The sequence below is a fragment of the Trachinotus anak genome, unplaced genomic scaffold (genome assembly GCF_046630095.1).
Source record: "Trachinotus anak isolate AG129_WGS33_773 ecotype Australia unplaced genomic scaffold, CSIRO_AGI_Tana_v1 ptg000001l, whole genome shotgun sequence".
Lineage (NCBI taxonomy): Eukaryota > Metazoa > Chordata > Actinopteri > Carangiformes > Carangidae > Trachinotus > Trachinotus anak.
The window spans coordinates 24489920-24615000 of NW_027273852.1; the positions used below are offsets into that span (position 1 = coordinate 24489920).

Here is a 125081-nt window from a genome sequence, read left to right on the forward strand (position 1 = left end):
GTATCTAAACATAGAGACAGATGAGCAGCCACACACATACAGGAGAAGCCCCTTCCCACAGATCATCACACAAGGTGGTGGTCCTCTCAAAGAACACATAAAAATCTCTGTTACAAATTCATGAGGTTGTTATAAAGATCAGTTCTATGTGTGATTCCAGAAAGAGCATAGGACCAGAATCACTCTTCAGCTGTGAACAGCCAGCCATGAGCAGCAAGCTCGTGTGACAGACTGGTCTCTATTTTAAACTTGTTCAACAACAGAAACTACAGAAACCAGCTGACACTATGCTGAAACCAGCTGAGATTAGACAGGATGATGATGATATGATGTCAGTTGTTTACAGAGGTTCAACAAGTTTTCAACTAGGATTTTTTTTTTTTTTTTAATTTTTATTTTTAAATACACTGTCCAGACATGTACTAGGTTCAGAGCTGGTCTGTTGTTCTTCACGTTCTGATTCAGTTTGAAATAAAATAGTAAAATCTACATCAAAGAGCCAAGTCTCAGCTTTAATTTGCTCAGGTTTACATCAGTATAGAACGAACAGTGTGGGAGCTATAGCTCTTTAAACACAGTGCCCAACGTTTAGGAGTTTAAAAGAAGAAAGACAGATACATATGAAATAAAACCCTATTCAACATTTTGTGTAAAGTTTAGGACAATGTTTGAATGATGAGCTGCTTAGGCTGATTTCAGGTCTGTTCACACCCTGAAGGTGAACAGTGTGTGTATTTAAAACTCAAATAGCAGCGAGTCTTTAGAATCTCTGGATCAGTCCACAGACCTCCTGTCAGCTGTCTTCAGTGGACCTGCTTTCTCCTCCGTCCACAGTAACAGGGACAGAGACTCTGCTGGTGAATTAAAAACAAAGTTTTAATGCTTTGAGCTTCATGAACTACATCTCATTAACCTCCACCGTCCTGAGGTGAAGATGTCAGACAAACCAAACCTCTGCCTGGAATAACATGTTTCTGTGACCACTTCAGTGGTTTTAAATGTGAATGAAGAACAGTTGAGTGATGTTGACACAGTCAGCTGACCTACAGTAACATGACACATGCCTGTTTCTGAGTCATTTAATGCCAAACAGAAAGTTGAGGATCACTGAAAAACATTGATTGATTGACTGATTGATTTATCTTTTGATTGATTCAAATATAAATCAAAGCAACAAAGGGAACCAAGACACTGTTCATATCAGTATTGATAATATTTCCTTGATCTTAATGTACAAAGGTTTCTCATTGAGACTGAGGGAATCCTCACAAACATTAGTTCATTCAGACACAACTCATCATAAAAATGTTGGTTCACAACTTTCAAACTGGTGCAAATTCACATATCACCAACATAAACGTAGTAACACGGTGTTAGGTTGTAACTGTTAGTGACCTGGATTAGTTATAAAGTCATTGATTAGCAGTAACCCTGATAACAAGTAACAAACACTGGAAACAGCATCACCGTGTTGTTTCAACAGGAGCAAGAAAACACAGAACATCTGATCGCACTGAAGCTCAGGGAGCAGGAACATCCACGCAGCACCTAAATGCAGCATTATAATACATGTGTGTCATAAAAGTCCACGTCCAGTAGGTGTCACTGTTCACGGTGAACGTCTCACTGTAAAGAACTTAACATGATTCACACACAACAAGGCATCTTCTGAACTTTGAAGACCAAACAACTATAATGAAAGTAATAATAATCCCCCTCACAGCTTCAGAAATATTTTGTCAAAACTGGGCCCAGGCATAGGTGACGAGGCTGTTGAGTCTGAGGAACTAGTCCCAGTTTGGTCTCTTGTGCTGGTCTGAGAATATGTGATGCAGACCAGAGATCAGTCCTCAGTCTTCACTGAACCTCCTGCTGGTCTTACAGGATGACAGGAAGACCAGTTGTTTCCTCCCAGATTAAAACAAAGTACTCATTCTGGGGGAGATGGACCATGTTAAGAGTTTTGAGGGTTAGAATAAAACCAGACCAGAACCAGTTAATGCTGCGATTGAAATGGTTTATAATAAACAAATGCGCCATATAAAAGTATAAAAGTATGTGATAGTGTAGAGTCAGGTCCTGTGGAGATCTAGTGTCAGGTGGACGTCTGGTGAAGTCACACGATCCTGTGACTGTCTCTGTGGGTGGACATGGTGAAGGACAAAGTCACAGTCAGATGAAACCAGTTGAGTGTCAGTCAGAGTTTTCTTCTCCTGGAGATCACATCAGGTTTTCTCCTCCCACCAACTTTAATCAGCTGTTCACTGGTCCTGAGTCTAAATCCATCTCAGGAGAATATAAATGTGGAAATGTGGGGTGGTCGGGACGGCAGGTCTCTGACAGGTCAAACCTCAGGTCTTAGCCCAGTGCAGGTGGTGCAGGAGCAGAGGGAGGTGGCAGCTGTAACTGCCCTCTGACCTCCTCTGGGGTGATGAAGGAGATGACATCATAGCGCTCCTCACTGGGGCTGTTGGGAGAGCTGAGCATGTGATGCTCTGGGTAAGGCTGCAGGAGAAACTGGAGGAGCAAAGAACAATAATCGGGGGGTGGACTCAGTTGGGTCTTTAGAATGATATCATTGATAATATTGACTGTTTACATGGATGGTCAGTAAATCCCTCAGTCTTGATTCCTTGAAGCTTCTGTCTGTTAAAAAAGGCCGGTTGCTAACAAGTGTCCAAATGAGACTGAAGTCATGTGACTGTGGTGTAGTTGGTTTATAGCCCAGCAAGAGCTTTTTACTGCTGCTGATTGTATTTAGGCTTCAAACATCATAAAGTGGAGTCATTAGTGAAGATGATCCTGCTGAACAAAACCTGTCAGGATCAGAAACTGTTGCCGATTTTCTCTAATCATCCAAAACACAACGGAGAAATCCTATTGGTTCTTTGTGGAGGGGCCCAGGTGATGATGACTTCAGGATTGGACTACATCCCTGCAGGTCTCTGTAAATACAGCAGTTTAATTCTGCACCACCTGGCCCACCTTCCTCATCCTGACTCCGTAAACAAACTCACCCTCAGCTTCATGACTGTCTACGTCCTGATCTAACTGCATTGACCTCACGTCCTTTCTGACACACAGTGTGACCTGGTGTGTGTGTGTGTGTGTGTGCGTGTGTGTGTGTGTGCGCGTGTGTGTGCACGCGTGTGTGTGGTGGTTGTGCTGATCAGTGTGTGTGTGTGTGCGTGCATGTGTGTGGTGGTTGTGTTGATCGGTGTGTGCTCACATCAGGGATGTCGCAGGTTGCAGGTCGCAGCCACTGTTTGACTCTCCCACGATGGCAGATGAGGATATACACTATGACAGGAGTCAGAACCAAGAAGACCACGACCACCACCCCCACGATCACCTCTGTTTGTACTGGCTCATGTTCTGAAATGTGCGCACGCACACACACACACACACACACACACACACACACACACACACACACACACACACACACACACACACACACACACACACACACACAGTACAGAGACAGCCCTTGTTAAAATTCTCAGTGATCTCAGAATTAACACTGATGCTAATAAGGTCTCTGTCCGGATTCTTTTAGATGTAAGTGCTGTATCTGATACAACAGACCATGAAATTCTTTTAGACTGTCTTGAGAACAGGGTTGGGCTCTCTGGGGCCGTTTTAAACTGGTTCTGATCATATATCTCAAGGAGGAAGTTCTTTGTTGCAATCGGGAATCATGTGTCAAGAAAATATGATTTGCCTTTCTGTGTTGCCCCGGGAAGTTGTCTTGGTCCCCTTCTTTTCTCCCTGTACATGCTCCCTTTAGACAACATCATCAGGGAAAACAAACTATAGTTTCACAGTTATACTGATGACACACAGCTGTGTGTCTCAGTGGAACCTGATGATAATGATGACCAACAACTTCTTGAAACTAAATGAAGATAAAACAAAAATACTTCTGGTTGACCCCCCAGATAAATGAGGTCTACTGTCCTGTAAACTTGTAAATCTGGCCCATTTAGTCAATTCGGAAATAACATGCTATTTTAGACTTACTGTGCGTTCACACCAAACGCGATGGACGTGATGAACACCACAAGTTTCCATTCAAAGTCAATGTAAATGGCGCGATGACACGCGATGCTGCGTCGGGCGACGCGATTTGGGCAATAACCGTGAAAAGTTCAAATTTTTCAACTTCAAGCGATCCATCACACCATTTACATTGACTTCATTGCGTCCATCGCGGTGTGAACGTGGTGTGAATCCACGGTAAGTCTAATTTTACTTCACACATAAAGAAGGTGACCAAAACAGGTTTTTATCACTTGAGAAATTTTGGCAAAGTGCAGCCGCTCCTGTCCCATAAAGAAAAACTTATTCATGCTTTTATTTCAAATAGATTATTGCACTGCTGTTTTTACTGGTCTTCTAAATGAGTCAACTGAGAGTCTTCAGTTTATTCAGAGCTGTGCTGCTGGACTTTTAACTAAAACAAAGGAGAGAGAGCATGTTACCCCAGTTTTAGCTTCACTCCACTGGCTTCCAGTATCTTTTAGAACTGATTTTAAAGTCCTTTCACTTGTTTTTAAAGCTCTTAATGGTTTGGAACTGGCTTCCATTGCAGATGATCTGTCGTTTTATAATCCTTCTCAAGCTCTTAGATCTTTCACTGATGCTCCAAAATTATGGAAAACCCTGCTTTAAGAGATTCAGGCTCTTTGACATTTTTAAACCACAGCTGAAAACTTAGTTTATTTAGCTTGGCTTTCAATTAACTCTCTTTGTATTGTCTAATTTGATTGTCCTTCTATTCACCTTTATTTTATTGTACTACTAAAGTGTTTATTGTGAAACACTTTGAGCTGCATTTTTTGTATGAAAAGTGCTCTACAATAAAGTTTATTATACTTCATATTATTATTACATTGTCATAAAAACATACATTGTCATGAATAAATACTCTGTCATAAATACATTTTTGACACTGGTTTTCTTGACTCCTTGTTTGTGGGTTAACATACTGTGTAATTGTGCAATTCTTGTGTTGGTGGTTGTGTTCTAGTGATGAAATATAAAATGAAGAATCATGGTCTTACTTGTCCTGGGGATGACTTCACATTGAGGACAACTTCTTGTTCCAACGGCCTCATTGTACCTGACGTACTGCACCCTGGTACAGTACCTCTGTCCCTCCTCCAGCCCAAGGAAGGACACTGAGGACAAGGTTTCTTTATACTTCTCCTGAGGAGACACAAGAGACACATGCAAAGACACATGTTTGGTTTTCTAACAGAAAACAGACACTTCACTGAGAACTACACTGTGCCTTTTTGCTGTGTTTTCAGTGAGCAGGGAATCGTCATGGAAACAGTCTGCAATAACACCAAAGTATGAGCGTAGTTCAGGTACAGATACAGATCCACCTGTGAGGAGTCTCACCTCTAGTGACTCTCCTTCCTTGCCGTAGTAAACCCTGTGTGTTACGTGGTCACCATACTCTTCAGCCAGACTGTGGTTCCGGCTCAGGAACACAGTCAGGGATCCGGGCCGTGCAGTCAGACTGACTTCAGGTGTGCAGGAGTCACCTGGAGAAACACAGGCAAATACACTGAGTGTCTCTTATAAACCCGCCCACTCACTCCTGTTTACAGAAGGACCTAGGTAAATGTCTGCTCCTGACCTGGTGTACCAACTAACTGATGGTAGACAGGTACAGGGACAGATCACTTCGTGTCAGCCATGTTGCAAGGGATCTGTTACTGGATTGATTTGGAAAATAAGGTTACACAATGAAGACACTGAGCACTGAGCACATGCTGCTTGTTAATATCATTAATGACATTCAGTTGTTATCAAAAGGGATAGTACTGAAACCTGGTATCAAACAGGACCTGGGGCTGAATAAGTTAAAGGTCCCACACAGTCTTAAGGTAGATGTCCATGTCTTTTTTGATTATAAAGCAGGTCTAGGTTCTATATTAATACTGTGAAAGTATCAAAGCCTCAGTCTGTGGACTGAGGCTTTGATACACAGCCTGTATTACACAGCCTGTATTCAGAAACTGAGCCTTAAAACCAGCCGTCAGGACTTCTGGAACTTTGTCTTTGACTTCAGTCACTGCTCTCACACACGCCCCAAGCCCCGCCCACCTGGACCCATTAGAAGAGAGGCTCAGATCCTCTCTTCTGATTGGCTCACTGACCTGTTCTTAAAACCACAAATATATCTTCTGATGGAGATCAACACTTCAGATAAACACTGGAGAAGTTCAAATATGGAGCTTTAAATACTGTAGTATCAATAAGCTCTGACGTTCTCAGTACTGGCGAAAATAAGAAAATGGATTCCCTCTTTATTACTGCTACATAAAAAATATCTCACAATTTATCTGAACAGCTCTGTTTCTGAATAAAGGTTCTGCCTGTAAAGTTTCTCTCCTGCTGAACATGGTTTCTTATCAGGAGCAGGTGATGGTCACCTGACAAGAGCTTCAGTCATCCTTGTGTTTATATGACCAGAGGTTATAACACGTCTTCCGGACAGACTGGACGCTACAGCGAGGAGACGGGGGCTAGCTGTTATCATGCCAACAGAGGCAAGAGTAAACACTGGTGTTTGTCTCCACCTCTGGAGACAGATGTTGGTGAGTAAAAAATGAAGTCTGATGCTGAACTGCCACACACAGGTGCTCAGACCACCCAGCTCACAGCTCACCTGTCAGGTATGCTAACAGCCACACAGAGCTAACAAAACTCCACTAACATGGGTTGCAGCTGACTATTATGAGTGTGTTGGTACTGTCAGTGATGTGGAGGCTGCACAGTAACAATGATTCATCTGTTTCACAGTTCATCCACACACTCAGAGTCACAGTCGTGACTTGTTCAGAATGATGCTGTTGCAGTTTGTACTCAAGAATGTAGATGTCTCCACAGCCCATGAGAACATAAAGCCATGTTAGTTCTACTAGTCCTGTTAAAGCACTAGATCAATCAGCAATGTAGACCAGCGCACCAACTGTGCTGCTGCAGTGTCACTGATCAGACTGATTTCTTACCGTGTCTGCTGCAGGCTTGGACTGGTGTCGAGGTCAGCCCACGTCTCTCCGCTTGCACACGCAGCGTGACACAGCCATGCTTGCTCTCAGCTTTGCTGAAAGCAACGTTACAGGAAGTGAAAGACGTGTGGACGCAGGCGGGAATGTCTCTCCACACACTGGTGTCAAAACTGAGGACAAAAAGCAACAACAGTCAGATTCTGTGACAATGTCAGGAACCTTCATTACCTCCACCAGGGGTGACCTGTCTGTCTGTCTGTCTGTCTCCCAGCATGATCACACTTAAAGTGCTGAAGTAATTTGCACCAAACTTGATGGAGGTTGGGTCCTGGACCAGGGGGCAAGCCTTTAAACTTTGGTGCTAGTCCTGGTCATTTAGTATGAATCTGAATGTTTTCTGTGGTGGATGTTGTTTGACACTGGTCTGTGCTTTTCCACCTTCATTTACAGTTTCTAGTTCCTCTTTAAGAAGAGGTCACATGGTGTCATGTGTGATGTCACAACACTAAGGACACATGGTCACATTAAAATCAGTATTTAAAGTGTAACAATAACTTACGTCACCAGTCAACTGGGGACAAAAACTGCTGCCATCTTTCTCCTGTAGCTGCAGTGTGCTCTCTGCACATCAAACAGCAGCAAGTTTCCCAGTTCACCTGTTCTCTCTGTGTTAGCTTCTCCTCTGACAGCAGCCATGACGGCTCCAAGGAGCAGCTGCTAACCTGCTGCTAAAGCTAAAGCTACTTGCTTTTTCAGATGTGTGTCAGACATGAGAAAGTCAGTGAGGTGGAAAAAAAAACAAAACTGGGAGAATCAACTATACCACTTATAATGTCAAAGCACATTTCAATCAATCAATTTACAATTGAAACGATGACACCCTCACTTTCATTATCGTCTAGTCTGTAGATCATTCTCTCAGTCGAAGTTATTGACCTCACCATCAAAAGGATCAAACCCTCACATCAGAACATTTTGTTAAAACAAGGCTGACACTGTTACTCAGTAATCAAAATAGCAGCTGATGGATTTTCTGTTGTTTAATTCATTGTTGCAGCTCCAAGACACATTTCATACATTAAATGGAAATACAGTGCATTTTACAGCCAAGATACAGGGAGTGAGCTGAGTCAGGTCAGACACTGACTGTCAGCAACAATGAAAACACCACAGAGGAAAAGGACGAGGCAGTGATGTCTGATCACATCAACGTGTCTGACCTCACCTTTGGTACTGAACAGTGTAGGTGACATCTCTCTCCTCTGTGGCCGGAGTCCATGTCAGCAACCACTTCTCAACATGGATGTTCTGAGGTGGTGCTGGCGTCACCTCAGAAAGTGCTGGGACTGATGAGAATGGACAGAGCAGTGAACAAGGAGACAGAGTTCAAGCAAAAGTCTGAATCATCGATGATCCTCCGTTTAAAAGGTATTCAGCTCAAATGTAACAGCACAGCTGCCTTTACAAGATGCAGCAACAAAACCTGACATTTGTCTGACTAGAGGTGGAAACGGAGGTTTGTTCAAACAGCAGATGAGACGGTCAGTCATCAGTTTCCTCCTGCATATTCCTGATCATACACCTTCATCTTAGTGTAGTTTCTTTAATTCAGTTTTACTGATTTTAATAGCATTGTTATTACTGAACAATGATGCACCGAAGAGTCAATGAGCAACACAACATCACAACACAGTGTCTGTCTACACCTTCTTATGCTGTCTTTGTGATGGGCTTATAGGCAGTCTGAGTCTCAAGACATGTGTGAGTTCCTGGGTCTGTTTATGTCACCACACAGGTGTGACAGATAAGAAGATACATCTGGCCTATACTGGGGCCACATGCTTGTGTTTCTCCTGGCTCAGTATATTCCACAGTTCAACGACCCAAGTCTGGCCCATATACGGCATGATGGTCAAATGCCACTTTCACATGTGGACCAATTCTCGCCCACACACATAATCTTCTTGCTGTCAGGCATCACTGGAAGATAACAGCTACAATCTACTCAGAAGTGGAAGTATATGGGCCAGTCCCAGGTTGTGGAACTGTGCTGTATACTGGGCCAGAAGTTTTATTTCGCTATCTGCAGATGTTGAGATGAATCTTTCTGTAGCCTGATGAAAACTGACTCCTTCCATATTCCGCACTCTCTCTGACTAGCAGGTAGCTAAACCACCTCATATTCCTCAGCTTTTCGTCCCCCCTCTGTCCACCACTGTGCTAACTGCTGTGGAATCTTTAACCTTTCTTGCTCTAAACCAGTGAACAACAGATTCTCAGTGACTCTGGTGACGCACAGTAACTGACGCAAATCCCACAACTTCCTGTAATATTTCGCAATAGAAGACTTTCAGACAGCAGAGGGCTGAAGGAGGCCGTATAATAACAACCATTATTTAATGTTGCTCACAGACAGACCTCACTAGACACGACCAATACATCAGTTCTGGTTCTGTACTGTCAACCATGAAGCTGCAGTGGCGGGAAGACGAGTACTGACCAGTCAATGATAACGGCAGCCACCGGAAGTTAGCGTTAATAAAGACTCAGGTGTTTGATTTCACCACAGTGTCCTGATGATGTCTAAGTGCTGCAACACTTAGACCAGGACCTGAGGTCAACGTGGCCGACAGGAAGAGACCTTAAAAAGTTAAAAAACAGTCTCAGCTTCGTCATTCGTTAAGCAGCTGAACTGAACGGGTTGGTTGGTCAAAACGAAAGTTACTGGTAACTAGTGAGCCTACCTGTGACGACGACCTGAATGCACAGCAGAATGAACAACATCGTGATGACGTCATTTCACTAAGAGCGACGAGTCTGTGAAACCATCATCAGTCTGATGGTCCGCTGTCTGTACCAGGACTACGGTCTCTACCAGGACCAGTCCGTACCAGGACACTGCATCAGAACTGTCTGGCTCTTCCGCTTCTTCGTCTTCTTCTTCTGTATCCTAAATGTTGCATTACCGCCATCTTCTGGAGTTAGAACTCCTACAGTGTCCAGTCCAAGGACATACAGCCCCCCCCCCCCCCCCAATTAGGACACCCCATTAAACATTTAGTTCTTTATTAAGAAATATCAAGATAACAATATTAGAGCTTATCTCAAATTATATCTATAGATAAAGGTGATGTAATTGCATCACCCTTGCAACAAAAAATCCCCTTATTTAACAAAAGAAATAAACAAAGATGCCAATTCCTACTGAGGACAAAGTTAGGACACCCCCACATTCATTATTACTTAAAATGCCTAGAATTAGATTCCGGTGTCCCACATCGGGTGGGGACAAATTATTAGAGCATCGTTACAGAGCAGTTTGGAAGAGCCTGTGTTGTTTAAACCACAGAGAGAAGCAGTGGAGGAAGAGTGAGCTGTTAGCTGCCTGCAAACTGGTAAAAGCCAGTTAAAGTGTCGGAGCCTCCGTATGAGAAGTTTTGATCGGGATATATGGAAAACGCCCCTACAGGTGGAGTTCAGTAGAAACTTTAGAAGAAAATCAGCCTCATGTATCGGGAGTCTGTACTGAGCCTTTGTTGTCATGGTTACCATGGTAGACGCTGCAGGTCAGTGTAACAGGTGTCACATTCACTGACATCAGTGAGTTTTACTGGTCACATGTTTCAGTTTATGGTCAGTCCGGTGGTCTGGTTCAGGTCAGGATCGATGTTCGTTCTTCCTTCAGGTCAGGGACCTCTATCATCATAATTACCAGATATTACTATAATAACAGCCACTTCTAACAGTGATTTGTTAGAACCAGCCCTGGCTCTGTAGTTCCCCACTTGTCTTGCAGAGGACCTCGTTCTGTCTCTATATCTCACACTCAGCATCTGGATGCAGCAGAGCACAGGTACAGATGTTTCCAGGTGAGGACGGAGGACTTCATACCCGGACTTCCTTATGTTTCTTTTTATTTCGGCCTTTTGTGCCTTTATTACAGTACAGTGGAGACTGACAGGAAAGGGGGCAGAGAGAGGGGAATGACATGCAGGAAAGATTCGAGCCGGTCGGGAGTCGAACCGGCAACTGACATGGTACGCGCCCTAACCACTCCACTATCGGGCCGCCCGCCCTGATGTGTTTCCTTGAACACTGCACAGCATCTTAAGATTCATTCTCTTCAGCAGGCGTCATCCAGGACCAAAGTCCTGTTCTGGAGCAGGATCTAGTTGGACCTGCTGTAACTTGTTCATCAAGTCTCCGTGTTTTTGATGAGGACACATCACGACCCACAGCTGTGACCGGGCTGCACTGTTTCATCAGTGGTTATTAATTCATGTTGGTTTGTGATCAAAACAAAAACACATTTAAAACTTAGCCTGAAGTTCATCCAACTACATCAAAGTCGTAATCAATCATTTTCAAACCACATCAAACTCAGATTATTGGCTCTTGGACCTTTCAGCACCTGTGGAAACCTCAAGTTCCAAAACCCTCCTTCTCTGCAGGAGGTGGAGACTCTCCTGCAAGATGAGCTGAAGGTTCATTTCACTGATCTGAGGAGAGGTTCCACCTGAGAGTCAGACCCCTGACTGTGACCAGTAGTCTGTACTAACACAATGGGTTTCCATGGTAACAGGCTGATTTGAGACCATACTGATTCACATGAACCCTCCTGCAGCTGCTTTGCAGGGAGCCAGGTTTGGTTTACATTCCAGAAACAGTTCAGGTGCAAGTCTTCATCAGTCTGGAGACTACCTGGTGGTTCTCCTGCTGACATCGGTGTGAGAGGGATCTGAACCACAGCAGCATTCAGTGAACAAACACTTTATTGTGTTGACAGCACTGTTCCAGCCTGTGACATGTAGGATCTATAAATATAAATCACTGTCGGATAATAAGGTACTACCTCTGTTCTAAAACAATCTGAGCAGGTTCTCACACAGTCTGAACCCTGCCCCAGTGTCCCAGTTTTCATCTGCCCTGCAGCTCCTTCATGATGAGGCTGCTCGGCGGCGCATCGGTGAAGATCGTCCCAACAAATACATGTGTTCCCCACAGAACGTGTCGGATCACCCTGCAGCAGCCCAGGTCCTCGATCTGGAAGCCCAGGTGACGGTACCTGTCGTCCGTCTCAAACAGCGTGTTGTTGGTGTAAGAGCCGAAGAACTGGAGAGGAACACACATACTAATTGATTAGGTTCTCCAGAGGAACACACACACATTAATCTATTAGTTTCTCCAGAGGAACATACATATTAATCTATTAGGTTCTCCAGAGGAACACACATATTAATGTATTAGGTTCTCCAGAGGAACACAGATATTACTCTATTAGGTTCTCCTGAGGAACACACACATTAACATTTTAGGTTCTCCAGAGGAACACACACACACACACACACACACACACACACACACACACACACACACACACACACACACACACACACACACACACACACACACCTATTAGGTTCTCCAGAGGAGCACACATTAACAATTTTGGTTCTCCAGAGAAACACACACATTAATCATTGAGGTTCTCCAGAAGAACAGCAGCAGGTCTTTGAACACAACATAGCTGGTCTCTGTGACAACAGCCACAGGTGGAGCCACAGAGACCAGATACCACTGTGGCTCAGATCAAACTGACAGTGGTATCTTACCGCCAGGCCTGAGGACGGGTCAATGAAGTCAGCCCAGAACCCGTCACTCTGCAGAGCGTAGCAGATCTCTTTGGCTCCGTCAACAAACTGCACAGCAGAAGAACAACTGTTATCACTGTGATCCCGGTCCTGGTCTCTCTCTGTCCCCCCCTCTGTCTCATCATGACCCCCCTAGTGGAGGCAGAGCCCTCATCTGACTCTGAAGAGTCTTTGGTGCATTACAGATATGACAGTATCAGTTATCAACAGTATACAGTATACTGAACAATATACAACTCTACTTCATAAGACCACACACCGTCCTCTTCACAGCCTCACACAGAACAACACACACTACTGCTGCCCCCTGATCGTTACGGAAGGGTCAGGAGAAACCAGCTCACCTTCTCCAGCACCTGCTCCCTCTCCTGCTCCACCTCAGCACACCACGATGTCATATCGTTCTGGGTCTTCTGGGTCACTGTCACCACCATCATATCAGAGGCCGGAGCCTCAGGAAACATGGACTGGAAATCTGTTCATCATCAGAGACACAGGTGAGACAGACGCAGAGCTGCTCCTCAGCTGGAGGAGCTACACACATGTACATACACAGGTACGCACCTCTGAGTTGACGTTCAAGTGTTCACAGTCAAAAACAACCTGGTTCTTAAGAAGTAGTCTACACTAAGAGACAGAATCTGGATGAAGGTGTGAGGATGAGTCCAGTATCTGTACTGTACCTCTCTGTAGCAGCTCAGGACAGGACTGTATGACACACTCCACACTGGAGTCATCAAAGTACTGTTCAGCTCTACTGACACTCTGAGAGGAGGCTGGGTCATCTGTCTGCTGACACACACACACACACACACACACACACACACACACACACACACACACACACACACACACACACACACACACACACACAGAAGTGATGAGAGTTGCATTCCTTCATGTTGTCAATGTTGGGATGTCAATGGGAAACTATGGCAGGAGAGATTAAATTTAGTATCAATGTAACACTTCAAACATCATCAACATCAACAGCAATAAGTTCATACATTCCTGGGAAAACTAATCTCAGGGTCTCTCTGATGATGGGAGATCACAGCCTCTCTAGTCTGGACCCGTCTCTCTCTCTCTGTCTGTCTCTGTCTGTCTGTGGGTCCTGGTGTAGTTATTAAAGCTGAGATGAGTTTTTGACTGACCTGAAAAAAAAGTGGACTTCCTCTTTGGAGGCACGACCAGTTCCCATGTTATTCAATTCAATTCAATTTTATTTGTATAGCGCCAAATCATAATTTACATTATCTCAAGGCACTTTACAGGGTAACGTTGAGACCTTACTTTGTTATAGAGAAAAACCCAACAGTTCCCAGAAAGAGCAAGCGCTTGGCGACAGGGGGGAGGAAAAACTCCCTTTTAACAGGAAGAAACCTCCAACAGAACCGGGCTCAGGGTGGGCGGCCGTCTGCCTCGACCGGTTGGGTTTAGGAGGAGAAAAAGGAGGGGTGGAGGGAGGAGAGAGGAGAATAGAGAGAGAGAGAGAGACCAGGAACAGCTGTGTAGGTAATGGTGTTATCAATAATAATGACAGATAACAGTGGTTAATAGTAAAGATGAGTAGTGGTGGATCTGGATCCTGCTGCTCCAGAGGCAGAGAGACCTGCAGAATGAGGACAGAGAGAGGGAGAGAGAGGAGAAGCACAAACTACGGGAGAGAAAAAAATAGACATAAAGTAAATTAATAGCATAAAGTAGTCGAGAGAGAGAGAGAGAGAGAGAGAGAGAGAGAGATCCCAGTGCATCATGGGAATCCCCCAGCAGTCTAGCTCTATAGCAGCATAACTAAGGGATGGGTCAGGATATATCCGAGCCAGCCCTAACTATAAGCTTTACTAAACAGGACAGTTTTAAGCCTGATCTTAAAGGTAGAGAGGGGGTCTGCCTCCCGAACCCACACTGGGAGCTGGTTCCACAGGAGAGGAGCCTGATAGCTGAAGGCTCTGCCCCCCATTCTACTCTTAGAGTAGACCTGCATTTAGAGAGCGAAGTGTCCTATTGGGAAATTAGGGAACTATAAGCTCTCCCAGTTACGATGGTGCCTGACCATTAATGGCTTTGTAGGTGAGGAGGAGCATTTTAAATTCTATCCTGGATTTTACAGGGAGCCAATGCAGAGAAGCTAACACAGGAGAGATGTGATCTCGTTTCCTCGTTCCTGTCAGTACTCGTGCTGCCGCATTCTGGATCAATTGGAGGCTTTTTACTAAATTTTTGGGACATCCTGACAATAAAGAGTTACAGTAGTCCAGTCTTGAGGTAACAAATGCATGAACTAGTTTTTCAGCTTCCTTTAGACACAGAATGGGTCTGATTTTTGCAATATTGCGCAGGTGGAAGAAGGCTGTCCTAGAGACTTGCTTTATATGTGAAGTAAAAGACAAGTCCTGGTCAAAAGTGACACCAAGGTTTCTGACTGTAGCACTGGAGGCCAAGGTGATGTCATCCAGAGTCAGTATATTATCATATCGTGTATCTCTGAGGTGTTTGGGGCCAATTACAATAACTTCAGTTTGTCTGAATTTAAGAGTAAGAAATTACTGGTCATCCAGGTTTTTATGTCATACCTGAAGCTTGGCTACCTGGTTAGTCTCACCTGGCTTCATGGATAAGTAACAGCTGGGTGTCATCTGCGTAACAATGGAAATTTATCTGGTGCCTCCTAATAATGTCTCCTAGAGAAAGCATATATAGACTGAAAAGTATTGGTCCTAGCACAGAACCTTGCGACTTTAGTGATGATAGAAGAGTCATTATTAACATGAACAAACTGGAGTCTATCTGACAAATATGACTTAAACCAGCTTAGTGCGGTTCCTTTAATGCCGACCATATGCTCTAGTCTCTGTAATAGAATCTTATGATCCATGGTGTCAAATGCAGCACTAAGATCTGGCAGGACAAGTATAGAGACAAGTCCATTGTCTGAGGCTATAAGGAGATCAATGGTAACCTTAACCAGAGCTGTTTCTGTGCTATGATGGACTCTGTTATAACACTTACAAAGAGGTCTCCAATGACCTGGGCCAGTACCAGCTCATGTCTCTCACTGCTGGATGGGGCAGACAGGATGTCAGGGACCACCTTGTGTGGGGGGCTCCTCTTGTGCTCTGCTAGTCCTTCGAGGTGGCGGTCAAAACCTACATTACCAGGCAGCTGGAAGCGCTGGTCCTGGGGCCCAAAAGGCCCCATGTTCTCATCAGGCCAAACCGTCTGCAGTCCTGAGGGAGACAATATGAAGGTTCAGGTCTCACTCAGAATCCAGGTCTTTGTCTACATGTGATCCAGAGGCGCACAGAAGAGCAGACTCTGACCAGCCTCCTGTCTACAGCAGCACACACACCGTCACCTGTACCAGCCTCATTCTGTTCCTAATAATCCAGCTGTTCATGTGAACATGTGAAAAGACATATGACCTACCCATGTGAGGAGGGGGAGGGGCCACATGCGGCTCATCAGAGCCTGAGGATCCAGCAGCAGAGAAGGATCTGGCTCCAGCCACACGACGCACCAACACATGAAGTCCTGGGAGGTAAGAGACCAGCCTGGCTCTGCAGCAGAGCACCTGAACACAACACACACATGTATCACATCACACACACCACACACACATCACACAGGAGCCAACTACACAGTCTTTACTAAGAATGTGTGACATGTAAACAAATGAAAAGACTCACTGGTGAAAACAAGTTGTTCTACCTGACGATGTTCCTAATGACGAACCAGCAAGTTTACAGGCAGACTTTTGGTCTGAACATTTGGTCAGTCAGTGAGCAGTTTATTAGGAACACCACACTTACACTGGTCATCCTGGTCTGTCTCTGTCTGTCTGCAGGGTCCAGTTATTCTGACAGAAAGGGCAGGACAGCAGTCAGGACTCCAGTCTACAGAGACAGCAACCTGGAGACAGACAGGCAGAGTCAGAGAAGTAGAGTAAGAGACAGACAGTCAGAGAAGGAGACAAGGAGACAGAGATGGACATACAGTCAGACAAGGAGACAGACAGACTAGGAACACGCAGATCAGTTATGTAAGATGACCCCTGGCTCTAACGTTCTCCACGTTTATGACCCTCCAGTCCGACATGAGTGTTTGAGCCTGACGGTCACAGCGTAACCGGCCTGAACTCATGTCTTTACCTGCAGAGGAGCGGGAACCTACCTGGTGTCAGGACGTTCACACTGACTGAGGTCCGGGACCCTTTACTCGTCGTACAGCTGTTTACAGACCCAGCTCATTCACTGCTAACGTTAGCTTAACAGCAGCTCATTCACTGCTAACGTTAGCTTACATCTGCCGCTCAACAGAAATTCTCTGGCCAAACTCACCTTGAGTCCGCGCAAGCGCTGTTATGATTGAGGCTCGTCTCTTTCCTGGACGGGAGTGGCAAACAGCCGCAGCGGCCATTACCGCCCCCGCTGGTCCGGAGGGTCCCTCCGCTTACTCGTGGTGTGCGATTCTGCATATTTTGGTATCGATCCGATACCAAGTAAATACGGGCCAGTATCACCGATACCGATACTTTTCAATAAATAAGGTGGATGCGTCATTGAATTGCTAAATCTCAATTAATTTTCATGACCTTAACTGTTTTTTGTGATGTTTCCCTTTTTATTATTAAATAGTTAAAACCCAGGACAGAATTAGGACAAAGTTTATAATTAAATAGAAAATGTTTTATTTTCAATTTTTTTTCAGAAAAATCTTAAATAAAAAGTGCACGCAAACCAGTGAACTAATTAAAACAAACAAGTACTGTTGAGAAACTATAATACAAAAATTTAATTAAAATTCTCAACAACAAAAACAACAACTGGTGAAAATATAAATAATATGCAAACAACTTAAGAACCCCCGACGCCTTTAGTTAGTCTGTGCAGAACAAAGGTTTTGGTTACAGGTTTTTGTTCAAGAAAAAGCCCTGCTTTTGAAAAAATCCTCTCAGCTGGCACTGATGTTCACTGAAATTCCTGAAGCCATCATCCTCTACTATGGAAAGATTATTGTGATCTCCTCTGCTCTTGGGGAATCAGCTAAGTGAAATAATAAAAGAAATAAGCCTTTAGCACAGCTATGTGTAGTTTAAATGCAGTAATCATACAGTATCCCTTTGACAGTTAACACAAAAGGGCAATAATATTCAATAAATTCTGAGCCATGTTATCTTCAGTATATGTGTTTCAATTCCAGTAAATGTAGTCATTTAAATAACACATTTCAATGGGATAAATGTATTACATCAAGGTCTTAGCATAATTTATACTTTTTGAGTTGGCTAAAGTAATAAATAACAGTTTCACTTTGTTACTGTCAACACTATAACCTGCCTGGATATTCTCTGCCATGCTGAAAGGCCTCTGCCAATGACCTCTGCCTCTGGACTGGGGGTCTTGCAGCGGGGCCAGGGGGTGGGGGATTTCTCTCCTCCTCTCTCCGTTTTTGTAGCTCCATGTTTTCCTTTGGATGGTTTTCTATATGTTTGTATAAATTGGTGGTGTTTCCACTATACCTGACTAGCTTTTTACAAATCCCACATTTTGCTGTTGTCTCGTTTTCGGCTTGAAAATCCAGCCACACGGCTCCTCTTCCTCTCTGCCATTCTTCTGTTGTATTTTCCCTGTGCTTGTGCTGATGAACCTGAGCCGGAAACTTGCTTGTTTGTTTGTTTGCTTTGCGCTTGTAAGTCACGTCACGTGACTCACGTGACGGCGCAACATCTAAACACAAGGGGGGGGGGGACCTGGCTGTTTCCTCTTTGCCGAAACCGCAGCTTTGCAAACAAGAGCGGAACTTAAAGTAAAGAATCGATCTCACCAGGCTAGTATCGATCCGATACCGATCCCGACTTGGTATCGATACTATCGATATTTGGATCGATCCGCCCACCACTACCGCTTACCCCGCTCACATATTCGTGTCCTGGTGATGCTGTCTACATCATAGCTCACACAAACTGATGGATTGTGTCATTTACATATTTGCAGTATTACATTTTCACCGTCGTCCTCCTGAACTAAAACACGACCTCTCCGTTTGTACTGCTGTGCCATGGTCTGACAACATCTAAAGAGACGGATCTCTAAAACACACCATCACCGAGCTGCTTCCAGGACCGCGGTTTTTCCACGACGGTGCCACCTGAGCAATTGGACAACAGGACTGTATGACAGCTCCCATAAATATAATACGCCAATTACTTTATTTTTAGCCATCTTTATACATTTATAATAATAACATTATCCGTTATTGTTATGATACTGTCGCAGAAAAGCCTCTCAGATGGGTCAGTGGATCTTCAGACGTCTCTGCAACACTTTTCTATAACTTGTTACACTACAAGTTCCAACAATACTACACTATGGTTCAGGAATGAAAGTAAACACTGAGACAATAAGAGTCCAAGAGAGCAAGAGTCTGATGCAGTCAAATAGATTTACTGTAAATTTAAAGATAATATACCAAACCGAGGCTGGTGCATGAAGCCAGACACTGAATACAACACAGTCCAACTCTGCCTTAAATTCCCTGGTGACGCCCTCCCTCATTCAGGGTAGACTGGAGTTTTGACACTCCCCGTCCTCGTCCAATTATAATCTTTTTTACCACGCTATCTTAATCATAATGGTATCTCAAATCCACGATGTCTCATTAAAAAAATAACAGGATGGATGGGCTCAGAAAGCCTCTATGTATGTCTATGTGTCAAAGTTCAAAGACTATAGTTTACACGCAGCCTGATAGAAGGCCCTGTTGTCTGTTTTAACTTGCTGAGTCTGCTGAGTGTCCTTGGCCTAGATACTCCATTCGATCTTGGCAGTTGTTACAGTTGAGGCTGCAGTATTCATACATACAGAAAACAGGTAAATGTAACTTAAAAATCCACCACAAAACACAACCTGAAAATGCAGCCTTGGGCTACTGCAGGAACATGATACTAGCCGATCTTATAATCTGTTAGAGGTTACGATATATATTAGGAACCGGAGGAGAGGAAAACGTGCCGGTGCGCCTGCGCGTCTCCGCCGGCGCGGACTCCGCACACCGCTCCCAGGTGTATTTCTCTCCAAGGTGCGTTCACTGCCCAACAAGCTGGATGAACTTCAGCTACTGGTGCAGAAGAACAGAGACTTTTCTTCATCTGCCGTTCTGTGCTTCACGGAGACGTGGCTGTGTGGATCGATTCCGGACTCTGCGCTGGAGCTGGCCGGCTTCCAGCTCTTCAGAGCGGATCGCGACACAGAGCTGTCCGGCAAAACGAAAGGTGGAGGAATCTGCTTTTATGCAAACAGTGGCTGGTGCAGAGACGTGACAGTGATCCTGCAGCACTGTTCTCCTGACCTGGAGACTTTCATCATAAACTGCAGGCCCTTCTACTCCCCCCGTGAGTTCACCTCAATCATCCTGGTCGGTGTTTACATCCCACCACAGGCCACAGCAGATACTGTGTGTGGAGCGGACCAACCCGGACTCCTTAGTTATTGTCCTTGGTGACTTTAACAAAGGGAACCTCAGCCACGAACTGCCCAAATACAGACAGTTTGTTAATTGCCCGACCAGAGAGGGGAACACTCTGGACCACTGTTACACCACAATCAGTGGTGCTTATCACGCCGTCCCCCGGGCTGCACTGGGCCACTCTGACCATGTCATGGTCCACCTGATTCCCACATACAGGCAGAAACTAAAACTGTGTAAACCTGTTGCGAGGACATGGAAGCAGTGGAGCAGTGAAGCCATAGAGGATCTGCGGCATGTTTGGACTGCACTGACTGGGAGGTGTTCAGGACTGCTTCCAACAGTCTGGATGAGTTCACAGAGGCTGTGACGTCATACATCAGCTTCTGTGAGGACTGCTGTATCCCATCATGCACCAGGGTGAGTTATAACAATGACAAACCCTGGTTCACAGCTAAGCTCAGTCAGCTCAGGAGGCAAAAGGAGGAAGCTTTCAGGAGTGGGGACAGGGACAGGTTTAAAGAGTCCAAGTACAGGTTTAGCAAGGCGGTGAGAGAAGCTAAACATCTGTACTCTGAGAAACTTCAGCTCCAGTTCTCAGCCAACGACTCTGCTTCTGTCTGGAAAGGGCTCAGAAAGATCACAAACTACAAACCTAAACCCCCCCCACTCCATTAACGACTTCCGTCTGGCCAACGATCTGAATGAGTTCTACTGCCGCTTTGAAAGACAATGGGACAAGCCTGACACTAACCCCTGCGAGTCCAGCCACCACCTCCAGACCACCAGCTTCTCCTCCCCCACTTCAGCAGGGGCCCTGGCACCTCAACAACGAGCCACATCAGAACCCCCCTCCTCCCCTACCAAAGGAACGTCTCTCTCTATCCTGGAGAGAGATGTCAACAGGCTTTTTAAGAAGCAGAACCCCCGCAAAGCAGCCGCTCCTGACTCTGTCTCTCCATCATCCCTGAAGCACTGTGCTGATCAGCTGTCTCCGGTGTTCACGGACATCTTCAACACCTCACTGGAGACCTGCCACGTGCCAGCCTGCTTCAAATCCTCCACCATCATCCCTGTCCCCAAAAAACCAAGGCCCACAGGTCTAAATGACTACAAACCCATTGCCCTGACCTCTGTGGTCATGAAATCATTTGAGCGTCTTGTCCTGTCCCACCTCAAATCCATCACTGACCCACTCCTGGACCCCCTGCAGTTCGCCTACAGAGCCAACAGGTCTGTAGACGACGCCGTCAACATGGCTCTCCACTTCATCCTCCAGCACCTGGACTCCTCAGGGACCTATGCCAGGATCCTGTTTGTGGACTTCAGCTCTGCCTTCAACACCATCATCCCGGCTCTGCTGCAGGACAAGCTCTCCCAGCTGAGAGTGCCTGACTCCACCTGCAGGTGGATCACCGACTTCCTGTCTGACAGGAGGCAGCACGTGAAGCTAGGAAAGCATGTGTCTGACTTCCAGACCATCAGCACTGGATCCCCACAAGGCTGCGTTCTTTCTCCTCTGCTCTTCTCCCTGTACACCAACACCTGCACCTCCAGCCATCAGTCTGTCAAGCTCCTGAAGTTTGCAGACGACACCACTCTCATGGGACTCATCTCTGATGGCGATGAGTCTGCCTACAGGTGGGAGACTGACCGTCTGGTGACCTGGTGCAGGCAGAACAACCTAGAGCTAAACGCTCTGAAGACAGTGGAAATGATAGTGGACTTCAGGAAGAGCCCAGCCCCACCCACCCCCATCTCCCTGTGCGACTCCCCCGTGGCCACCGTGGAGCATTTCCGCTTCTTGGGAACCACATTCACAGAGGATCTCAAGTGGGAGCTGAACATCAGCTCCCTCATCAAAAAAGCTCAGCAGAGGATGTATTTCCTGAGGCAGTTGAAGAAGTTCAACCTGCCAAGGACTATGATGGTGAACTTCTACACCTCCATCATCGAGTCCATCCTCACCTCCTCCATCACCATCTGGTACGCTGCTGCCACGGAGAGGGACAATAACAGACTGCAGCGTATCATCCACTCTGCTGAGAAGGTGATTGGCTGCAATCTTCCGTCCCTCCAGGACCTGTACACCTCAAGGACTCTGAGGCGTGCAGGGAAGATTGTAGCTGACTCCTCCCACCCTGGACACAAACTCTTTGAGACACTCCCCTCTGGCAGGAGGCTGCGGTCCTTCAGGACCAAAACCTCTCGCCACAAAAATAGCTTCTTCCCATCTGCTATCAGCCTCATCAACAAGGCTAGAGAGCCCCACTGTTGCTGATCATTTGCACCAATCACCAGAAAAAATTCCTTGTATGTGAAAACATACTTGGCAATAAAACTGATTCTGATTCTGATTCTGATTCTGATTATAAGATCGGCGAGTATCATGTTCCTGATCCACGACCTGATGACGTATCTGACATCAGTGTTTCCTGCTGTGACTCCTCAGGTGTTTACATGTATGTCAGTGTCTATCCAGACTGGTGTGTGCTGTGCAACATAGAACAAACATGAAGCTGCTTGTATGTTATAAGGCAACACAGGTCCCACTTAGCCAGAGAGCTGTGTCACAGTTAAGACACCATCGCAACACAACAATCAGAATCAGAATCAGAATCAGAATCAGGTTTATTGCCAAGTATGTTTTCACGTACAAGGAATTTGTTCTAGTGAATGGTGCAGAGCGCACCAAAACACCGAGGCAGCCATCTGCGGCGCCATTTAAAAAGGAGGAATGGGGAAAAACAAGTGGAGAGGAGAGGAGAAAAAATAACAGAACCCAAACTATACTCCTGGGGGGGGGGGGGGGAAGGGGGGAGGAGGTGATTCCAGTGCAGACAGGCAGCCAGCCGCAGCCGCTGCCATTTAGGCGCAGCTATCGGACCCCGCCCGCCGCACTGGATGGGAGGAAGCGGCGAAGGCGTGGGATGGGGTTGGGTTGTGAGTTGCATATGTACATGTAAGAGGTGTCCGTGAATGTGTGTGTGTGCATAGGCCTGGGGAGTCGCTTCGTCTAGTTCACAATCAGTGCCTCAGTTCGCAGGGTGTCATCGCGATAACACAGCAAGTTGCCATGGAGACATCCTTGATCGGTTCCTGGACAGAGTCAACAATCCACAGGTGTCCGTGGAGGGGGGGGGGGGGGGGGGGGGGGGTAGGAGTAGAAGCGTCTCACTGCAGCGATCTCGTCAAACAAAGATCCTAAACACAGTGAAGAGGATCACACCAGTTTTTAAAGAGGCCAGACAGGAGAGGAAGTTCACAACATGACAAAGATCCCAACCCTGACCCTTTTTGCTGTTCTGTTCTTTAACACGAACCTCTCTGTCTGACGAGTTGTCTTCATTCTTCTGCGCCTTTGGTGAAAGTTGTATTAAATGAACAGGATTTTACAGACCTCACCCTAACTCAGTTTGTTGTGTACTGTATGTTGTTTCATGTCAAACAAACCAACAGAGACACAGACTCATATCACATGTTCAAATACTGACTTTATTTCACTTCCACTAACAACAGCCGTCATGTGAAACCGTGTTTGTCTTCCAGTCCTGACTTCACTGATCTGAGGTCTGTATTTATTTTCATTAAGGAAACCTTCACGTTGCCCCAGTGAAAACAGTTTGACACAGTGAATGCAGGCTCATGCAGTCATTACATCTGAAAAAACACATCAGACACAGAGAGTGGATGGTGGGCATCGTGGGGCGCAATGCCCCATAAGTCATGGAGTGTGAGCAGCTCCACTGGGGCAGTTACACACAGTGTGCAGGATGAGGACTGAGCACAAAGACCTGGATGAGGTCTCAGTCCTGCAGCTCCTCGTCTCTGTGACTCTTAACAGGAACAATAATAAAACAACTGAGTATTTCACTGATCGTTTCTTCTACCCCCCCCCCACGCTGATGTCAGGCTGTTTGCTGCATGTAGTCCTTGCTGCCTCCAGAGGGCACCCCTCCTCCTCAGTCCTGTGGTCCGCGAGGATACTGATCTGGTGGTAGACCTCCTTGGGTGGGTGGGAGTTCCTCATGGCCAGGTAGATGGTGGAGTTGGGGGGCGCCAGCAGATACTGGGGGCAGGAATGATTCAGGTTTGTGTTAAAAGAACCAATAAAATAACTGCATGAAGAATCCAAATGAGGGGACCCCTTCAGGACCTGAACACACATGATCCAGCTGATCACAGAAGACACATCTTAACACACACACCTCTTTAAAGTGCTGAGGCAGGGCATCTTTAGGACAAAAGAAGACGGAGATACTTTCCCGATACACAACCAAAACCACCACCAGAGCCACTCCCACTGCCATGAGGACAAAGGTCAGGACGGCTGCCACCCACGGAGCATCTTCTGCAGAGAGACAGAGCAGACCAGACCAGTCTTCAACTTCAGAACTCACAGATGGATCAATAATTAAACAATTAAAAAAAAAATAGATTGTTGAATGAAGTGAGTAAATAATTTAAATAATAAAATGACTGGATTTAAAAGTTTACAGGTAACCTCTGTCAGAGTTTAGCAGCCTGACAGCAGAGGGAATGAAGGATTGGAGCAGTGGTTCATTCTCTGAACAGGTTCATTGTAACGCCGGCCTGAAGGTGTTACAGTGATGTCACTGGACAGAGCATGATCCAATTGGTAGTGACAGTGACAACACACAGTGACAATACACAGTGAAAACACAGTGACAACACAGTAACAAAACAGTGACAACACACGGTAACGACACAGTAACAACACAGTGACAACCCTGACAACACACAGGACAACACAGTAACAACACAGTGAAAACACAGTGATAGCACAGTGACAACACAGTAACAAAACAGTGACAACACACGGTAACAACACAGTGACAACACACGATGACAACACAGTGACAACACACGGTGATAACAATGACAACACACAGTGACAACACAGTAACAACACGGTGACAACACTGACAACACACAGTGACAACACAGTAACAACACAGTGACAACACACGGTAACAACACAGTGACAACACACGATGACAACACAGTGACAACACACGGTGATAACAATGACAACACACAGTGACAACACAGTAACAACACGGTGACAACACTGACAACACACAGTGACAACACAGTAACAACACAGTGACAACACACGGTAACAACATAGTGACAACACGTGACAACACAGTGACAACACACAGTTACAACACAGTGACAACACACAGTGACAATACAGTCTCAACACAGTAACAACACAGGGACAGCACACGGTGACAAAACTAACAACGCAGTAACATCACAGTGACAACACGGTGACAACACACGGTGACAACACAGTGACAACACACAGTGACAACACACAGTGACAACACAGTGTAGCGTCGCCCTTCTGGCCGTGGTCAGGTGGACTTAGGACTTCCATCAATCCAGCACCAGATCATTCCACGAATAAACACATTACCACATTATAAACACTTACCCCTAGTGGTGCTCGCACAGACAACTCCACTGGGCTTGCTGGGGTGGGGATTGCTCTCTGTGTTGATCTGGACTTGGACGCAGTACTTGGTCCTTGGGTCTAGGTCACTCAGAACCACCCGGTTTTGCTGTACATTGCTGATGTGTTTGGCCTGTAGGAAGCCACAGAGAAGCTGTCAGTGTGTGTACCCACCCACACAGAGATAGGGACAAACAACCTCAGCCTCCAGCTCCAGACGTAGGTCAACAGTCTGCTGGGTCCAGGTTTTGACTGATACAGAGTGTCAGCATGAAGCTGGAGTGAAGTGAGTCAGTGATGATCACCTCAGTAAACACATAGGCGTCAGCTCTATCTGTCCTTTGTGATTAGCACTAATTAGCTAACATTAGCGTACCTATGAATCAGCAGCATGGTAATATTTCCTTGTGTACATGTTGCTGCGCTGGAGTCAGCATGTCACTGAGGATGATGATGATTACTGCACTCACTCACACATCATGTACAAACATGGGAAAAGCAGAGAGAGCTCTTGTTGCTCCCACTGGGAAAAGTTCACACATAATATGTCAATATGTTTACTCGACAGTAAGAACCCCTGTGGTCAGATGACAAGTTTCAGCTCCTTTAAAATGTGCTGGACATGGTCCACACACCAGCACAGGTAGCTCTGCAGCCACTCTGCCAGCAGTCTGCCAGCAGTCTGCCAACAGTCTGCCAGCACTCTGCCACAACACTGCCAACAGTCTGCCAGCACTCTGCCAGCAGTCTGTGGACATCTCAGCAGTGGTGGAGGAAGTACTCAGATCCAGGTTACAGTACTAATACAACAACGTAGACATATTAATTAGCCTTGGGTTAGCTTTCGAACAAGACTCCCAGCTGTGCTAACAATGCTAACAGGAGCGTATGTTTGTCACAGTTATTAAACCATAATGCACCAGAATCTCAACTTCACACATACCCAACCTCTTTTCCTATATTTGGCTTAGCTGAGAGTTAGGGGCAGAGTCAGGCACTGCCAAGATGGCAACGGTGGAGCAGCTCACTCTGAGCTTCAGTAACCTGGTGGTGATGTCACTGAGGCTAAGTCTGTGTTCTGTAGTCCTTTTCATCAAATAGAAAATATGACAAGTTGACGTGTCATTAAGACGAAAACACAGTAAAACTGAGAGACTGTGATTTTAATAGATCCATATGATTAAAAATAATCTGACATCAGCTAACCTTCCACACTCTCCCCGCTTCAAACATTTACTACCACTACTATTAACTTAGTGTTTTTTATTGTCTGCTCATGACATGATATTCTTCATGTCATTCAGATATTTCTGTCATGGGGCCAAACATATTGGTTAATAATCTTTATAATAATGTGCTCCTCCCTGTATCCCACAGGAACCATGACTGTGAGGTAAAAACCAGTGCATCCACCTTTTCCTTCTGGCCGTCCTTCCAGTAGCTGATGTTGTACGTAGCGGAGATGTAGACATTCCTGAGCGATGAGACCGCAAACACTGGGTCTTTGATGCTGACCTCGATAGTTGCCCCATTGGAGAAGAGAGAGATGTTGGGTGAACCAATGATGGCTGAGGAGGACAGAGAGAAGAGCGGGAAAGACAACAGCTTGTTTAACAGGGAGCTAACAAAGCTCAGGTCTTCTGCAGCAAAATAAAATATTAAAAACACAACACTGTTAGATGTCGTCAGTGAAGACAAAAAGGTGTTTGACTTGATATGATATAACGTCAGCGATATTTAATGCTTCTAGTCACTGATCACCTGTGGTTAATACTCTGGTGTCTGCAGCGGAGAGAAGCTCTGTGTGCTGTGTAGTGTAGTCCTGCCTCCCACCTTCTTCACTGCATCGACACTTGACAGGCCACCAAAACAAAAAACATGTTGGCCGTGTGTAACTTTTACAGAGTGTGTGAGACTGATACAACGTACGTCATCTTTGATGCATGCCACAATAAAATACCTCATGGGGGACAGATCAAATAAACACAGGGCTGCGAGCTCAAAACACAAAAAATGATCAGTATCGGCAGCAAAGAACTTGATCAGAGCATCACCAGTGCTCAGGTATGAATGAATCATGACTCTGATTTTTGACACTGATGTGAGTTTCAGATGTTTTTGGTACAAAGTTTTCAATATTGATATTTGACTTAATGATCTTATTGATCTTATTGATCTGAGATCAGTTTTAGTGTTTTGATACAATGTCTGTAACCAGTTATAAAAGACATGAGGAGCTCTCCGCCCCTTTATTCTGTCAAAGTAGCTCTCAGGAAAAAGGTTAGAGACCCCTGAACTAATCTAGAATCAAATCAAACCTCACCAGGCTACAACTAACTAAAATCATCTCTTTTGAGAGCAGGTCATCTGTATTTCACATCCAGTAACTGTCACTTCTGTTATGAAAATAAAACACAGAGTTTCTACTCACTGTCTTTGTCCAAGGTGATGTGGTTACTCTCCACCCAGGCCGAGCTCTCTGACCCCAGCAGCGCCCGCACTCTGCCGGTGTACTTCCCATACTCGACGATGGATGGATGGATAGAGGTGTTGAGGCGAGTGAAGTCACATTCAAGGGTGGAGATGTTCACACAGGCCACTGAGTAGGGTATGACTGTAGTGCTACAGACAAACAGCATGCTGATATTACTAATCTCCCGGTGGTTATTCAGTTTCAAGTGCACTGTCATGACAACATCAGGATTCTGTGATCAGTCAGAATTCTGAGATTGAAGTCAGGATTCTGTGATTGAAATCCGGATTCAGAGATTAAAATCTGGATTCTGAGATCAAAGTCAGTATTCAGAGATCAGTCAGGATTCAGAGATTAAAGTCAGGATTCAAAGATTGAAGTCAGGATTCTGAGATCAGTCAGGATTCAGAGATTAAAGTCAGGATTCAAAGATTGAAGTCAGGATTCTGAGATCAGTCAGAATTTTGAGATTAAAGTCAGGATTCAGAGATTAAAGTCAGTATTCATTGATTGCAGTCAGGATTCAGAGATTAAAGTCAGGATTCAGTGATAAGAGTCAGGATTCAGTAATTAAAATCAGGATTCTGTGATCAGTCATGATTCAGAGATTAAAGTCAGGATTCAGAGATCGAAGTCAGGATTCTGAGATCAATCAGAATTTTGAGATTAAAGTCAGGATTCAGAGATTAAAGTCAGGATTCTGAGATCAGACAGGATTCTGAGATCAGTTAGAATTTTGAGACTAAAGTCAGGGTTCTGTGATTAGTCAGGATTCGGAAATTAAAGTCCGGATTCTGAGATTAAAGTCAGGATTCAGAGATTAAAGTCCGGATTCAGAAATTAAAATCCGGATTCTGAGATTAAAGTCAGTATTCTCTGATTGAAGTCAGGATTCTGTGATCAGTCAGGATTTGGAAATTAAAGTCAGGATTCTGAGATTAAACTCAGGATTCAGAGATTAAAGTCAGGATTCAGTGATTAAAATCAGGATTCTGAGAATAAAATCTGATTTTCAGTCATGTGAAATTTCTACAACACAATGGAGGTGACTGGAATTTAGTTTGTAAAAACATTTCTAAACATAGTGTCAAAGAAACAGCCCCTGTGACAACTGTGGACAGCACAGTCTGTGGAAACTGCGCACCCCTACCCACCCAACTTCATTGGTTGAGCACAGGCAAAGGGGTCAAGCTAACAGGCTAGGCTAACTGTGTTGTTACTGTGTTGTCACTGTGTTGTCTGACAATGCTCCAGTGACCTGCTGATGATCCAAATCTTGTACAAAGTGTGTGGAGTCTTGATCATCACATTTGTGGTTTATTGTCCTGAACATCTTCATCTACAGTTTCTAGTTCCTCTTTAAATAGAGGTCACATGGTGTCAGGTGTGATGTCACAACACTAAAGACACATGGTCACATCAAAATCAGTATTTAAAATGTAACAATAACTTATTTCACCAGTAGACTCGGGACAAACTGCCATCTAGTGGCTCCTCCTGTAGCTGCAGTAGGTACACAGCAGTTTAGAGGAAGTTTGACTTCGTAAGAAATAGAAACTAGTGGAGCAGAAACCAGAAGGTGATTCAGTTTTATAAATGATTCGTCATCTTTTGAAGCTGGAGTGATGTGATGTGATGTCTGCTGTTTGTTTTATCTGACAGTGAGTTGTGGATGTTGGAGACTGAATTATGTTCTATAATCAGTAATAAATAATAAGCTGTGGCTGCAGCCCAGACAGCAGCTGGTTCAGTATCTGATGTCTGTCTAGGGTTGTGTTGTTAGGTCAGTGTGTACTCACTTGTACTCGGCTGTGTAGACCAGGCTGCTGGCTGCTCCTGCAGGTGGACTCCACCTCAGCACTAGATCCATGTTGAAGGAGGTCAAGTGGACATTTGTGGGCCTGCTGAGGATCCCTGATACCACTGCACAGATATCCAAACACAATGTGACACTACGTTGGTATGATTAAAGGTACACTCAGGACAAGAAACCTCATACAGTCACATTACAAAAACCTGTACACCTGCAGATATCCAGCCAGCCAATTGTGTGGCAGCAGCTTCAGTTAATGAGTGACTGTGATATGATTGTTGGTCTGAGTGTTTGTGAAGCTGCTGATCTCAACACAACCATCAGTGAGCAGCAGCTCTGTGTGGATGAGAGAGGTCAGAGGTCAGAGGAGAATGGACAGACTGTTTGGAGCCGACAGAAAGGCTCTGGTCACTCAGATAACCACTTCTTACAACTGTGGTGAACAGCAGAGAACACGTCAGGTTCCACTTCCTGTCATCAAGACCAGAAACCTGAGGCTGCAGTGGACACAGGTTCACCAACACTGGACAGGTGAAGACCTGGTCTGATGCATCTGGATTTATAGAGTAAACTCTATAAACTGGTGTCTGAATATAATTTATTCTGACTGTGATCAGTTCTTTGTTGTGATTTAATTATTAAGTTAATGGATCAACTTTCTCTGCTTGTTTTCCTACCATGTTTCTTATTTCAACATTTCATCCTGTTTGTTTCTGTGGTTAAAGGAGGATTTATTGTGTATTAATTTATATGTGTTATAAATCAAGTTGGTTTAAAAAAAAATTTAAAAAATTGACTTTTCTTTGTGACTGTACAAAGGGAGGAGCTGCCCGGAGTAGTGATGCGCCATACCACTGATTTCTTTTTCGATCCTATACTAAGTAATACCCAGGCTGGTGTCACCGATACCGATACGATACCGATATTTTATATAAGTTTAATATGTTCAGAGAAGGGAAATAATAAGTAGGCGATAACCATTTCAAATAAGACATCAGACTACTCTTTCTAATTCTTTAATAATAAATTAAAATACATTCAGAGCACCATTTAGCTTTCAACAGATCAAAAGACAATGTCCTACAGACGAAGAATCTTAGGAGTTGCATGTTAATTGACACTTCAGCATCTGAATCAGGCTCCCTTGAAAACGCTTAATGACTGTGGCACGCTCTCCTGTTAGCATCGTTAGCACAACTGAGCGTCTGGGTATGTTGCTTAAAGGCTAACCCAAGATTTGCTGGCTAATTTGCTAGTTAACAAGCTAAGTAGCAAGCCATATATAATGAGCACAGTCACTGATATGAGGTAGTTAGAGCTTACGTATTGATAAAATAACACCAGAATTTCTAACACCTCAAAAAGCAGAAGCACAGACTTCCTCACATTCTGTTAATGAATTTACAGCAAGTCATATTAACTGTTTGATATTTGCATTAAAAAATCCTCCCAAAGGCACCAACACCACAAACACAGCCGAGAGGTCACATTCAGTAACCCTGAGGTGATACTGTGTCCTGAGATCACACCTCAGGTGTCTGACAGGGTTTGTGGTGCTGCCACAGCACTCCACAGTCTTCACACACACATCACAAACTGCGTCATTGTTGTTCTCAGAACTGAAGAAGTTCCACACACGACTTCGTTTGTTTTCAGTCATGATCAACGTCAACACTCTGTTCAGTGGCTCATGTGTTTAGAGAGCCGTACTACATATGATTACGGGAGAAGTAGTTCCTATCAACCCAGTATTATTTAGATTAGATCCCAGTGATAGCGTTGTTACTTTCTGTGTCCCTGTTGATGATAAAAGACACATTTATCCCAAATTATTGACTTAAGGTATAGATGGTTAAATGTGAGAATCGATCCTAGAACAGAAACGTTTGGAAGTCAAGTATCGATATTTCAGTATCGATCCGCACACCACTAGCCCAGAGTCAGTGTGGCGTTCCTAACAAAGTGATAATTGAGTGGACGATTTGTGACCACAGTAAACAGTGACGTCATGATCTTGTACCGGACTAAACCCACGGTGCTACTCAGTACACAGCGATGATTGTCCTAAGGTCAAAGGTCACTTCAGAAGTCAACCTGTGATTTTAAACTTCAGATAACGTTACAGCACGTTTCTGCTTCAGTAAATATCACCTCATAATGTCTGAAACACACACACACACACACACACACACACACACAGAGAGAGAGAGAGAGAGAGAGCGAGAGAGGTAACCCTGTTACCTGTGGATCCACACAGTGCTGAAAACGTCAGGATAAAGCACCGGACGGTGGCCGACATGTTATCCTCTCCTGTCGGTTTACAATGTGGTTCAGCTGACGCTCTGTTTCAGTTATGACCCGATCACTTCCTGGTTCCGTGCTGGACTAAAGGCGGGGAACTCCGCGGAAACGAAACTCCTCTCTGAGCAGAAACGAATGGGTCTTCGTGTAACTTGCTGTCGGTGCCCGCTGTAAAAAGTGTCGGCCATGTTGACTGTAGTTTAAACAAAGGAGGGTGGGGCGGAGCTGCTGGTGGCGGTAAATGACCACATAGGACTATTATATTATTATAGGACTATTAATATAGGTTATTATTATTGTTAACTAAAACGAACAAAATAACACAACTGAAATAAAGATAAAACGAGGCTTTAGAATAAAAAGGATAACTGAACTGTGTCGTGTGTTTAAAAACTAAAATAGACTAAAAAAAGAAAAATGTACTTCTTACATCAGCATCTGTTCAGGTGGATATGAAATCTATCTTCAGTTCTTTAGCTGTGAACCTTTACAATGATACTGTAACTACAGGAAGTACTTTTACTGTCGTACTGTAACTAGCACTTTTCTGTCGTTTCTGTACTTTTGCTTGAACACTGTACACTTGTACTGATGGAGTATTCTTACCCTGTGGTAGTGGTTTCTCACAGCTGATTGGCTCTCAGTGTATGATCAGTACATGTGACCTTTAGGTGTCCAAAACATTCACTGTATTAATGAAGTGAAGTATTTCATTGTTAATTAACTTCAGTGAACTAAAACTAAACATTTAACTGAAGTAACAAACGTGCTTCAAAAAAGCAAAAAGTCAAAACCAAATAAAAACAGATGAAAAGCCAAAACTATTATAAACCACTGTACTCACTGTAAAGTCCACTGTATTACACTGAGCTCACTTGTTGCATTCAGTGACAACAGGTGTTTGACTTCATGACATCATACATGCTGGTTTGAAACTGTGGCCCAAATCCAGTCCCTGCAGAGGGAGCAAATACACTGCTGAGCTTTGGGACGGTGTCACCTTTCTCTGATGGAAACACGAAATTCATTGTTACCCAGAATATTTACAGTGAACTGTAATTAAATCAGTAAAAAGATGATCTTATACACAGAAGATGTAGGTTAATGTGCAGTGACATGGCTTCATCACATTCATGACATAAGAAGCTTGTGAAAGAAAAAATATTAATTCAATAATTAAAAACTCAATCCCATGATTCTTTGGCCACATTTCTTATTTGTTGTACATTTTTTGTTTGCCATTTTAATCTGATTTTAATCTGAGTCTTAATCTGATTATAATCGTAATTTTAATCTGATTATAATCTGAATCTTGATTTGATTAGAGCCTTATTTTTTCCCATAGTTCTTGACATTATCAGGTCAATATGTACAAAACACATTCATTGTTTTCTCTGGTACACAGCGACATTTTTATCCCATAATCTCATCATGTGGGCATGAAAACAGTCACATGTGTGTCTGCAGTGAGACAGTACTCACTCACTCTGTCTCAACGTTTTTAATGAACCAAACATGAAGCCAATGATGTGTTCTTCCCTTACGGAAAAACATGCAAATGCAGTGTTTAATGATCTCACATGTCATTGTCATTGTTTTTGTTGTTTGTCTCTTTAGTGATGGTATGGTATCTCCCACTGACCTGAGCTACATTCAGTCATTTTTCTGACTGAATGTAGCATCCCCACGCAGCACAATAAACCATGTTGCAGCCTATATGTAAGACAGAAGACAGACACAAACAACTTAACATGCTATTCATGTTTCTGGGTTTATTGGAGATTTATTAAATGAATATTCACCTGTCAATCTCCTGCTCTCTTATCTTAAAGTCATAAAGATGACATTAGTCATTAAGCTCAATTAACCCCCAGTTACAATGGGATTACTGAAAGAAATATGAGAAAATTAAATCTGATCTGAATTTTGAAACTTTCTGTTATCCAAGGTGAGTTTAGCCTAAAAATGTCAACAAGGTAGCTGGTGCTAGCTGTTATCCACAAACATAAACTGTGGCTGTATCCAAAATCACTCACTACTCATTCTATAGTCCACTGTATGAGTTCACCATTCTGTAGTGCTCTGTCTGAATATATAGTGAGAATTATTAATACCCTATATAGAGACTCATAGTATCCCACAATACATCATAAAAAGTAGTGTACAACTGATTGGTTAGGTTTGTTTATTCCCATGTCCCCCATCCATTTTTTGTTGTTGTTATCACTTCACTTTCTTTATTGGACACAATTTTATATTCAGAGGGACAAACACAGAGAAACAAATAAAAGACAAAAAAAGTCACATTTACATGTTATTGTTTAAATTCATTAATAAAATGCAGGATTGTTTTTCTTCAAAGTAAACAATCCCGATGGAGGGTTAGGGTTAGGGTTAGGGTTAGGGTGATAGAGTCTGGAGATGGATGGCCGGCGTGGAGATAGCAGGTGAATAGCAGGTGAGTAGCAGGTGTCAGCACTGGTGCAGGTGTGTGTCTGTGTGTGTGTCTGTGAGTTCTCCTGAATTCTCCTGAGTTCTTATGTATTCCCCTGGGTTCTCCTGTTTTCACAGGTGGATGTTGTTCTCTCCTGGACGGACACTGAACCACATCCACCAGCTGTGGGTGCAGCAGTTTTCTTCCAGCTCCGAGCTCTTGCTCATTTTTCCTGCAGTAAATCAAAATCAGGAAATGTGTCTGTTCTGTGTCATCAGAGTTTAAGACTGAAGGATCCTGACGTTACCGAACACCAGATATTCTTTATTTGTACCAGATACACTGTGTGGATGTTCCTTGAAGCTTACGTCAGGTGTGAAACTGTTATACTGATTCAGTCTAAGTGTCCACCCACCAGTTCTACTGAGGTCACTATGAATGGGCTGTTTGTGTCTGAGCCCCCTCCACATACCCCCTCCACGTTTGGATGTTGAGGACTGAACATTATCACTGCACTTTAGTTGACTTTAATGAGAGAGTGCACAGAGAGAATACGTGTTTCTTCTGCTCCTGTCAGACTGAATCAGTGTCTGTTGGTCTCAGGTTGATTTATTGGTGATTGATTGATGATATTCTCACACTAAAACCTTCAGGTTTACAAACATGAGCACGTACATACAGACAGACCAAAGTTAACTTCAGTGCTCTACAAGGTGTTCTGATGAAGAGCTCAACGAAGACACATGACAACAGCCTGTCAGAGTGAGCAGTGATCATGTGACCTGCTCACCTGTCACAGGACAGCAGGCAGGACAGCAGTGATGATAACAAACCTGATGTTTGAGGTCGTACCTGTCTCAGGTGGTGACTCACTTCAGTTTATTTTCACTTCCTGTTTCTCCTCATGTGATCCAGTTTTCAAACAATAACTTCATTCACAGGTAACTGGAGGTTATGGAGGCTTAATGCTGCCATAGACCAGCAGAGCAGTGCCACAATATCATGACAGGACTGTTTCAGAACATGTCAACTTTTAACGTTAGAACATGATAATGGTCTGTTTCCTGTTTCTGCTGTGGCACCAATAAACCTCCATAAGAGACGAAGACGTAATATAACAAAGACATCTCACTCACATCTCACTAAATCATGAACTTTACCCTTAACTTCTTCTAATTCTCAAAACCAGTTGGCCTCCTCAGGTGTGGAACCTCGGCCCACTCCCTCCAACATATCTTTAATGTCATTCACAGTGATCCCCTCCCCCCTCAGAGCTGCTCCTGAGCGGTGGGGTCAGGCTGTGGGGGGTCTGAAGCCAGTCTTTATGCTGCCGCTGTGTGTGATTAGAGATAAGAAACACAGTCAGTCACATAATGAGAGCTTGTTCCACTGCAGTGAAAGAACCAGTCCCCTCCCTGTTACTGCAGCAGCTGCTCACTCTCACACAACACAACCATGAATATTAACAATCACCTTGGTGATGTGGGAGGAGGTCCTGCCTCCATCTACATCACCAAGGTGACAAATCACCTGACACACGTTTATAGATTTACTTCTCAAACCCTCCAGCTGTACCTGACACTCACAGTCAGTGAGAACACACAGTGAAGATGTTCCACACAGAACAATGTGTTTCACAAAGGGCTGAACTATAGGATCAAAACTTAATTAATTGACAATGAGGTGATGAACTGATCAGTAAAATGTGGCTGACTGGGCTGAATGGAGAACACTGGTCTTTGTTCAGTCAGCTGCAGCCTCAGACACGTCAGGAGCTAAACTCTACACCACCCTCCACGTCCCAAACGCTGCATCAGTTACCAGAGTCCTGGATGAGTTCAGCCGACCACTGTGAACAACCAGTCCAGTGAGGAGGAGTCCCAGCACACAGGAGGCCCCCAGCAGGCCAAGGATCACGTACACTGTAAAACAAGACCAGACCCTGACACTCTGCTGGAATAAACACGTTTTAATTAGCATGTGGCGAACTGTGCTCAGAGAGGAACTGTTAGATTCAAATGAAGTTCCTCTTTCAGCCTTTTAGCCTGGAGCCAAGGACACTGAGAGGAACTGCAGCCTGCTGAGTATCATCAGCATCAGGGCCAATTAGGTCTACCTTAGCTGGTGGTTCCTGATCAACTGACAGGTGAGTTCTCAGTACTAACACTACACCTGCCCATGTGGACATTAAAACTGTGACTGGGGACAGAGGAACTTGTTTGTAGAGAGTGAGGACTCACTCACATTTAAAGAATGAAAAGTTCATGTGTTCAGACTCAGAAAGCTCGTGTGTTCAGACTCAGACAGACAGACAGACAGACAGAGGAGTGTGATCAGGACATCTGGTAAAAACCTGTGGGCGGACCCACACTTTTCACTCTGAACAGTGACACTACAACACAGTGACATACATGAGCCTGTGGATGGAGGAGGGCTAGTGAAGGCACAGTGAGGTGGACTGGACACAGAGCTGGAGCGGAAGAGGGTGGTCACAGAGACGGTCACACAGTACTCCACACCTGGCTGCAGGTACGTGATCATGGTCTCCTCAGTGTAAGGCAGATTCAGTGTGAACTGAAACACAAACCAGGACACAACAAACCTCTTCAGCCACAGAATGAGACACATGTCAAGACAAGAAATTATTTATTGTTTCAAAAATAAGTGTTAGAAAGTTCTTCAAAGTCCACATTTCACTCTTCTGTGTTTTATCTGAAATGTTGATATCCATAAGAACATCTGTGTGACGACAGGTCAGTGAGCAAATCAGAGGAGAGGATCTGAATGACGACAGGTCAGTGAGCAAATCAGAGGAGAGGATCTGAATGACGACAGGTCAGTGAGCAAATCAGAGGAGAGGATCTGAATGACGACAGGTCAGTGAGCCAATCAGAGGAGAGGATCTGAGTGACGACAGGTCAGTGAGCCAATCAGAGGAGAGGATCTGAGTGACGACAGGTCAGTGAGCCAATTAGAGTTGAGGATCTGATCGAGACCTGAGTCTAGGATCAAGATAAAACCTGAGCTTGTAGTGTTCACTCTCAGAATGACCACATGTTATTTTTGGTCCTAACTCTGATGTAGAAACAGAACCTGACAGTGTTCTGCTGAGACCAGGGACAGTGAATCCTCCTGTGCTGACACTTTAATCTACCCAGTGACTTTCAGTGTGTGTAAAGATCAAATGAATCCATGATTCATCCTCACACCATTGGGCAGTATGGTTCACGTGGGGGGAGTTGGTACTTTGTCCTGTGGGTGGTGCTCTGTGTTCACCTACTTCTTGTCTCACCACAGAAACAACAGTTTCAACAGAGAGCTGTCACATGTAAGTGTTCACAACAGGAAACACAAAGCAACAACACACAGCCTGGATCACTAATGTGTCTGTTAGCTTGTGTTTTTCCCCCGTCTCTCAGACTGCTTTATATTCTGCCCAGACTGAAGCTACAGATGATGAATCCCTCTTCACTGTTCTCATCAGACTCTGTTTCCTGGAACACAGGAACACGAGCTGGTGAGAGGAGACAAAGGTAAAACCACACGCACTGAAAAACATCTGAGCCATAGACCCACCTCTAAATTCTGATTGGCTGATCTAATACAGCAGAGCTGCTTTGTGGGTTTACAGTTTTGATTTCTCAGTATTTCACAGTGCTGCGAGTTTCATATGGTTCAAACATAATCTGAGAGAAACACGGGAGGGTTCAACAGTTTCAGGTGTGTGTCAGTGTCCTCCTCTGAGACAGGAAACAACCATGGTAATGGGACATGTGACCAAAGATCTGCTGGATAGAAAGAGTTATCACTGTCCCAGAGAACCAGAGAGTCAGGGAACCAGAGCAGGGTATATATAGAAATCCTGAAGTTACATTTAATGCATTTTAATACCTGTTTTAATACTTTCTCAATATTTTTTAAAACCAACAAGACATTGAGTTGCAACTGTTTTAATCGGCAAGCTTTCTAACTCTTTTATACTGATTTTGAGATTTATAACACTACACACTCTTGGACAATACAACAGAATTTAAATAGGGAACGTGGGTCAACAAAATAGATTTAGAGACTCAGTGATTTTGAACACATCTTGCATTTTAAAATAAAAAAATGAAAATAAAAAAAAATAAAAAAAATAATAGATTATATAAAATGTTCAATAAAAGGATAATAGTTCCAACAAACTGGCATTCACTACATGAACTGGCTAACCAGTGAACCTGTTTAATACCAGTGTCTAGACACCACAGAACCTCTGCACAGTGTTGGTGGCACTGGTTTGTGGTGATGTAACGGTAGCAGCAGCACAGAAAGTAGAGACTGATAATGCTCTCCGCGTCCGCGCATTCCAGATTTATGGCTAGCACTTTGCATATGTGACTGGAGAGCGTTAACCCCCATCCAGCTGATATAGATGTTGGTTTTTTTTACAAACCGAACAGTAAGTCTTATTCCCTACAACAGGCCTGAGTGAGTGCCAGAGAACCAGAGAAACAGAGAGTCAGAAAGTCAGAGAACCAGAAAGTCAGAGAATCAGAGAACCAAAGAGTCAGAGTCAGGGAACCAGAGAATCAGAAAGTCAGAATCAGGGAACCAGAGAACCAGAGAGTCAGAGAACCAGAGAATCAGAAAGTCAGAATCAGAGAACCAGAGAACCAGAGTCAGAGAACCAGAAAGTCAGGGAACCAGAGAACCAGAAAGTCACAGAGTCAGAAAGTCTGAGAACCACAGAAACAGAGAGTCAGAGAACCAGACAACCAGCGAATCAGAGAGTCAGAGAAACAGAGAGTCAGAGTCAGAGAACCAGAGAGTCAGAGAGTCAGAGAGCCAGATAACCAGAGTCAGAGAACCAGGGAGTAAGGGAACCAGAGAACCAGAGAACCTGATCACGGGACCCTGAACACCCTGACCACCAGACACTGACCACGGTGACCTGATCACCACACCCTGAACACTCGACCCTGTTGTGTTGTATTGCGTGTTGTGTTGTGTAGTGTTGTGTAGCGTAGTGTTGTGTTGTATGCTGTCTTGTGTTGTGTGTTGCGTTGTCTTGTGTTGTGTATTGTGTTGCGTGTTGTGTAGTGAAGTATTGTGTTGTGTTGTGTTGTATTGTGTTGTGTGTTGTGTCGTGTGTAGTGTTGCGTTGTGTGTTGTGTTTTATGTGTTGCAACTCAATAGAAACCATGTATCAGGTTGTAGCAGCTGTTGTCTGCTGGAGACTCTGTTGGTGACACTGAGACCCACAACAGTGTGAACAAGTCTGTACAGTGACCACTGATTGTTCTGTGGGTCACCTCATCACAGGAACATGAGACATTTGGAGAACGTGGAACAGAACGTGGAGTGGAGCTGCTTTCGGTCTGACACATACCTGTGCCCCATCCCTGGTCCTCTGCACTCGCAGCACGACCCCTCTGTAGAGGGTCTTCAGCTGCAGGATCTGCTGGGCACCACTTGTAGCAGGAACTCTGAGCTGCAGTATCAAACAGTTCCCACAGCCAGACACAGACACATCGAGAGGTCCCAACACAGCTGCAGGGAGAAATCAACTCACATTCACTCAACTGGGAAGACAGCAATCACAAGACAAGTAAACACAGTTTAAAGAGATTAAGCAAAGATGGCCGCCATTGGAGGGATGGTGAAGGAGATGTTTCGTTCCATCTCTCTAAGAAAAGTGTGTGTCTGTGTGTGAATGTGTTGTGGTGACTCACTGTCTGACAGAGGCTGGAACCACTCTGACACAGTCCAGTTTGATGTCTGGGTGGGCATGAAGGCCTGGATACGGGCTCGGTACTGACTGTATGGGTCCTTGAATGCTGTGGTTAGGTTGCAAATCTGTCCGGCCTTCAGCTCCAAACAACCCACCACTGGTCTCCACGAGGACCTCCTTCAAAATAAAAGAAGATACAGATGAATGTAGAGCAGTAAACAGTAGAACATCTGTGTCTGAACTGAGGTGGAGTCCAGGAATCAAATACCTTCAATAAATGCACAGTTTGTTACTTTCCACCACTGGATTGTTGTACAGGAAGTGTTTGACATGAACATCTGGCAACATCTGTCTCACTGAGGCCAAAGACAAGTGATAGTGTATTAAGTCTAGAGCAGGAGGTCTGGATCATCATGGTGGATGAATCCTGATGTTTGTGGTCTCCTGACTCTTTAGTTTGGTCCTTAGTGAAATATCTCAACGGATTGACAGAGTCATATTCCCCTGAGGATAAACTGTAGTAACCTTGATCTTCCTAATCAGAGCTTGGGTTTATGGCAAAACTAATGACCTCCTCATCATCTTCAGCTGCACCATGTGTTCAGTGCTGATGTCATCATTATGGTATTATGATATTATTACTTGGTAAAACACTGGTCAGGACACATAACACATGGGCACAAATACTCTAAGTATTTCTCCCAGGTTCGAATCCCAGCTGGCTGGACTCTTTCCTGCATGTCATTCCCCTTTTCTCTGTCCCATCTCTTTAATACTGCCTCCTGTCGTTCGATCTCGTCACTCTGGATTGTTTCATTACCTATACCCATTCTGCGCTGGTGATCAAAACACATACCATTTAAGTTAATCTTTGCGGCATCAGTTTCTCCACCAAACTCACAACTTTATCACCGAATCCAGACAAGTGGTCACTTGATTCTGGTTCCACCACCACTTCTGTCAAATACTTTCCTTGTCTGGCATATCGCCTATTCATTACTCAGGACACTCTTTCAGACTCAGAGAATCACTTGAGCTTGGCATTCAAGAACATTTCATACAATCATAAGTACATGGTCTTCCCAACCATATCATCGCAACATCTGTTCGGACCTTAAAGATCTCAGAGATGTTCAAGCTCATCTCAAGTAAATGGAGCTTTTTGGGGGTTCTCCTCTGCCCAGGTGCTGCAACAGATTCCCCACGAAGCCTTCAGACACTACATCCAAAATCAAGACGGGAACCACAAGAACACATTCATCCATCTGTTCAATAAATCTTTCAAACGTACCCTGTTGATGGTGTGGTCCTTGCTAGTGAAGATGACATAATTTTAAAATGAGCCTTTGTGTTATTGGTGCTTTGTCTAGTAACAATCAGTGATTCAGCAGTTGGACATCAGCAGCTCAGCAGAGACTCGTAAATACTGGCCCTAAGTATGATCACCTCTCTTCCTTTATCTGAGCTTCATCATGCTGGACTCAATACCTTTGATGGACGATTTGGACAGTGAAGTGGGCGTTGGGGGGGGTCCCAGGACCTGGCAGGAAGCTGAGTATATGCTCCATGTTGAAGGAAGAGATGGAGACGTTGGAAGGTGCTGAGAGAGAAACACCAAGGACTGCAGAGAGGGAGAGAGTAGGAACATAAACCTCACCTTTACACACATCAACATCCACATACACACATCTATATACACTATGTACACAACGTCCATATACACACATCTATATACACGTCACCCATATACACACACATCTATAGATGTAAAAACAACACCACTGATAAAGGTTTAGGGGACAAAGCTCAGTACACAAGCAGCTCAGTGTTCAAAGACATGCATCATTTAACATCTAACTTCTTCCCACCTTCAGTCCATGGAGCATTACCCAGGCGTAATTGCAGAAGAAGAAGCATCCACATCTCCATCATTCCTCCATGGACTGTGTTATGGCTCGCAGTTCTTACAGATGTTAAGGTTCTTGTTTTTGGGTTAGAGCACACAACATGTGTGGGGTCTGGGAGACTGACACTGGTTGTTATGATGTAGACGGCTGAGTTTCTGTTTCCCCTGAAGTCCCTCCCTGTGCACTAAACTGAGCAGGCAGTCACTGGTTCACACTGCAGTCAGTAAAGTGTGCCTCACCTTCACTTTTTTCAGAGTTTTATTCATTGTTGTTATCATGACAACATGTTTGCGATGTACCACATGAACCACAATTCACACATGGAAGATTTGTTGCTGTTACTGCAACAATACGATTGATACAACATGAAACACTATTTAAATGTTACTGTTATTGTGAAATATACATGTTTGTGGCTGAACACTGAGTTACATGAGACTTGAATAACTTGACACTGAGGCAATAAATGATGAGATTTTACAGTCAGTACAAAAATACAAAACTGTCACAGTTATAGGATTTGATTATATTGTTCATATTTTTGGCTGATGAGTGCATAGTGAAACCTGTAATAATTAATGTGACCTAACTCTGCTGCTGTGACTTCAGATAAGTGCAATGTTAACATGATTTTACACTGGCCACGTTAGCAAATAAAGAAAAATACGAATACATCCATGAAATAATCCACTGTACAAACAATCCCTGATTCTAAATCAATCAAAGTTTCAAAAATGGCTGACGATTTGTTTTGTGATGAATAACTCATCACTGAGCAGTGTGAGCTCTTCAGTAACCACATCCTGTGGACCCTTTAGGGAAACAACTGTCTCCTTAGCTGTTTTCACAAATTCAGTTTTCAGAGCATGTGGAGGGAGAACGTTTGAAGATAGATATGTTGTCACACTGGTGAATGTCACCAGTGAAATTCAAAAGAACAGTTGATGAAATATTGTAAAGTGTTCCCACTTCGGAGAGAGCAAGAGAAAAAACCTGAAGTCAAAATAAACAGTTTTCTCGCTGCTCCAGCTGTATGTGCTGAGGTATCTGTCAGTGAAGTTAAATACATCAGGTACATCTGCTCCCTGCAGAGAAGCAAAACAAAAACCTCATAATAAAACCTTAAAAGTCATCCAGTGGCGCCAGGAACGTTGCTGCTTCTATCAAATCCAAACAAAATGTCTTAAAACAACTGAAAGTTTCAGGCCTGAAATATCAAGTGTTCCTTTATGAAGTTCATTGTCCAACAGCTGTTTGAACTGTGACACATTTTCTGCATCAGTCTGATGGGCTGTGTGTGTCTGACATCCTGGACGCTACAGTGAGGATCCTTCTCTCCAGGCTGGGATTTATTTACAGTTAAGTATAAGATGGTCTTGAAACAACATCTTACCCCCCCGGGGGTGGGGGGGTGGGGGCACAGAGACTTGGTATGATGGAGAGTGGACTCTGTGGCCTGGAAGCTGCCAACATGCAAACACAATCATACAACAAATAAAAGTCAAAGTCAATAATGTAAGGAACATCATGATGCATGGTGGAGGAAAATGATGAACACAGTCAGGATCAGCTCAGAGTCAGGATCAAGATCAGGATCAGGATCAGACCTCTATAATAAGTTCTTTAAGACATCAGTAGATGGACGCCCCATATATCCAGGGTACTCTTCTTCCTCCTTCTCCTCCTCTTCATCAGCAGAGCAGGAAACGATTTCCATGGTAACTTCCTTGGTTTGTGAGGGCTGAACTGAGGTGATCTTGACCTCCTCTGAGGCTGACTGAGACTCCTCTTCCTCCTCCTCTTCTTCCTCATGTCTGCCAAAGGTTAATGTGAGGAGGTTCACGTCCTGACTGTCCTCCTCCCCCTCCCTACCTGTCTGGACTGGTCCTACAGTCATACTGTGTGTGTCTGTGTGTGTGCTCAGTGTGTGCTTCAGCCCAGCTCTGGAATGTGTCTCTGTTGAAACTAGGACTTCAGGCTGAGGTGGATGGAAGAGCTCTGGTTCAGGCTTGGGGGATAAAGATGATGAAGATGAGGAAGAAGAGGAGAGGAGGTTGGTGCCCACCCTCAGTTTATAACCTCCTCTGCTGTCACCAGTTTTGTCTGTCCCTCCCTCCTCATCACTCTCCTCTGATGATGAAGGGCTGCTCCTCTTCTCACCTGAGGGGGGCAGCACTGCTTTAACATTCAGGAGGGAGGACAGAGATGCTCTGCAGGGAGCGATGACCAGGACGTCATCTATGTGATGGATGGAGGTCTGGACAAGAAACAGACAGAGCAGGAGGAAGACGTTGAGACAGAGACAGCTGATCTTCAATCACAACTGAAAACTTCAAAAACAGTGAACACATCACTGAGTTCTGACAGGTGATGAATAAATGAATGAATGAACGATTTGTTGTTGCTTCTGACAATGAACAGTTTCAGGACATTTTCCTCTGGTTTACTGTGTTTGTCAGTCATCATTTGAACTAATTATTGAATTTGATTAATTCAAAGTTAATTGTAACAGATTTATTGTTCTGGTCTGTAAAATATAAAACTATATAAAACACCTTCACCTCCACTCAGTCAGTTTATAATATAACACAAACTTCTTACATGTGATGATTAACAACACTCATCTGTACAAACAGATGACCCTGTGCGCTGTTGTTTGGTGTAAATGTATAACTTCAGTTTAATCAGCATCAGAGCAGAAGAGTTCGCCTTCCTCAGGGTTCAGGGTTAAAAAAGTCTTCAGGTGGTTTGACTCTGTTTAAAGGAGTCAGACCACTGACTGGGCTGAATATGTCCCTTCATCTGATGTGACTGAAACTCAGTATGTTCAGGACGTCTGATCAAACACAGTCCAGCTCCTTCCTCCTCATGGTTTTGGCTCTGATCTGCATCGTCAGCTGTGAGACCTGATATAGACAAGTGTGTGTCCAATCATCTGATTCACCACAGGTGGACCCCTGTCCAGGTGTAGAAACATCTGGAGATGATCCAGAGAAATGGAGGAACTTGAGCTAAACTGACAGAGTCACCGTTAAGTGTCTGAAAACTTCTGTCAATGTGATGTTTCAGTTGTTTTTTTTTTTACATTTGAAAAAATGTCTAAGATTCACTATGTCATCATTATTGTTGATTAGACTGATGAGGGAAATGTGATTTTCTGATCAGATTGGAACGTGACACGGTTCAGGTCTGATACTGTCTGACAGTACTGAACTGTATGTGTTCTGATATCTAACAAAGATGAAGCTGTTCTTTCCATGAGCATCAACAGTGTCTCTCTCAGCTATGGAAATGTCAGTGCATCATATGAACTGCTGAGAGGTTTGGGTGAGAAACCACCAGCCTCACTGTTCATCTGTTTGCCACATTTGAGTTCTGTCTAAGGGGAACCCCCCTCCACATCTCTCTGTCACCCTGTCTGACTTTAGGCCATTAATGATGGAACATGAAACTGTAGCCGATGTGCTCAAATACCACTAATATAAAAGGTTAACGGCAGCCCACATTCTGAACAGTTGTTATATCACAGAGCTACAGCAGAATAATGATCTGTGAGCTCACTAATTCACACAGCACTGTTTCAGCAGCCATCTTCATCACATGACATCAGGACAACAAAGCATAAATGATACCATTTCAAAATTAGACAGCTATACTGTCTGTCTGCACCTTCATCTGTTTTCATCTATCTGCACCTGTATGCATCTGTCTGCAGCTGTCTTAATCTATCTGCACCTGTATGCATCTGTCTGCAGTTGTCTTAATCTATCTGCACCTGTATGCATCTGTCTGCAACTGTCTTCATCTATCTGTATCTGTCTTCATCTGTCTGCAGCTGGCTGCATCTGTCTGCAGCTGTCTCCATCTGTCTTCATCTGCCTGCAGCTGTCTTGATCTGTCTGCATCTGTCCTCATCTGTCTGCAGCTGTCTTCATCTGTCTGTACCTGTCTTCAACATTCTGCATCTGTCTTCATCTCTCTGCATCTGTTTGTAGCTGTTTTCATCTGTCTTCATCTGTCTGCATCTGTTTTCATTTGTCTGCATCTGTCTTCATCTTGCTGCAGCTGTTTCTGACTGCATCTGCATCTGCTTTCATCTGTCTATCTGTCTCTAGCTTTCTGCAGCTGTCTGCATCTGTCTGCATCTGTCTACATCTGTGTCCATCTGCCTGCAGCTGTCTTCATCTGTCTGCATCTGTCTGCAGCTGACTTCATCTGTCTGCATCTGTTTTCACCTGTCTCCATCTGTTTGCATCTATTTTCATCTGTCTGCAGGTGTCTTCATCTGTCTGCATCTGTCTTCATCTGTCTGTAGCTGTCTGCAGGTGTCTTCATCTGTCTGCAGCTGTCTCCATCTGCCTGTAGCTGTCTTCATCTGTCTGCATCTGTCTCCATCTGCCTGCAGCTGTCTTGATCTGTCTTCATCTGTCTTCATCTGTCTGTAGCTGTCTGCATCTGTTTTCATCTGTCTCCATCTGTTTGCATCTATTTTCATCTGTCTGCAGGTGTCTTCATCCTTCTGCATCTGTCTTCGTCTGTCTGCAGGTGTCTTCATCTGTCTGCATCTGTCTACTGCTGTTTCTGACTGGCTGCACCTGTTTTCATCTGTCTATCTGTCTCTAGCTGTCTGCATGTCTTCATCTCTCTGCAACTGTCTGCATCTGTCTGTAACTGTCTGCAGGTGTCCACAGCTGTCTGTAATTGACTGTAGCTGTCTGCATCTGTCGTTATATGTCTGCAGGTGTTGTCTGGTACACCTGAAAAGATCTCATTGTTTCTCAAGGACTCTTATACCTTCATAATGAATGCAGTGATCCAAAAGTTTAAATCTCCTGATTTTTAAAGGCCTGAGTCATAATTGTCCAACAGTGACCGCTCAATAATTCATCATGTTCCTTCAAATACATAGATAAGAACCTGTTTGGCTTTAAGGGAGCAGTCCTAGTCCCCTTCAAGGACTGCTACCACACTACCACTTCCCCAGTTAAACTGGAACTTACCAGGACCAGTGGTAGTGGTCTCCTCCTCAGACAGATGGAACCAGTGAAGACCAGCACGCCAAAGATCAACACACCCAACATCACCAGCAAACAGAGTCCAGCTGAGATCAATGGGTCTGCAGATGGGGTGGACACAGAATCAGAAGGAGGAGGGAGAAGGAGAACAGAGGTACAGTGTGTACACTGGATCTGCACAGTGCTATGAGCGTAAAGGAAAGGAGGCAGTTTATAGCGGCAGGTTGTTATACTGCAGAAAATCAGTGGACAAATCTGTGCGGGCATTGTTATTGTATAATGTAATGAACATAATTAAGAATTTATTGTCATTAACTGTCAAACAACATCATTTCTATTTCATTATGTGATCATAAAATTAAGCTATGTAACAGTACTCTTAATAATAGCTGGTTTTATTTTCTAGCATTAAAAGCAGAAATAGATGATCTTGATCATATTGAAATGGCCAGGGACAGTGGTCTACTGCAGGGTCCAAAACAGGGTCAGCCAGGGACAGAGTGGGACACTTAATTTTACTGAGAAATTACGAGTTTCGAGGGTTAATAAGCGAGAGTAATCGAAAGCACCTGTGTGGGTGTCCCAGTACCTGTAGGATAGATGCTAGAGGTGAAAGCACATACAGGCTTGCTGTAGTTGGATTCCTTGGACTCCAGTCTAACTGAGAAACAGACTGAGACACAGTACTGTGTGCCAGGGGCCAGATTCTCCAAAACCTGTCCTCTCAGAGACTTAGTGTCCTTGAAGTACTGCACACACAGAGACCACAGACCAGATTCACGAGGAAACAAAATGACAAACACAGTATTACTCCTATTGATTAAAGCAGAGGAGACACATCATTTTACACCAGATCTACACCAACTAACTTTTCATACATTACATGATCGTTTCATGTCACACTTCCATTTCATCTAGCAGTGAGTGAACACTGGGCTTCGGGGATGAGTCCACTGTTCATATTTCATTAGGTGAAATGTAAAAGTACATCTTCATTAAACTTTATCATAGCAGCTGAGATTCTTAAACTCACAGTTGACTGTTTTTTTTTGATTGTGGTGTCTGATAAACCTCAAAACTCATGGATGTGCTACTCAAACCCGACTTCCCGGATGGCATCTTTTCGCCTGTACCTGCAGCAGCACGCCCACATCAACACAGCTGCATAAAGTGGTGTTGTTATAACACTGTGATAGTACCTTGGCTCTGTCTGCACTGTTGCTCCTGATCTTGAGTTTGTAATGAAGTGTGTCCTCATAGACCTGTCTGAGGTGCTCCATGGGAGGCTGAAGGTCCACACACAGGTCTCTGCCACAGGGTTTCACAGTCAGCAGTGGCGGGTCCAGGTGAGCTGGAAGACACACAGGCATTAGAGATAGTTAAATTACATAAACTCAGATTTTCATCACATGACCCAATCACTTCACACATTTGTCATGTCACAAGGAACAAAGAGCTGAAAATAAGGCACATGACATAACATGAGCACGATGAGTGTCAGTGTCTTTCTGTCTTTACACTTCTTTAGCTGCTTGTGTGCAAATGATAACCATTAATACAATTTATCAATTCATTTTAATGCTATGAGAAACTTGATAACCATAAACTTGTGTCAGCCAAAGATTCTCTCTGAGGGGAGAACCTCCACTCTGTAACACCATTGTATGACTGCCTGTGGACTGTAGTGTTTCTCTCAAGCTGATTGCATCACTTCTTTTAGGAGTCGCTTTGTCCCTGTTTAACTATCATTCCTATCAGATCAATAATTTAACCTTATAAAGTTTTGAACCAGAACCTCCAATACTTAGATCAAGTAGCTCATGAAAAATAAGATGTGTCATGTTAAGTTGGCAGCAGCTGTTATTTCAACGTGTCAGTAGATATTGGTAAATCTACTCAGTACGAGCAGAAAGTTAAAAAAAAAAAAAAAACATGATCAGTGCATCCCTGTAATTTTATTAAGATGTTACCAAAAATTCACTGAAAAGAACGGAAGACATAAACATACTGTTTATGCTGAAGTCACTTTCCAATTCAAGTGAAAGGGAAACATATAAACACTTCCCATAACAAATACAATAAAGCATTTTACTGAAGCCTGCGAATGTGGTTTTAGAACTTCTCTCAGTCTAGCCCCTCCCCTAGGACTGATTTGCTTTGAAAGAAACTTCTAGGGGCTATTGCCCCCAACAGCACAGGTCCCACGATCACGGACAAACCCCTCTACCACATCAAGGTGGCAATTCTGGGAGGGGAATCATAAAACCCTAATGGGATGAGATTGATGGAGCTGTAGAAGCTCTCCCAGAAAAGGGAACCTGGCCACCCTGCTGGAGCCAGACCTGGGAGGGGAGCTAGCAGGCAAGGACCTTGACCTACGGGGCCTGTATGGGCTCAGCCTAAAAGAGTGGCATACAGCCACCTCCTCATGGGCCCACCACCTGCTGGGATAAGCATCGGGATTGGGATGCTTTGCAAACCAGGTGGCAAGCAAAGGTGACGACCTGGGTGGGCTGATTCCTGGCATCACAAGTTCTAAGGACATGTCACCTCTCTGGTGGGGAAGGAACCTGCCAACTATGTATGGTTGGGCTCTCTTCTATGCATAACACAGGTTCTGGACCAAAACTCCTAGAGAGGGGCTGAACTCTCTTCTTTTCTAGAATTCCCCAAGATAATAAGCGCCAGACAGGTGTGAGGACACTCACAAGCCCCCCCAGTTGAGTGCTGCCCTGTTGGGTTATGTCTCCAGAGAACATCAGAGTTGTGCATGTGTGCTTCTGTGCTCCAGACTACCCGGCCTTCTTGGTGTCTCTGCATGGTGTCCTGGAAAGGTTTCTGCCCAATGCTCATGTGAGCAATTATGGAGAAATCTGGTGGGACGATGTTGGGAGGAACGGCCTGCCTTCCATTATCGAACCTGAGCTGTGTTTTGTTATTGGACTTCTGTCATAGTTATAGTTTGGCCATAACAAACACCTTGTTTGAGCTTAAGGTAGTTCTTAAGTGTACCTGGTACCAGAACACCTTAGGCCAAAAATTGACTGACTTTGAGGTTGTATCATCAGACCTGCGGCTGTATGTCTTTGGCACTCAGGTGAAGAGAGGGGCAGAGCTGTTAAGTGATCACCACCTAGTGGTGAGATTGATCAGATACTGGGGAAAGTTGCTGGTCAGCCCTGGGGAAACCCAAATGAGTAGTGAGGTGAACTGTGCATGTCTGGAGGAGACCTCTATCCTTCAACTCCCACCTCTAGTAGGACTTCTTGTGCATCCTGAGGGAGGTTGGCGATGCAGAGTCCAAGTGGTCCATGTTGAAAGCCTCCACTGCAGAGATGGCAGAAGCAGCAGACAGGTACTGGGTGGCCAGAAGGACTGAAGCTTCATCTTCAGGCTAAAGAAAAGGGCTTTTGGTTGGCCTGAAGGAAGTTGTGACAAACAGCCCATTGACTCAGGAAGGGAGAGCAGGGCTTGGCTCAAGCTGTGTTCTGCCAGAGATGATAACTGTTGACCCGGATTGGGGCTACAGTCAAGTGGTGGAGAGAGCACTATGAGGTGCCCCTAAACCTGACCAACACTTTCTTTGTGGAGGACACTGAAGACTTGGAGGAAGACTCACCACTATCCCTGAAAGAGGTCAGTAAGGCAGTAAAAATGCTCCTTGGCAGCAAGGCACCAGATGTGGATGCTTTTACCTTGTGATGCTGAAGGCTCTGGACATTATGGAGCTGTCTTGGCTGACACGCTCCTTCAATACCATGTGGAGGTTGGGGGTAGTAACTGTGCAGTGGCAGATTGGGTTGGTGGTTCTCATTTTCAAAAGAGAAAAGGCAAAGCTTTTGACCAGTTGATCTATGTTCCAACCCTCACCTATGGTCATGAGCTCTGGGTAGTGACTAAAAGAACAAGATTGTGGATACAAGTGGCTGAAATGAGTTTCCTCTGTAGGGTGTCTGGGCTCAGCCTTTGGGATAGGGTGAGGAGCTTGGCCATCCACAGAGAGTTTGGAGAAGTGTCGCTGGTCCTTGACGTTGAAAGGAGTCAGTTGAGGCATCTGAGCAGGATGACTCCTTGGTGCCCTCCTTTGGAGGTTTTCCAGACACATCTAACTGGGAGGAGACCTCTGGGTAGACCCAGACCTCAGCAAAGGTATTACATATCCCATCTGTCCAGGGAATGCCTCAGGAACCTCCCAGAGGAGCAGGAAAACATTGACGGGAAGAGGACATCTGGAATACACTGTTTATGCTGACCCAAAACCAGACATCAGATGCAGTCAAACAGTCCTGTAGTGGTACACTAAGAGCTAACTGGGCTTAAACTTAGAAATTAGAAATTTTCTAAAATAAAAAAGGATGTTGGAAGTGTTTTTCTTTATGTGAGGGTATTCAGATTTCTCATTCAGCCAAGTATGAGCTGGAGAAATATTCACAGAATTCTACAGACACTAACAGTGAATTTGTAAATATGACACAAAGGAGGCAAGGGCTGAAAGAGCAGATTATTTTCATTCTTGATTGATCTGTTGATTATTTTTTCAATTAATCATTTAATTTATTCTTTCAAATGTCATGAAACTTTGACAAATGCACAAAGTGACTTCTCCTGAATTGTTGTAGTTTATTATTGTCCTTTTGGAAATTTGTCAGGATTCACTAGAACTGAAACATGTTGCTAATAAAAAGAATCTGCTTTAGCTGGTGTAAGGCGCAGTACACGTGCTGACAACAGAACTAGACACCAGGAAACACCTTGAAAAGAATTAGATGACCAAAGGAGAGAACTGGACATCTCCATCTTGGTTCCCTTTAATATAACATCATCTTGTTTCAGTGCAGGGCCACTCACTATCTCTGATGGGTATAAATTCACTGTGGGTCACCGGTTGTGAGGGTTGTCCTCCCAGCCACGCTGTCACCCGGACTAAGTAGGCTTGGCTCAGGTCAGGGAAGGCATCCGTTAGGTTGCAAACCAGGGGGTGGCGGACACGCTCACAGCCAGACACTGGCACCCAGGATGTTCCCCTACAGAGGACCAAGGAGGTGGGAAAGAAGCAGAGTGGTGAATAGAACTGAGTTTTTTTTATTCCTCTGCATTAAAGTGTCTGTTAATGTGATGACTGCTGAAGTCACTGTTTCACATCAAAGGCCTACAGGTGCCTACACCTACACCTACTGTGGATGAACAACAGAAGACACAATGTTTCAGACTGTGGCAGACTGTCTCTGATCTGTTTGTGTGTTTGTGTGTGTGTGTGTGTGTGTGTGTGTGTGTGTGTGTGTGTGTGTGTGTGTGTGTGTGTGTGTGTGTGTGTGACCTGTTGTACACCTGCATGCAGCAGATTCACCGGGACATTGTTGGTACACACACAAGTCACAACACACACACAGATTAAACCCACTTGTCTGTGTTGAATGTGATGTTGTAGTGGACTCCAGTAGGGGTCCCTGGTCCAGGCTGCCATTTCAACATGTGTCTTAGATAGACTGAGTTCAGGGTGAGGTTGACAGGCTGGGGCACTTCTTTCATAACTGGAATACAAACAGGACATCACATGGAAGTGTTAATACAAACATGTACCTGTCATGAGCAAAACTCCACATGCACAGGAATATTAATGATAAGGTGCTGGTTGGCCACAGGAACAACTAAAATGAAAATAAACTTGGCCACTGCACGCTGAGACAACTTCACTGTGATTTTTATTGAGAGCCAACAATGTGTTGCTCCTGTGGCTTCCTCAGTGTGCGTTAGTCAGGTTTAGTTTTCATGCAGGCTGAAGTTTTTATGACACTTACAAGGTATTTAAATAAAAATAAGATGTATGAGTAAGAATGGGCTGACTCATTTGACTTGTAACAGTCACTGTATTTACTGCTCCATGCTGAGACAGGCTGAGGAGGTGAACTCCATCCACCTGTACAGGTAAGAAGCACTGCAGCAGACACTCAGCTGTCGGTTTATTAGGAACATCCAGCTCAAACTTTAGCAGCCTACTCCACAGTCCTGTATGTGTTGGGATGTTTGTGTTGAAACTGTGTTGAAGCTGATTCAGCTGTGATCACTGTGTAGGCTGTAGTGTGTGGTGCTGATGAGTCACCATAGACTCAGATCAGTGAGGATGAGCTACATAACAGAAACACCATCAACTATCACACAGGTGAGTCAACACCTCTACACAGCTTCAATAAACACTGAAGAGTAGAGCCTGTCCGCATCAGTCTCAGCTGCACAGAATCTGACCAGCTGCATTCAGTGATGTCACCTGACTCAGTGTCAGGTGTGTCTGAGGAAGATGAGTTAGAAACAACTGTGGGGGTGTGGGGGTGTGGAGGTGACCAGACCTCTGAACCCCCCCCCCATCTCTGCCTGAGACTCAGGGCTACATTAGCTGCTACTAGCATAACACACCCGAATCTCCAGCTGAACTGGTGTCAGTTATTATCATTACTGGGGCTGTGCACCTGTTGGTTTGTACTGTCATGATCTTCACTGTAACAACCAGTCTGACTGTGAACACAGCAGAATAAACAGAGGCTGCAGTCTGAGGAGGAACAAGCAGCTGGCAGAGTGTAAGTGTAAATGACAGGCATCTCCACTCTGTCCACAGGAGCAGAACCTGGGTCATTGTGCTGAGGTACAGTCCAGATAGCGTGGGGTTATATGAAGGGAATTTAAACCATTCACTTACACAGTGATGTGGATCTAAATAACTAATTAGCTCCTGCAGCTTTGATGCAAAAACAAAAACTCTTCATTAGTCACTTATAGAACATGTATCATGGACCAGAGGCAGCTTTCAAGCTAAATGTTTGGTGTCTGTGCAGGGATGGGATGGTGTGTTTTCTCAGTGTGCACCATGTGAAATTACACTGACTTTTTGGCGTGGTCACAGCTGATGTCCCCATATTGTAAAGTGACCATACTGACACTGAAAACAGATGGAGCAACTAACTAACACAGCGAGCCAACCAACCCTGTGACATCACAGGTTATAGTCCTGCAAGATGGCAACGCAAATGCTACAGAAGAAATGACAGAGCTGGTTTTTCATATATGTTCACATTTGTCATGTCTGTAATATACTTGTTGATTAGAGAGGAAATCCATTCAGTAAATCATGTTGATTGGCTGCTTCATGTATATATATATATATATATATATATATATATATATATATACACATATATATAAAACATTTTCTAATTTTCCATTTAAATTAAAAAACATTTATGTCATAAATAAATACAACTTAAGAAAACGGAATTTTCCAATTTTATAATATTGATTCTTTTAAAATGTAAATTGAACTACTACATGTTACATGGACCACACAGCAGGAAGAGTGTGTGGATGAAAATACATATCTCAGTGTTATTGGACTGTGATACTGAATCAGTGAAGGACTCTTTTAAAGAACACAGTCTAAATGAAGATGCACCATGCAGCAGTTTGAAGCCCCAGTCTTTATTAACTTGTCTAGAATAATCAACCTCAAGTTGATTATGTGAACAACAACTGATTTGCTGCTGTTTTCTGTTTGTAGTTCAATCACAGTTGTGCATCCTGTTGTAATGTCAGCTGATTGTCAGCTAACCCTGATTTAAATAGACTTTCAGTGTGCAGGACAATAATATTAATAATAATAATGAAGACTGTCATCTTGTTTCAAATATCGTCTGTCACATATGTGTTTATTTAACGACTAAATTTGTCGTCCTCAGAAGTCACACACAAAACATCATTTGACTGTACTCACCTGACACCACCTGAGGCAGCCATGTGAGCATCCAAATGAGAGTCGTCATGACATCACTGACGCAGAGCCACCGCATCTCTCTGGACTCTTTCACTTTCCATATTACCCAGGTGTGTCAGTGCAGACCTGTAGTCAGATCACATGACTTACTGTTGTCACTCTGTAAGAACAATGTAAAGAGTCAAACTTCACCCATTTTCCTCTGTAGTTATTTCTTTTGTAAACTGAAAACTGAGCCGAATCAAAGCTACACTTAAAAACAACACGTGAACCGTTAGCGGGCTTCGCGTTGTCTCAGTATGTTCGCTAACTCATTCAGGTCACCATTAGTTAACCAACACACTCAGGTTACCGTTCATTTTAAACTACCTGAGCTGCTGAAGACAGACACAGCTGTCTGACAGCGGGTCTGTCTCTACCGGAAACACATCGCTAACTAGCTAACGGATTCGCATTTTCTCTGCCAGAGTGAACCGGAAGCTTCCATAACAAGTCACAGGCTACAGACTGTTCGTCACATACAGGTGTGTGTTTGATAAGGTCGTTTTTTACCTGTAGTTGAGATATAGTCTGAGAAGAAGGGTTCCAGCAGCAGACACACACCGCGCGCAACCGCCCGTTAGTCCACTGCTGCTCCTGCTGCCTTCATGTACCTGTGGGAAAGCTGAATAACCAGAGCAGCACTGAACTGACACATAAGAAATAATAACAACAGCTACATAATAAAACAGACTTTATTTTCCAGATCCAGCGATAAACAGCAAGTTCATGAATGATTTTGTTAGAAGATCGAAAATCTAACTGCGGTAATGTACAAGTTAAACATAGGACAACAAAGCCGCCTGTGGTGACGGTTACATTAAAAATATAAAATATAAAAATAAAATAAAAAAACAAACAGCGTTCTCATACTGGTGTCTAGCAAACAACTCTCACACTTGTGGTTTGCATTTATTTGGTCTTTCAAACTGGCTGTAGATGAAATTCTAACTTGTCCGAAGGTTCATGAAGGCAACATCTGCGGAGACTATTGACAGGAAATCACGTGTCCTAGGAGAAGTACAGGACCCTGTCAGAGCTGAAGGCTTCTCATTGTGTTTGTGACAGGCTGCACTTCGATGAGACGTCAGAAATGTCTTCAGCGCAGGACTAAAACCACTGACATGAAATGTTGACGTCATGACAGCTTTACAACAGCGTCATACAGTCAGCAAGTTCGCATCAGAACTTTTAAAGTTAGACTCCACTCTTCCAGTTCCATAACACAGTTAATATAACTGTATACACAGTTTGAAAAAAATCAGCGTACTTTACAGGACCTTATTAAACATGTTCACCTGCAGGCGTTTCTGCACCTGTGCCCCCATTTGTCACAGAGCAGAGCATCCTGGGACCAGAGTCTACAGCAACATCACTGAAACGTGTCCATTACACATTCAGAGCCAGGTAAGAGCCAGGAGTGGGCTCACTGGCCTATCACAACAAAGTTTAACCATTACCTACCCGACCTGAGTACCCACCACCCACCACCCCCACCCCCTGTCTGTTCTTTGCCTGTTATGACAAGTCAGAATGTCTGCTGTGTGAAAGTCCTGTATAATTACTGCGTTAAATTTGTATTTCATTACATTGACTCTGGACATAACATGAGGTCAGACACATCCAAGCTCTCAGATGAAAGCATTGTTATAAATGAACATGAATGTGACTGGAGGGTGTGTGATGAGTTTGCTGCCTTCAGGACCTGCTGAACAACATACATCATCACCTGACCCTGTAAAGTGCCTTCAGATAATGTGAAATAAACTTAACACACATCAGAGCAACATATCACGTGTGTGCCATATATGTGAAGAGTTTGTCCTCCTCCTCCTCTTCCTCCTCCTCTTCCTCATGTTGTGTGTCACAGGCTCTGATGTAGCCTGTACACCTGCCTTCATACCCAGTCTTACTGAACACTTTGTGTGTGGGTTGTGTTACCTCCACAGTGGTTTGGTCATCAGTTTGTGAGTCTGTATGAGGGACTGTGAACAGCCGAGGCTCCAGATCACCTGGTTTCCAAAAGTCTGTGAGACAGTCTCTTATACTCTGCTCCTCTTCCTCTTCCTCCTCCTCACCTGCACCCAGTGCAGCGAGGGTGACTGAGAACAGGTTGACGTTGCCAGAGCTGTCAAACCCCTGTTCCTTTATCTCCTCCTTTATCTCCTTCTCCTCATCCTCCTCCTTCTCCTCACCTGTGACATATCCCTGGAATCCAGTTTGACCCCCCTCAGGCTTTACAGAAACCTTTTCTTTGGTTTCACCTTCATCAAGACCCCCATGTTGGACCCCACCTTCAAACTGTGCGTCTGGTACCTCCTGCTCAGCTGGCAACCTCTCTAACAAACTCCCACAATCCCCTGGAGCAGTTGGCTCGCTGTGGCCCGACATGTTACCAGAGTGGCAGACCAAACTGTCCCCTGAAGAAAGCTGTGCGTCTCTGTCCATGTAGACATTTATCCCCTCCTCTTCCTCCTCATCCTCATCCTCATCCTCATCCCCAATGACAGGGTGTGGTGCTGTGGGATTGTTCTGGGTCTTGTGTTTGTCCTTCTCCGAGCTAATGCAGACTGGTTCTGGGATGGTCCCCTCAGGTGTCAGGATGTAGCCTTGACTCAGAGCCATCTAAACAAAGAAGGAGGAAGTACAACAGTTAGATGAGGATAATGATGAGACAGTGCGAATTACATATCAAATCTCAGCTAAACCATCCCTCCTAAATACATCTGTTCTACCAACACAGGTACGCCACATAGGCATCAGCACTGTTGCCTCACAGCAACAAGGTTCTGAGTTCAAACTGGCTGGCCGGAGTCTTTCTGTGTTCACTTCAGGTACTCCAGGTTCTGCCGGTACTCCAGGTACGGCAGCTTCTTCAGCCTGAAGACATTGATGAAGTATGGATATTACAGGAACAGTTTGCACTTGTCAGATTGTTGGTCACAAAAATTGTTGCGCAGTTTTAATGAGGACACACACTGGACTGCCTCGTCTTGAAGGCTTTCATGTTGTACAGATAACTATTTTCTCACCTCCTCACACCTGATTTATCACTGTAGGAAGCAGGTGCGTAACTGTCTGTTTAGGAAAGTTAGAAACCTGTCAGATTATCACCAGATTTACACTGAGCTCTCTCTGCCTGCAGTCACACCTGCATTGAAGATGTCCAGGTACAGATCACTAGGTTACGCCTGGTTTAAACAGGTTCTTTGGGAACTACACTAATACCACTAGATAAATTGATTGACTGATAGATTGATAGACTGATAGATGATAGATAGATAGATTTTTAGATAGATAGAAATTTATTGATTCTTACGATTACTGCTGTGGGCAGCGTTGCCTTCAGTTTACAGAGGAATCCAGTGTAGTGGAGGCAAAACACAGAGGTAATCAGGACGCCCATAACTACAATCAGAAGAGCAGCAACTGCACCTAAAACAACAGGGTCTGCAGACACACACACACACACACACACACACACACACACACACACACACAGAGTAATGAATCCTTCAGTCTGGATGTTATAAGTCATATTGCTTCTCTGGACCATGTGACCAACACGTGAGGCTTTATTTCCATTCAGGTACAGGGGGGTGCACTCAGGTTATTCCCTGTGATTGTTACTGTAACTTGGATGTTCCGACCAATTCTCTCTAACTGCAGATGGAGTCAGAAACCTTTAATGATCCACCACATATCCAAGTACACCAGAAACCCTGAGCCATGACATGACCAGAACGACCCTGGCATGCTGCCCACTCACTGGGCTCGGGGCTCTTCACTGCTACACTAAAATTTAAATTTGCACTGGCTGAAACTTGTTACACCAACTTCAGCTGAAGGAAAACAGACCAGATGAATCAGTCTGATCATCACAAATAGTAAGCTCTTATTACAGGGATCTCTGTCTCTGCTGTACAGACGCACGAGACCAGGACGTAGTTATTTATGGTTACATGTCCTTAAGCAGCCGAATAAATGAGGCATTAATAATTAACACATAACAATGATGTCAGAATCTGACAGAAGATTAAAATGATCTCTGACTGAACTGATCACTTAGTTTGACAGTAGTCAACATCAACCACAGAGAGCAGCGTTGACTCAGACTTGAACCCTATTCAGTTGGACCCAAAGCTTCACTCATGACTCTCCAGCCAGGTGATGCTCCCTAGGACAATGTGGTTGCAGAGTAACACGTTTCTGGGATTGATCTGGGATTGTTCTGAGATTGATCTGGGATTGATCTGAGAGTGATCTGGGATTGATCTGAGAGGGATCTGAGAGTAATCCGGAATTGATCTGAGAGTGGTCTGGGATTGATTTGAGATCAATCTGAGATTGATTTGGGATTGATCTGAGAGTGATGCGGGATTGATCTGGGATTGATCTGAGAGTGATCTAGGATTGATCTGAGATTTATCTGGGATTGATCTGAGATTGATTTGGGATTAATCTGGGATTGATCTGGGACTGATTTGGGATTGATATGAGAGATATCCGGGATTGATATGAGAGATATCCAGGATTGATCTCAGACTGATCTGGAATTGGTTTGAGAGTGATCTGGGATTGATCTGAGATTGATCTGGGATTGATCTGGGATTGATCTGAGACTTTCTTTACTCCAGGGATCAGTCCCACATACTGAAGCTCATGACTGTGGTCAATCAACACTGATTCTACACATGAACTGTATGTAACAGTGCAAAACATAGAGTATTAATGAAAGTATAAAACTGCAGAGTTAATCAGAATGATATATAGAATGAGTTCATTGTCAGCAGGGTTTTCAATGCTGCTAAAGATGATAATAACTAGTAAAAGTAATAACTATTCAAGGACCACAGAGGATCCATTAATGGTCACGAGGTCGCAGTGTGCTAACAAGGCAAACAATACATTAAATTCACATTTCATAACACGTTCGGCTGTTAATTCATTATCATGTCAGAACATCGTGCTCTCTGGGTTAGAGAAAGAATAGACGGCTGCTCTCGTCTGGGTTAACTCTGACACTGTCGCTGTGACAGGTGAAAAGATACTGAGCATTTCAAATGCACCATTATCACTGGATGGAACTCAAAAAGGGAAGGAGGGTGAGGGTGGGGGTGGGGGTGTCTTCACTTCACTCTGCTTCACACCATGCCCCTTTAGTCACAAAAATAAAGCCCATGAACTTCAAGTTTCAGGTCAGCATCTTAATAATAACAATCATCAGTTGTGAAGCTATGCTTACCTCTGCGCTCCACACTTCCAGTGAAGGTGCATTTCCAAGGGGTTGGCTTAGTGTTTTGATTCAGACGGATCTTTGTGTGCACCTGTACACAGTACTCCACACCTTCCTGTAAGTTGTTGAGAGTAAAACTCTTGTTTCGTGTTACACTGGACCTCAGCTGAATAAAGAAGGAGAGAAAATGTGATTCAAATCATTTCCATTCATCCGTGTCCGCAGCACTCTGAACTTTACTCTGAACTTGGTTTCACGCCGACCAATCATTTCACCTTTCCCAGCCATCAACGACATGGGATCATAAAAACACTTTTGAAGATATAACTCACTGTAGTAGTAAAGTGAAGTAAAAAATGTGATGCTTACTTTTCCCAGCTTTGACTATTGACCCATTATTATAGACAAAATCATAAAGTCATGTACAGAGCTCTGAGGAACTGCTTAAGTAGTAGTTAAACCTGAACAGGTGAGAGGTGAGTGAGTGGACATCACCTCAGACAGCAGGTTCTCTGAGGTTTCACTGAACCAATGAGAGAGGCTAGGAAGTATCTGGTTAACCTGTTACATCTCAAAGAAGTGTAGAGGTGTTGTATTTAATTCAATACTCATTCACCCACTAAGCACTTTATTAGGAACACCTGTACACCTGCTTATTCATGGAGTTATCCAACCAGCCAATCGTGTGACAGCAGCTTCAGTTAATGAGTAAAACTGTGACTGTGATATGATTGTTGGTCTGAGTGTTTGTGAAGCTGCTTATCTCAACACAACCATCAGTGAGCAGCAGCTCTTTGTGGATGAGAGAGGTCAGAGGTCAGAGGAGAATGGACAGACTGTTTGGAGCTGACAGAAAGGCTCTGGTCACTCAGATAACCACTCTTTACAACTGTGGTGAACAGCAGAGAACACGTCAGGTTCCACTTCCTGTCATCAAGACCAGAAACCTGAGGCTGCAGTAGACACAGGTTCACCAACACTGGACAACTGAAGACCTGGTTTGATGGATCTGGATTTCTACTGAGGCAGCAGATGATAGGGTGAGAGTCTGGATTCATGGACTCAACCTGCCTCACACCTCTCCTCATGGTCTGAATGTCTCAGTCTGTCTGAGTGTTGTTGCTGACTATGTTCATCCATCATGGCCACAGTCCACCATCTTCTAATGGCTACTTCCTGCAGGATAATGCTCCATGTCACAAACTGGTTTCATCAACATGATGACAAGTTCAGCTCAGTCTTGGACCCGGATCCAGTAGACCACCTTTGGGATGTGATAGAACAGGAGACCTGCAGCATGAATGTGATGCAGTCATGTCAACATGGAGCAGAGTCTGAGAGGAAAGTTTAACATCTGGATCCGGGACCTGAAGAACTGAAGAGCTGCCCAGTGTTAGAGAGGTGTTCCTAATAAAGTGATCACTGAGTAAACAGAGGGAGGAGCTACCCAGTGTAAGAGAGGTGTTCCTCATAAAGTACTCGGTTAGTGTAGTCATCGCACACAACACAGTTGAGAATCAGTAGAAGAGAGGGAGGTATAAACTAGGCACTGAGTAGATTTGTTACCTCTGGTTTTCCACTGGTTTTCCTCAATGTGACATTGAAATGAACATCATAGTATTTGTGGATGTCACTGATCCCTGAGCTCTTGTCAGCCTCTGGCAGGGACATGTTGATCTGGATGCAGTTTCCACAACCAGCCACTGAGAGTTCTGGAGGACCTATTTTCGCTTGTCACAAGAAAAAATCACACCCTTTTATAATTTACGCAATTTCTGCTTCATTGGTCATGTCAGTGTGAAAACATCATTTTCAGCATGACTGTCAAAGTGATTGACTGATGTGCTTAACATCAGGTGAAGGAGAACATGTCAACACATCTGTGTGAAATAGTCTCAGCTGCTCAGGTGGTGCCGCATTTTCCCAGGTTTCAGTCCTAGCTGTCCAACATGTTATGCTAATTGTTCCAGATCTCTGTGAGGTTAGCTACCGTAGCTAATCCTGGGGGTAACTTGTTTGCAGTTACTTTTAATAAGAACATGGATGAAGACAGTTAATGAACCAAAGGTCTGAGTGATGTCTGTTGCTAACAGCTCTGTAACTCAGACACAGGGTGAACAGTGTACTGTTTACCATGCTCACCGTCTTTAAGCATGAGCATGTCTACTTGCTAACACCTGTTAATTAGCACTAAACACTTAAGTATAGCTGATGCTGATAGGAATGTCATGTTGTTGGACAAAGTGACATTTTGATCTAATGATGGCACTAGATGAAAAATCACCTAGCATGATTCATCTTCTGGGCACCATGAACATCTGCACAACTTCCATGAGGATCCATCCCACAGTTGTTGGGATATTTCAGACTGGGCCAAAGTGGTGGACCGACTGACAGACGTTGATGTCACTTGGTTCGTTAGTGCTCCATCCTCCTCCTCTGCTGTGGGTTAGTGAGTAGTAGTAAGATGATATTTCAGGTGAGGAGAACAGAGGAGGACGTCTACATCACCACTTCTGTCCCTTCACAGGAGATTTAATAACCATTCACACCTCGCCTCAGGTGACTCCAACAACTCTAATGACAGACAGGCAGGAGCACTAACGAACCAAGTGAACTCAACAGCCATCATAACGGCTCCAGAGAGGTTAAATACCTGGTTGTCCTCATCAGTCAGTCAGAAGTGAAGAAACGTTTTTCATGAAACATGAAATGTCTTCAAGTATCTACAACCAGAGTTGTGTTGCCCTCGATTCAACTTTTCTTGGATAACTATGACCTGGCTGACTAAGAATCCACTCAGACAACATGTCATTTAAGACAACGTGCATGCAACTCAAAAGAAGCTCATGTTGACATACTGTCTTTGTATGGGGAGAAGTTGACCGTGTGGGAATCTGGAGACAAGGTCTGGTTGTAGGACGCCTTCACACTCAGGTAATATAGCTTGTTCTTGTCTAGCTTCAGCTGACGTGATGCTGTCCTTGACTTCAGTACCTGTATCCGATTTGTCCCCTGCACCCTGCACGATGAGAAACAGAGTTCAAATGTGTTATTTTATTCTTGTTGTCAGATTCTTGTTGCTCATGTTCAAAAAGCGTGATGGCATGTACAAACTACCCATGCAAAGAAAAGAGAGGGTAATGGTGAATGTGAGCTCCTGAGGACAGGCAGGCTGAGAAATACTAAATCAATCTAAGAGAAGCACTGGAATGAAGAAGCTGGTCATTGTGAACAGTGGTAATGAGCCATTATAAAACCAGACGTGTCGAATCAAACTCTCCTCAGAGTAAGGAACCACTAAACACAACCATTTGAAATCGTTGTATAATGCTACCAGATATGTAAGTGTAAGATCAACTGGACAACAAGACTGAGCAATCAATAAACTTGTTCAACTCTGAACAAAGTGAACAAAACCAAAATCACCAATCAACACTTATATCAGTTTGTCTGCTTGGTCTTTTGCACCCACATTTAAGGACTTTGTTACCAAACAAAAAGGTGTCATTTCACACATTAAAGCTGGAGGGTGGGACTTTTACATAAAAATGAATATCCATCACATCTGAGTAAAATCATTTCACTCAGTGCTGATTAAGCCGCTCATCTCCAGGTAAATCTCTCTGTATTCTGCAGTACACTGGAGTTTTAAATCTCCTGGCGACTCTCCTGCACTGCGCACTGGTAATGATATGTTTTACGTCAACCAGCAAGTTTCCCAGAGCTTAAGAGCTCAGGCAATTCAACCATAGCAACAGAGACGGAGCTGCTACAGCAGCCAGGAGTACGGAGGAGTCTATGGCAGAAAAACTTAAGAAGCATCCAAGACATCCAAGTTTCTGATGCTCCATTTCTCTAAATCTCTAAATAAAAACTTGGTGTTCAGAGGAAGAATTACTATGTGAAAAAGGAAGCAATTAATGGCAAGGACAAACACCACAGTCATGTGTGCTCAAGTTTCATTAGAGAGGGCTGAAACTTGGTTGTGATTGGATGACAGGGACACAGAGAGGGCTGGTTAAGAGACTGATGTATCCAGTAAAAACTTGATGGTCCAACTGATGCATCAGCATCCCAGGATTTGTCCCAGTGGCCAGTCTGACTGTGACAAACACAGATTACTCCTGTTGTGGCTTTCCCTTAGCAAAGAGCCTGAAGGTAGAGAAGGGACTGGACACAGATGTCTCCTTACTGCTCTTGGACAGGTTGGCATTTGTAAAATGTTTACTCTTAACTTTAACTTTAACATAACTACTCTATTTCAGTGTCTTCACAGCTCCATCAGTGTCTTCACAGCTCCATCTATGTCTTTATGGCTCCTTCAGTGTCTTTACCAGCTCCATAAGTGTCAGTGTCCAGCAGGTACCAGTGGATCAGTCCAAGGCTGAATCTCTCTCCCAGTCCGGCCGTGGCTCCAGCCCAGGTGTGTCTTTACTGAGATGGAGAACCCTAAGAATTGCTAAAGGCTCCAGCTTGACTCAGAACTGGTTGTCTTCTCCTCCATGTGTCAGTAACTTGATGCTACATAACATTAATGTCTGTTCTCATTAGTGAGGCTACAGTTGCATGATAATGCTGGCTAACCTGCTGTTACCACAGTTATGAATGTACTCAGTAAATGTTGCTGTTGCTAGCTGGCTAACTGTTCACATTACTGTGGAGCATATCACAGCAATGCTAGCGTTAGCTAATGGTTGTGGTGAGATTGTTTTTGTTGGCTCTTGCATCCACAGAGTAACTTTATTCAGTTGAGCTTCTTGTTGTGTTTAGTGACACTTTCACCTGTGACACTTGTGAAGTAAAGGGGAGGGGTGGTGGTGTCCAACGAAACGTTTGTTTGTTTTGGCCTGGGATGCTGGTGGTCTAGTGGCAGTGATGATTGTCTACAGAAACATTATAAATATTTGTGCATACAAGTAAAGCTACTTAATGACACAAAGGACACCAACAGACTGAACAAACTCATCAAAAAGGCAGAGTCTGTTGTTGGCTCTAAACTTGTCACCCTGGAGGAGGTGGTGGAGGAAAGGATGCTGGCAAAACAAGATGACTTGTCACACTTTGCACTCTGAATTTTCATCACAACACTCCACTCCAAATACTAACCGTATTGATATTATATATCATATTCATACAATATTTGTATCCATCTTTTTGCACTTTCCATTTACATATGCATATACATAGTATACTATTATTTATATCTGCCATTCTGTATTTTTATTTCTTTCTGTCTACCTCTGTATTTTATTCTATTGTATATTTTGTATTATAATACACCGGACAGCTGTAACAAACTAATTTCCCTTCGGGGATGAATAAAGTCATCTATCTATCTATAACTATACAGCAGGAGGTTCTGGTGTAGGCCAACATGAAATAAAAGTACCTGACGTTCTAAGGGAACACAAATGTTTGAGATAACATTAATTACCGCTTTCCAAACCTCCTGTATTATATGTGTTGAGGGTGTATGTAAATACTGTTAATTCACATATGTTCATATAGCAAACATAACTGAGTCTGACCGAAAATTACAGTAGTAAATTGTAAACTGTATAAGATGCACGCAGTAGCATTACACTAGGAACACCATCCTAACAGTGGTGCCGCCCTTGACTCTCAAACAGTCTCCGGTTGTGAGTCCACACAACATTTCTTCATTGTCAATATTTTCAGTGAGGAACATTTGTGGCCTCTTGGAGAAAAGGTGCTGTAACCAAGACAATGAAGGAGAATCTTGTTCTGGCTGTTTCTGTTTATGATGTAGAAACTACCACAACAGAGACAGAGAAACCCAGTTGTGGGAGCAGATGGATCAGACATGACTGTATCTGCCTGGTCGTGTCACACACAGCAACCTAATCCCAGAACGTAGATTCCTCCATCACCAAAATTAACTTCCTTCTGACTGTGGCTAGCAGTAGTGCTGTATTGACAGTGTTTGCTAGAAGTCTGATGATGCTGACTGAAACCTGTGACATGGTTTACAGATGTGTAACATCTCCTCACAGCCTCTGGATTCAGTGGCTTTTAACACTTTTGTAGACCTGCACCTACTTCCGCGAGAGCAAGGAACTGATTCCTCACTGCTGTCTTATGAAAATCAGCTGGTGAATTATCCTACAGGCTGAAGGCTGGGTCTGACACGCCTGTTTATATGGGTCCAGACTGAATATCCTCAGTGTCAGTTAGGTTAATATCTCAAACATGAAGCCCTGTTTCGTCAATATTTCCTATCACGGAATAGAAAACTATTTAAATAAACCACTGCAGAAACAGTGTAGATGAGGGAAATAAAGCTGCCAGTGAAGGCCACACACAGGTGGAGATGTGAACACATTTCTCAAACATTCACCATAAAAATCTTTACGGTGATAATCTGTCAATGTTGTATTGTAGGAGCATGAAACTACAGCTTTGACAGCAGATCACACACGTAGTCTCATTTGAAACAGCAGGGCCTGTAGTTTTCATCACGTGACTCAAACAGGAGGAAATAGAGACTTGGGGACTATTTTCAGCAGTGGATTAATCCACATCTGCTTTCACTTGGCGCAGCGTTGAGACATACCAGACTTACATGTTCACACATCACTCTGCATATGGAACATGTTCATATTATTACGATTAATTCAGACAGTGAAGATATGACACTTGTGAAAAATCCAGTCATAAAATCAGTCATGTGAACTCTGTTAATTGAAATGTGAACCTTCACAATGATTAAACAAAAGACTCAGTCATGTGGAACTGAAAGACAAAGATGAGCATCTGAACCACTGGTTCCTTTAAAATCAGACGGTCCCTCTGTGGTCACAGCTGCATCGAACACACTGGATGGAAACAAACAGTCACAGCAGAGAGAGAGAGAGAGAGAGAGAGAGAAAGAACACCTCACAGTCAGATCCTCCATCAGACAGACTCTCAGGTCAACCACAGATTATCACACAGACCCTGATCTGACTGAGAATGGGACCAAACTAAAGGTTGCAGTCGGTCCTGGGGTTCAGAGAGGCTGATAAGAACTCACGCTGAATTCACGCTGAGGTAAATCACACTCAATACTCTAACATGTTTGTTTATACATGAAAATATCCATAAGTATAAACTTTAAGTGTGTAACTGCACAGACTGATGTCCAGCAGACAGTGACACCAAGGACAACAAGGTCAAGATGATTCACTCGAATCAGTCTGCAGATTTCATACATTACTACATGACACGACATCCAGGGGGACACACAACACAACACAACACGAAAGAACACAACTAACACAACAAACAGAACATATACAACATACACAACAAACACAACACAGCCGGCCTCACTGCTCAAACCTGGTCATTTCCAAATACAGTGTCACCATACATGATGACATCATGTCATGGTGCGCACAACACAACACAACCGTAGACACACAGTACACATCTGAAGCTGTGGTAACATCTGGACCAGATTTTTGTGACACTGAACCAAATGTTTGTCACACAAAACCAGATGTTTTGTAGGGCTTCATTAGAAACTGAGTGGAAGAGAGCTGGCGCTTAACAAACTACCTGGCAGGTGATTGGATGAACCATCCGTCTGTCACATGATGCGGTCTCAGAGCACAGACAAAAACTGCTTTAGTATTAAAATTAAGACAGTAGCTCCTCCCTCAGAGGACACTGATTGGTCAGAGCGGTGGTTCTGACACACAACAAAAAACAGGAAGCTGGTTCTCTTTGTACTTTTTCTACAGTCAACGTGACTCTCTGAACTGATTCCACAACAGCTTCTTAAGTTTAACACAGGGGGTTGAACTTCTGTAAACTGCAAAGGGAAAATTTATTTAATTAATTAACTTTGAAAAAAGAAGAGTACTATGGAGGTTCCCAGCTGCTGTTTTCAGGCCTTGAACCACAAAGTTATCATTTTATAACTTAACATCTGTACATTATGTAGGCTTATTTTCATCATTGATGTTTTGTTTAATCTTTTTTTTTTTTTTTTACCTTTTTTTATCTTGAGGACTGAGGAGTGAGTTCATTAGCATACTGTGATGGTAAATGTCTTATTGTCATCTGGGAGTGCTTAGCCAGAGTAACTCTTTCTGAAAATGACAATACAGACATGGTTTAATAAAAAAATATTTTCTAATGTTAAATGTCAAAACACAAGAAAACGTACAAGAATAAAGGTGTCTCAGCCTTGCTCTGACCTTAGTTTTTTCTCCCAGTGTTTCCTGTGTCTGTTTTACCCTGTGTCCCCCCCACTTCCCTGTGTGTGTTTGTATGTAATGTGTGTGTGTTCTCTCTCCCAACAGGGGTGTGGCGCAGCACTGATTCCCTGACACAACCACAACCACAACAATCCACAACCAGCCACGCCACTCACCTGTAGCCTCCTATCTGGTCATCTGCTGGACCCCCCCCTCGCATTCCCATAGATTCTCGTACATCATTACCCTCTTTGGCTTTGTCACCAATAAGTCTTTTATTTTACAAGCCAGCTGTGTCTCAATCTGAATCTGGTCTGGGTCTAAAACTGAGTTTACACCCAAATGTAACAAAAGAAAGTAAAAACCATCAGTCTCGAACTGGTTAAACTGCTTGGAAGAGGGGACAGAGAGGAAATGGCAACAGGCTGTTTGTAGTAGGAAGTGAGACAGCCAACAAGATGGTGGGGAGGGAAAGTACCTCCTGGAGATCCTGTACTCTGCTCCTTGTGGGGTCCCAGGTGCAGGGTCCCAACGCAGGACATGGTGGAAGTTCACAGAGTCGACAGACACGTTGACGGGGGCAGGAAGGGAACTGAGTACTGTGAGAGCAGCAAGATCACAGGTCATGTGTCTGACTCAGTGCAAAGGTACAAAGACACACCTGGCAGGTCATGACATGGCAGCAGTGAGAGGCAGGTATGTTCAGGAGATCGGTATCTGAACTATTCAACAACTGGGCTACTCACCAGAGTCAAGCAGCGACATCAGAACGAGACCCAGAGGGAAACAGTTCATCCTGTGGCAGTGACACAGCTCCAGGTTCAGTCTGCAAACAAAGAGCAGTGTTCCTGAAAATGTACTGTCTTTATCATTATTACTTTGATCATTATTATTATCATTATTATTATTATTATATATCATCATTAGTATTAGTATTATTATGTTGGTGGAAATAGGTGTAATTTTATCATATTATTATAATATAATTTTAATTCGGTTGCAATTATGTTTTCTCACCTTTTAAAACAGACGTTGTTATAACAACTTTTCAGCTGAAAACTGACCCAAGATCAGTTTCCTCTTGTTGATTCTGACATTAATTTAAACGGGAAATTCAAACAAGGAGTTTTACATTTAAACGTGTTAAATTCCGACATGATGTCTCTCTCTCTCCCTCTCTCTCTCCCTCTCTCCCTCTCTCTCTGTGAACCTGTACACTTTCTACCTCTGACTGATCGTTTGTGACTTTCTAACTCAGACGCTGAGATTTTATCTGAAACTAACGTCCTTCATCATAATGTCAACAGTTCACGGACTCACCGACTCTCACCGACCCTCACAGCCTGCTACAGTCGCTTCAGTGTCCGCGAAACAAAACCTAAAACCTCGCTCAGTGGCTCGGAGTTAGAAACGAATCCTGGAGCTGTCAACAGTCTGGTTAACAACTGTGACGTCAGCACACCGCTACTTCCTGTGTCACCTTCAAAGTAAAATTCCTGCTGTCGAAGAAATTTTAATAAGGAGTAAAATTACAGGACATGCGTAGTTATGCGTAGTTATCTCAGATACGAGTACACTCATCACATACAGTCTCTGTGATTCAATAGCTTTTCTGATGGACCAGTTTTAGTGATTGTTCTTTTCTGTAATTAGTTCCCGTTCATGTTTGTGTGGACAAGAGGAGACCTGAGACTAGGACTGAACGATTTGCATTAAAAAAAAGAATCATACCGTGATTATATTGGTAGATATTGCGATATGGAATGATAATTTTTACATTTCATCTTCACTTGAAAAAATATTTTTGTTGGGTCTTGTACCAAACGAACATGTTTTTTTTATTCCTGGAGAATATAATTTGTAGACCGGATATGATTTGTTGACCTCCTCCCTGGAGGAGGCAGATTTCAGAGGAAGACTCACTCATATCCCTGCAGAGGTCACTCAGGTATTCAACAAGTGGCAAGGTGCCAGGTGTGGATGAAATTCACCCTGAGACACTGTTGGGACGTTGTTGGGCTGTCATGGCTGATATGTTGTCATTGTCGCATGGGCACTGGGGACAGTACCTGTGGAGTGACAGACCAGGGTGGTGGTTCCATTTTTAAAGGGTGTGGTCCAATTATCAGGTTATCATTGTTCAGTCTCCTCAGGAAAGTCTACTCCAGGGTGCTGGAAAGGAGGTTCTGACCGACTGTCGTACCTCAGATCCAGGAGGACCAATGTGGATTCTGTCCTGGCTGTAGAACAGTGGACCAGGCCTTTACCCTTGCATGAGTACTGAGGGGGGTCATAGAAGTTTGACCAGGCAGTCTATATGTGTCTTGTGGACTAGGCTTATGACCGTGCCCCCAGGGGGGGGCTCTGTAAGGGTTAGGCAGGGCCAGCCTGGGACCAAAAATTGGCCGTGGCATTTTGGTCCAGACCGGCCGAGCACATACAATCACACGCACCGCCCAGGGGCGGACTGGCCATCTGTGTGATCTGGAGAATCACAGAACAGCCGGTACTTCAGGACGGCCGCCGGCCGACCACACACCATGCAGTCATCACCTGTTTTTTACCCCCTGCTAATCTACTGTTTCACACTCCAGTACGGTAGGTGGCATCAGTGCACCTTTCAGTTGGATGCCAGCGGCCTGGCCGTGCCCGCATGCAGTTACAGAGCCCAAAGGGGAAGGTGTTCAAAGATGTGACTGGGCTGGCCCAGTGTCAATACTCAAAAAAAGAACCAATCAACAGCTGATTTACTTGTTTCATGGACCTGTGCTGACTTTCTTTGATGAATACATAACACTGGAACAGAGACTAAGGGGGAAGGTGTTTGAATATGTGATTGGGCCCGTCTGAGCCTAGTGGGCCGCCGATCTACGAGTTTTATGGCAGGCAAATAAAACAGGATGTATCGGCCAAAAAAGCACGTTGGCCCAGCGGGAAAGTGCCCGGTCTGCCAGATTACCAGTCCATTCCTGGGGTCAGGGTTAGGGTTAACCCATGATACAGGAGAATGGGGTACCGGGACCACTGTTACAACCCATTTGGTCCCTGCATAACCAAAGTGAGAGCTGAGTATTGGTCCCTGCCAGGGTTGTCCCAGGGTTGACAGGATGTCAAGGTGCAGCCGATGAGAGGAATGTGTCTGGTTTGGGAACCTCAGATTTATGTCTTTGCTTTTTGCAGATGATGTGGTTCTGTTGGCTTCAACAGAACGTGACCTCCAGTGCTCACTGGGACAGTTTGCGGCTAAATGGGAAGTGGCTGGGATGAGAGTCAGTGCCTTCAAGTCTGAGACCATGGTTCTCAGTTGGAAAATGGTGGACTGCTCCCTGTCAGTTGGGATGGAGTTTCTGCCTCAAGTGAAGGAGCTCAAGTATCTCCGGGTCTTGTTCCTGAGTGTAAGATGGAACATAAGATCCAGAAAAGTTATTAGAAGTTATTACAGTCTGATAATAAGTAACACAAATACTAGAAACAGCATCAGCATGTTGCTCTAACACTTCAGACACAATCTATGAGGTTAGTTAATGTTACAGATGGAATATCAATATCACTTTGGAAACTGTTAGCCACAGAAAATGTCAGTGTTGAATTGCAGATATATTTATATGTTATTTTACAAGAGCTCAGTCAGTCCACCACTGTGCTGTCAACACATTCATTCCAAATTGTCTAAGATTAATTAATTATGGCACTAAAGAAAGTCATCATGAATTTACTGCTTCATTTCCTTGTATTTAGCCTAATAGCTAGCTGCATAAACAGTGTTGGTGATCTTCCTTTAACAGGGCAGTTCAGTTGGTGATTGATTGTTGTTAAACAAACTCCACACCTCCTACCTCCACCTGTGTGTGATGGGTACACACACGCTTACATGTGTCGTGTTCACACTGACAGCACTGGTACTGCAGCACTGCTCTCTACATTGAGTTTGCCCATAATGATGACCAACAATAACAGAGTGTTATATTTCATGTGATATCCTGAAGTGTTCAACATGCCATCATAAACTACCTTACAGTGAAAGAAACTCTCTTTTAAAAAGTGAGTGTGTGAATTCTGCCAAAGACAACTTTCTATTTAAATCCTCTAGTTTTATGATGAATACGTATTTTGATATTCAAATTGCTTTGAGGCATATCCACACACTATTAGTGCATCCAGTGGTTTTATTCTGGACTTTTCACTTGTGGATTGATCATTCCTGTGTAAAAGTGTAAAAGTGTAAAAGTGTAAAAGGGATGCATTTTCAGCCCGTTTACACTTTGCTGTGGGAGATGGCTCTAAACTTCCCAGGTTGGTCACTGTATTAACAAAGTGTTTAATGACGAACAATAAATGACACAGTTACAGGTTCTAAATTGTTGATTTAATTTGAATTATATGGTTTATGAATTCAGTTTCTTCTTCTTGTACTTTTACTGCAGAACCTGTTCAACTTTAAATATGATGCTCACATTAAAAATATCCAACAGTACATTAAATAGTTAACCAGAGCTCTACCTGCTCCAGCTTTAGCGTCACAGTGCTGTTAGCTTAATGCATCAGTAATAATACTCTGATCATATGATATAATAATAATAGTATAATGTTTGACAATTATACTTTAGTGCTGAGTAAATGTAGGATGTGAGACTTGAACAGATCATTTAGACGAAGTGGACTTATGTCTCACCGGCTTCAACACAGTGTCACTCTGTCTACACCGTTCACTTCCTGTGAGTGATGTCACTGACTGCTCTGACTGCACAGTGGCAGACAGGCCACTGGGGGGCAGTCTGCAGACAGCTGTCCTGCAGGGACATTACGTAAGACTCAGTGCTGCTGAGAAATCAGGTCCAGGGCCAAGTCTGCTGAGACAGACACAGATACAGGTCCCTGTGGTCTCTATGAGGAATCTACTAAACTGTGGCTCAGTCAGTTTTACTGAATCAGTTCACAGTTGTTTTACAATCAAAAACATATCAGAAAACACCATGAACCACAGATCTGAACATGTCTCATCACTGACTTCTCCTCACACACTGATGGGTTTTATCAGCGGTATCCACCGGTGAGTGTGGCTGATACCTGACCTTGTCACCATGTGTCCAGGCTGAGCTGCTGGTCCCTTTACTGTTGTTTAAGTGGCATCAAGTCCAACAGGTGGTCGTGTGGTGGGGGTCAGTCTGTGTCTCCTCACAGCCTCACAGCTGGATCTGCAGGTAGACCACAGTGTACCAACTCACAGAGTGGGTTTTTGATTCACACATCATGTTTAGCTCACAGACTGCCTATAAACCTCGGTATGAAAAGTGTAGCCAATGCTGAAGAGCTTTAAAGCTGCATCTGTCTAATGACTCCACTGGTTGTAAAAAGAAGTCTGATTGTATTGAAGTCTATGCGAAAATGTCTGTACTTCTCACTTGATTTATTACCTCAGTAAATGTTTTCCTAATGAGTTTATGGTCTAAGTCTGTAGTTTCAAGTCTTCTTCAACACAAAATGATGTTCATTCTTTAATTTATGGTCCATTTAGAGGAAAATAGACCATAAAGCAGGGGATGCATTAGGACAGGGATACTGTGTGATTGACAGATTGTACCTGACGATCAGGATAGAGTGCAGAGCAGGTCAGATCCACCCCTCACTCCTTCTCAGCTCCGCCTTCTCCTCCAAATAGGATTCTTTCTGGTTTCAAAAAACCAAGATGGCGACAGACAAATTACAAACCAAAGGCTTCACAAACCAGTGGGTTTCAATTTCAATTTCAATTTTCAATTTTATTTGTATAGCGCCAAATCATAATATACATTATCTCAAGGCACTTTACAGGGTAAGGTCAAGACCTTACTTTGTTACAGACACTTGGTCCAGTATTAAAGTGGCTGTGGATAGAAGTTCACAGATGAAACGTGACATCATCCTCAGTGACAGCTGCTCTCATCAGGTAACTCATACACAGTAACTGAAGTACTTCAAGAGTATTTGCTTTTTATTTTCTACTTAATTCTTTGACTCCACTGCAGCTAGGAGGGAAACACTGAACCTTTACTGACGGAGACGAGCTGCTGAGCAGGAAATGCTGTAGTCATTAAACTCAGAGCAGCTGCTGAGGTGAGTGGAAAACAGACTCAACTACAAATTCTGTGTAAATGCAGAGACCAGGTGGTTTCCCTGCTGAATGTGGATTGTTCCAAAGATCCTCAGAGCCACAGGACCTTTTCTACAGGAGAGACCTGGACCCAGCTTTTGTGGACCAGTCAGAGAGATCCAGTAACAACAGACTCTGACCTGGAGAGGCTCCCCAGATATCTCCTCATGTAGAAGTGTAGAGCATCATATTTAAACACAAACCACCAGTTAGATCTTTTTATTGAGACACAGAGAGACAGAAACAATCCAGTCCTGATCATCACAAACAAATAAGATCCAAAGTATATACAAATCAAACACAAGCTCTGTCTAAACACACCTGAAGACACACACCTAAAGGCACACGCGCCTGAAGGCACACACCTGTGGGTTACACACAACATCTGAATAATGAGACTGTTGAAAGAACATGATGGAGATCAGAGAGATGGACACAGAAAAAGAGAGTGATGTCAGACACCTAGTGATGTCATTGTCACCCTCACCATCTACGGCTCTGATGTGAATCACCAAAACAGGCTGGTGGAGGGGGTCTCACCCTGTAGACCAGGAAGCAGTGACTGAAGGTGGGAGTCAGTGGGTGAGAGGAGGTCCCAGACGTCCCGGTGTGCCCCTGTGCTGAATGCTGGGAACTCACAGAGTTCCCCCACTGAGAGAACCCACTGACAGAACCCACAGAAAGAAACCACAAAGAGAACCCACTGACAGAAGCCACTGAAGCTAACAATCCAGAGTCTGGTTAGGGTAACCCTAACCCTAACATGGATGTTACTTCTCACATGAACAAAGTCTCACACTGAGTCATAGTGACAGAGTCTTACTGACTGAGCAGCTGAGCTCCTCCTCCTCCTCCTCCTGCTCCTGGACCTGTCTGTTAAATATCAGCTCGCTCATCTCCCTCTCTCCCCCTCTCCTCCCTCTCACTCTGTCTCCCTCTCTCCTCTCTCTCCTCCCTCTCTCTCTATCCTCTCCCCCTCTCTCCTCTCCCTCTCACCCCCCCCCCCCCCCGCTGCCAACTTGGCCTGAGGCTGGTTAAACACTGCTCAGCTCCAGATAATCAGACTTGTTGTTTTGATCCAAACACACTGAGGCTTGTTGGATCTGGACCCTGGGACTCTGTTCACTGGGCGGCCATCTTAACCTGTTTCAAAACAACTTGTTTTATTAGGCCATCTGCAGTCAATAAAAGCAGCTGGAAAAACGCAGCTTCATAACAGGGAGCCCACTGTGCCTCCTCATCATCTCACAGTCCCCGTCTACAGGAAGACTGTCCTCTGCCTGTCTATCCTTGTGCTTTTACTACACTTTATTAAATATCCTCAACAAAGCAGCAGAGCCTCTGTCCCAGACTATACTGGAAGCCACTGATACAATGTATGAAGGGGGAGCTCATAGGAACAAGGTGAAAGGTCTGGACTGAGTGCTGAGTCCTTGAAGGCTCTTGATTCATGTTCTAGGAACCCAGAAATGAAAAGGGGTGCTGCTGGTGGTCCCCTTTGAGCTGGTGGTCCCCTCTGGTGGTCCCCTCTGAGCTAGAAAAACTTGTCCTGGTGTTAAGATGGGGACTGGATTCTAGTGTCACTGCAGCTTAGACCATATATAACATAGATCTGTCAAGTCTGGTCCTCAGCCTCCTCACTGAGCTGCTTCTGATGTTCTGATTGGATGAATCTGATGACACCTGATGATGATGATGATCATGATGAATGTCATACCTCTGTGGGAGCAGCTGTGTGATTTTCACTGTTCATACAACAACCAGATGATTCAGACAGGAAACAATTTCAGGCCAGATGTGGACACACAGTGATCTAACCATAGTAACCATCTACCTGGTGTGTGCACCGACAGCAGTGTTATGATGACATCAGTCTGACTGAACCATGTTAACATGTCCTCTTATATTTAAACACTGGGCTGGAGCTGTATAATCAAAACCTTTGATCTGGTCACTTTTTATTTGAAACGCCCTGTTACATCAGTCTGCTGTGCTAACAGAGCTAAATTGAGCTAATGGAGCTTAGCTGAGCTAACAGAGCTAAGATTAGCTAACAGAGTTAGGGTTAGTCTTAGGGTTAGATGAAGATGACAGAGCTAAGATTAGCTAACAGAGCTAAACTGAACTAACAGAGCTAAGCTGAGCTAACAGAGCTAAGCTAACCCTGTGGACAGAATAGGACAGTGTTTTAGGTTCTCCAGAGATCAGGTCTATGTTCTGCTGCTGAACCCTCACCACAGGAGACAGGATGTGCAGCCTGTTCTCAGTCTATCGGCTGGTTTCAGAATAACAACAGAATTAAAATCCCAGGTCGCACCACAATCTCAGACACCACATGGGGATGAATCCAGACTTTGACTACTGAGGGTCTGTGTCTGAGACATCTCACTACAACTCATTAAATATGTGGGCTGTAAAGTTAACCTCTTACTTCCTATAGAGGAGTCTTATTAAAGTGAGTTGCTGTGTCGAGGGAGTCAGACTGTGTATGAATCTATAAAAACTGTGCTGTATGTAGACATTAAGGTTACGAAATAATATTAATGCACATAAACACAATGTGTGCTGGTGGAGTGGAAGCACCAGAACAAAAAATTAGCACAAGAGCAAGGATCAGTCACTGTAGCTTTCTGTGTCACATGAGACATGAGGCCGCAGCTGGTCTGAGCAGGACCTGGTCTAGTGTTGGTGAGGGTCAGGACTGCAGAGATCTGAGAACAGAAATGAAGCCAAGTCTCTTGAAGAAAAAGCAGCTCTCATACAAACTGATGTATCCACATAGACTGGCGAGTAAAAGTGTCGAGCTGTGCTGAGTCTGGTCCCTGTGTACCAGACCCCTCTGCTCCCAGTGAGACCTTAGTAGACAAATGTGATGAGCAGTTTCTGCAGAGGCCCCCCAGGGTCCACGGGGTCACCAGGAGCAGAGGGTGGCAGAGCGAGGGGAGTGGCCAGGAGGGGGAAGTGCTGGGAGAGGATGGGAGCAGGTGGTCCCACAACACTGTATGCCTTCAGGGCAGAGAGTCCATTGAGCACAGCCACATCCAGGATGGTCAAGTGGAAGGAGGTGGAGAGGTCAAAGGTCAGGGCCTCCAGCTCCACTGCAGGGAGCAGTGTGATTTCCTGGGTGCGATAAGGAGCCTCTGGCGCCTCACTGTGGATCCTGAGGGTCCGCAGACCGAGCAGAGCCAGGTACTGACTGTGCATTGGTTTCACTCCACAGAAAGACAACTGCAAATGACCCACCATGCTCCTGTTCAGCAGCTCCTCCAAGACCCAAAGCTCCTTCACCCAGACGGTCAGCTGTCCGGGATCCCTGAGCCCAGCGAGTGGCAGCGCTGAGCGCAGGACGCTGTGGCACCTGCACAGAGAGTTGGCCAGAGCCTCATCACAGTCCTGCACAGGCGTGGAGCAGCTGCAGTTCCGCAGGTCGTGGCCTGGGCCACCGCTGTCGAACAACAGAGTGGTATTGACCAGCAGAGACGTATCAGGTGTGGGGGCGTCTGTCGTCTGGGTGATGGGGGTCAGGAGGAACAGCAACCACACAGAGCGTAGCAACAAGGCGGAGGAGGCTGTGTTTGGAGACATCTCCATGAGATCAAACAGACTACATCTTCACCAGGTGGAGCGAGCAGACTGTGAACACAGGACAGGTGAAGTTACCATGGGAACAGGCAGGAAGTGAGGTGATAACATTCACAAGAGGTGAACGGTCAGAGACTCTGTCACCGCATGCACACACACACACACACACACACACACACACACACACACACACACACACACACACACACACACACACACACACACACAAGCAGGTGATGTATGGTTTGATCAGCTGATTTCTGCCTGACCTGTAATAACCTCTGATCTGCATTGATCGTATTAATGAGTGTTCACTGTCATTAAAGTGGCCTTTTGTAAAATGTACTCAGTCACTCACACCATGGATGACTGTAAGGTCTGAGTCAGCAGCCCATTGACAGTCCTCTTAAAGCTGGAACATGGATCTTTTTTAATAATGTGCTTGATTTGGTCACCTGTCCGTGACGTCATGTCTCCTCTGTGCATGTGCAGTGTTGTGTTTTGTCTTGTCACACAATCTTTGGGTCCTGCTGGTTTTAACTTTATCTGCATAAAGCTCTTTCCTCTGATAATGGTTGCTCAGGGGTTAAACTGTGACTTGGCATTAACGCCTCTGCTCTGGGATCATGCTGCTATAAATACATGTGACTTCACTGTGGTTGTTCACAGTAGCAGCTGCCCTCCGTACACAGCCTGTCTCTCCATCCTCCGCTGTCTTACCTCACTGCTAATGTTAGTCACTGTCCGTCCAGCTGTTCCAGCGTCTGGCTCTCACACACATTAGTCACTCTCTCTCTCTCTCTCTCTCTCCATCTGTCTGTTCCTCTCTCTCCACCACTCCCTTTCACTGCCTCTCCTCTTCTTCCCTCCATCTCTGTAATCCCTGCACTGCGCTCCAGCTGCAGGACCGGATGCTGAACCAAGATGAAAACACATTCCCTGATACTCAGATGACAGTGTGGGGTTGATATCATTGATTCTGTGTCTAGTTATTCTAATTGTATGATTGTCCACAGAGCAGAGATGTTGTCTGAGCAATGACAGAAGAGGGAGACAGACAGAGTTCAGTGTTTGTTTGTGAGACAGACTGTGAGGTTGTTAAAGGAGAGGCTCAACACATTCCTCTGACATCATGCTGTAACGCAGACACCCACCCTAAACTTCCTCCCTCCACCTCTCTCAGTCACAGTCCCTCCCTCCCTCTCTCTCAGCTGCACACACTGAACTGAAGCAGTTTCTCTCCACAAACTTCTTTATACCTGTGCAGTGTTCAGAGACACTGAATTTGCCGCAGGTTAGCTTCTTAAACCTGTGATAAAACTCTTCTAATGGACAAACAGACATGTTTAAACACATCTGCAGGATATTATCATGTGTCTGTGTCACCTGAGGAACCTCAGTCCTCCACCAACTGCTCTGACTGCGTCTGTCTGCTGTCGGATGAGCAGGTGGAGGACAGAGGGTTTACACCCTCTCACAGGCCACAGCTGTGTGGCAGAATGCAGGCTGTGACATCATCAATTACAATGTCTGATGCCAATGTTGACGACAGCTGACAGTGTTTTGTTGGTTTTGTGTTGTTTAGTAACTCACAAAGGCCTCATGTTGACGTCATCTTGGCAAGTAAAACCCAACGTCTGCTAAAGATCAATTAGCCAACAAATTCAACATTTGTCCAATTAGCATCGTAAGCATTGTTAGCAATGTTTTTCTGACATTACACTGACGTCTGGGGTCAGCAGGGATGATTGAGCTTTTTTTAAAGTTATTTTTTCATCTTCATTATAGTGATAAGGGTGGCATGGTGGTGTAGTGACTAGCGCTGTTGCCTCACAGCAAGAAGGTTGGGGTTTGAACCCCGGGGCCTTTATGTGTGGAGCCCCCGTGTCTGCATGCGTTCCCTCTGGGTACTCAAACTTCCTCCCACAGTCCAAAGACATGCACATTAGGTTAATTGTTGACTCTGAATTGCCTGTAGGTGTGACTGGTTGTTTGTCTCTATATGTCAGCCCTGTGATAGACTGGTGTCCTGTCCAGGGTGTACCCTGCCCTCGCCCAGTGTCAGCTGGGATTGGCTCCAGCCCCCTGTGACAAGGTTTGGATAAGCGGTATAGATGATGGATGGATGTTATAGTGATATTGAGAGAGACACAGGGAAGTTTGTGGAGGGAGACGGGGGATGACATGCAGCCAAGGGCCATAGGCCAGACTTGGACCTGGGCTGCTGCAGCAAGGACTAAGCCCATAGGGTACGCTCTAATCCTGGTGAGCCACCGTGGCACCCCAGGATGATTTAACTTTTAAAGCATTTCCAGCAGGGAACTATAGCTTTTGGCTAATGTTACTCAAACAGGAGGAAATACTGCATTTGGTACTATTTTAGGTGGCGGATTAATACATATCTAGCATCTCTACACCTCTAGTGAAATTTTGGTGGCACCAGGACAGTGACAGGTCATGGATACACACACAACACTTGTTGGTCTTTTCATGTGATTTGTTGACAATAAGAAAAATTCAGAATATCATCAGACGTATTGTTGAAGGACAGATGTAAACATCTGTTCAGTAAACAAAGTGAGCCCTGTGACACACAGTGGGTGTGATCACTGACATCAGGTGTCTATTGGTGTAAGTGACACAATGTAAATAACATATAATGAAGAGGTTAACAGTTATATGACAGTGAATCAGTGTTTACTCTACAGACGTGTGTATAACCCTCTTTCAGGCATTGTCTTTACACAGTAGCAGCTGCTGAAGACCCCCCCCCCAGACATTTTTCTTGCATTAGGACTACAGCCGTTAGAATTTTAGTTCTAGTCCCAGTTAGCAGGCTGTAAAATAAAACTGGCTGATGTCCAGACCGCTGCTGTTAGTTTGGTCAGACAAGACAGAGAACAACTGTGTCCTGGTGATCAGAGAGAGCAGCAGCTTTCACTGGACACAAGACTGAAAGAGTTATGTTACATTACATTATGTTACAAAACGTCACAATACATTACGTTTCGTTACGATACATTACATTATGTTACATTATGATATGTTACATTATGTGAATATGAATAAACAAATAATTATAAATCTTTGAATATTTTATAATGTACATATATACTGTCTGGTGTTGTTGATGTCATTATGAGATATGTTCTTGTTTTTACAGATAAAGGACAATGTCTCTGTTATATCAGGATGAGCTGGTGTGTTGCTGTAATAAGAAAAACACCCTAATTTGGTAAATATAAAAATGATGATTCATAATGTTCTTGTTACAACAAGATATTTTTTTCTGTCACACAAAAAGCTCCAGAATGATCAGGTAATGTTTGATTATATTTATTTATTTTGGATTAGATTTACAAAACAGGTAAAACAGGTGAGATTTAAGTAGATGACTCTAAACTAGAGATGAGACGAGATAAAATAAGACTAGATTAGATCAGACTAGATCAGATGAGATCAGATGAGATCAAATTAGATTAGATCAGATTAAATCAGATCAGATCAGATCAGACTAGATCAGATCAGATCAAAACAGATCAGATTATTTTAGATTAGACTAGATCAGATCAGATGAGATCATCTCCCCCTCAGTTGTAATGACTTTATAAGCTTCTTTACAAATAAAATTGTCTCTGTTAGAGAAAGAATTCACCATCTCCTCCCCACAGCTGGCTCAGATGTACTGTCCAGCTCAACAGCCTCCACTGTAACTGATTTACATTTTGACTGTTTCTCTCCTGTAGATCTCTCTGAGCTCGCTTCAACAGTTCCTTCATCTAAATCATCGACTTGTCTTCTAGACCCCGTTCCAACAAGGCTGTTCAAAGAGGTTTTTCCTTTAATCAACACCTCTATATCAAGTCTGATTAACTTATCTTTATCAACTGCTTATGTACCGCAGGCTTTTAAAATTGCAGTAATTAAACCTCTACCTTGAGAAGGTCGTTGCAAACCAGTTATGTGATTATTTGCACAGGAATGGTTGGTTTGAAGATTTTCAGTCAGGTTTTAGAGTCCATCACAGCACAGAAACAGCTCTGGTTAAGGTTACCAATGATCTCTTCATAGCCTCAGACAATGGACTTGTCTCTATACTTGTCCTGCTAGATCTTAGTGCTGCATTTGACACCATGGATCATAAGATTCTATTACAGAGACTAGAACATATGGTTGGCATTAAAGGAACCGCACTAAACTGGTGTAAGTCATATCTGTCAGACAGACTCCAGTTTGTTCATGTTAATAATGACTCTTCTATCAACACTACAGTCAGTCATGGAGTTCCACAAGGTTCTGTGCTAGGACCAATACTTTTCATTCTATATATGCTTCCTCTAGGAAACATTATTAGGAGGCACTAGATAAATTTCCATTGTTACGCAGATGACACCCAGCTGTACTTATGCATGAAGCCAGATGAGGTTAACCAGGTAGCCAAGCTTCAGGTGTGTCTTAAGGACATAAAAACCTGGATGACCAGTAATTTCTTACTCTTAAATTCAGACAAACTGAAGTTATTGTAACCCAGTGACACCCAGCTGTACTTATGCATGAAGCCAGATGAGGTTAACCAGGTAGCCAAGCTTCAGGTGTGTCTTAAGGACATAAAAACCTGGATGACCAGTAATTTCTTACTCTTAAATTCAGACAAACTGAAGTTATTGTAATTGGCCCAAAACACCTCAGAGATACACTATGTGATAATATACTGACTCTGGATGACATCACCTTGGCCTCCAGTGCTACAGTCAGAAACCTTGGTGTCACTTTTGACCAGGACTTGTCCTTTACTTCACATATAAAGCAAGTCTCTAGGAAAGCCTTCTTCCACCAGCGCAATATTGCAAAAATCAGACCCATTCTGTGTCTAAAGGATGCTGAAAAGCTAGTTCATGCATTTGTTACCTCAAGACTGGACTACTGTAATTCTTTATTGTCAGGATGTCCCAAAAATGCAGTAAAAAGCCTCCAATTGATCCAAAACGTGGCAGCACGAGTACTGACAGGAACGAGGAAACGAGATCACATCTCTCCTGTGTTAGCTTCTCTGCATTGGCTCCCTGTAAAATCCAGGATAGAATTTAAAATCCTCCTCCTCACCTACAAAGCCATTAATGGTCAGTTACCATCGTACCTTGAAGAGCTTATAGTTCCCTGTTTTCCCAATAGGACACTTTGCTCTCTAAATGCAGGTCTACTTGTGGTTCCCAGAGTTTGTAAGAGCAGAATGGGGGGCAGAGCCTGCAGCTATCAGGCTCCTCTCCTGTGGAACCAGCTCCCAGTGTGGGTTCGGGAGGCAGACACCCTCTCTACCTTTAAGATCAGGCTTGTAGAACCCGATAATGTAATAAATCCCTGATAATGTAATAACTTCTCAATAATGTAATAAAGTGCATTTCCCAATAATGTAATACACTCTTAACCAATAATGTAATAAAGTATTACATTAACGGGAGGTTATTACATTATCAGGTTAGCCTTCATTTCAAGGGACCTGATAATGTAATAATACTCCAATAATGTAATAATTTAACAGGAGATCACCCATTACTTGGTTTCAAGTGGTGTGTTCAAGGTTATATTTCTGTGTAAGTGACACAAGCTCCAGAGCGCCACCAACAGGTCAAAGTTGGACATGCATGAATGGTTAACTTTGACCCGTTCATCCGTTTTCACAAACGATGTATCACTGGAGCCCTTGTGCCAAGCCGAGGTAAACGCATCCTTAATGTCTTTTTCCGCCATATTGGATTTCCACCATCTTTGATTTGATCAAAAACCTTTAGAAGGCCTCTCTTGTCACAAATTTTGTCTAATCTTCTTGAAACGTCGCCCAGGTGATATTCAGACCATGACACACAAATGCATTCAGCATCTTCTTCAAATTCAAAGGCGCTTAGCCGTGACAGCCAATCAAACTTGACATTGAGGTCGCCAAACATGAAGTAAGCCCATTTCTCAGCAACCCTTTAACATATCTCAACCAAACTTGGTATATAGACTCATGACATCATCCTGGGGACACCCAAAACATCTGGTGACCTTTGACCTCTAGGGGGACACATATTCTGTCCAATCTTAATGAAACTTATCGTATGATCTTCAGACCAAGCTGAACAAATGTGTCAAACAGATTCTTCTCAAATTTAAAAACAGCTTGGCTGTGACGGCCAACCAAATACGACAGCATGGCTGCAAAACATGGTCCATAGATTCATGACATCATCCTGGGGATACCACAAAAAAGTGTGACCTTTGACCTCGGGGGGCACTGTGTTTAAACTGCTTTCTCTTCACATATGTGGATTTTAAACATATTTACTTTTTATACTTATTATACTTTAAATGTCTGCTTATACTGTCAGACTTCCACATACAGTTTCTAAACGAAAACAGAATTTTGCTGCCATTTTGAAAGTTGTTAAAATAACATTATCCATTTTCACACGTGAAACTTGTTTAAAGTGCTGACGTAGTTCTATCTTGTTGCCATGGTTACTCTGGCCTATTGTTGCTTGACCCCTTCATTGCTGCTTGCAGCTATATTACTATTATTGTCTTTAACAATAGTAATATAGCTATATTGTCTATGGCAGCTTTTAGATCCAAATTGTAAAAGGGTAAGAAAGTAGACACATTTACCTGATGAAAGTATGATTATTCTTTGCACTAAGATTCATGTCTGATCTTTGAGTATCCTGGTGTTAAACTTAAACTCTTACTGACATTAATAATAATAATAATAATACATTTATTAGATTTGTAAAGCACTTTTCATCAAATAAATGATCTCAAAGTGCTAACAATGGACAATGTAAAAAAAAATCATAAAACAAAAAAACAAAAACATTCATTCATTTATTCATTCATACACATTCATACACATTCTCATTAAACCTGCTTTGACAAAAACCTGGTCTCAACCAGCCTTGCTGCCATCCACTGCCCCTTCATCATTGCTTGCAGCTGTTATATGTTTTTTGAACGGATTATTTTGTATTTCAAACTACAGTATATGTAACTATATACTTGTGCTTCGTGGCTTTCAGAACATTTTCACATAATCAACAGCAATATTACGCTACATAGTACTGCTCAAACAGTGCAGTAACACTTTACTTTTTACTTAGAACATAGGTTGGCAGTGGACTCCGAATGCAACAATTTTGTATTTGTTAATTAAAATAAAATGTATTTAAATGTATTTAAATTAATTAAATTAGAATGCCAATATCTCCTCATTTGCTTAGGGTTGTGTGATTTCACTATATGCTGGATTATTATAGTAAAAATGAAGGAAAGACAAGCATGGCTAGCATGATTACTTCTGTCCTGTTATTAGCATTAGCCTAATGTAAATCCTAAAAGTATGTTGGTTTGATATTATGTTATTTTCAAATCCTTGATATTATGTTCTTTACAACTTCACAACTTTATAACCTATTAATGTCCATAATTGTTGAGTTTAAAATTTGAGATGATGTAACACAATACCATTTGAAATGATCATGATCCAAGCCAGAAAAACTGTATGTAGAAGTAGCTTTGAGGTAGAATAGAGCTCCATCTAGTGGTGATATACTGAACTGGTGTATAATCCATAATCCAATAGCAAATAGACAATGTATTATCATTATTGAATACTGATAATTATTATTATATGAAATAACTTCACTAACCAAAGCTTCATTTGCCCTCCATGTTTTAGAAGATAGACTAATTGAAGCAAATATAGAATATAAAACAAATTTTAATTGGCTGTCACGGCTAAGCGCCTTTGAATTTGAAGAAGATGCTGAATGCATTCGCGTGTCATGGTCTGAATATCACCTGGGCGACGTTTCAAGAAGATCAGACAAAATTTGTGACAAGAGAGGCCTTTTAAAGGTTTTTGATCAAATCAAAGATGGTGGAAATCCAATATGGCGGAAAAAGACATTAAGGATGCTCCAGTGATACATCGTTTGTGAAAACGGATGAACGGGTCAAAGTTAACCATTCATGCATGTCCAACTTTGACCTGTTGGTGGTGCTCTGGAGCTTGTGTCGCTTACACTGAAATATAACCTTGAACACACCACTTGAAACCAAGTAATGGGTGATCTCCTGTTAAATTATTACATTATTGGAGTATTATTACATTATCAGGTCCCTTGAAATGAAGGCTAACCTGATAATGTAATAACCTCCCGTTAATGTAATACTTTATTACATTATTGGTTAAGAGTGTATTACATTATTGGGAAATGCACTTTATTACATTATTGAGAAATTATTACATTATCAGGTTTTATTACATTTTCAATCCACTCAAGTGAAATTTTTTATTACATTATTGGGGTCATTACATTATCGGGGATTTATTACATTATCGGGTTCTACAAGGCTTAAAACTGTCCTCTTTGATAAAGCTTATAGTTAGGGCTGGCTCGGGTATGTCCTGAACCATCCCTATGCTGCTATAGAGCTAGACTGCTGGGGGATTCCCATGATTCACCATTTACATGCCATTAACTTTGTATTCTTTTTCTCTCCCATAGTTTGTGCTTCTCCTCTCTCTCCCTCTCTCTGTCCTCATTCTGCAGGTCTCTCTGCCTCTGGAGCAGCAGGATCCAGATCCACCACTACTCATCATTACTATTAACCACTGTTATCTGTCATTATTATTGATAACACCATCACCTACACAGCTGTTCCTGGTCTCTCTCTCTCTCTTTTCTCCTCTCTCCTCCCCCCACTCACCCTTTTTTATCTCCTCCTAAACCCAACTGGTCGAGGCAGGCAGCCACATCCCCTGAGCCCGGTTCTGTTGGAGGTTTCTTCCTGTTAAAGGGAGTTTTTCCTCCCCCCTGTCGCCAAGCGCTTGCTCTTTGTGGGAACTGTTGGGTTTTTCTCTGTAACAAAGTAAGGTCTTGACCTTACCCTGTAAAGTGCCTTGAGATAATGTATATCATGATTTGGTGCTATACAAATAAAACTGAATTGAACTGAATTGAATTGAATCAGGTTAGATTAGACTAGATCAGACTGGACTAGATTATTTGTTTATTTTTCCTCTAGAATGAAATCGCCATGGTTACAGTAATAACCACCTGTAAGGTTAGGGGAACTTTATCCTCATGGTTACAGCAATAACCACCTATTATGTTAGAGGAGCTTCATCGTCATGGTTACAGTAATAACCACCTGCTGGTCAGACATGAGAAATAAACTGCCTTCCTCTGTATCAGCTTCACTCAGGTCAGTTATATTCTTCATTTTATGTCTTTAAACATTCTGAGACATTAATATTTTTCTGATCGTGGTAGAGAATTTCTTTACTGAGCCACAGACAGGTTCTTTTTATCCAGGACCTGGATAAAAAGAACCTGTCTGTCCTGTGAAAGAACCAGAGGACTGGACACACTGTTAAACCAACAGAGCTCATGTACGTGATTTGGGTGAATTAAAAATAAAAGCAGTAAAATAGAGTGGGTGGCGATGTTCCAGGCAATGGACTAACAGTTCATTTTCCCATCAGGCAGTGGGAGCAGAATGAGGTTTTCAGATGACATCACATCTCAGCCGTCTGCAGGCTTTTCTGTGATTTCAGCTGCCACAAGTTTCTCAGTACAGAATTATAAACTGAATCATTTACCACAGCAGATCTATGTCTGCTGCTGAAGAACACCATAGCATGAAAATCCTCATTTACATGAAGAGAGAGAAACCAGCAGCATGTCCCCTCTATGTAGCAGAGAAACATGTCCTCTACAGGACAGCACATGTAGCATACTTACGAGGACGGCTCAGTGCTGCTTATGGTGGCATGCTGCTGTCGTCTGGCTCTAGGCAGGTCAGTCCAGGCTCCTCATGTGGTGAGAGCAGCAGCAGCTTCCACATCTGTCTGCAGGTCGACTGGAAAACCTCTGTGAGTCTGGAAGCACAGTGACGTCTGGATAGAGCGAGAGGGAGGGACAGAGGGGGAGGGAGAGAAACACAGAGCTCTTACTTCCTGGACACTGGACAGACCCTTCTCCTCAGGAGTGACAGCATGGCAGTCAGACGCTCCCTTGACTTTCCCCTCATCTTTCCTCCCATTCCCTCTCTCCTCAGACACACTCTCCTCCCACTTTGGGACCCGCCTCTCATTTTAGAGGCAGGGACCCCCCCCCCCCCCACCAACAGATATTAGATTATACCTCCATCTTGTGGCTCAAAGTATTACTACACCACTAAGTAAGGCTGGAGCAGGTCTGTATGCCTGTGGGGAGCTTTGAATTACATACATTAGTGACACCCATGCACTCATTCATGCTTCAGCAGCCATCTGGATTACTGTGACTGTAACCTCCAACACAGTGAGGTTCCACAGAGGAGAAAAACATTCTCCTCTCACTGCCCTGGATACCAGTGGTGTACCTGACACCCAACTATACCTGACACCCAGATATACCTGGAATGGAATTATGAATCAAGAGTGAAAACCAGATACACAAACAAGTAAACAGTGTTAGCGCTGGAGCTATTATTTACTTCTAAATACCATATGAGCTTTGAATAAACCAAAATGTCTCAATTTTTACAAGTGTACATGAAATTATGATAATGAACTTAACATACAACATAGTTATTACAATAGCCTGTATTCTCTTTGAGCCAATATCAGTTTCAAATCAGGCGAGCACACATTACATCTCAGCAATTACAACATATGTCTTACAAAGTTCACAAAAGCATCCTCCTCACAAATATCACCAAATACGATCTGAACATGAAGTTACAGGACACAGACACAGATGATGCTGTCACAGGCTCAAACCACAGGATGGCAGTAGATGAGATACATGTCTGCCCCTTGGACTGGGGAGAAAATGTCTGCTTTCAGATCACATGAGAAGTACTTCCTGTTAAAACAAAACCACCACTAGAAGGTGCTAAAACACCACTGAATAAACTCACAAGCTTGGGGCAGAACAGTCACCTTCAGTCAGTTCATCGTGATATCAATATCAAAATCTCCTCGTCATCACTGACCCCCACCAAGGTCATGAGAAATCTGGTGTCATGTTTAAGGACCAGTTCTCCCTCTCTTACCAGGTTGTCTGTGTCTCCTGGTCCTGACTCTTCTGTACAACATCATTAATATCAGGTCTGACCTGACTCAGTCCTGCACCTAGATCCTGGTACTGTCTCACCTTTTCTGACAGGGCTTCCCTTCACTCACAGTGAAACCCTTACAGATGGTCCAGAATGCAACAGCCTGGTCTGGACCTCCACTAACTCCCCCTAACCCTAAACCAGATCCAGTGTCTGATGCTGCCTTCAGAGAGACTTCTGGGTCTGAGCTCAGCCATTCAGCCCGATGCTCCTTCTCCTCCACTGTGTTCCTCTAATGAATGTGGTCTGTCATCATCATCCCTGCACACAGACAGTCTCAGTCCAGACTGTTCTGGTCTGTGGTTCCCTGATGGTGGAACCAGCTCCTGAAGTTTATCAGAACAGGGGCATCCCTCTCTATCTTCAAGACCCTGTTGAAGACTCATCTTCAGAGAGAACCTCCTCTGCTAACACCTTTAACACCCTAACATGTCTAGCTCTGACTCTGACTTTCAGTTCATTTCTTTACCTGATCTCCTTCACTGACGAAACAGATGTAGAACTGAGTCCTGACAAAAAGGTCTCTGCTGATGATGAGACTGTGAGCTGATGGACTCATTCATATCTGCACAGCAACAGCTGCTGTTGGTAGAAACACAGACGAGAAGCAGGGCAGATGGAAATTCTGGCTCTTGTTACTCTGAGGGAGTGAGATCACTTCTTGTTGGGTTCCCATGTTGGCGAGGACAGACAAGATGGCAGCCAGGGCTGGAGCTGCTGCACCAGAACGCCCAGTATTCTCAGAACCATGAAGCTGGGTGGAGGCATAGAGTACAGCTGGTGCATTACTTTCTGAGATAGGGTTAATTTATTTATTCAGTACACACACAGGCAATTCACAGTACGTCACACAATAAAAAGAACGATCACAGAGTTTAAGTGTGTCAGTGACAGTGTCTTTACACAGATGAGCTTTAACAAGTAAACTGCTATTACACTACCACACAGTCTTTTTATTGGATGCTAATCAGCATTCAGCATCATGCTAACAACACATGAGTAAAATGGTAAATCTGGTAGGGAGAGTGGTGTAGCATGACGCTAACATCTGAAACAAACCTCACATAAAATCATTACACCTGTGACTGTGCATGGATTAAATAGAGGAGGATAATGTGGTGTTAAGTGAGCTTCAGAGGGCATGGTGGGTTAGCTTTAGCTAGTTAGGCTAGCTACTTCACCTTGTTTCCAGTCCATTCAAAGCTAAGCTAACTGGCTGCTAGCAGTGAGTGGTCAGCAGTTTGTAAGAATTCAATAACTTGCCTGTCCCCTGAAACCAGAACCTGACGACAGGGTTTAAAGATAGTTGCTATAAAATCACCATGACAACAATATTTATCAGACAGCAGCTGTAAAAACAGAAAGAACCACATTGTGTAAAAAGGCTCATTCCATGAAATTTGGGTCTCCAACCTTTTTTTCTTTTATTTATTTTTTTGGGCCTTTTATGCCTTTATTATAGATTAGTGGAGATTGACAGGAAAGGGGGTAGAGAGAGGGGAATGACATGCAGGAAAGAGTCCGACCAGTCAGGAGTCGAACTGGTAACTGCCTGCTAAGAGTGTCTTGCGCTCAGATGGCACGCACCCTAAGCACTCGACTACCGGACATAGAATGTCACCTCCCTGGTGGGGAAGGAGCCTGAGCTGGTGCAGAAGGTAGAGCAGTACCAACTAGATATAGTTGGGCTCACCTCTAGACACAGCAGGAGCTCTAGAACCAAAATCCTGGAGAGGGGCTGGACTCTCCCCTTTTCTAGAATTACCCACGGTGATAGACGCCGGGTGGGTGTGGAGATACTCACAAGCCCCCAGTGGAGCACCATGGTGTTGGAGTTTTCCTTGGCAAATGAGAAGGTTGCCTCTCTGTAACTGAGAGTTGGTGAGAGGATGGCCCTGACTGTTGTGTGTGCCTGTGCACCAAACAGCAGTTCAATCTCTGGGAGCTGTCCTGGAAGGGGTTCCGCCTGGGACTCTATAGTTCTGTTGGGGGTCTTAAAAACCATTGTGGCCAGCGATAGAGAAACCTGGAGGGGCGTGGCCTCCCTGATCTGAACCCAAGTGGTGTTTTGTTATTGGACTTCTGTACTAGTCATAGTTTGGCCATAACAAACACCATGTTTGAAAATAAGGTAGCTCATAATTGTACTTGGTACCAGAGTACCTTAGGGCAAGATCAGTGATCGACTTTGTGGTCGTGTCATCAGGTCTGTGGCTGTATGTTTTGGACACTTAGGCAAAGAGAGGGGCAGAGCTGTCAAGTGATCACCACCTGGTGGTGAGTTGGATCACATAGCAGGGAAGGCTGCTGGACAGGCCTGGTAAATCAAAATGTGTAGTGAGGGTGAAATAGGAGCGTGAAGGCCCCTGTCCGTGAAGTCCTCAACTTGCCAAGGCTGACCCTTGTCTTTGATCCTGTTTGTGATATTCATGAACAGGATCTCAAGGGACAGCCAAGCCAAGGAGTGTGTCTGCTTTGGGAACCTCAGAATTGCATCTTTTCAATTTTGCAAACTCTTGTAGATGATGTGGTTCTGTTGGCTTCTTCATAATATGACCTCCAATGCTCACTGGGACGGTTTGCATGAAAATCAGCACCTCCAAGTCTGAGGCCATGGTTCTCAGCTGGTAAATGGTGGACTGCTCCCTCTAGGTTGGGGGAGACACTGTCCCAAGTGAAGGAGTTCAAGTATCTTAGGGTCTTGTTCATGAGTGAGGGAAGGATAAAGCAGCAGATCGACAGGTGGATCAGTGTAGCTTCAGCAGTTTTGTGGACCTTGTACGTCAAGTACATTGTACATACAGTGCATCCGGAAAGTATTCACAGTGCTTCACTTTTTCCACTTTTTGTTATGTTACAGTCTTATTCCAAAATGGATTAAATTAATTTTTTTACCTCAATATTCTGCACACAATACCCCATCATGACAAAGTGAAAGAGGTTTGCTTGAAACTTTTGCAAATTTATTAAAAATAAAAAACTAAAATATAACATATACATAAGTATTCACAGCTTTTGCTCAATACTTTGTTGAAGCACCTTTGGCAGCAATTACAGCCTCAAGTCTTTTTGAGTATGATGCTACAAGCTTGGCACACCTATTTTTGAGCAGTTTCTCCCATTCTTCTTTGCAGAACCTCTCAAGCTCCATCAGGTTGGATGGGGAGCGGGTTCAAGTCTGGGCTCTGGCTGAGCTGCTCAAGGACATTCACAGAGTTGTCCCGAAGCCACTCCTTTGTTATCTAGGCTGTGTGCTTAGTGTCGTTGTCCTGTTGGAAGATGAACCTTCGCCCCAGTCCGAGGTCCAGAGGGCTCTGGAGCAGGTTATCATCAAGGATGTCTCTGTACATCTCTGCATTCATCTTTCCCTCAACCCTGACTAGTCCCCCAGTTCCTGCTGCCAAAAAAGTCCCCACAGCATGATGCTGTCACCACCATGCCTCACTATAGGGATGGTATTGGCCAGGCATGACGCTTGGCATTCAGGTCAAAGAGTTCAATCTTTGTTTCATCAGACCAGAGAATTTTGTTTCTCATGGTCTTAGAGTCCTTCAGGTGCCTTTTGGCAAACTCCAGGCGGGCTGTCATGTGCCCTTTACTGAGGCGTGGCTTCCGTCTGGCCACTCTACCATACAGGGCTGATTGGTGGAGTGTTTCAGAAATGGTTGTCCTTCTGGAAGGTTCTTTCTCCACAAAGCAATGCTGGAGCACTGTCAGAGTGACCATAGGGTTCTTGGTCACCTCCCTGACTAAGGCCCTACTGCCCCAATCGCTCAGATTGGCCTGGTGGCCAGCTCTAGGAAGAGTCCTGGTGGTTCCAAACGTCTTCTATTTATGGATGATGGAGGCCACTGTGCTCATTGGGACCTTCAATGCTGCAGAAAATTTTCTGTACCCTTCCCCAGATCTGTGCCTCAATACAATACTGTCTCAGAGGTCTACAGACAATTTCTTGGACTTCATGGCTTGGTTTGTGCTTTGACATGCACTGTCAACTATGGGACCTTATATAGACAGGTGTGTGCCTTTCCAAATCATGTCCAATCAACTGAATTTACCACAGGTGGACTCCAATCCAGTTGTAGAAACATCTGAAGGATGATTAGTGGAAACAGGATGCACCTGAGCACAATTTTGAGTGTCATGGCAAAGGCTGTGAATACTTATGTGCATGTGATTTTTTTTGTTTGTTTTTATTTTTAATATATTTGCAACAATTTCAAGCAAACTTTTTACACTTTGTAATTATGGTATTGTGTGTAGAATTTTGAGGTAAAAAATGAATTTAATCCATTTTGCAATAAGGCTAACATAACAAAATGTGGAAAAAGTGAAGTGCTGTGAATACTTACCAGGTTCACTGTATCTCCCTTGTGGTGAGGTGGATAAGGCTAATGACATTCATACGGGAGACTGGGGTTTGACTCCAGGTCCCCAACAAAAGTCAAACAGAAAAGATATCTCCACAGTCCAGCTCCTCACCACCCGGGAATGATTTACTTAATGAAGTACCAACACCAAGAATATTTTTACCAAGGACTTATTTTAGCATTTTTTTTAATATACCAGGTCCTCTTGTGCCCACGTGATTGCGGATACGAGCGACTGAAATGGATTTCCTCTGAAGAGTGGCTTGGCTCAGCCTTAGAGATAAGGTGAAGAGCTCACACATCCAGAGGGAGCTCAGAGTTGCTGCTCTTTCACATCAAAAGGAGCCAGCTGAGGTGGTTAGGGCATCTGGTAATGATGCCTCCTGGGCGCCTTCCTTTGGAGGTTTTCTGGGCATGTCCAACTAGGAGGAGGCCCTGGGGCATACCCAGAACTCACTGGAGGGATTATATATATCCCATCTGGCCTGGGAATGCCTTGGGATCCCCCAGGAGTAGTTGGAAACCATTGCTGGGGAGAGAGATGTCTGGAATTCCCTGCTTAGCCTGCCGCCACTGTGCCAGATAAATGGAAGAAAATGGATTGATGGATGGATGGAAAATACAATTGAATAATAGAGTTACATTTTTTTAACTGCTTTTTGTTAATAAATATTGGATAAACCTGTTTTTGGTTTTAGGTGCATAAACCTTTCCCTCTTCATGTGTTAATTCAATTAAAAAAAACATATTTGGGTGAAATCGTGATTTATGTGAGTCCATATGTTCCCTGTGATACTGATGTATGTGATATATGCAATATAAATAAAGATGGGCGGAGCCTCTGTGACATCAGCCACAGATTTCTAAGCTCAGAGTGAGCTGCTCCACCGTCACCATCATGGCAGTGCCTGATTCCGCCCCTATCTCCTGGCTAATCCAAACATGGTCAAAGAGGTGGGTTGGAGCTGGGTACATATGCTTACCCACCTGTCACTCAAAGAGGCCATGCCCTCAATCCTCCATACCTTTAGTCTTTAATAAAATGCAAGTAGGTGAGTTATACAAAATTCAGCCTGTACAGTTGTCATGAAGGAGGAAATTAGCTCTAGAGACTAAAACTGTTTTTGTAACAGGCTGTAAACATGTTTATTTCTGCTTTATAGTTAAACATTTTAACATGGGAGTCTATAGGGACTGACTCACTGTTGGAGCCAGACTCTAGTGGTCATTAGAGGAACTGCAGTTTCTAGCTCTTCACTGTTGATGCTTCATATTTCAGTGGGAGGTTGATGCCATGGATGTACTATTAGAACAGGATGCTGGATCTAAAAATGGCACTGATTCAGTCCAATATGAATTCTCACCTGGTGTTACACAATTTCACTGACACTGACTCTGAACGATACTCACACACTCACCCACACAAGTTTCAGCACACAGGCTTATTTCTTGGAAATGGCAGAATTCATATTGTAGTCCCTCTAATTCTCAGAATTGGCAAGACAGGAAACCACACACACACACACACACACACACACACACACACACACACACAGCAGTGAAGCAATGAGCTCCACCCTGAGGAGACTTTGTGTAATGTTCAGTGGTATTTGATTAAATACTGGACAAACTGGTGGCATTGAAAAGTTAGGAGAACATGACCACACATGACATGCGAGGTCAACATTAAATCTGATCACCATGGGACCATCCTCTGGTCTATCCTCACCCTCCTTTTTAAAAACTCTTGCTCTGCAGAATTGATCGTGAAAACTTCATCTTCTTCAACCCTCATCTCTGGGGGAACGAGCTGAAACTCCACAGGCTCACTTCATCAGACAAGGCCACACTTTTCTCTACCCCCTCTGTAATCATGGCAACTCAGTTTGTTTTATTAGTAAGCCAGCATGAAAAGCCCTCAGTCACTACTGTGTGTGTATTGTGTGTGTGTGTGTGTGTATTGTGTGTGTGTGTGTGTATTGTGTGTGTGTGTATTGTGTGTGTGTGTGTGTGTGTGTGTGTGTATTGTGTGTGTGTGTGTGTGTTATTCTTTACAGGTTGATTTAAAGCTGCAGCACTAACTGCAGCCTCAAGTATAAACAGGAACATTTACTAAGATACTGCTCCTCTGATCTGTGTTGAGAGTTCACTCAGGTGTTACTTCATCAGTGTGTTCTGGGTCTACACCAGAACCTCCTACCAGCTGGACAAGCCTGGAAAACCTTGACCGGGAGATATCCAGGCTCAGATCTCTCTTCACCACAATATTATGGTACAATGGTTCACTTTACCACTGACTCCATACCGATCCCCCTGTTATGGCCCTTTAAAGAAATGTCTAGGGGAAAACAGAGAGTAACACAAAAAGTTCACGTTTACTCTAAAACTTCAACCAACACAAGAGCGTTGATGAGTCCTCTGTGGGAGCTTGTGGTGGGCAGCCCTTGAGGAGCACCGGGACACTTCCCAGTTGCCTCAGTGTTGCTTTGGCCTGCGCCGCAACACGGGCCTGCTCCCTGTTGGTGTCCCACCCAACTCACGACAGCCTGCGGGTCCTCTGAATGCAAAGCTCCTCACAAAAACAGAGCATACAGTCTTACACAAAAAACACAGGGGAAAAACACTAACAAGTCAATAATACGGCCAGGACCTCAGGAGCTCAACTTATACTTAAACGTATACTTTTGTCTGTGGAGGGAGGTTTCCTGCTGAAGTGTTGGCTCGTTAAACTTTCTGTTCTTGATGAGAGGAGCCGCTGTGATTGGCTTTATCGAAGCGTCCCATAGCTCCACTTTGCTGCTGAAACATATGCTTGAGCAAGAATCAGTGAAAGTGAAAATCATTTGATCATTACATGAAATCATTATGTTGGGTGTCATTTTGGTATTGACATGATTCTAGAACCTGAAGGAGCGTGCGTAAGTTGACTTTTTTCTAAAATTAGGGTTAGGTTAGGTGAAAAACGCAGCACTCTTAAGAGTGCTATGAGGGGCACGGGCACACGAGAACCCATAAAAATAAAAGATAAAATATAAAAAAATTAATAAATAGGTCTCCCTTAAAAACTTCTTGTTGGGTTTTGGTGTTTTCAAATAACTTAGGGGTGGTGGAAGGCGAAGGCTATGGACTTTAAGATGTTTTACTGTGTAATTTAGTCTTCTGCCGGGACCCGGTTTACCATATGCAGGTCCATGGCCTAAGCCACTCCACCACCAAGGGGACACAGAGATCATATTGTTGTACATCCATGTGTCAGTGTTCTGTTTAACCTTTTCAAATGTGATACTGTTAGGTGATGATGGTTTGATAAATGATGTAAGTCGATTAACCTTTTTCATCATTCCCTGTGGGTAGCTGCCCTTAAGGAATGTGTTATTGAGAATTTCTGAGTGGTGGATAGCCTGAAGGATTTTGAAATATTTTTTTGTTTGTAGGTAGTTATCAGTTGGTTGATTATGGTTTCTTGAGGGATGGCTGTTCGTTCCCGGAGGAGAGGGGGGGCAGTGAACAGTGCTCCCCCGTGTAATATTCCCTCCGGGAGGAACAGCCAATGGTGCAAAGCGATTATTAAGGGTTATCATATTTGGTTTGCTGCGGAGCTGGAGAAATTGCCTGTTGGGATGAACATTGAAGGAAAGACCAGTTGATCCAAGACTGCTTCCACAGAAATGTAAAAGGTACTGGCACCCCCCCACGGGTCCGGAGGAGCCACCTGAAATAAAATGGGGTTAAAAGATGTCCAACCTATGCAAGGAAGGAAGGGGAAAAGGGAAGGAAAATAGTGTGTTGTCTGTTTCCCTCCTACTAAAAGAGAATAAAAGACAGGGAAGATAAGGAAAAAAGAGGAAGAGGAAAGAAAAGGGAGTGATTAGTCATTAAAAACAATTAGTCCTAAAAACTCACAGGTCCAGGGCCTCGGTGGTGTTTGTAGGCCCGGTTTCTTCAATAGAAAAGGAGGGAGGCCCCCTTGGGGGCTCCCCGATTCATACACAGATTTCCATAAAAGCAAATAAAAGCAGTCTTTTAAAGTTCACAAAAGAGCCATCTCCATAGGTGGTGAGCTTCAATGGAGTTCTTCAGTGTGCACACGCTTTTTTGTGGGTCCAAAAACTCACCACCGTCGATCTTGTAGTTGTAGGTCTCTTTGTTTTGGTGCTGCTTTTGCCTCTTGTAGATCTGTGAAAGTGTCCCGTGAGTAAAAAGGCTAAAATGACAATCACTGTCCTTTAAAAACAAACTTTAATAGTAGTTAAAATAAAATAAAAGGGTTTAAAATGAGGAAGTCCCAACGTTTCACCTATCGGCTTCTTCAGGGGATTAAGAGGGGCCCCTTTAATTTTGAGCTTTTAAAATATGTTGTATGGGGCTGGTCCCTTACTTGTCAGTTTCTTATTGGATCATGCAGTCATGTGTTCAGATGATGGAAATTTCCATTGTTCTGAGGGTACCAACCCCATTTGCTCACAGGTTGCCTTTAGAGAGAGAGAAAAAAAAAAAAAACACAGAGAGGGGGGGGGGGGGGGGGGAATCAAACTAGGAAAACCATACAGTACATGTTATTTTATTCATCAAAGAAGAAAAAAGTTAGAGAAAAGAGGAGAAAGGGACAGGAAAAAGTCAACATATTTCAATATAAGAACATCAAGTTATACACAGGGTACAATACTTAAATCCTGAGATCATTTAAATCTAATAGAATGGTAAACAAAAGGGGGTTGGGGTGGGGGTAGCTGAGGGAGGGGCTAGAGAGGGGCAAGGCACCAGCGTCCAACCACATTTAAAAATAAAAGGATGGGTTAAAAAAAAAAAAAAAAAAAAAAAAATCAATAAATAAATAAATAGTGAAGGGTTAGGTTAGGTAAAAGGCGCAGCACTCTTGGGAGGGCTGCGAAGGGCACGGGCACACGAGGACCCATTAAAAACATTAAAACAGGTCTCTTTTAAAATAGTACCAGGTTAAAATAATGGTAAAATTCTAAAAAATAAAATAAAAGGAGCTGAAAAGGGATAAAACAAGGGCAGCCATAAGAATGATGGTAGGGTTAGACTGGTGAAATCTTTTTCAGACTGTGGACCCCTATTGGATAGGTATTACAACCTGGGTTTGAACCCAGGTCTCCCGTGTCAGTGTCCACAGTCTTATCCAGTACACCATCAAGGGCTCCAGTCTCACTGACCGGCAAAGGTCAATGTTAGGGTTAGGGTTAGATAATCTATCTCGATAGTTCCCCCCGTGGCATCCAACGATACTCACGGTTTGGTGTAGAGAACTAAAGGTAAGGCACGGGCCGGCGCATGTCACTCGGACGACCTCCTCCCGCTATGCATTACTCTTTGGGTCAAATTGATTATTTGTTGCCTCAATGCGGAACCGAACGGAGTATTTTAGGTTTAAATTGAAGTACCAAGTTAGGATTGGAGAGTTCTAAATTGACTGTTGGGTTTTGGGTGTCGGTTGGGATGGTGTTAAGTTAATTGTCAGTTCGGCGTCTGGAAGTCCTCTGAGTCAATCAATTAAAGTAGCCCCTTGAAAACCTAGTCAGGTGGTTTAGAGACTAAATTTGAGACACATCATCAGTGGTGGACCTCGGGGTCTACAGGTGTTTCGACCATTACCACCAGACACCCTCACCCGAGGGAGGTCCAGACGGGATTGATCATGTCCCGCTGTGTGTCACTCGTCCAATTAGGGTCATCCATATTTGAAGTCGGTTGAGGAGCGGAAAGTCACGAAGTCTTTGGTCAAGTTTTAGGTCGAGAACGGCGTGAGTTGGGGATCGGAAGCGGAGGTAAGTATATTGAGGTAAGTAACTCGTTTACAGGTTTGTATTTATTGAGGTACGTCGCTTATATACAGGTAAGTATTCGGGTAAGTATTTAGCATTAAAATAAATGGGAAACATATCTAAGGTAAGTAGTACTTTCTGATCTGTTATTAAACGGTAAGTTCTAACGGTAAGTATTAAGTTCAATTAAGGTTAAGTTTAGCGGTTTAAGTTTTGTATTTATTAAGGTAGATAACACGTTTACAGGTTTGTATTCTTTAAGGTAAGTATTGGGGTAAGTATTTAGCAATATCTAACTCCTATCTACTCTCTTACCTAAAATAATGGGAACGCATTTAAGGTAAGTAATCCTTTATGACCGGTAAGTTCTAAAGGCAAGTATTGAGTTCACTTAAGGTAAAGTTTTAAGGTTTAAGTTTTGTATTTATTGAGGTAAGTTTAACACGTTTACAGGTTTGTATTTGTTTAGGTAAGTAACACATTTACAGGTTTGTATTTATTGAGGTAAGTAACACGTTTACAGGTTTGTATTTATTGAAGTAAATGTTTGGGTAAGTATTTAGCATTATCTTGCCTCCTATCTATTCTCTTAACTAAATTAATGGGAACGCATTTAAGGTGAGTACTACTTCATTATCTGTTATTAAACGGTAAGTTCTAAAGGTAGCTGTTAAGTTCAATTAAGGTTAAGTTTTAAGGTTTAAGTTTTTGTATTTAGGCTAGGTTCCGGTGCATCCACGGCCTAGCCGCCTAAACTGGGCTAAGAGATGTATAGCCTAGGTCCCGGTGCATCCACGGCCTAGCCACCTAAGCTGGGCTAGGGGATGAAGGATTGGGGATGGGGAAGTGAAAGGGCCTAGGTCCCGGTGCATCCACGGCCTAGTCACCTAAACTGGACTAGGGGATGAAATTTAGGGGTAAGAATAGAGAAAAAGTCCAATTCAAAGTTTTAGGAGCCAGATTAGACGTGTGTGGTGCAGTATGTGCTGTTGCATGAGCGAGGCTAACCCTCATAGAAGACTGAGCCACGATTAAGGTCCTGCCGCTCCAGACCACCACACCCTGCGTGCTGTTCCTAGAGTCGGAACCCAGGGGGGCCGCATACTTACCCCCTAACCAGCATGGACCATTTGTTAACACTGCAAGGTTACCCTGGTCCAGCCAATTAGGGCTGAAGAGTTGTGGATCTTCCCAGTATCGTGGTTCTACACTCGCTAGCCCTGATCTAGAGGAAGAGGGGGGCAAAAAGGTGCCCTTCTCTCCTCATCCCGGAGTAAGCTGGAGCCACCCTATTAAGCTATTCAAGTCTAACCCGGGTGTCCCCCCCAGGGACGGCCAGCACCAGCCCCGCCGGAGCGGTGCCTCCCCGGTCGTCCGAGGAGAAAGGGAACCAGGGTAAGCCTGCGCCGGAGCGCCGCTCCCCTGGAACCCCTAAGACCCCCATGCTAAGTCAAGATTACTCCCACCAGGGAGAGCTAGGACCAGCCCCGTCAGAGCGTTGCCTTCCCAGCCAACCCAAGGGTTAAAGGGGACCTGGAGCCAGCCGCGACAGAGCGCTGCCTCCCCAGGTCCCCTAAAGTAGCCTCGACCGTCTATGCTAGGGAGAGTAACCCCCAGGAATGACCAGGACCAGCCACGATCGAGCGTTGCCTTCCCAGCCATCCCAGGAGCCAGGGGACCAGAGCCCGCCGCGCCGGGGCGCCGCTTGTCTGGAACCCCCAAGACCCCCATACTAAGTCAAGAATACCCCCAACAGGGAGAACCAGGACCAGCCCCGTCAGAGCGTTGCCTTCCCAGTCAACCCAAGGGTTAAAGAGGACCCAGAGCCAGCCACGACATAGCGCTGCCTCCCCAGGTCCCCTAAGGTATCCAAGACCGGCTATACTAAAGAGAGTCCCCCCCGGGAATGACCAGGACCAGCCCCGTCAGAGCGTTGCCTTCCCAGTCACCCCAGGAGCAGGAAGGAACCAAGCCAGCCACGGGAACATGGCCTCTTGGAACCCCCAAGACTCCCATGCTAACCCAGAAAGCAATTTCCTGTGCCCCATACAACGCACGGCCCCAGGAAATGCTGCTATGCTAAGTTAAACTAAGTTAAGATAAACTAATTCTAAAAAAAGTCTAAAAAAAGGCATGGTCCTGTGTTCCATACACCGCACAACCCCAGGACATGCTGAAAAAAAAGCCTTTTCCTGTGCCCCATACACCGCACGACCCCAGGAAAGGCAAAAAGAAAGCAATTTCCTGTGCCCCATACACCGCACGACCCCAGGAAATGCTGCTAAAAAGAATTCTGAAAGAATTCTGACATAGTCTTACTTCAAACAGAAGTGTAGACTATCTGTCCTCAAGATAAAAACCTATGGCCCAGCCCCTACATTATATACCGGGCGCTTTAAATGTCCCTCGCCGGTTCGGAATGGTGAAAAGTCCCTTTATGCTGTAATAAAATTCACCAGTGTGGTCCGATGCAAAATTGGATTACATATTGGAGAAGGTGGCGATGCACCGAACGTTTTGATATATAATTTGTGGCAGTACGATGAAAATTGAGTGAATAATAGAGAAATATAGTCCCTGTGATCAAAAAAACAGTGTGCAATGCATCCTGGTCTGTTTACAGAAAGCAGTTTGCAATGCATCATGGTATTTTGTATATTTTTATTGTTTAGATGTCCAGGAATGTGATTTGTCGTAAACAAAGTGGATATTTATAAACTAGAGGATCCAGTGAATGAAACGGTGTATCATATGTGGTTTTTGATTCAGTTTTAGATAATAAAATTCATGAAAAACTCATATTTTCATCTGTGTCCCGCGAGTGAGGAGACTGGCCCTGGGATATAATGCCTTCATTGAAACACAGCTATATCAAGCAGCATATGCTGTTGGATTTAATTCATGAATCCTGATTGGTCCTTGATTGGATCTGATTCTCAAAAGAGAATCCAGGCCTCTGGCTGGTTGGACGAGGGAGGGTCCCAATGGGATCCCGCCTCTTTCTGATTGGTTGGGGGCGGAGCTGTTTAAGGAAATGTGTTTATTTTTTTATTTTTTTGTAGTGAAGAAACCATATAATTGGGTTTGGTCCTCTTACGGGAGGCTCCAAGTCTTTGATCAGTCAGAGGTGGGTCTGTTTGGACCACAACCTCTCCTGATTGGCCGGGGGCGGAGCCATTGAAAAATTGTTTATTATTTCGTTTCCACGCCCCGGTCAGCTTATTGGTTGGCTTTCATTCATCCACGAGAGTCAAAGATCTCTATTCCCTTCTGATTGGCTAGAGGCGGAGCCTGTAAAGGGAATTATATTGAGGCTTTTTTTGAGATTTGTTTGATGAAATAAAATACAATTTGTTGTGTTTCTTCTTTGGGGGGGGTTTTTTTCAAACTGTACAGGATTAAGTCTGATTGATCCTCCTGGTTATACTTAATATGACTTGTCCAAATCTGATTGGTTAGGGGATAATCTGTGTTATATCTGTAAAAACCTGGTCTATGCAGGCCCTTTAAAGGTCCAATGGGATTCTGGGGGGTGATGATGGTTCTCCAGGGGAACCCAAATTGAAATCTTATTGGTTGGGGGGGCGGGGCTTATGTGAGTTAAACCCCCTTTAAAGGAATAAAAATCAATCATCTGGATGTCCCGGGTGTGGTCGGCTTCCAGAGGGGACCGTCAACCCTGGACAGTCTGTATCGAAATCTAATTGGTAGGGGGTGGAGCCTGTGATTATCCCCATTGTCACTTTGCAGATGATTATATGCCAATAATCCTGGCTACAGAGATCACATCTCTCCTGTGTTAGCCTCTCTGCATTGGCTCCCTGTAAAATCCAGAATCGAATTTAAAATCCTCCTCCTCACCTACAAAGCCATTAATGGTCAGGCACCATCGTACCTTGGAGAGCTTATAGTTCCCTATTTTCCCAATAGGACACTTCGCTCTCTAAATGCAGGTCAACTTGTGGTTCCCAGAGTTTGTAAGAGTAGAATGGGGGGCAGAGCCTTCAGCTATCAGGCTCCTCTCCTGTGGAACCAGCTCCCAGTGTGGGTTCGGGAGGCAGACACCCTCTCTACCTTTAAGATCAGGCTTAAAACTGTCTTGTTTAGTAAAGCTTATAGTTAGGGCTGGCTCGGGTATGTCCTGACCCATCCCTTAGTTATGCTGCTATAGAGCTAGACTGCTGGGGGATTCCCATGATTCACTGGGCGCTCTCTCCCTATTTCTGTCTCTCTCCCCCTCTCTCTCTCGATGACCTCATGCCATTAACTTTGTTTCCTTTTCTCTCCCGTAGTTTGTGCTTCTCCTCTCTCTCCCTCTCTCTGTCCTCATTCTGCAGGTATCTCTGCCTCGGGAGCAGCAGGATCCAGATCCACCACTACTCATCTTTACTATTAACCACTGTTACCTGTCATCATTATTATTGATAACACCATTACCTACACAGCTGTTCCTGGTCTCTCTCTCTCTCTCTCTCTCTCTTCTCTCCCCTCTCCTCCCCCTCCCCCTCTTTCTATCTTCTCCTAAACCCAACCGGTCGAGGCAGACGGCCGCCCACCCTGAGCCCGGTTCTGTTGGAGGTTTCTTCCTGTTAAAAGGGAGTTTTTCCTCCCCCCTGTCGCCAAGCGCTTGCTCGTTGTGGGAACTGTTGGGTTTTTCTCTGTAACAAAGTAAGGTCTTGACCTTACCCTGTAAAGTGCCTTGAGATAATGTATATTATGATTTGGCGCTATACAAATAAAATTGAATTGAATTGAATACAGTAGGTAGTTGATCTAAGGTCGGTGTGTGATGAATTGATTGAGTAATCTTTTGATCCGTAGAGTGTGTTCCAGGGGTTTGAGTCCAGTTCACCTGACAACAGGTAAGTATTGTCCATAATTTGAATCTCCTGAAAGTGGTTGAGGTTAGGCGTGTACTTCCAGTATTTTAGGTTTAGGCATGGTTTCCACATGGTTGGGTTAGGGTTAGGGTTAGGGGATAGCCATAGACAATGTATTAAAAGTGGAGTGGGGTTCACACATTGTATCTATATGAATGGGGATTGGAATTGGAAGGCTAGGTGGAAGTAGGAAATGTGGAATTTCGCTAGGGGGCGGTAGAGGACCGTTTAAAAAAGGTGTAGGTCAGAATTTGGATCATAGATGCGAAAATGTACTTTTATCCTAACCAAGCTCATAATGATAAGTCAATGGGGATTTGGGCCCATTTTGAGCTGTGTTTTCTATAGCTTAATCAATCGATTTTTCACCGCTTTTTTCTTGATGTCAATCCCACATGTCAGGCAAGGCAAGGCAAGTGCCAGTTTTTCACGAGAAAAATTTTAAACGCCCTCAATATGCTCAAAAGCATCAGTGAAAAGTGCTGTTATCTTCTGTCAACTTTTTTTTAAACATTTGAAGAAGTCAAGGGCCATATCTCGGCAACGGTAGCTCGTAGAAACTTGGGAGTGGCACCGTTGGATTCAACGTAGTGATAAATGGGGGGGTAGGTCAGAGCTCACATCTCTCCTGCACACTAATTTTTTTTTTTTGAGTAACAGATGGAATTTTGGAACAATTCCCCAACCTCATCTAAACACGTTCAAAAACGCCCCTGGACCCCTGGGGGCCCAAATTGAGCCACTTGGCAAGGGTCTAGGGCCATGAAAATTTAGCCCAGCCATCGGGGGCTCGCCCCGAGCCGGGCGCAAGCGGCCCCATCCCTCTAGCCTGCCGTACGGCCGAGCGGGGCCCAAAAAGACTTGTTGCTGTTTGTGCGCCTCGACCTTTTGACCTCCGGTCTCTAAACAGCCGTAACTTGGGAACGCAGGCAGCTATCGGCATGGGGCCGACGGTCCCTCGAAGGGCTCGCGGGGCCCTACCGCATATGTGACAACGGGGTCCGTAGCCTTTCAAAAATGCCCCTCCCCCACCCAGGGTGAGAGTTCAAAAGTTTCAAATTCAGTTTATTGGTCTCCCGTAGGAGAGATTTGTCGTGGACAGAGAGCAGTGCTGCGATACAAGACAGTTCTCAAGATAGTACAAAAACAACAAATTGTTTTGAGACACTCTTGCTGGTGAATTTGTTTTGCCTCAGACCCTGAGCTCAAGTCTCTCCTGCACGCAAAATTTTTGGAATGACAGACAGATGGGAATTTGGAACAATTCCCCAACCTCATCTAAACACATTCAAAAACGCCCCTGGACCCCTGGGGGCCTGAGTTGAGCCACTTGACAAAGGTCCAGGGCTGTGAAAATTTAGCCTAGCCATCAGGGGCTCGCCCCGAGCCGGGCGCAAGTGGCCCCGTCCCTCTAGGCCGCCATATAGCCGAGCAGGGCCAAAAAAGACTCGTTGCTGTTTGTGCGCCTCGACCTTTTGACCTCTGGCCTCTAAACGGCCGTAACTCAGGAACGCGGGCGGCTATCGACACGGGGCCAACAGGCCCTCGAAGCTCTCCAAGAGCTGTATGACATATGTGAGAATCAGCCCTTCAGGTCATTGTTTTGGTCAAAAGTTCCAACAAGGCTCCAGGCTCTCAGAGCCCATGAACACTCATACACCCTGACTACCTCTTGCCAAACAAGGTGAATCGTGCAAACTCGGCCATACTGCATCTTACGGCCACGATCCAGGCACCGACGGAAAGGTCTTGTCGACCTGATCGGCCCCGTGTTTGAATCATAGCTGTGCTTCCATCTGGTGCAGAGCTAGGGGGCAGCAAAGTTTGATTTTCTCTGTTTGCTAAAGTGCTCTAGCTCCTCAACGCAAGCAGTCAGGGGCATGAAACAGGCATCTTTGAAACGCCCTCGGAGCCCTCTACCACATATCCGAAGCCTGTGGCCCTGGGCCCACCCCTTCACCTGCTCCCTAACCACCAACTTTTTTGCCAGCCAAATATATGTGAGTTTAGAACAATTCCCCAACCTCATCTAAACACATTCAAAAATGCCCCTGGACCCCCGGGGCCGAGTTGAGCCACTTGGCAAGGGTCCAGGGCCGTGAAAATTTAGCCCAGCCATCGGGGGCTCGCCCCGAGCCGGGCGCAAGCGGCCCCATCCCTCTAGGCCGCCGTACGGCCAAGCAGGGCCCAAAAAGACTCGTTGCTGTTTGTGCGCCTCAACCTTTTGACCTCCGGCCTCTAAACGGCCGTAACTCGGGAACGCAGGAGGCTATCGGCACGGGGCCAACGGTCCCTCGAAGGGCTCGCGGGGCCCTAGCGCATATGTGACAACGGGGTCCGTAGCCTTTCAAAAATGCCCCTCCCCCACCCGGGGTGAGAGTTCAAAAGTTTCAAATTCAGTTTATTGGTCTCCCGTAGGAGAGATTTGTTGTGGATAGAGAGCAGTGCTGTGACACAAGACAGTTCTCAAGACAGTATAAAAACAACAAATTGTTTTGAGACACTCTTGATGGTGAATTTGTTTTGCCTCAGACCCTGAGCTCAAGTCTCTCCTGCACGCAAAATTTTTGGAATGACAGACAGATGGGAATTTGGAACAATTCCCCAACCTCATCTAAACACGTTCAAAAACGCCCCTGGACCCCTGGGGGCCTGAGTTGAGCCACTTGACAAAGGTCCAGGGCTGTGAAAATTTAGCCTAGCCATCAGGGGCTCGCCCCGAGCCGGGCGCAAGTGGCCCCGTCCCTCTAGGCCGCCATATAGCCGAGCAGGGCCAAAAAAGACTCGTTGCTGTTTGTGCGCCTCGACCTTTTGACCTCTGGCCTCTAAACGGCCGTAACTCAGGAACGCGGGTGGCTATCGACACGGGGCCAACAGGCCCTCGAAGCTCTCCGAGAGCTGTATGACATATGTGAGAATCAGCCCTTCAGGTCATTGTTTTGGTCAAAAGTTCCAACAAGGCTCCAGGCTCTCAGAGCCCATGAACACTCATACACCCTGACTACCTCTTGCCAAACAAGGTGAATCGTGCAAACTCGGCCATACTGCATCTTACGGCCACGATCCAGGCACCGACGGAAAGGTCTTGTCGACCTGATCGGCCCCGTGTTTGAATCATAGCTGTGCTTCCATCTGGTGCAGAGCTAGGGGGCGGCAAAGTTTGATTTTCTCTGTTTGCTAAAGTGCTCTAGCTCCTCAACGCAAGCAGTCAGGGGCATGAAACAGGCATCTTTGAAACGCCCTCGGAGCCCTCTACCACATATCCGAAGCCCGTGGCCCTGGGCCCACCCCTTCACCTGCTCCCTAACCACCAACTTTTTTGCCAGCCAAATATATGTGAGTTTGGAACAATTCCCCAACCTCATCTAAACACATTCAAAAATGCCCCTGGACCCTCTGGGTCCAGGGCCGTGAAAATTTAGCCCAGCCATCGGGGGCTCGCCCCGAGCCGGGCGCAAGCGGCCCCATCCCTCTAGGCCGCCGTACGGCCAAGCAGGGCCCAAAAAGATTCGTTGCTGTTTGTGTGCCTCAACCTTTTGACCTCTGGCCTCTAAACGGCCGTAACTCGGGAACGCAGGAGGCTATCGGCACGGGGCCAACGGTCCCTCGAAGGGCTCGCGGGGCCCTAGCGCATATGTGACAATGGGGTCCGTAGCCTTTCAAAAATGCCCCTCCCCCACCCAGGGTGAGAGTTCAAAAGTTTCAAATTCAGTTTATTGGTCTCCCGTAGGAGAGATTTGTTGTGGATAGAGAGCAGTGCTGTGACACAAGACAGTTCTCAAGACAGTATAAAAACAACAAATTGTTTTGAGACACTCTTGATGGTGAATTTGTTTTGCCTCAGACCCTGAGCTCAAATCTCTCCTGCACACAAAATTTTTGGAATGACAGACAGATGGGAATTTGGAACAATTCCCCAATCTCAGCTAAACATGTTCAAAAATGCCCCTCCCCCACCCAGGGGGCAGTGTCGAGCCACTCTCATTTATTTGCGTGGTCAGTGTCTTTTGCCTCAGAGCCTGAGCTCAAATCTCTCCCGCACACCAAATTTTTGGTCCGATATGTAGATTAACATTGGGAATTACTCGGTTTAATGCCATTTTCTGATTTATTAGCATTCTTTTTTCATCACGTGGTGATCTATGCCCCGCCCACTGTGACAACTTCCTGTCCTGGCTATCTCTGCGACGCCAGTGGCAGGTGAAGGTGGCTCAGCAGGTGTGCAAACTGATTGAATGGTAAGTTGATATTTTTGCAACTGGAAACGCTTGTTTTTAATGCCTGTGCTTCATGTAGCATGTGTTTGTTATTGTTTACCGACTTCCGCTGCCTTTTCATGTGTTAAAATGTCGTTTTCGGGCCATGCTAATTTATGAGCTAACGCTAACACTGTAGATCAGAATTGGGAAACATGTGGTCGATTATGTAGATTAGAATTTGGAATTACTCGGTTTAATTCCATATGATAATTTATTAGCTTTCTTTTTTTTCATGATGTGCTCATCTATGCCCAGCCCACTGTGACAACTTCCTGTCCTGGCCATTTCTGTTACAGCGGCGGCAGGTGGAGGTGCCTTGAAAGGTGTGCGGACTGATTGCATGGTAAGTTGATATTTTTGCGGCTGGAAACGCTTGCTTTTCATGCCTGTGCTTCATGTAGCATGTGTTTGTTATTGTTTACCGACTTCCGCTGCCTTTTAATGTGTTAAAATGTCGTTTTCAGGCCATGCTAGTTTATGAGTTAACGCTAACGCTGTAGATCAGAATTGGGAAACACGTGGTCCGATATGTAGATTAGAATTTGGAATTACTCGGTGCAATTCCATATTCTCATCTATCATCTTCACATCATTGTCCGTTCCTGCTGCTTGTGTGCCCTACTTTGTTTGCAGAAGCAGCAGGTGGAGCAGCAGCAGCAGCAGGATGAGCAGCATCAGCAGCAGGGGGGAGGAGCAGCAGAAGGAGGAGCAGCAGCAAAAGGAGAACCAGCAGCAGCAGAAGGAGGAGCAGCAGCAGCAGAAGGAGCAGCAGGGAGAGGAACAGCAGGAGCAGCAGAAGGAGGAGAAGCAGCAGAAGGAGCAAGGAGACGAGAGTGGGGATGAGCAGCTGCCAGTATGGGGCTACGGTACTCTGCCTTCGAGGCCCGCCCGTACTAGAAAGCTGGATTGAATGGGAGTCACGATTTCACTCCTCCCTCCCTTCCTTTTACTTCACACAGTGAATTGTATGTTTTAGTTAACATCATGTGTTTCTCAGTGTTTGCAGACAGTATTCAGGGTGACGGTTAACCCTAGCAAAAGTTGGTTGGCAAAAGTATTCATTCAAATGTCAAAAAAAAAATAAAAGTTTGCTAAAAGCATGTCATTTGTATGTCTTTCTTCAAGACTTATTTTCTTTAGAGCTATATCATAGATGAATGTGTGTAATACTCCACATTCTAATCTATTTAAATGGTAAGTAACATAGATGAGAATGTGTAATATTCCGCTTTCTAATCTATTTAAATGGTAATAGATGAGAATGTGGAAATCCCGTAGATGTGTATATGGAATAATCCACCTTCTCATTTATAAGCCTTCTTTTTTCCCATTACGTGCTGATCTATGCCCCGCCCACTGTGACAACTTCCTGTCCTTGCTATTTCTGCGACAGCGGCGGAAGGTGAAGGTGGCTCAACAGGTGTGCGGACTGATTGAATGGTAAGTTGATAGTTTTGCGGCTGGAAACGTTTGTTTTTCATGCCTGTGCTTCATGTTGCATGTGTTTGTGATCGTTTACCGACTACCGCTGCCTTTTCATGTGTTAAAATGTCGTTTTCGGGCCATGCTAGTTTACGAGCTAATGCTAACGCTGTAATTCAAAATTGGGAAACACGTGGTCCGATATGTAGATTAGAATTTGGAATTACTCGGTTTAATTCCATATGATAATTTATTACCTTTTTTTTTTTTCATGATGTGCTCATCTATGCCCAGCCCACTGTGACAACTTCCTGTCCTGGACATTTCTGCGACAGCGGCGGCAGGTGAAGGTGGCTCAACAGGTGAGTTGACTGATTGAATGGCAAATTGATATTTTTGCTGCTGGAAATGCTTGTTTTTCATGCCTGTGCTTCATGTAGCATGTGTTTGTTATTGTTTACCCACTGCCACTGCCTTTTCATGTGTTAAAATATCTTTAAAATATGGTTTACGAGCTAATGCTAACGCTGAAGATCAAAATTGGGAAACACGTGGTCCGATATGTAGATTAGAATTTGGAATTACTCGGTGCAATTCCATATTCTCATCTATCATCTTCACATCATTGTCCGTCCTGCTGCATGTGTGTCATACTTTGTTTGCAGGAGCAGCAGGGGGAGCAGCAGCAGGATGATGAGCAGCACCAGCAGCAGCGGCAGCAGGGGGAGGAGCAGCAGGGAGAGGAACAGCAGGAGCAGCAGAAGGAGGAGCATCAGGGAGAGGAACAGCAGGAGCAGCAGAAGGAGGAGCAGCAGCAGGGAGAGGAGCAGCAGGAGCAGCAGAAGGAGGAGCAGCAGAAAGAGGAGCAGCAGGAGGAGCCTTCTGTATCACATAACATGGTTCTCAGTGTTTGCAGATGTTATTTACAGTGACGGTTAACCCTGGCAAAAGTTGGTTGGCAAAAGTATTCATTCAAATGTCAAAAAATAAAAAATAAAAGTTTGCTAAAATCATGTCATTTGCATGTCTTTCTTCAAGACTTATTTTCTTTCGAGCTATATCATATATGAGAATATGGGATAGTCCACTTTCTAATCTATTTAATGGTAATAGATGAGAATGTGGAAATCCCGTAAATGAGTATGTGGAATATTCCACTTTCTAATCTATTGAATGGTCAATAATATAGATAAGAATGTGGAAATCCTGTAGATGTGTATATGGAATAATCCACCTTCTCATTTATAAGCCTTCTCTTTTCCCATGACGTGCTGATCTATGCCCCGCCCACTGTGACAACTTCCTGTCCTGGCCGTTTCTGCGAGGGCGGTGGCAGGTAAAGGCAGCAGGATGAGCAGCAGCAGGGGGGAGCAGCAGCAGAAGGAGGAGCAGCAGCAGAAGGAGAAGCAGGAGCAGAAGGAGAACCACCAGCAGCAGCAGAAGGAGGAGGAGCAGCAGAAGAAGAAGAAAGAGCAGCAGTGAGAGGAGCAGCAGCAGTGGCGAGGAACAAGGGCACGAGAGTGGTGATGAGCAGCTGCCAGTATGGGGCCACGGTCGAAGCCGTATTCTGCCTTCGAGGCCCGCCCGTGCTGGACAGCTGGATTGAATGGGAGTCACGATTTCACTCCTCCCTTGCTTCCTTTTACTTCACACAGTGAATTGTATGTTTTAGTTAACATCATGTGTTTCTCAGTGTTTGCAGACATTATTCAGGGTGACGGTTAACCCTAGCAAAGGTTGGTTGGCAAAAGTATTCATTCAATTGTCAAAAAAGAAATAAAAGTTTGCTAAAAGCATGTCATTTGTATGTCTGTCTTTAAGACTTATTTTCTTTAGGGCTATATCATAGATGAATATGTGGAATAGTCCACATTCCAATCTACTTAAATGGTCAGTAACATAGATGACAATGTAAAATATTCCACTTTCTAATCTATTGAATGGTAAATAATATATATAAGAATGTGGAAATCCTGTAGATGTGTATATGGAATAATCCACCTTCTCAGTTATAAACCTTTTTTCCCATGACGTGCTGATCTATGCCCCGCCCACTGTGACAACTTCCTGTCCTGGCTATGTCTGCGACGCCAGTGGCAGGTGAAGGTGGCTCGACAGGTGTGCGGACTGATTGAATAGTAAGTTGATATTTTTGCAACTGGAAACACTTGTTTTTAATGCCTGTGCTTCATGTAGCATGTGTTTGTTATTGTTTACTGACTTCTGCTGCCTTTTAATGTGTTAAAATGTCGTTTTCAGGCCATGCTAGTTTACGAGCTAACGCTAACACTGTAGATCAGAATTGGGAATCACGTGGTCCGATATGTAGATTAGAATTTGGAATTACTCGGTTTAATTCCACATGATAATTTATTAGCCTTCTTTTTTTTCATGATGTGCTCATCTATGCCCCGCCCACTGTGACAACTTCCTGTCCTGGCCATTTCTGCGACAGCGGCGGCAGGTGGAGGTGGCTCGACAGGTGTGCAGACTGATTGCATGGTAAGTTGATATTTTTGCAACTGGAAACGCTTGTTTTTCATGCCTGTGCTTGAAGAAGCATGTGTTTGTTATTGTTTACTGACTTCCGCTGCCTTTTAATGTGTTAAAATGTTGTTTTACGAGTTAACGCTAACGCTGTAGATCAGAATTGGGAAACACGTGGTCCGATATGTAGATTAGAATTTGGAATTACTCGGTGCAATTCCATATTCTCATCTATCATCTTCACATCATTGTCCGTTCCTGCTGCTTGTGTGCCCTACTTTGTTTGCAGAAGCAGCAGGTGGAGCAGCAGCAGCAGCAGGATGAGCAGCATCAGCAGCAGGGGGGAGGAGCAGCAGAAGGAGGAGCAGCAGCAGCAGAAGGAGCAGCAGGGAGAGGAACAGCAGGAGCAGCAGAAGGAGGAGAAGCAGCAGAAGGAGCAAGGAGACGAGAGTGGGGATGAGCAGCTGCCAGTATGGGGCTATGGTACTCTGCCTTCGAGGACCGCCCGTACTAGAAAGCCGGATTGAATGGGAGTCACGATTTCACTCCTCCCTTGCTTCCTTTTACTTCACACAGTGAATTGTATGTTTTAGTTAACATCATGTGTTTCTCAGTGTTTGCAGACATTATTCAGGGTGACGGTTAACCCTAGCAAAAGTTGGTTGGCAAAAGTATTCATTCAAATGTCAAAAAAAAATAAAAGTTTGCTAAAATCATGTCATTTGTATGTCTTTCTTCAAGACTTATTTTCTTTAGGGCTATATCATAGATGAATGTGTGTAATAGTCCACATTCTAATCTATTTAAATGGTAAGTAACATAGATGAGAATGTGGAATATTCCGCTTTCTAATCTATTTAATGGTCAATAGATGAGAATGTGGAATATTCCACTTTCTAATCTATTAAATGGTAATAGATGAGAATGTGGAAATCCCGTAGATGTGTATATGGAATAATCCACCTTCTCATTTATAAGCCTTCTTTTTTCCCATTACGTGCTGATCTATGCCCCGCCCACTGTGACAACTTCCTGTCCTTGCTATTTCTGCGACAGCGGCGGCAGGTGAAGGTGGCTCAACAGGTGTACAGACTGATTGAATGGTAAGTTGATATTTTTGCAACTGGAAACGCTTGTTTTTCATGCCTGTGCTTGAAGAGGCATGTGTTTGTTGTTGTTTACCGACTTCCGCTGCCTTTTAATGTGTTAAAATATCGTTTTCGGGCCATGCTAGTTTACGAGCTAACGCTAACGCTGTAGATCAGAATTGGGAAACATGTGGTCCGAAATGTAGATTAGAATTTGGATTTACTCGGTTTCATTCCACATGTTAATTTATTAGCCTTCTTTTTTTTTCTTTCATGATGTGCTGGTCTATGCCCCGCCCACTGTGACAACTTCCTGTCCTTGGTCATTTCTGCAACAGCGGCGGCAGGTAGAGGTGGCTCGACAGGTGTGTGGACTGATTGAATGGTAAGTTGATATTTTTGCAACTGGAAACGCTTGTTTTTCATGCCTGTGCTTGAAGAAGCATGTGTGTGTTGTTGTTTACCGACTTCCGCTGCCTTTTTAATGTGTTAAAATATCGTTTTCGGGCCATGCTAGTTTACGAGCTAACGCTGTAGATCAGAATTGGGAAACATGTGGTCCGATATGTAGATTAGAATTTGGATTTACTCGGTTTAATTCCACATGTTAATTTATTAGCCTTTTTTTTTCATGATGTGCTGGTCTATGCCCAGCCCACTGTGACAACTTCCTGTCCTGGCCATTTCTGCGACGGTGGTGGCAGGTAGAGGTGGCTCGACAGGTTTCGGACTGATTGCATGGTAAGTTGATGTTTTTGCGGCTGGAAACGCTTGTTTTTCATGCCTCTGCTTCAAGAAGAATGTGTTTGTTATTGTTTACCGACTTCCGCTGCCTTTTAATGTTTTTTAAAATATCGTTTTCAGGCCATGCTAGTTTACGAGCTAATGCTGTAGATCAGAATTGGGAAACACGTGGTCCGATATGTAGATTAGAATTTGGAAATACACGGTTTCATTCCCCATGTTAATTTATTTCATGGCTCTATGCAGGTCAAACATATGACATTTGGCTTCAAGCAAGATGGTGAGTAGATATTTATGGCATGTCTATAGGGTGTGTGTTTAAAAAAAAACAAAAACAAAAAAAAACAAAAAAAAAAAAACGGCTCCCTAATTTTGCTCCCATTTCTATTGCACACAGCCACATAAACTGTGCGCTCTGTGCTTCTGCACATATAGCAACCTGAAGCAGCACTTGAGTGTCAGTCACACTATCCCAAATACGGACGAATTTTCCCTCCTCATGAAATATGGCAATGCAAGGTAGGAATTGCTTTTCTAATTGTATTCTTTTTTTTAATATCTTGTGCAGCATGATTAAAATTGAATATGCTTGAATGTGAAATGGTCAAAATGTACACCATTCATCTAATAGCATCCATTGCATGGCTCTTTTCCTATAACAGAACCAGGGCACATTTGGATTGCAGCATCTGTGATAAGAAGGGGTTTGTCCGCCTGGACAAGCACTTACGTCACACCCACTTGATCACATCCACTGAGGCAAGCGCGTCCAGCTAATCAATGTGCATGACACACAAAATATTTTGGTTGACAGCAATACTAAATATTTCTCTAATTTCAACAGGAAAGGGAGGATCTTGTCTTCCAGGCCAAACGTTTGGCAATCGCCAAAGAATTTGCTGTTCTGCGTGAGTCAGACCCGTACCCGCCGCTAGTCTCAAACCTGGGAATGTCCATGGATTCAGGTATGGCTGGCTTTTTCATTTTTTTCTTTTTCATTTTTCTTTTTTATTTTATTCTCCTTTTTCATTTTTTGCAATTGACTGTTCTCGACTAAGACGGCGAGGCCCCATTGTTCCACCCCGAGGTGCAAGTAGACCACCCAAGAAGTTCAACTCCCATCCCTCTCATGAGCCCCATCTCCACACACAAAACCCAGAAATCATACAGTGAATCCGCGTTTACAGACGAAGGTATCTGTTGAAAACTCGCGTCGGACGAGAGTGATGTCACCCGGCAGCCCCTTGTATCATCATCTGTTTGTCAGCCTTGCCCCGCCGGAACTTCCTCCATCATTTCTCCTTCAGTGGCTACAGTGCTTCCCCACACCCCACACTGGACTAGCACGATCCCTGCAGCGGCTGATCTGACTTCTCCCAGGGAAACGTCGACATCGTCTGACGCCCAGGCTGTGTCCTCCAAAGGCCTTTGCCTCAGCAAAAAACCGGACGAGGGTTCGACTTCTCAATTCGCCAGTTTCTCCAGCCGAGCCGACTGCAGCCTCAACTGCACGGCCAGGCGCAGTTATGAGGAGTTGGCCAGCAGGGTTGCCATGCTTGAGCACACGCTGGTGGGAAGCCAGAAGGCAATTTCTGATGGCAGGAGGTCCAAAGAGCTCCAACAGACCCCAAGGTCAGTCCAAAAGGGCGAGCATGTCAGCAAGGGCGTGAAGCCTGCAACGCTGTATGAAAAAGTGATCAGTGACTTTCAGCGCTTTCGTCTGGGAGGCCGGACGGGCCGCAAGGACATTGATAATGTACAGCAGTGCGCCAGCCATTGCCGCCGGTACTGCCAGTACATGGTGGGCGGGCTCCCCAAGAGCGTGACAAAGGCGGACCTGAGATTCCTCGTTCGGATGGACAAGCTGCGGGAATATCCAGGCTACCTCAAGGGCAAGGGCTACATGCCAACGACTATAAAGAACATGATGATTAATGTGGGACTTTTCTACAAACATATCAATCACTGTTTCCTTGGGCAAAGTAAGCTGAAGTCAGAAGATATAAGTAGGGTGCTCTATGAGCTCAAGAGGTTAAAAGCGGAGATCCACAGCCAGGTCGTCGTCCGTCAACAGCGGGTCAGGCGCAAGAAGACGGGTAATTTTATTTATTCATTTAACACTGTCTTGAACCATTGTACCTTTAGAAAGATGTATTATTAAACCCATCTGTATCTCTTCTCTCACGTTGTCCCCCGTTGGTGGAACACACTACTACTTCCTACCAGAGCAGGGTCGTCCCTCTCTACCTTTAAAAGACTGCTGAAGACCCAGCTCTTCAGAGAGCACCTTCTCTCCTAGCACTACATGACAAATCTACACTTAAAGAATCGTCTCTAGCACTTATTGCTGCGCTAACACTTATCGCACTTAATCTTGATTGTTCTCCTTTCTGTAAGTCGCTTTGGATAAAAGCGTCCGCTAAATGACTCTTCTCCTACTGTCTTATCTCCATAGAAGAGAAGCTGGACTCGACCCAAGAGGTGGCGTTCTTGATTGCGGCAAAGAGGAGGATTCCAGAAATTTTAGCTGCGCTTCCACAGACGGGTGGGCCGCCAAACGCGCATGCAAAGCTGATGGGCTACATGATGGGATACTTCTGTATAATCAGTGGGCACAGGTCCGTGGTCCTTACCAACATGCTCCGGGAACACGTGGTCAACGCCGACAGGTGGATGGAGGGAAAGCGCTTCCAGATACTAGTAAGTACAATTGCTCATCAGCTCTAAACATCGAATTATCCATGTTCTCCCATAGACTTGAATGGCTTCTTGCCATGTGGGCAATTTAACAAAAAAAGTTCCTTTTTCTTTCATTCATTCATTCATTCATTCATTCATTCCTCAGGTGGACGAGCACAAGACGGTCAAAAGCTTTGGGCAAGCCTCCTTGGTCCTTGACAGCACAGAGTACTCGTGGTTGGAACAGGTCACGCAGGGCAATTGCTGCAGCGCCGCGGCGACAGCCGAGACAAACGTTTTCCACACTACCCTTGGCTTACCCATCATGAAGCCCATCAACTTTCTGCACCTGGCCTGGTCAGACGCCGGCTTGAAGGGCCCGGTCAGCTTCACTGCAATTCGTAGCAGCGTGGCCACCCAGGTAGGCAAAACCGACACTGAGATTCAAATTGATTCACAAAGTCATACTTTTTCCCGTGTACTTTGCCCATCCTTTCTCTTTGTTTTCCCTGGTTCTCAGGCCGCCAAGCACCTGACTGAGAGTGAACGACGCAGAGTTGCGAGATCCATGTGTCATGACCCCAGCACAGCAGAAAAGTTTTACGTCGCTCTGCCCGAGAGGGATGACGCTTTTGAAACCCGGCAGCTCCGCTTGAAGGCCCTCCACCTCGAGAACAAGAAACACAAGGCTCCTCCAAAGGCATTTGGGAACGAGCTGTTTGAGATCCCCTCTGACACGTCCTCCGGGGAAGATGACAAGCCGGTGTACGACGACGAGCCTGACTGCAGTTCCTCACTGTCATCAGAGGAGCTCATGGTGATGAGGGAGAAAAGGGGTCGGAAGAAACTGTGCTTCAGTCCTGTCCACCACTCCTCCGCAAATGAACCTCATGTGCACGTTCCCACTCCCTCCTTAAGTCCTATCCACGACTCCTCCATAGAAGAACCTGCTGTGGACATTTACAGTCCGTCCAAAATTAAAGTGGAAATTGAGAGATTAAAACCCACCATCCAGCAGTATTACTACAATAAGTGGAAGTTCACAGTCGACGTCCAGAGGAAAGGTGGGTCTCTGTCCCTGAACCCCAGGAGCGATGACTGTATGTCTGATCTTGGCCATGCTGACCATCAGATGTACACGAGTGACTCACAGGTGGACCAGCACCACGAAGAGGTCCCGGACATGCCGTGCCCTCCAGAGATGCTTATTGCCCCAGACACGCCAGCTCTCCCAGACACGCCGGCTCTCCCAGACACGCCAGCCGCCGCAGACACGCCGGCTCTCCCAGACACGCCAGCTGCCGCAGACACGCCAGCTCTCCCAGACACGCCAGCCGCCGCAGACACGCCAGCTCTCCCAGACACGCCAGCTGTCCCAGACACGCCAGACACGCCAGCCGTCCCAGACACGCCAGCCGTCCCAGAACTGTGAGACAAAAAAGAAAAATGCACAACTACCTTGTCTCAACATTTATTTTTCCATGATCACGTAGAATTCTCGTGTTGAACTTTTATCTAATGTTGAACTGAAGATTTGTTTACATTTCTAATGCCAATGTAAGCCACGTTAGTTGGAGGCACTCAGTATTGTACTTTTGCATTTTGGTAAAGTTTTTCTGTTTAAATAATGTTTACTTTATTTATATTGCGCTTACTAATTTCAATAATGTAAACTGGAATAGTTTCACGTTCAATGTACTCAGTATTAAGGAAGGGTGAGTGCAATAGCCTGCTTTATTTATTTATATTGCGCATACTAATTTCAATAATGTAAACTGGGATAGTTTCACGTTCAATGTACTCAGTATTAAGGAAGGGTGAGTGCAATAGCCTGCTTTATTTATATTGCGCTTACTAATTTAAATAAAGTAAACTGGGATAGTTTCACGTTAAATGTACTCAGTATTAAGGAAGGGTGAGTGCAATAGCCTGCTTTATTTATATTGCGCTTAGTTATTTCAATCATCTACACCCAGAAATGGTACATTTTGATGTTCATTTTCAGGTTCACTATTATGTAAGTATAAAAAAAACGTGTGTGCGTGTGACAGAATAATCAAGCAGTTATGATAATTATAATAAACAGTCATTGAAATGTTTAAAGGAAAATAAATGTTTGCTTAAAAGCATGTCATTTTGTATGTCTGTCTTTAAGACTTATTTTCTTTAGGGCTATATCATAGATGAGAATGTGGAATATTCCACTTTCTAATCTATTGAATGGTCAATAGATGAGAATGTGGAAATCCTGTAGATGTGTATATGGAATAATCCACCTTCTCATTTAGTAGCCTTCTTTTTTCCCATGACGTGCTGATCTATGCCCAGCCCACTGTGACAACTTCCTGTCCTGGCCATTTCTGCAACGGTGGTGGCAGGTGAAGGTGGCTCAACAGGTGTATGGACTGATTGCATGGTAAGTTGATATTTTTGCGGCTGGAAACGCTTGTTTTTCATGCCTGTGCTTCATGTAGCATGTGTTTGTTAGTGTTTACCCACTGCCGCTGCCTTTTCATGTGTTAAAATGTCATTTTCAGGCCATGCTAGTTTACGAGTTAACGCTAACACTGTAGATCAGAATTGGGAAACACGTGGTCCAATATGTAGATTAGAATTTGGAATTACTCAGTTTAATTCCATAATCTCATCTATCACCTTCACATCATTGTCCATCCTGCTGCTTGTGTGCCCTACTTTGTTTGCGGGAGCAGCAACAGCAAGTGGAGCAGCAGCAGCAGGGGGAGGAGAAGGCATAGGAACAGGAGCAGCAGCAGAAAGAGGAGGAGCAGCAGAAGGAGGAGCAGCAGCAGTGGGGAGGAACAAGGAGACGAGAGTGGTGATGAGCAGCTGCCAGTATGGGGCCACGGTCGAAGCCGTATTCTGCCTTCGAGGCCCGCCCGTGCTGGACAGCTGGATTGAATGGGAGTCACGATTTCACTCCTCCCTTGCTTCCTTTTACTTCACACAGTGAATTGTATGTTTTAGTTAACATCATGTGTTTCTCAGTGTTTGCAGACATTATGCAGGGTGACGATTAACCCTAGCAAAGGTTGGTTGGCAAAAGTATTCATTCAAATGTCAAAAAATATAAAAGTTAGCTAAAATCATGTCATTTGTATGTCTTTCTTTAAGACTTATTTTCTTTAGGGCTATATCATAGATGAGAATGTGGAATATTCCACTTTCTAATCTATTGAATGGTAATAGATGAGAATGTGGAAATCCTGTAGATATGTATATGGAATAATCCACCTTCTCATTTAGTAGCCTTCTTTTTTCCCATGACGTGGTCATCTATGCCCAGCCCAATGTGACAACTTCCTGTCCTGGCCGTTTCTGCGAGGGCGGTGGCAGGTGAAGGTGGCTCAACTGGTGCACAGAATGAATAGTAAGTTGATATTTTTGCGGCTGGAAACGCTTGTTTTTCATGCCTGTGCTTCATGTAGCATGTGTTTGTTAGTGTTTACCCACTGCCGCTGCCTTTTCATGTGTTAAAATGTCATTTTCAGGCCATGCTAGTTTATGTGCTAACGCTAATGCTGTAGATCAGAATTGGGAAACACGTGGTCCGATATGTAGATTAGAATTTGGAATCATAAGCCTTAATTCCACATGTTAATTTATTAGCCTTTTTTTTTTTCATGATGTGCTCATCTATGCCCAGCCCACCGTGACAACAAGACGGAGAAAGGTTCCACTTATGGAAATGTCATGTCACAGTTGACAGCCAGGTCAGATCTTTGGAATTCTTCCCTTGCACATGTTGTTGTCTAGTTATATATCACGTATTATAGAGTTTATTTGGCCTTCATTCTGCAGAGCAAGTGCCAGTTTCGCTATGGATCTCGGTGGATGTGGGAAATGGAGTGCAACATGGAGTCCAGCCCCAACCGACCACGGAAACGGAGCAAGTGTAATTACGTTTTAAAGACTGAGATAATCATACAATAGATTCATTCAGAAGGCAATGTCTACATTCAGGATAGTTACATAAAATCCTTAAAGACAAAGTGCAATTCTTGGAAAGATACATTCATATATGTACTTCAACCAAAAGCTAAGTGATACATATTTAAATTGAACATTTCTCTTCCCTCCAGACGCAGTTGCCATTGCAATGACAACAATGTCCTTATCATCCTTTCAGCCATATGCCTGTGTATGATGATGTACTTAATCGTCATGATGTTTCTTTATTATTTCAAGAAGATATAAAACAAAATTTGATTTGTTTGAGTCTTATTGGACTCAATGTCTTGAAAGCAGTCATTGAAATGTTGAAAGAAAAATAAATGTTTGCTTAAAAGCATGTCATTTGTGTGTTTTTCTTCTTCAGGGCTGTATCATAGATGAGAAAGTGGAATATTCCACTTTATAAGGGTTAGGGCGAAGGTTCGGGCCCCTCCTCCAATTGGAGGGAGGCGGTGCTCGGTCCTTCCCCCAGACCCCTCTTCCGTCATGGTCCCTGGTGTGTCCGCGGCGTCCGCCACGGCGCACCAGGGTCCACCCATCAGTCCATCCCACCATCTTGGTGAGATGGAAACAATTTTGTTTTTTGTTTTTTATTTAAATGAACTTAAATTATTTATTTTTAAATGAAAATGAACTTAAATTATTTTTTTGTTTTTTGTTTTTTTGTTAAAATAAAACAAAAATAAAAATAAAAATAAAATCAAATTTTAATTTTTAATCAAATAAGTGTGCCTATTGGCAACGTTTCGACTGCTATTGCAGTCTTCTTCAGGCCTAGGCACACAAAAAAAACTCAAAAATGGCTTCCCAGTCTCTGCCAAGTGTCTTCCTCAAAGGTCTGAGTCAGAATGAATTGTATTGCCCATGTACTGCTATTTATAATTTTCTGTTTCCAGTTTCTTAACTTTAGTTTAAACTTTAGTTTTTAACATTTGTTTTAAGTTTTGTTTTCATTAACCCTATTTTTGCCAAATCTTTTTTTAAGTTTCTATTTCATTAACCCTTTTTATGCCAAATGTTTTTTAATATATTTTTTTACTTAATTAATTAATCCCATAATCAACTAAACTTAAAAATAATAATGACCCTTTTTAATGTTTTAAACAATAATTAACTCTTTTTAACTACTTTTAACCCTCCTTTCACCAATTATGAATTTTTTATATTTTGCCTCTCCTATATTAATTAATTAATTAATATTCAAATTATAGTTTTAATTAACTTATTTAAAATCACACTTAGGGTTAGAGTTAAATTAATTTTTAGATAAGGGTAAGGTTATGGTTAGGGTTATGTTAGGATTAGTGCTATAGGTTAAGTTTAGGGTTAGATTAGGGTTAGATTAGGGTTAGGTTAGGGGACAAAGCTCTTTGAAATAAATAGAAATTTTTAATAAAAAAAGCAGCTCTGGCAACAGGTATCAACACTGTCATTTCTTGTTTTCATTACTCCTTTGGGGTTCCTATAACTCCAATAGTATAAATAAAAATATTTAAAAAAAAAAAAAAAAAAAAAAAAATTATATTAAACAGAGACAATGATAAGATGACAATACATAAAAACATTTAAAACCAAATACATTAAGATTGGAAAAAGGTCTTTTAGTTTCCTAAAACCACCATAAAAGAGAGGGAGAGAGCCAATGAAAGGGTTAACAGAACTTATAAAAATAACACAATAAAAATTAAGAGAAGGCGTATAAGGGTTACTATTTGTGAGGGGTGAAAGACCTTAGGGTTAGAGCCCCCCCTGGATGGTTAAGGTTAGGGGAGGGGCCATGTACAGGTTAAATAAAATTAATTTTGATACGGGGATGGTTGGTGTTAGGCATTGTCTCCTAGGTGGTTGTGGTTAGGAATTAGGTTCTGGAAAGTAATAATGAGAGAGAAGGAGAAGGGGAGAAAGAGAGAAAAAAATAAAAAATAAAAATTGTATGATTAATGGTGTCATCCTGCTGGTTGGGATGATTATTGCCTCGGATATAGGAAATTAGGTTATTGTGTATATAAAGTGAATTGACACACAGAAGGAGAGAAAGTTCAGCTCATTCTGTTAAAAACAACCCCAAATTAATATGCAAGTTTAAACAAGGAGAGATGTTTTATTCATTTGGGAGAGAGAAAATGAGGATAAAAACAATGAAATAGTATTTATTAATGAATCACTGTTTTTATAACCTATCCTGTAGGTTTAACTCCTATGTTTTTATAGTTTTTAAATTTTTATTGTCTTTTAAACAATCTTTTTACTGTAAAATTCATGCAATAAAATAGTTATATGTAAAAGATCGTTTGTTTTATATTTTTGATAGATAATAAGATAATATAATTGTTTTTTTAAGGAAAAAAAAGGTTGGGAGTTACCTAGGAGTTTTTAAAGAGGTTATTTATGATATTTTAATAAAAAACAATGATTTTTAATTATTTTTTATGGGAAAACTGAATTTATTGTTTTTCATTTAGTCCTTTAGGGTTAGGTTAGGTAAAAGGCGCAGCACTCTTGGGAGGGCTGCGAAGGGCACGGGCACACGAGGACCCATTAAAAACATTAAAATAGGTCTCTTTTAAGATAGTACCAGGTGCTTAAAATTCACTTAGGGGTGGTGGGGGTTGGGCTGTGGATTCCTTAGTGTTTTAGTATTTTGTTAGGCAATACTGCTCTTTTGCTAGGGCTGGGTTTTGAACCCCAGTCATCTGTTTGGGGGTCCACAACCCTAACCCCTACACCACCGGGGGGACCCAGGAAACCATGATCCATTTTAAGAGGGTTATGGTTTAAAATAATGGTAAAATTCTAAAAAATAAAATAAAAGGAGCTGAGAAGGGATAAAACAAGGGCAGCCGTAAGAATGATGGTAGGATTAGACTGGTGAAATCTTTTTCAGACTGTGGACCCCTATTGGATAGAGGTTACAACCTGGGTTTGAACCCAGGTCTCCCGTGTCAGTGTCCACAGTCTTATCCAGTACACCATCAAGGGCTCCAGTCTCACTGACCGGTAAAGGTCAATGATAGGGTTAGGGTAGGTTGGGATAAGTTGTGGGGTCAAAGGTTGAGGTTAGGGATGAGGTGGGGTGAGGTTATGGTTAGGGTAGAGGTCAGGTCAACGTTAGGGATCAGTAAAACGTTGGTAGGGTGAAGGTGGGGTTATGGTTAGTATAGGGTTGGGATAAGTTGTGAGGTCAAAGGTTAAGATTAGGGTTCAAGTGGGGTGGGGTTATGGTTAGGGTAGAGGTCAGGTCAATGTTAGAGATAAATAAAACGTTGGTAGGGTTAAGGTGGGGTTATGGTTAGCGTAGGATAGTGGAAAGGGGTAAGAAAAGGGTTAGGGTTAGGGTTAGGTGAGGGGTTTGAGACAGGATCCACCTTAGTGGACCCTGTAGTGCACGGTCCTTCCTGGGGGAGGAACAAATCCTCCACCCCCTTCTCGATTTAGGTTGGTTTCGCCTTAGTTATATCAAGTATAAATTATAATTTTTAGTTTAGGATCAGTTCGCCTTAGTTATATCAAGTATGATTTTGTTTGCCTTAGTTATATCAAGTATGATTTTGTTCTCCATTATTTAGGTTTCTTTGTCTTCTTTTAACCGGTTTTGTTGTTGTGCACGGGCGTCGCGACGTTTCGTCTGTATTGTGACTTCTTCAGGCTGCCACGTGCACACAGAGAACTGATCCATCTGTTTGCTTCTTTAACTCTTCTCTATTTGTTTTTTCTGTTTCCTTTGTTTAGGTTCCATCTCTGCTCCCTGCTTGGAAGTCTTATGAGGTAAGTATGTAATTGTTTTAACCCTATTTGGTTTTCTGTAACATGTTTTAATTAACTTTTCTTCTTTTACAGGTTCCTGCTGTCTCTGCTCCCGGCTTGGAAGTCTTATGAGGTAGGTATCCAATTGTTTTTTATCCTATTTGATTTTATCAAGTTTTCTAATTAACTTTTCTTCTCTTTTTCAGGTTTTTTCTTTTTTGCAGGTTCCAGGTAAGTACAGGTAAGTATAATGTTGCACAAGCACTCCAAT

The 125081-nt window shown here is 44.0% G+C and overlaps 8 protein-coding genes and 2 long non-coding RNA genes across 30 annotated transcripts; 3 read left to right on the forward strand and 7 right to left on the reverse strand.

Moving 5' to 3' along the window:
• Positions 1–491: 491 nt before the first annotated feature.
• On the reverse strand, positions 492–9975 carry LOC139625433 (interferon alpha/beta receptor 1-like). Its single transcript, XM_071485408.1, has 7 exons — positions 9773–9975; positions 8254–8374; positions 7029–7198; positions 5410–5555; positions 5067–5211; positions 3230–3375; positions 492–2517 (listed from the first exon to the last, which is right to left on the reverse strand). Exons 1-7 carry the CDS (start codon positions 9810–9812, stop codon positions 2359–2361), a joined length of 927 nt encoding a protein of 308 aa, XP_071341509.1. The 5' UTR covers positions 9813–9975; the 3' UTR covers positions 492–2358.
• Positions 9976–10574: 599 nt separating this feature from the next.
• Positions 10575–11287, forward strand: LOC139625464 (uncharacterized). Its single transcript, XR_011691893.1, has 3 exons — positions 10575–10881; positions 10972–11065; positions 11159–11287. It is a non-coding gene; the product is annotated as an uncharacterized lncRNA (long non-coding RNA).
• Positions 11288–11782: 495 nt separating this feature from the next.
• mmadhcb (metabolism of cobalamin associated Db) lies at positions 11783–17151 on the reverse strand. Of its 5 annotated transcripts, none has more exons than XM_071485428.1 (8): positions 17020–17151; positions 16492–16591; positions 16109–16253; positions 15692–15909; positions 13363–13471; positions 13024–13154; positions 12641–12727; positions 11783–12140 (listed from the first exon to the last, which is right to left on the reverse strand). In XM_071485428.1, the coding sequence occupies exons 2-8, from the start codon at positions 16498–16500 to the stop codon at positions 11946–11948; spliced, it is 894 nt and encodes a 297-aa protein (XP_071341529.1). In that variant the 5' UTR covers positions 16501–16591; positions 17020–17151; the 3' UTR covers positions 11783–11945. The 5 variants fall into 5 exon arrangements, with proteins under 5 accessions (XP_071341529.1, XP_071341548.1, XP_071341539.1 ...); XM_071485447.1 differs by having other exon boundaries at positions 13363–13468; positions 17020–17149; XM_071485438.1 differs by having other exon boundaries at positions 13363–13468; positions 16853–17031.
• Positions 17152–23620: 6469 nt separating this feature from the next.
• On the reverse strand, positions 23621–32423 carry LOC139625498 (interleukin-10 receptor subunit beta-like). 2 transcript variants are annotated; one of them, XM_071485541.1, is made up of 8 exons: positions 32156–32423; positions 29901–30024; positions 28060–28250; positions 27390–27480; positions 27042–27196; positions 25611–25761; positions 24355–24497; positions 23621–24215 (listed from the first exon to the last, which is right to left on the reverse strand). In XM_071485541.1, exons 3-8 carry the CDS (start codon positions 28147–28149, stop codon positions 24033–24035), a joined length of 813 nt encoding a protein of 270 aa, XP_071341642.1. In that variant the 5' UTR covers positions 28150–28250; positions 29901–30024; positions 32156–32423; the 3' UTR covers positions 23621–24032. The 2 variants fall into 2 exon arrangements, with proteins under 2 accessions (XP_071341642.1, XP_071341636.1); XM_071485535.1 differs by lacking the exon at positions 27390–27480 and having other exon boundaries at positions 32156–32421.
• Positions 32424–34383: 1960 nt separating this feature from the next.
• LOC139625512 (interferon alpha/beta receptor 2-like) lies at positions 34384–42439 on the reverse strand. Of its 2 annotated transcripts, XR_011691907.1 has the most exons (8): positions 42231–42439; positions 41851–41983; positions 40364–40539; positions 40021–40181; positions 37061–37223; positions 36471–36571; positions 35810–35982; positions 34384–34881 (listed from the first exon to the last, which is right to left on the reverse strand). XR_011691907.1 is itself a non-coding variant. In XM_071485554.1 (7 exons), exons 1-7 carry the CDS (start codon positions 42292–42294, stop codon positions 35893–35895), a joined length of 888 nt encoding a protein of 295 aa, XP_071341655.1. In that variant the 5' UTR covers positions 42295–42439; the 3' UTR covers positions 34384–35892. The 2 variants fall into 2 exon arrangements, 1 of the variants encoding a protein (XP_071341655.1); XM_071485554.1 differs by having other exon boundaries at positions 34384–35982.
• Positions 42440–42509: 70 nt separating this feature from the next.
• On the reverse strand, positions 42510–55734 carry LOC139625481 (interferon alpha/beta receptor 2-like). Of its 3 annotated transcripts, none has more exons than XM_071485508.1 (8): positions 55596–55734; positions 55044–55203; positions 52686–52815; positions 52133–52308; positions 48484–48635; positions 47874–48033; positions 47270–47385; positions 42510–44526 (listed from the first exon to the last, which is right to left on the reverse strand). In XM_071485508.1, exons 2-8 carry the CDS (start codon positions 55117–55119, stop codon positions 43879–43881), a joined length of 1458 nt encoding a protein of 485 aa, XP_071341609.1. In that variant the 5' UTR covers positions 55120–55203; positions 55596–55734; the 3' UTR covers positions 42510–43878. The 3 variants fall into 3 exon arrangements, with proteins under 3 accessions (XP_071341609.1, XP_071341618.1, XP_071341626.1); XM_071485517.1 differs by having other exon boundaries at positions 55044–55169; positions 55596–55711; XM_071485525.1 differs by lacking the exon at positions 52686–52815 and having other exon boundaries at positions 55044–55169; positions 55596–55713.
• A 25-nt stretch (positions 55735–55759) lies between these two features.
• Positions 55760–69997, reverse strand: crfb1 (cytokine receptor family member b1). 3 transcript variants are annotated; one of them, XM_071485484.1, is made up of 9 exons: positions 69846–69965; positions 69543–69615; positions 69272–69351; positions 69004–69124; positions 63180–63340; positions 61885–62048; positions 60328–60484; positions 58402–58532; positions 55760–57707 (listed from the first exon to the last, which is right to left on the reverse strand). In XM_071485484.1, the coding sequence occupies exons 3-9, from the start codon at positions 69318–69320 to the stop codon at positions 56874–56876; spliced, it is 1617 nt and encodes a 538-aa protein (XP_071341585.1). In that variant the 5' UTR covers positions 69321–69351; positions 69543–69615; positions 69846–69965; the 3' UTR covers positions 55760–56873. The 3 variants fall into 3 exon arrangements, with proteins under 3 accessions (XP_071341585.1, XP_071341578.1, XP_071341594.1); XM_071485477.1 differs by lacking the exon at positions 69543–69615 and having other exon boundaries at positions 69846–69997; XM_071485493.1 differs by lacking the exons at positions 69543–69615; positions 69846–69965 and having other exon boundaries at positions 69004–69186.
• Positions 69998–76456: 6459 nt separating this feature from the next.
• On the reverse strand, positions 76457–95651 carry LOC139625520 (exosomal polycystin-1-interacting protein-like). The gene is made up of 3 exons (XM_071485568.1): positions 89849–95651; positions 88020–88174; positions 76457–78288 (listed from the first exon to the last, which is right to left on the reverse strand). The coding sequence occupies exon 3, from the start codon at positions 78244–78246 to the stop codon at positions 77512–77514; it is 735 nt and encodes a 244-aa protein (XP_071341669.1). The 5' UTR covers positions 78247–78288; positions 88020–88174; positions 89849–95651; the 3' UTR covers positions 76457–77511.
• A 12417-nt stretch (positions 95652–108068) lies between these two features.
• LOC139608913 (uncharacterized) lies at positions 108069–111068 on the forward strand. Of its 4 annotated transcripts, XR_011685337.1 has the most exons (5): positions 108069–109017; positions 109308–109639; positions 110068–110114; positions 110391–110458; positions 110762–111068. It is a non-coding gene; the product is annotated as an uncharacterized lncRNA (long non-coding RNA). The 4 variants fall into 4 exon arrangements; XR_011685213.1 differs by having other exon boundaries at positions 109308–110114; XR_011685248.1 differs by having other exon boundaries at positions 108069–108653; positions 108971–109017; positions 109308–110458.
• Positions 111069–111235: 167 nt separating this feature from the next.
• Positions 111236–121378, forward strand: LOC139625526 (uncharacterized). 8 transcript variants are annotated; one of them, XM_071485608.1, is made up of 10 exons: positions 111236–111832; positions 112191–112234; positions 112873–114056; positions 114326–114412; positions 114662–114695; positions 114813–114934; positions 115078–115380; positions 116871–117115; positions 117261–119510; positions 119806–121378. In XM_071485608.1, exons 7-9 carry the CDS (start codon positions 115365–115367, stop codon positions 118524–118526), a joined length of 1527 nt encoding a protein of 508 aa, XP_071341709.1. In that variant the 5' UTR covers positions 111236–111832; positions 112191–112234; positions 112873–114056; positions 114326–114412; positions 114662–114695; positions 114813–114934; positions 115078–115364; the 3' UTR covers positions 118527–119510; positions 119806–121378. The 8 variants fall into 8 exon arrangements, with proteins under 8 accessions (XP_071341709.1, XP_071341731.1, XP_071341702.1 ...); XM_071485630.1 differs by having other exon boundaries at positions 112873–115380; positions 119806–120143; positions 120399–120486; positions 120776–120825; positions 120914–121378; XM_071485601.1 differs by having other exon boundaries at positions 112873–114412.
• The last annotated feature ends 3703 nt before the right edge of the window (positions 121379–125081 follow it).

What these genes read in the sequence shown, in the direction of transcription:
- LOC139625433 (XM_071485408.1), bottom strand. Translation starts at nt 9,812, where the DNA reads ATGTTGTTCATTCTGCTGTGCATTCAGGTCGTCGTCACAG. An exon ending in AGGAAGGAGAGTCACTAGAG is followed by an intron (nt 5,212 to 5,409) that starts GTGAGACTCCTC and finishes GTGTCTCCTCAG; the next exon opens with GAGAAGTATAAAGAAACCTT. An exon ending in CAACCTGCGACATCCCTGAT is followed by an intron (nt 2,518 to 3,229) that starts GTGAGCACACAC and finishes TTGCTCCTCCAG; the next exon opens with TTTCTCCTGCAGCCTTACCC.
- mmadhcb (XM_071485428.1), bottom strand. An exon ending in AGGTCATTGGAGACCTCTTT is followed by an intron (nt 13,472 to 15,691) that starts GTAAGTGTTATA and finishes TGTGTGTGTCAG; the next exon opens with CAGACAGATGACCCAGCCTC. An exon ending in ACCCGTCCTCAGGCCTGGCG is followed by an intron (nt 12,141 to 12,640) that starts GTAAGATACCAC and finishes GTTCCTCTCCAG; the next exon opens with TTCTTCGGCTCTTACACCAA.
- LOC139625498 (XM_071485535.1), bottom strand. Translation starts at nt 32,213, where the DNA reads ATGTCGGCCACCGTCCGGTGCTTTATCCTGACGTTTTCAGCACTGTGT. An exon ending in CATCACCTTGGACAAAGACA is followed by an intron (nt 27,197 to 28,059) that starts GTGAGTAGAAAC and finishes TGTCCTCCTCAG; the next exon opens with CCATCATTGGTTCACCCAAC. An exon ending in AGGACGGCCAGAAGGAAAAG is followed by an intron (nt 25,762 to 27,041) that starts GTGGATGCACTG and finishes GGCTTCCTACAG; the next exon opens with GCCAAACACATCAGCAATGT.
- LOC139625512 (XM_071485554.1), bottom strand. Translation starts at nt 42,294, where the DNA reads ATGATGGAGATGTGGATGCTTCTTCTTCTGCAATTACGCCTGGGTAAT. An exon ending in GGACCAGGGATGGGGCACAG is followed by an intron (nt 37,224 to 40,020) that starts GTATGTGTCAGA and finishes TTTGTGTTTCAG; the next exon opens with TTCACACTGAATCTGCCTTA. An exon ending in TGAACTCATCCAGGACTCTG is followed by an intron (nt 35,983 to 36,470) that starts GTAACTGATGCA and finishes AATCACACACAG; the next exon opens with CGGCAGCATAAAGACTGGCT.
- LOC139625481 (XM_071485508.1), bottom strand. Translation starts at nt 55,119, where the DNA reads ATGCGGTGGCTCTGCGTCAGTGATGTCATGACGACTCTCATTTGGATG. An exon ending in CTCTAGCATCTATCCTACAG is followed by an intron (nt 47,386 to 47,873) that starts GTACTGGGACAC and finishes CCCCATCTGCAG; the next exon opens with ACCCATTGATCTCAGCTGGA. An exon ending in GACCACTACCACTGGTCCTG is followed by an intron (nt 44,527 to 47,269) that starts GTAAGTTCCAGT and finishes TTTCTTGTCCAG; the next exon opens with ACCTCCATCCATCACATAGA.
- crfb1 (XM_071485477.1), bottom strand. Translation starts at nt 69,320, where the DNA reads ATGAACTGTTTCCCTCTGGGTCTCGTTCTGATGTCGCTGCTTGACTCT. An exon ending in CTTCTCCCCATACAAAGACA is followed by an intron (nt 62,049 to 63,179) that starts GTATGTCAACAT and finishes TCTTGTGACAAG; the next exon opens with CGAAAATAGGTCCTCCAGAA. An exon ending in CGCTGCCCACAGCAGTAATC is followed by an intron (nt 57,708 to 58,401) that starts GTAAGAATCAAT and finishes TTCTTTGTTTAG; the next exon opens with ATGGCTCTGAGTCAAGGCTA.
- LOC139625520 (XM_071485568.1), bottom strand. Translation starts at nt 78,246, where the DNA reads ATGGAGATGTCTCCAAACACAGCCTCCTCCGCCTTGTTGCTACGCTCT.
- LOC139625526 (XM_071485580.1), top strand. An exon ending in GAAAGCGCTTCCAGATACTA is followed by an intron (nt 117,116 to 117,260) that starts GTAAGTACAATT and finishes TTCATTCCTCAG; the next exon opens with GTGGACGAGCACAAGACGGT.